General features: G+C 35.3%; 1 protein-coding gene across 1 annotated transcript; it reads left to right on the top strand.

Moving 5' to 3' along the window:
• The first annotated feature begins 29107 nt into the window (after positions 1–29107).
• On the top strand, positions 29108–85125 carry LOC149556253 (serine/threonine-protein phosphatase BSL3-like). Its single transcript, XM_089830437.1, has 21 exons — positions 29108–30163; positions 45293–45353; positions 45849–45927; positions 46040–46119; positions 46207–46301; positions 46466–46565; positions 48916–48985; positions 65656–65757; positions 65909–65990; positions 66145–66324; positions 74309–74588; positions 74757–75000; positions 75123–75293; positions 75434–75672; positions 81161–81245; positions 81329–81427; positions 81531–81730; positions 81846–81921; positions 83589–83724; positions 83819–83958; positions 84063–85125. The coding sequence occupies exons 1-21, from the start codon at positions 29749–29751 to the stop codon at positions 84144–84146; spliced, it is 3018 nt and encodes a 1005-aa protein (XP_089686563.1). The 5' UTR covers positions 29108–29748; the 3' UTR covers positions 84147–85125.
• The last annotated feature ends 59054 nt before the right edge of the window (positions 85126–144179 follow it).

Raw genomic sequence — 144179 nt, 5'->3', positions numbered from 1 at the left:
ATGTACATTTGAGCCACAAGTGAGCTTACAATAGAAATTAAATACAACCAAATCAAATGTCAAGGTCAGCTCACACTAGAAACCCAACACAGACAAGTTAGGCAAAGCTAGAACCAAGCATCAGAAAACTACTTCAAAGTATCAACAACTATCAGGTTAACACTGAGTTAACACTGGAAATCAATTAACATGATAGGTTAATACTTGATTAACATTGCAACTCAGTTAACACGATAGGTTAATACTTGGTTAACACTGCAACTCAGTTAACACAATAGGTTAATACTTGGTTAACATTGCAACTTAGTTAACACAATAGGTTAATACTTGGTTAACATTGAAACTCAATTAACATGACAGGTTAATACTTGGTTAACACTGCAACTCAGTTAACATGATAGGTTAATACTCAGTTAACACTATAACCAAACATCACCGAGCTCCCAGTGTATGTCGAGTACCTTCAATGACTGAGCACCTCCAAGATCACTGAGCACCTCTTCCTTGACCAAGTAAACCTTGAGTACTCTCCAAAGAAACTATCGAGCATCCTTCCATGAAATCCAAAGAAATCACCGAGAAAACCCATGATGCTCTTGCATCAAGATGCCACATACATTAAAGGAACATGTCCACCAAATCACACAACTTGAATTGTAAATGCAAAGTATTCTTTCCTCTTTTCCTAACTATTCTTGAAAGCCATCCTTATTGTTAATAAATAATAAAATAAAAATTCCAACACTGGAATTCCATAGACCTGCAAATAAAATAGTGAAAGATTCAAAGACCACACATTACAACACCAAGATTGTATGCTAACAAAGTCTTGCGCAGAGGAATGTGGAGCGTTCTCCCATAAGGACTTCAAATAACCTTTCCTATATATTCTAGCTTCCCACACTTCTATCTTCTAGATACAAACTGCATAATGGCTTGTTATCACCATCAAATATTAGAATAACATATGAACATTTCAAATACTCTTTCCCACATGTTTGGTTCTAGATACTATTTTTTGCATAGCATACTTCAAATACTCTTTCCTGCATATCAAACTTAAGATACTCTTTCTAACATGTCAAACATTAGATACTCATTCTTGTATATCATACTTCAAATACTCTTTCCTACATACCAACATTTAGGTACTCCTTTGTTCATGTTAAACATTGCGTACTATTTTTTGCACTCCTCAACTTTCAACAACACAACCCTCCACATTGAACACAACTCTCATACTTATTTGCATTAAGTACTCTACTGCATTAGTTTGATATTAATGCACGTAATATGTCAATATTAATGACAATGTTGAACTCATAATGCTAACAACATTGTGTCCAATAACATATTATACTTTTCTCTCTTTTTGGAGAGCAATTTTTTCCCAGGAGGAATTTTCATCTTTTTTCACTCCATGAGACATCAATACCTAACATGGGTAGTATCATTGTCATCGTCATCATCGTTGTCATCTTTGTCATTATTATTGTCGACATCATCGTTATCGTCATCGTCATCATCATCATCATCAATGCATACTTTCCTTCCACAGTTACAATTAAGGGTGTGGATGGGGTGGCGGGTTTGGTGTAAATTGTCATTACTTAACTAGTTTGCGACTAAACACTTCCTAAAATGACCTATTCACATTCACTTAAGTTTTAATTAGTAGTTATTTAGAGATTTTTCTCACCTCATGTGTCAATAGTAAGTTTCCACAATTCATAAGAATTTTCAATTGTTGCACGTCACGTACCCTTCGCAAAGGGAACATGGTGGCAGATTACATGGCCAACCAAGGGTCTGAGGGCCTCAACATTGAAACAGGTAAATCAATGGGTATGTTTCAGCATGACAATGATCTTCACAAACTCATTGCAATTGACAAACAATATACTCAACATATGTAAAGAGTTTAGTGCCAACATATGTAATGGTTAATATAGTATAGGTTGTCTTTGGGATCCTAGAGGATGCCTCAAGATGGCACTTGCACTAACTTTTTGACTCCATTCTCTTTAATATATCATTTTATATAAAATAGTGATGTCAAGTTTTCTTTATGGTTCTTTCCCAATTGAGTTTTTGAACCATTCTATTGTATATTAATATATACAGTGGCACACCCACTTTTTCTTTTTAAAAAACATTGTCATAATATTTAATGTAATTATTTAATATTGGGGAAAAATAATTAAATGTCCAATATTAAATGTGCGTCAATAGGGGTTTGGTAGCACATGGTTTATGTAATACCACTTGGTGGTTTTGTGGGAGCTTTCTACTATACAAGAAACCATAAGAGTACTCGTTGTATGAGAAGGACAAAAGGCAAAAAAGGAAAGTCGAACAAGACAAGGCTTGACAGGTTAGCCAAGGGAGCATTTGTGAATGTCGGAAGTATGGCATGGGATGTGTGGATTAATGCTTGTTCACATGGATTGTTTGGTTGTGGTTGTGGCTTTGAAGGCTTCCATGGTTGTATTGCAATGATATTTTTGTTGAATAATACATGGTGATAGATGCTTTTAGAGGCTAGGTTTTTTCCTCAATGAGGATTTCCCAGGGTATATCTTATGTCACATTTTTTGTGGGTATGTTGTCTATTCTCTTACATGTGGATTTTAATTGCTTATTTATTTCAGATGTATTATGGGTTATGTGGAAATAGTTATATTCTATGTTGCAAGTTTCCTTACGAGGAATAAGTTAAACATTTTAAGGTTGATTAGTGATAGGTTAAATTATTTTTCTACATTGAGAGATACTATATTAATTTTTTTGGTTAAATAAATAGTATATAGAGTTTATTATTGTAATTTTTGAGATCAGCAAGAAAAAAATAAAAAATGAACTTCCATAAATTTGAGGCACACAATAAACCAAAATGAACCAAAATGGAGTTACCAAGACATAAATAAAATGTACATAGAAGACGTTCTTATGTAGTTAAGAAAATAAAGAGAGAAGGTTGAAAACAACTAACTATCCTGCATATAAGTGACACTTATGAGCAAACTTGATGAGTGTATAGGCAAGTGGCATAAGTGTTTGCATGTGGTGTCTCATTAGGTGACTACACTTGTCCCAACCACATGAGGTGATTTTTCAATTTTTGTTTCTGGAATCGATTGTGTATAGATTTTTTGAGATTGTGTATAGATTTTTTCTTCAAAAAATATGTACACAATCGATTCCAGAAACAACAATTGAAAAATCACCTCATGTGGTTGGGACAAGTGCAGTCACCTAATGAGACACCTCACGCAAACACTTATGCCACTTGCCTATACACTCATCAAGTTTGCTCATAAGTTTCAACTATATGCAGGATAGTTAGTTGTTTTCAACCTTCTCTCTTTATTTTCTTAACTACATAAGAAAGTCTTCCATGTACATTTTATTTATGTCTTGGTAACTCCATTTTGGTTCATTTTGGTTTATTGTGTGCCTCAAATTTATGGAAGTTCATTTTTTATTTTTTCCTTGTTGATCTCAAAAATTACAACAATAAACTCTACATACTATTTATTTAACCAAAAAAATTAATATAGTATCTCTCAATGTAGAAAAATAATTTAACCTATCACTAATCAACCTTAAAAATTTTAACTTATTCCTTGTAAGGAAACTTGCAACAAAGAATATAACCATTTCCACATAACCCATAATACATCTTAAATAAATAAGCAATTAAAATCCACATGTAAGAGAATAGACAACATACCCACAAAAAATGTGACACAAGATATACCCTGGGAAATCCTCATTGAGGGAAAAACCTAGCCTCCAAAAGCATATATCACCATGTATTATTTATCAAAAATATCATTACAATACAACCATGGAAGCCTTCAAAGCCACAACCACAACTAAACAATCCATGTGAACAAGCATGAATCCACACATCCCATGCCATACTTCTGACATTCACAAATGCTCTATTGGCTAACTTGTCAAGCCTTGTCTTGTTCGACTTTCCTTTTTTGCCTTTTGTCCTTCTTATACAACGAGTACTCTTGTGGCTTCTTGTATAGTAGAAAGCTCCCACGAAACCACCGAGTGGTATTACATAAGCCATGTGCTACCAAACCCCTATTGACGCACATTTAATATTGGACATTTAATTATTTTTCCCCAATATTAAATATATACATCAAATATTATGACAATGTTTTTTTAAAGCAACAGTGGGTGTGCCACTATATATATTAATATATAATAGAATGGTTCAAAAACTCAACTGGGAAAGAACCATAAAGAAAACTCGATATCACTGTTTTATACAAAATTATTTATTAAAGAGAACGGAGTCAAAAAGTTAGTGCAAGTTCCATCTTGAGGCATCCTCTAGGATCCCAAAGACAACTATACTAACCATTACATATGTTGGCACTAAACTCTTTACATATGCTAAGTATATTGTTTGTCAATTGCGATGAGTTTGTGAAGATCATTGTCATGCTGAAACATACCTATTGATTTATCTGTTTCAATGTCAAGGCCCTCAGACCCCTAGTTGGCCATGTAATCTGCCACCATGTTCCCTTCGCAAAGGGTATGTGACATGCATACTTCTTGAAAGGTATCTAATAGAAGCCAAATTTGTTGTAATATATATGTTAATCTCCAATTATGTGATTCTCGCTTAATACATACATTGATAATAACCATTGAGTCAACTTCCACTTGTATGTGTTGAAATCCACCTTTTCTAGCAAGAACTAATCTTGCATATAACTCTTGCGCTTCAGCCATATTATTAGCACTCGACTATAATCTAGAAGATTTGACTGCTAATACATCACCCCGATTGTCTCTAATACACACCCAATTCCAGACATATCGGGATTACCATGTGAGCAACCATTAAATTTTAATTTAACAAAACTCGGGCTAGATGGATACCAATGCACTGCAACTCTGTCTTGGGCACCTTGCGTTGCAAGGCAATAAGACCAACCTATAGGAATATGTATGCATTTCCATTCATGAATGACTATGTCATCCCAATTAGATACTACTGGGTTACATTGGACCTTTAAATGACCAGCATTAACTACCTTAGAAATAGATCTATCTAGATTTTGAAGAACCATGTCAATGTCTAAAGGATTGTTTCAGAATATCCTCTTGTTACGTTCCCACCAAATTGCCCTTACCACAACTGTTGGAGTACATTTCCACAGGCTAGAAAAGAGGGAAGAGGAGTAGAGCTCTACCCATGACTGAAAAAGGTCCCATAATTTGTTGGGTTGCGGGGTGGAGTAGTGCAATTTTCTGAGAACAAAAAGCCAACATTTTTTTGCAAATGGATTGTTAAAAAATAAATGATCCACATCTTCAATTTCTTGATTACACAGTCGACAATTAAAAGGTTGAGAGATATGAAGCTTATTTAACATTTCACTTGTTAATGACCTTTTCTTTAAAGCTCTCCAAGTGAAGCATCCCGTGTTATGGAGAGTGACTAGATTCCAGTAAAAAGAATATGCCTGACATGGAACCTTTCCGACCTCCTATTGTTGTAAAAGTTTATAAGCCTCCTTAATAGAATAGTTACCATTTTTACCCAGGAACCAAAGTAACCTGCCTTCCTTATTTGATAGGCAGGTTGTTTTCCCTAAAAGTGTTTCTAAAAAACTTTGCTTATCTTGATCTGTTAAAGGTAGTTCATCTGGATCTTTCCATATCACTTTCTTGGAAAAAAGACATACGGTTAAGACAAAGTCCACAAGGTGACATCCCCACTTTTTTTCTAAACGAGTAACCAAATCCTCGCTTAAATTATTTTTAATGAGCGGAGGAGCTCCATTCCATGAATCTCTCCAGAATTTGGTATTCACATCATTGTCCACTTCCCATATAATATATTTGACCACAACATCTCTTGAAGACATCATAAAATCCCAAATGGTTGAACCTTTGACTGGATCCAAAATAGATAACACTCTTGATGGGCAATTGTTGTCAAGATATTTTTGTTGCATAATCTGGCACCATTTGGTATGTGGCTTAGAATACATATGCCACACTAGCTTCCCCCCAAAATCTTTGTTACAATTTACCAAGTCATGATCCCTTGCACCACCCAATGACTTTACCCATCCCATTTATTTCAAAGAAACAAGCAGGATTTCATTCACGCCATTCACATTCTCAGTTCATAAGAAATTCCTCAGTAACTTTTGAATTGTTTGAATCACTGTTGCAGGTGCTTTGAGTACCGCTAAATAATAATTTGGGGTAGCTGACATTACTAATTTTATAAGGAGAATTCTACCTACAAGAGAAAGCCAATGGGCCTTCCAGGCCACAACTCTAAATTTAATTATTTTAATAATGGGCTACCAATAACTGATCTTATTAGCCCCTATGAAAAGAGGTATACCAATATATGTTGATGGTAATGTGTCAATTGAGAAGCCCATAATATTGATGATTCTAATTGAAATGGACTGATTGGTATTGAACGAATAGATTTTTGATTTACATGCATTAACCTTTTGTCCTAAAGCTAAAGTATAGAGATCCAAAGTCTACTTAATCTACCCGGCTTCATTAACATTAGACTCCCCATAAGTAAAGTGTCATCCGTAGAAAAATAATTTGTTATCGAAGATTTTGTACTCTCAATTTGAGCACCTTTCCAGTTGCCTAGTGTATGTTGTTTGTGAATAGTTCTACTAAACGCTTCTACCAAGAATATCCTATGGAAATCTCTCCATGTCGCATGTCCATATAGGTGCTCCCAGGTACACCATTACATAATAAAATCTAATAATACAATATAATAATATTATGCAATGTGTGCAACACACATAATCTCAACAAGCTCCCCCTTGTTGTACACAGTGCATAAGGTCAGTCCATATCCACATAAATAAACAAGGAAATAATCCCTCCTAGCACATCCATAATCATGGATCAAAGTATACCATGTGATCCATCCTAGTGCTTGCAATAAAATAAAACTATCCAACATCTCAAACATGAATGATCTCACCTCTTATTATGCCACTACCACTGAACATACATAGAAGTCATCCAAAGAGAATTCCATCCAACCTGTCACATAAGAATCATAAAATCTTATACCAACTAAAATACCAAGCACAAACTCCTAATCCAAAGATAATCACATTTATCCATAGTTGTCAAAATCCATACTTGAAATAACACCCACAACAATTGTTAACCCACCAACTATTCATACCTCCAAAGGTATACCAAGTGAATCTCAAATCATCACCATATCCAATATGAAACCTGCAATCACAAGCCTCAAGAACAATGCCTATCACATATACACGAAGAAGCTCCCACTGTAAAAGATAATGCCAAATATATAACCAATCTACTCACAACATCTCAAAGATGTGAATCCATATAGTGTCAAGGACATTCACAAAACATAAACCAATAACCTGGAAGAACAAATCCCATAACAAGTCTCCAATACTCTCCCAAGTCTCAACAACCAACAAAGGAAAGAGATAAAGGAATAACCATGTCATCTCTCACATGACATACATGAACGCAAAATAGTGATCATAATCTCCAACCAATACCAAATCTAATGTAAGTGAAAGCAAACATCTAGGAAGATAACCAAGACTAAAGATAAACTATGCAAATCATAACTTGTATCATGTCCTTCTACACACATCTCTAGATGTAAATTGTGCCAAGTAAGATCTCCTCCATAAAACCCTAATCAAGAAGCCACAAAAATACCCAAACCATACCATATAACTGGTTAGTCATGGAAGTAAGCCTCTCACATAAAGATCAAACTCATAAACTATTCCTAAACTAATGAATAACCATTCCTAATCCAAGTAATATGCCCAATATAAAACCATCACCCAAACTCAACTAATATAACAACATATTCACATGGAGATAACCAATGGTAAACCATCTCTCAAATGAACCCTTCAGAACTAACTCATGTACCATAGCTCAAGATCCATATCAATGAAAGATAAACATAAACATAATGCATCTAAGAGAAATAATGGGCTATACCTCTCAAGTAGTAAATCGCTGAGTAGACCAAAAGTGGGGAATGAGAATACTCATCAAGATATCTAAGTATCCAACCAAGACTCATCTAAGAACAATCTCCTCTTAAGTCCATATTAGGTGAATCCCCCTTGGACTTCCTATTGAAACCATCAATTGTCCCAACAAATACTTCTCTAATCCAAGAGAAATCAACATCACCACTGTCTCTAAGTATCCATGAGCAACTGTAACCAATCAATCCATGCCAACTCCAAATGCAACATAGCAATATCATGAAGTATCCAACAGATAATCAATGTACTCAATGCCAAGAAACTAAACCAAGATCAATGTCAAAGTGTTGGTATCTCTACCTATTATTGTCTATTAGTGTCAAACACTTAGTCATTTACGAGGTAGAGTTAGACGGTCATCACTATGACCGAGCTACTCAATATAGGTCAAGACATGTACACAGTATGTGTGTATCAAGCTCTACAGGAGCCAAGTAAGTGTATGGTCATCGAGTATTTTTTGTACAAATAGAGATCAACGTCAATCGAGCAGTTCCAAGCATATAAGTGTCAAGTTACATAGTACATGTAGAGCACGATACAAATTGAACGCCAACAATGTCTACTATCAAAAAATAGTAAAGGACGAGCAATGTAGAGTTTACATGAAAGTCAGAAATGATACAAATTTTGAGGTAAATCATTTTCAAGCTGACATAGAGTGAACATTTAATATCTATACAGGTTGTCATAGAGAGTTTTACGCATTTATGACATGGATCATATATCCCTATGTTTTATGATCAACGATTTAGATGAAGACACTAATTATGGAAGCATATAGAAAACTCTTTATAGAATTTTTTAAATAGAGAAGATCTTAACCTAGATCGTATGGTGATTGGATGAGAGAAGAAGAATGTGCATGTGAACAAGAAGTATTATGCTAATAGTGAAGTGAAAGATCGAGATCATATCAGAAATTAGTGGAAGTGTTCTATTATCTCTTAACAGAGAAAGTGACCTAATCAGAGCAGTGAAGGGGAAGAAAAGTATTATTAGATCAGAAGAGAAGATCAGTTAGCAAGGAGAAGACTTGAAATCAACTTACAGAGCATACTTAGAGTTAGGTACTAAATCAATTCTAACCAACTTGAATCAGGATAAATCTCTCAATAGAGTGGTCTTAATAGATATTTGTAAATCTCTTAATAAATTCCTTACTTTATTGTAAATGTTAAGTCCTCTAACAAGGTGAGACCTGGCAATCTCAAACACTTTTAATAGGACAAACCCTCATAGAGGTAAATCATATATTATGATCAAACATTGTAACCCTAACATGTTAATTTTATTACTGCAGTAATGAAGATTTGTGGGTGTCATCCCCATCCTAGTTTTACCTTCACCTTGGAGGGTTCCTGGGTAACAAATATTGTGTAATGTGTTTATTTTCATGCATGTGATAGATTAGATTTACATATTACATCATCATTACAAGTTTTACATGCACAAGTTAACTGGTTAATGTGTGAATGAATTGTTTACAAGTAAAAGTGCTTAAGATTCTAATTCACACCCCCCCCCCCCCCCACCACCCCCCCGCTTAGTATCTTGTTATCTTGTTTATACTTCCATCAATCAACACAAAGTTCCAACCATGGTTTCAGGAACATAAACATGACAACATTATCTAAACTATCTCAACCAAAGAGATAACATGCTCCATATAAACATACCATAACATATCAAACTCTAAATGTGTATCAAGAGTATACCATGACATATTAATGAAACCATCCTAATACCAATTATAACATGTTAAATGAAAGCATAAATCACACTTTTACCAAGAACCTCATGAGTCCTCAAGATGCAACTATCTCCACACATCATGAAGAACCATCCCAACACACTATGAAGAACCAAATGCACTATGCAAATATCAAAGATGTTTCTACAACAACAGGATCTAAGACATCCTTGAACATCTTCAAATACTCAATAAATATATTAATGCCAACAACTCTCTCTCAATCATGGTACCAAATTTCCCATGACATTATAACATCCATCTCCTACATGAAGATCCTCCAGGTCTACACACACTCAACCAAAGTGTCAATACCAAGTGTAACCAAGATCTCCAACCCAAGAAGATACAAACCAAACTAGGAACTAATCATACACTACCACCTCACCACTTTCATAAGCTCCCACTAAATCGTGTATCCAAGCTATCCATGACATCATGATTAAAACCATATTCTAACCATGAGAATCAACCAAGGCATCAAACCATCAAAGCACTCAAAGTGCACATCATGAGCTCCAAATAAACATGATTCTCAACCAAGAATATATATACCACCATGACCAAATCAAGAATCCAAACCAATGAGTACCAATGAAGTACTTATATATCCAATCATGTCATACCAAAATTTGTCGCACCCACATCAATAAATTGAGCATCTAACTCTCAAAGTGTCCAACTTGCCAGCATAAAATAGTCAACCACAATCTTCCACCATAATTGTGCATGGTAACAACATCTCATCCCTTCTAAATGAAGAAAAATTAGCAGATCATGTGATGAAAGTCATAAACAACCCAAATCAAAGCCATCAATCTGAATATGCATAAATAATGAAAGATCAATGGGAAAAGACAACCCATATCCAAGCCATAAATGCAACCGATAAGTATAGACCACTTACAACATTGCACAACTTGTAGACCCAAAAAGTCATCATACATATCCAAACAAAAAATTGATAACCATACCATCATGAGACCAATATGAAATATAAGTTGATCATATAATGACATCAAACTCCAAATCTCCAAAAAATACAATGCCATAAACTCACAATGTTACCATAGTCAATATATATCATAAGTCATTCAGATTAATATATAACCTAGAAAACTATTCCAAACTTATACCAAATCTAAACCAATGTGTAGAGCTCTCCAAGAGCTTTCCATTGGCTATTTAAAGTCCAAAATTTTACTTTGTATGCCCAAGTTATGCCCAAATCTGTGCTCAAAATTAACAAGATCTAACTTTCGGGCTCTTAAAACCTAATAAAATATTAAAATTACAACATCAAACTTGTATCGAGTTGTAGTATCCTAAATTAGCTTTCCAATAATTGTAATATGTCCAAAATCTAACATTCTAAGTGAAATTTATGGTCGTTTTACCAAGACAGTATTTTTACCATTTTCACTACATTTTTTTTTACGAAAATTCCAACAGGATTAAATTTGACTATCGTCACATTCTAAAACTAAAAACCTTTTTCATTTTCTATCAATATGGCCAAACTAGGGCATATTTTATATTAAAATTTATGGAAAATCCAATTCAGACCTAATGGTGAGTTCTATTTTTTCCCAAGAGGTCATTCTACAAGCTACCCCTTAAAAACTTTCATTTAAATGAAACATCCAAAAAACCTTTTTGACCGGCAATTTCACATGCCCAAAATATGCTAACAATCCATCATAATAGAAAACCAAAAACCCTTAGATTTGCAATAAACAACACACGAAACTCATTTATCTTGCTATTCTTTCATTCTTTCATGTGTTCCCATGGACCCAATCTAGGGTTGCAACAACAAAACCATAGCTCTAATACCACTTGCAAGGAAACTTGCAACAAATAATATAACCATTTCCATATAACCCATAATACATTTGAAATAAATAAGCAATTAAAATTCACATGCAAGAGAATAGACAACATACCAAAAAAAAATGTGGCACGAGATATACCCTAGGAAACCTTCATCAAGGGAAAAAAAACCTAGCCTTCAAAAGCATCCATCACCATATATTATTTTTTAAAAATACCATTGCAATACAACCATGGAAGCCTTCAAAGTCATAGCCACAACCAATCAATCCATGTGAACAAACATAAATCCACAAATCCCATGTCATGCTTCCAATCTTCACAAATGCTCCCTTGGCTAACCTATCAAGCCTTGTCTTGTTCAACTTTCCTTTTTTGTCTTTTCCCCTTCTCATACAACAACACCCATGTGATTTCTTATATAGTAGAGAGCTCTCACAAAACCATCAAGTGGTATGACATAAACCATGTGCTCCCAAACCCCTGTTGACTCACATTTAATATTAGATATATAATTATTTTTCCTCAATATTATATAATTACATCAAATATTTTCACAATGTTACAATACAACTCGTGAAGAATATCTTACGAGAATCTCTCCATGATGCACACCCATCTAGATGCTCTTAGGTACAATATTACATAATAAAATGAAATAATACAATATAACAATATTACATAATAAAATGAAATAATACAATATAACAATATTATGCAATGTATACAACACACATAATCTCAACATGGTTTGTTAGAAAGTAAAGTCTACCAAGATAAATGAGAGGGTGGGGGGGCGGGGCGGGGCGGGGCGGGGCGGGGGAGGGGGGGGGGGGGTGGTGAATCAGTTATCCAACTTAGAACATTTATCAAACTTATTAATTCTTAACCATGTGAGAAATATAATCAACAACCATAAGAAGATACTTATACACAACAACACCAGATATGTTAACTAGGGAAACCCTTCATCATAGGGAAAACCCAGGTGGGGATGGTACTCACAAAATGATGTACTAATATAAATGTTTCTTGTTAGAGGATGGACTCTAGTAGGAACTAATGAAATACATTCAATATATATCAGTCCCTATTAGGAGACTTTGAATCCCTATTAGGAGTTGTAGAAGGCATATGAACTCATTGTCCAAATAGCTTCAGGGGCAAGAGCATCGAACTCACTGTCCAACTAGTCTCTGTATTATTCATTGCACAAAATAATAGAAATTTATAACTCCTTCTCTATCCTCTGACTGGACCAAACCTCTTATGATATTGATACCAGATCACCAACTTCACATCCAATAATCCTTTGGATCGCTTACTCACATTTACCAAACACTCTACTCTTACTCGCTCGATCTCAAACAAAAAATACATACTTACAAACAAGGAAAATACCTTCCTTTATACCATATCCTTAAAATAATTCCTTGACTTGTCCTTGAGGCTTTTCCAATTAATTACAATAAGACCTCTTTAAGATAATCAATTATTTTACAATTACACAACACTATCGGCTCACAGTCTTTACAATTTCTCACATGTGCAACCTCTAACCTTGTACACTTGATGACATCATCATCAGATTGTCTTCTATCATTATTGAACTTAGCACATCTAGATTCTATCTCTGTTAGGAGATACAATCCAAACATCAGAAACTATTTCTTAGGTACTCTATCTATATACTATCTTATGTAAATCAGGAATAACTTTTTCATGTCTTTGCCTCTCTGAACATGCTCTTGTCCACTTCATTAGGACACAATGTAGAAGCTTCCTCAGTTGTGTTTGACCTAAGCATCGACCTATAGTTCATACAAGCTCAATCTCTGTCTGCTACTCTGCCAGTTTTTACAGAAACCCTATTATGTTGACATCAATGATAAATATAGTTATGAATGCAACATGCCAATCATGCTAACAATCTCCAAAGTGCTCTAGAAATGCTTAGGATACTTCCCCAAAGGAATACCATTAACATTCATGCTAATAATCTCCCCCTTTGGCATTGATGCAACATAGATGAAAAACATGTAAGTTCCAAGAACACCAAATCAAGCTCTATTGTTGTTGTTGAATCCTATTTATCAATCAAATCTAAAGCTCAAAGGAACACTATTCTATGTGCATCTCTTTTTTAGGATCCACATTAGTTGTTCACACTTTGATTCTCAAGAAAAACTCTCATTCTTCTATGGATGGTCATCAATTTTCACACTTCTTTGCTTATGAGAACAACTTCTTCATCTGTGCTTTCACAATCTTACATGGATTGAAATTAATTGCTCACAACTTCTCTCCCATTCAATGTTTCTCCCCATTGACATTAATAATACTTCTCCTCCATACATAGGAGATATCTTCTATACAATCTCTCCCCTATTTATAGGATATGTTTTTAATGTATTATTCTCCCCCATTAACATCAATGACAAAGGCTTCATTATGCCAATCATTTGTTCCAAGTCTTAAACCAAATCAACTATCCAAAAACATTGTTCTATACCAACTATCAAGAGTCCTTGATGACTCTACTCATCTTAGACACCCCCATATGGGAAGCATCATCATTCAGTCCAGATAAACAATAGTTCTTTGTACCACTGGACAAATGTATTTTTTTGCATCATCTACTCAAAAGTAGGCAGGTGGATAACCCCAAACATACCTCACAAATACTCAAATGTATCTTTAGGCAAAGGTTTTGTAAAGATATTTGCAATATGCTCTTTTGTACTTACATACTCCAATCTTATCTCTTTCTCTACAACTTCCTCTCTCAAAACATGATACTTAATGGATATATGCTTAGTCTTAGAGTGCAATACATTATTCTTAGACATACTCATTGTACTTGTGTTATCACAATGTATGAAAATAGGTTCTAAATACTCTATTCCAATGTCTTTTATTTGTTTCATCCACATGATTTGATTGTAATTGTTTGTTGTCGCTACATACTTTACTTATGTTGTACTCTATGAAATACAGTCTTGTTTCTTTCTTAGCCAAGAAACCAATCTTCCTCCAAGAAAAAATTCTCCACCACTAGTGCTTTTTCTATCATCCATACTGCCTGCCCAATCAACATCAATACAAGCCCACAAAGTGAAATCACTTGATCTATCATACCATAGTCCAAAATCAGGCGTACCCTTTAGATATCTGAATATCCTCTTTATTGTTGCATAATGAGATTCCTAAGGATCAACTTGAAATCTTGCTACCATCCCAACTACATTTGCTATATCTAGTCTGGTGTGAGTTAGATATTGCAAACCTCCAATCGTAGATCTATACTTCTTCTACTTAACTATAGGTGTCTCATCTTTGCTAGATAACTTGTGACCAGATATCATAGGTATACTAACAAGCTTACAATTTTCTAAACCAAATATTTTCAACAAGTCTTTCAAATACTTAGCTTGTGATAAGAAAATACCATAACTATTTTGCACAATATGTAAACCCAAGAAAAACTTCATCTCACCAATCATACTCATCTCAAATTCATTCTTCATCTCATCAACAAACTTATCACTTGCTTCATCATTACCTCCAAAGATTATGTCATTAGCAACTATTACAATGATCATTAATCTATTCTCAATTTTTTTCAAACACAAATTACTATATTTTGTACATTCAACAAATCCCAATTTTGCCAAATATTTGTCCAATCTTGCATACCAGGTTCTAGATGCTTGCTTTTGACTATACAATGATTTCTTCAATCTGCATACCATGTCTTTTTCTTCTATCAAAGGAAATCCTCCAGGCTAATCAATATAGACTTCTTCAAGTTCTTCATTCAAAAATGTTGATTTTGCATCCATCTGATACACCTTAAACTTCTTATTTGCTACATAAGTCAGGAACATTCTTATTGCTTCCATTCTGGCAACAAGGGAAAATGTTTCTTCATAATCTATACCTTCTTACTATGAATATCATTTGCATACCAATCTATCTTTATTCCTCACAACTTCACCTTGTTCATTCATCTTATTTCTGAATACCCACTTTGTTCCTATAACATTCTTATCTTTAGGCCTAGCAACCAATTCCCATGTCTCATTCTTCACAATATCATCTAGTCCTTCCTTTATTGCTTGAATCCAATGATCATCCTTGCATGCCTCATATGTGTTCTGTGGTTCAACTTGAGAAATCAAACATAATTCCTCGTGTACTATGTTTCTTGTCATTACTCCTTTATCTTTGCTTCCAATAATTTGATCAATAAGGTGATTCTTCACCAAATTCTTGTTTGGTGTAAGACTTGATACCTCAATTCTTATCTATTCTCTTGGTTTTGGTCTCTATTCATCTCTTTGCTCAACAATTTGAACATCATTGTTAGTCTCAAAGAAAACTTCAATACTATCTTTAATAGGTTTGCAATTATCTTCTTCTTCACCAAAAATATAATCCAACATTTTCTCTTTAACCCAAAACTTTTCATCCACTTTCACATTTGATAACTCAACAATTGTCTTAGTTCTCTGATTAAAATATCGATAAGATTTTCTTTTCAAAGATTAACAAAGGAACATACCTTCACCACTTCTTGGATCAAACTTACCAATATCATCATCTCTCTTTATGTAACACTTACTTTGAAATATTCTGAAGTACTTTACTAATGGTGCATGTCTTGACTATAATTCATAAGCAATCTTATTTGTACCTTTTATAATCTGTACTTTGTTCATAGTGTATACTGTTGTGTTGACTGCTTCTCTCTAAAATGTCTTGGATACATCATTTTCAAACATCATTGCTCTTGCTGCTTCTAGTACAAACTTGTTCCCTCTTTTTGCAATCCCATTTTGCTCATGAGTTTTGGGTGATGATAATTGTCTCTTGATTCCATTCTCTTCACAAAAGATGCTAAATTCTCTAGAAGTAAACTCTCCACCTCTATCCGATCTCAAACATTTTGTCTTTACACCAACATTCTCGACTTTATTCTTAAATACCTTAAATTTTTCAAAGGCTTCAGACTTTTCTTTAAGAAATGCTACCCACACCATTCTAGTGAAGTCATCAACAAAAATCATAAAGAATGTTTCACCATAGGATCCTCTTGTTATGGTAGGACCACTTAAATCTGTATGAACAATCTCCAACTTCTCTGTGGTAGTGAACTTCTTGCTAGGAAAATAAACCTTCTTCTTCTTAGCCACAATACATTCTTTGCAAACAACATTAGTAGGATTTATGATTATAGGTAAATTTATGATTGCAAATGTACTACTACCTTTCACAATATTATCAAAGTTTATGTGACATACACTTCTGTGCTACAACCAGTTGTTATCCACCTTTGCAACTAAACAAATCTCAGTAGGATTTAATTGAAACACATTATCTCTAGATCTTGTACCAGTTCCAATCAACTTACCATATTTGTCTCTGATAATGCATGTCTTCTTTGTGAATTGCAATTGATAAACTTTATCAACCATCTGTCCAACACTCAATAGGTTGTGCTTTAATCCATCAAAAAAATAAAAATCATCATTGCTTTTCTTTGTTGGAAATGATTGAAAAGATCATGAGGGAGATTGTTGGAAATGATTGAAGAGATCATACATAAAAAGTAATGGAATTGGTAAAGAATGTTCTCAATCATTGTTTTGTCATTGATGTCAAACTTGCTACTTGTAGGAATGACAATTGCTTTAGTGATCCAACTACTATCAATTGGTTGATTGACAAGGAGGAGGCAATCAATAAGATGTAACTAGAACACCTAGAGAAAGGTTGAAGTTATGATGTTGTAATGAAGTACAAGGATCAACTAAGCCATTGATGAAAAAGTGTATTGACGACATACTCTATGACACAGAGAATGGGCACACTGAAACATATCAAAGATGTAAGATTTTAGCTAAGTCATTTGTGAAGCCTAACTAAGTTTATTAGAGAGGGAGTTGAGCAAGCTAGTAAGTGCCGAACAGATTCCTAGTTGAAGCCGAGCAAGTAATCTTCAGATGCCGAGTGAACTTCAGTAAGTGCCAAGTGAACTTTAGTAAGTGTTGAGTGAACTTCAGATGCCGCGTGAACTTCAGTAAGTGCCGAGTGAACTTCAGATGTCGAGTGATCTTCAGGTGTTGAGTAGGATACAAGTACTGAGTAACACAGAGGTGTCGTGCATCAGTAAACTAATAATGTCGAGTTGCTACATTATTTCTAAGATCGAAGATTCATCAGATCTAAGCCGACAAGGTTGATTTCTAGAATTCTGTGAATTAAATAGAAGATAAGAGTGATGAGTTGGTGGTACAAAACACCATGTAGAACATTTTTGGAGAATACAACTGGACTCTATATGAAGTTTCTAGATAAGAGCAAGATATGGGGTATATACACTGTATCCTACCTAATCCATTTGAAACCCTAAAGTTGGAGAGGGAGAATCGAGCAGCAAAGGCAATCCAAATTTCTATTTAAGGAGTAACAAGGTCACGAAGCAGAAGAGAGGAGGCAAAGCATGAAAGCATAAAGTGTTGAAGGAGGTGCTAAGGAGTAAGAGAGAATAGATACTCTGCTTTAACAGATAACCACAGATATGGTTGCATTGGTATGATGAGTGAGAAGACTCAAGAAGACGAAGCTTGAGATGACAAGCTGTCAAAGCTGAAGTGATTAAAAGCCAAGCAAAAGGACTGAATTGAAGTGTGATCTGAAATTTGCAAAATATGTTGTAAGTTGTATCAGATCAGAAAGCCATTATTTTTACTCTCTAGCAATTGTAACAGATAGTTTAAATCCTATGGACTTAGGTTGGTTTAATAGCCATGTTATAAATCCTTTAACAGGGTGACATTCCAAGTGAATGTTCAATAGGGTGACATTCCAAGTGAATGTTCAAAAGTCCTTTGACCAGGCCCATTCCTAACAATATGGTGAAATCCTCTAACAAGGTCACATTTAACAGTGTGTTGTAAGCCTTTAACAGGGCAGGCTCTTAACAGGGCATCACTTTAGAAGAGTGAGAATTAAGTAGTATGTTATTGGTGGTTTTTTCCAAATTGGGTTTCCACGTAAATCACTGTGTCATGTGTTGATCTTGCATGTTTTATCCCTACATATTGATTTGTTGTAATTTGCTAAAATGATTGATTTAAGTTTGGATGGATGAAAAGTTTATGGGCCCACTATAATTAGAAAAATAATTATTAGGTCATTTAGACCTTGAATAACTGATTCACCCCCCTCTCAGTTATTCTAAAAGAATTCTAACAATTGGTATCAGAGCCAAACTGCTAATTTAGTTTAAAGGGACTAGAAGTAGAAAAGATCAAAATGCCTAAGAGAGAAGTCCCCAAGCTCAAAAAACACAACTTTGTTGCATGGCAGAGTTTGATGAAGCTACCTCTTGGATCCATAGGAGATTATGCCCAAAATTCAATTGTAATTGAACATGTTGATCCAATTGGTACTCTTACTACAGAAGATTTGAAAAACAAATAAGAACACAATCAAACAATGTTGGAGATTGCTTCAACACTCAACTATGCTGAATTTGATGATATTAAAGGATGTGACACTACATTCATTATGTAGAAGGCCCTATCAGACATTTATGGAGGAGATCAGAATGTCCAAAGAGCAAAAAGAGAAAGCCTCAAAGGAAAGTTTGATGATATGAAAATGGAGGAAAGCGAGAATGCTGCTCAGTATGGCGCTAGAATAAAGGAAGTGGTAAGTGCAATAAGATGTTTGAGTGGTCAATTGGATGAAGATACTGTTAATAGTAAGTTCTTAAGAACCTTGCTCCCTATCTATGCTATTAGAGTATCAACAATACAAGAACTAAGATGTGTACCAGGAAACAATCTAAGTTTTGAAGGTATAGTGGGTAGACTCACTGCATTTGGGTTATCTAACTTTGACAACTACAGACCTAAGAATGTTGAATCTACTTTCAAGGCCAAGCTATCACTGAAAGATGTTGAACAGGTGAAACCAAAGAAAGGAAGAAAAATGAAATATGTATCCAGTGATAGTAGCACTGATGAGGAAGATGTGAAACAATTGGAAGCATTGCTAGCTAGAAGATTTCACAGAGGCAAAGGAAAATTCAAAGGTAAGATGCCTATCATTTGTTTCAATTGCAATGAAGTAGGACATATTGCTGTAAGGTGTACACAGAAAAAGGATTATAAGGAAGGCAACAAGTACAAATATAGAAGAGAAGATAATAAGAGAGATAACAAAGACAAAGGCAAAAAGTGTTATATTGTTGAAGAGAATTTTGATGATCATGATGATGGAGTTTTTTATGTAGCCATGAAGGACCAATCTGATGAAGAATAACCTACAACACTGGTAACAAGTATGAACAAGAATGACAGATGGATCATAGACAGTGGATGCTCACATCACATGACAGGAGACAAAAGTAAGTTTGTTAACTTTACTCAGTATAATGGAAATAGTGTTAGATTTGGTAATGATGCTCCATGTCAAATAAAAGGAAAAGGATCCATTAAGCTTATAGAACAAATTTCATGTAATAATGCATACTATGTTGAAGGATTAAACTACAATTTGCTGAGTGCCTCATAGTTAGGCAATGCAGGATGCAAAGTAGAATTTGGAAACAAAACTGCAAAAATCTATGGTACTGATGGTAAATTGATAGGAAAAGGAGATCAAACAAGAAGTAATATGTTTTACCTTGATATGGATGATGTTTCTTTTTGTTGTTGCAAAATTTGATGATGAATGGTTATGGCATAGAAGGCTATGTCATGCCAACTTTGACAATCTGGTCAATATCAGTAAAATGAAGAAAGTTAGAGGCTTACCTAATTTGAAAAAACCTGACAATATCATGTGCAAACAATGTCAGCTAGGAAAGATGACAAAATCAAGTTTTAAAAGCAAAAACTATACATGTAAAGAAGTACTTGAGTTAGTTCATACTGACTTATGTGGTCCAATGGAAGTACAAAGCTATAAAGGAGATAAATACATAATGTTGTTTGTTGATGACTATTCCAGGATGATGACTGTTATGTTCTTAAAGCAAAAATTTGATGCTTTTCAAATGTTTAAGTGGTATGTGGCTAGAGTTGAAAAGGAAACAAGAAAGAGTTTGAAATGTCTGAGATCAGATAGAGGCGGTGAATTCACATCAAAAGAATTCGAGATATTTTGTAATGACAAAGGAATCAAAAGGCAAACGTTAGCTCCTAGAACTCTCCCAAAAAATGGAATTGCTGAGAGAAGAAATAGATCTGTGATTGGCTTTGCCAGAACATTAATGATGGAAGAGATTGTTGCTCTAAAATACTGGAGAGAAGCTGTAAGTGTAGCTGTTCATACACTGAATCATGTACAAGTCAAGAAAGGTACAAATACAACACCTTTTGAATTATGGTATGGTTACTCACCCAATGTAAAACATTTCAAAGTATTTGGTTGCAAATGCTTTATCCTTAAAGATGCTAGAAATGGGAAATTTGATGCAAAAAGTGATGAAGGCATATTCCTTGGTTACTCCACTAGAAGTAAGGCATATAAGTGTTTGAATACTAACACTAACAAAATTGTGGAAAGTGCAAATGTAAACTTTGACGAGCATACAGAAGTCCAAGCTGAAGAACCAAAGAGAATAGACAAATACAAAACCTTTGTGTATTCTTATGAAGGAATTCCTGTTGACGAGGATGCTGTCAATCAAATTCGGATTCAACAACAAATTTCAGTTTCAGCCGAGTCACAACTAGCGAATGCCGAATTACAGAAAGAAAGAAATGCACAGTTTGATCCTGAAAATAGTACACATGAAAGAGATGAAGAACAACCTGACAACTCAGTGCATAGTGACCCTGAATCTGAAAGATCAAACATGGAAACAAGGACAGAACCAAGATTATCCAAATATGTAAAAAGACATCACCCGACTGAACAGATAATTGGTGACAAAGATGCAAGATAAATGACAAGGAATAGACTAAAACATGAATCATGTTTGATCAGCAAATCTAAACCTAAGACAATATATGGTGCATTACAAGATGATGACTGGTATAAAGCTATGGAAGAAGAGATTGATCAAATAAAGAAGAACAAAACCTGGAGTTTAGTTCCCAGACCAGTTGACAAGAATGTGATTGGCACCAAGTGGGTATTCAAAAACAAGTTAGATGAGAATGGCGAGATTACTAGAAACAAAGGTAGACTAGTATGCAAGGGTTATGCTCAAGAAGAAGGATTAGACTATGGGGAAACATTCGCCCCTATTGCTAGAATGGAAGGAGTAAGAACTTTACTTGCCTATGCTGCATATAAAGGTTTTAAAGTCTATCAGATGGATGTAAAGTCTGCTTTTTTAAATGGTATATTAGAAGAAGAAGTCTATATTGAACAACCAGAGGGATTTGTTGATGAGAACAACAGGGATATGGTTTGCAAATTACATAAAGCACTCTATGGTCTGAAACAAGCACCCAGAGCATGGTATGAGAGACTTCACAAGTATCTAGTTCAAATAAGATTTGAAAGAACTGATGATAACAACAACATGTACATCAAATCAAAAGAAGGTAAGGATATTATTGTATCTGAAATCTTTGTGGATGACATAGTTTTTGGAGGAAAGGAAGTGCTTTGAAAAAGCTTTACTGATAAAATGAAACATGAGTTTGAGATGTCTATGTTTGGAGAAATCAAATTTTTTGTTGGATTGCAAGTACATCAACTAAAACATGGTATATTTGTGACGCAATCAAAGTATATCAAAGAGATGCTTAAAACGTTTGAATTGGAGGAGTCCAAACCAATCAGCACACTAATGGCAATAGGAAATAAGCTATCCAAAAATGATGTATCAGCTGAAGTCAATCAAACAATGTACAAATCCATGATTGGAAAACTACAATATGTTGTACATAGCAGACCAGACATAGCATTAGCAGTTGGAATAGTGGCTAGATTCTCTGCTAATCCCAAAGAAAATCATCTCATAGCAGTAAAAAGAATAATGAGGTATCTCAAAGGAACTGACAACTTTGGTCTATATTACAAAAAGAATGAGAAGTTTGAGCTCAATGCATATACAGATGTAGATTGGGGAGGCAACATTGATGACAGAAAAAGCACAAGTGGAGGTGCATTATTTTTAGGTAAAAGGCTAGTTACTTGGACTAGCAAGAAACAAACATGCACATCCCAGTCCACTGTAGAATCAGAATATGTGGCAGCAACAGTTAATTGCACAAACATTGTGTGGCTCACACATCTATTGAAAGGAATGAAAGAAGAGGTAACTAAACTTGTGATATTGTATTGTGATAATACAAGTGCTATAAACATATCCAAAAATCCAGTAATGCATGCAAAAACCAAGCATATTGCAATCAAGTATCACTATGTCAGAGACTTAGTAGAAGACAAACAAGTGAAGTTGGAGTACATTAACAGAAAGGAACAAATTGCATATATCTTCACCAAAACATTGCCCAAGGATGCTTATGAATATCTAAGAGGCAAATTGAGGGTAATGCCCCTAACTCAAGCAGTGTAAAACAACAAGGAAGCTACCTTGCATCAATAGGAATAAATCATTGAAATATCTGAAGAATGATGTAGAGGATGATAGCAGGAGCAGAAACTCCAAATCAGTCACAAGCATGGTGACAAAGGGAGAAGACATCATAGCCAAAGCCTATATTGTGCATATTAAAGATGCTACATCTTTGGCATTTATGTCAAAGAGGGAGAAATATGCAAAAAACTAATCAATACAAAGCAAGAGGCAGATATATATGAAAGAGGGAGATATATGAGATCAGTAGTAAGGATGCAACAGCCAAGAAAGTAGTAGACAACATATACAATCTTGGTGGTAACCAAGTTGATCAATTGATCAGTTTGGTTTGCCATCAATGCCAAAGAGGGAGATTGTTGGAAATGCTTAAAAAGATCACGAGGGAGATTGTTGGAAATGATTGAAGGGATCATACATAAAAAGTAATGGAATTGGTAAAGAATATTCTCAATCATTGTTTTGTCATTGATGTTAAATTTGCTACTTGCAGGAATGACAATTGCTTTAGTGATCCAAATACTATCAATTGGTTGATTGACAAGGAGGAGGCAATCAATAAGATGTAACTAGAACACCTAGAGAAAGGTTGAAGTTATGATGTTGTAATGAAGTACAAGGATCAGCTAAGCCATTGATGAAAAAGTGTATTGACGAAATACTCTAAGACATAGAGAATGGGCACACTGAAACATATCAAAGATGTAAGATTTTAGCTAAGTCATTTGTGAAGCCTAATTAAGTTTATTAGAGAGGGAGCCGAGCAAGCTAGTAATTGCCGAACAAATTCCTAGTTGAAGCTGAGCAAGTAATCTTTAGATGCCGAGTGAACTTCAGTAAGTGCTTAGTGAACTTCAGATGCCAAGTGAACTTCTGTAAGTGCCAAGTGAACTTAAGATGCCGAGTGAACTTTAGTAAGTATCGAGTGAACTTCAAATGCCGAGTGATCTTCAGGTGCCAAGCAGGATACAAGTGCCGAGTAACACAGAGGTGCCATGCATCAGTAAACTAATAATGTCGAGTTGCTACATTATTTCTAAGATTGAAGATTCGTCAGATCTAAGCTGACAAGGTTGATTTCTAGAATTCTGTGAATTAAATAGAAGATAAGAGTGATGAGCTGGTGGCACAGGACACCAAGTAGAATGTTTTTGGAGAATACAATTGGACTCTAGATGAAGTTTCTAGATAAGAGCAAGATATGGGGTAGATACACTGTATCCTACCTAATCCATTTGAAACCCTAAAGTTGGAGAGGGAGAATCGAGTGGCAAAGGCAATCCAGATTTCTATTTAAGGAGTAACAAGGTCATGAAGCAGAAGAGAGGAGGCAAAGCATGAAAGCATAAAGTGCTGAAGGAGGTGCCAAGGAGTAAGAGAGCACAGATACTCTGCTTCAACAGATAAACACATATATGGTTGCATTGGTACGATGAGTGAGAAGACTCAAGAAGACGAAGCTTGAGATGACAAGCTGTCAAAGTTGAAGTGATTAAAAGCCAAGCAAAAGGACTAAATTGAAATGTGATATGAAATCTGCAAAATATGTTGTAAGTTGTATTAGATCAGAAAGCCATTATTGTTACTCTCTAGCAATTGTAACATATAGTTTAAATCCTATGGACTTAGGTTGGTTTAATAGCCATGTTATAAATCCTTTAATAAGGTGACATTCCAAGTGAATGTTCAAAAGTCCTTTGACCAGGCCCATTCCTAACGGTATGGTGAAATCCTCTAACAAGGTCACATTTAACAGTGTGTTGTAAGCCTTTAACAGGGCAAGCTCTTAATAGGGCAGGCTCTTAACAGGGCATCACTTTAGAAGAGTGAGAATTAAGTAGCATGTTACTGGTGGTTTTTCCCAAATTGGGTTTCCACATAAATCACTGTGTCATGTGTTGATCTTGCATGTTTTATCCCTGCATATTGATTTTTTGTAATTTGCTAAAATGATTGATTTAAGTTTGGATGGATGAAAAGTTTATGGGCCCACTATAATTAGAAAAAGTATTATTAGGGCATTTAGACCTTGAATAATTGATTCACCCCCCTCTTAGTTATTCTAAAAGAATTCTAACAGTTTTTCGATGAAATGTAATAGATTTGCTATCCCTATGATGTGACAAGTTGCATTGCTACCAACTCAAACAATTCCTCCATCATGATTTATAAACTTGACAAACTTGTTCATATCTCCAGTCATATGATGCAAACATCCACTATCTATAATCCAATCAGATTTCTTTTCAACTTATGAAACTAGAGCTTTTTCTTCTCTAATTTCATTTTCAGATGCCTCTTCTTTTATAGCCACAAATCATAATTCATCATCACTTTCACTTTGAACTCTTTCCTTATACTCATCATCTTCATTTGCATACAAACAATCTCTAGGTCTTATAGTTTTGAAATTATTTTTATACTTTTTCTCTCTTTTAGGACACTTAGAAGCACAATGACCAAATTCATTGCAAGTCCAATATTTAAAGATTTTCTTACCATCCAGCTCTCTTCTTACAAGTAGGGTTATTCCTTCTTCAATTTTCCTATCTTCTTTAGATCTGGATCTATTGCTGTTGGCATAGTCTCCACTGCACTTCTTGATAAAGAAGGATGAACATTTTAATGCACTAAAAACTATTTCCACTTTGGGAAATTCTCCAGATTGCTTTAGGCTCACTCTTGTTGCTTCCAACCTTCCAAGTAAAGTCACTTTGGTAAACTTCTCAGTGCAAGGTATCACTCGCTCAATCATCTGCATTGTTTGTCTGAATGGTGGTGTCAATGTTTTCAAAATGTTCCAGATAATCTCATCTTCATCTTTAGATCCTTGACAAGACTTAATTCCTAAACCAATCTCAGATATTCTTCCAACATAACCTTTGATAGATTCATCTTCCATCATTTTAGCATCTTGAAACAAACATATCCAAATTTGTAGTCTAATTCTTTTAACATGTTTATCACTTTCAAAAGTAGATTCTAAGGGTGTCCAAACTTTATGAGATGTCTCTAGTGATTTTACCTGACTATATTCATTTTCAAGAAGAGCTATCAATAATGCCTCTCTAGCACACATATTGCACATAAACATATCTCATTCAGCTTCACTGCATTCCTCAAGTTTATTTTCTTTCACAATCTCTCTTTCATTCTTTATCACTAGCCAATATCCTGGTCCCATACACAGCAAACGAATCTTCATATTTTCCTTCCCACTGTCATAGTTAACTCCATCAAATTTAGGACTTTCTTTTATGAAGTGACTCACCATTGATCTCCTAAAGTTGTTAAGCTTTTTCTTCAAGGACTTGAGACTCTGATACCAATTGTTAGAAAGTAGAGTTCACCAAGATAACTAAGAGGGGGTGGGGGGGTGAATCAATTATCCAACTATTAGAACATTTATCAACCTTATTAATTCTTAACCATGTGAGCAATATAATCAACAATCATAAGTAGATACTCATACACAATAACATCAGATATGTTAGCTAGGAAAACCCTCGATAAGAGAGAAAACCTTAGTGGGGATGGTACCCACAAAATGATGTACTAATATAAAAGTTCCTTGTTAGAGAATGGACTCTATTAGGAGCCAATGAAACACATTCGTTACATATCAGTCCTTGTTAGGAGATTCCAACCCTGTTAGGAGGTGTGCCAACCCTATTAAGAGTTGTAGAAGACAGATAAAGTTATTGTCCAAATAGCTTCAGGGGCAAGACCATCGAACTCACTATCTAACTGGTCTTCATATTGTTCCTTGCAGAATAATAGAAATGTATAACTCCTTCTCTGTCCTTTGATTGGATCAAATTTGATCTGATCTTGATACCAGATCATCAACTTTGCATCCAGTAATCCCTTGGATCGCTTACTTAGATTTACCAAACACTTTGCTCTTACTTGCTTGATCTCAATAAAAAAATGCATACTTACAAACAAGGAAAATAACTTCCTTTATACCATATCCTTAAAATAATTCCTTGAGTCGACCTTGAAGCTTTCCCAATTATTTATAATAGGACCTCTTTAATATAATCAATTATTTTACAATTACACAACATTGTTGGCTTACAATCTTTACAACTTCTCACACGTGCAACCTCTGACCTTGTGCACTTGTTGGCATCATGATTTTGCTGCCTTCTATTGTTGTTCAACTTCACACATCCAAATTTTATCTCAGTTAGGAGATACAATCCAAACATCAGAAACTGCTTCTTAGGTACTCTATCCATATATTGTCTTCTCTAAATCAGGAATATCTCTTTCATGTCTTCACCTCTCTGAATGCGCTCTTGTCCACTTCATCAGGACACAATGTACAATACTTCCTCAACTGTGCTTGACCTAAGCATCAACATATAGTTCGTACGACCTCATTCTCTGTCTGCCACTCTGCCAATTTTTACAGAAACCATATTATGTTGACATCAATGACAAACATAGTCATGAATACAACATTTCAATCATGATAACAAGCTCCCAAGTGCTCTAACAATGCTTAGGATACTCCCTAAAGGAATACCATCAACATTCATGCTAAAACAATCATCTAATGAGACACCTCATGCAAACACTTATGCCACTTGCCTATATAGTCATCAAGTTTGCTCATAAGTGATCTATATGCAGGGTAGTCAGACGTTGTTTTCAACCTTCTCTCTTTATTTTCTTAACTACATAAACAAGTCTTCTATGCATCCTTTATTTATGTCTTGGTAATGCCATTTTGGCTTATTGTGTGCCTCAAATTTGTGGAAGTTCATTTTTTATTTTTTCATTGTTGATCTCAAAAATTACAACAATAAACTCTATTCATTATTTATTTAACCAAAAAAAAATTCATATCTTATCTCTCAACATAGAAAAACAAACTTAAGCTATCACTAATAAATCTTAAAATATTTAACTTATCTCATTATACATGAATAAACTTAGTTCTTTAATCAAGTGACTCTTACTCTATTAATAAAACTGAATGACGAAAAAAAATCTACCATGATCAAGTTTTAATAAAAAAAGAATCCAAGATACAAATGCTAAAATTACACCCTCAAATTTTTTCAAGAAATGAACATCTCTCAATTTTTACATTAAAGTAAACTAAATTACGAAATTAAGGGTCCGTTTGGTTCCTGGAAGATGACAGGGATTAGCTTTTTCAAAATCTAGATTTGAATTTTTTTGCGTTTGTTTCAAAATTGACAAAATGGAATTATCATATCGGACTTCCAATTTTCCTTCAAAACCAGGTTTTCCAACTTCCTGCTAGCAAGTAGGAATTGAAAATCAAAACTTGGTTATGTTTTTTAAGGAGTGTAAAAATAATAGATTGAACTACTTTTTGAAAATTGCCTTAACTCCAAGCTTAAGCATAAAGACGTGTCTTCACACGCATCTGTCGAGTGAAACAAAAAATTCAAGTAAGATCCCCAAAATGGGAATGAAAGTTTGCAAAACCTTGATTTGGCTAAACCAAGGTTTGTAGAAATGCTTAAAAAAGAAGAAACTTTAGAACATTTTAATAATAATCAATCATTTAAATAAACTATATTGATAACTAACATAAATAGCTCCAATTTTTTTTTTTTTAACCACAAGCTATATCTAAATAAGCCATGTTGACAAAATGAAAAGCTCTCACAAAAATTTGTCCCCTAGCTCAAATTGTGGTAAAGATAACTTAAAAAAAACAGTTAACGGTGAAAACTCTCTATTTCTTCTTTGCTAAAGGGCAACAAAAATTCCTCCCCTAACATAGATTTCTAGGAGTTGACATATCTAAAGTCAATTATGATGAGGGCATAATTTATATCATTAAATTAGTCAAATATATTAAAAAAGGTCGGTGTGGTGAGTAAAAGAGAGAGTTCTGAGGAGGTCGTTATGAAATTAATTTACAAAAACTTGGAAGAACTAGTGCGCGGGTTAGCGAATTGGAGTTAAAGTGAACCCCGGTAATCAGCTGGCCTATTGTGCTGTTAACTCCGGTTTTGAATTTTGTTTAATTGTTTGCCAGGAATTTTGATTCGTCATCGTCGCGAAGAAGAAGAGGTTTTTGACGTCTTTTCAGCCTTGGAGGAGATTAATTATTTTTTAAACCTTTGGATTCGACGAGGTAGTGGGTTGGAATCCAGGGCTCGAATTCAGCAAACACAATTTGTTTTGTTTTGTTTTGTTTGGCCGTCGATCCGAGGGTTACAGAGGGCATTTTGATTTACACGCGATCTGAGGATTTATCAACGTGGGCATGGATTTCCGAGCTGCCCGAGAACTGGGAAAGCATCGGAATTTAGTTTCGGCGATCGATTAGGTTTTCTGTGAGCTTGGCAGGATTTTGGGTGAGGGTTTGGAAGGCCGTGCTTAATTCATGGGCGGCAGGGGATTGAATGAACAATGCTCGACAGGTTAAGTTCTCTTTGTGGTTTTTGTATCGAAAGCAATTCTGGTAGGGAAAGAATTTGGAGTAGAAATAGTTTTAGGCTATTGCTATGGAGGTGGATTCAGGGATGGGGCCTGAATCTGAACAGGAACAGACACAAAATGTACAGGAGAATGCAGACAGTAGCAATCCACAGCAGGCGGAATCAAATTCATACGGTGAAGAACAGGCAATGGCCGCGCAGCAGCAGAATCAGCAGCAGAATCATCAGCAACAGGGATCAGTCATTAATGGCGGACCAAGGCCTGCTCCAACTTACAAGGTGGTTAGTGCAATAATGGAGAAAGAGGATGACGGACCAGGTCCCAGGTGTGGGCACACATTGACAGCTGTTGCTGCTGTGGGAGACGAGGGGCAGCCTGGTTACATTGGGCCTAGGTTGATTTTGTTTGGGGGTGCCACTGCTCTGGAGGGAAATTCTGCTGCTGTCGGACCACCTTCGTCTGGTGGGAATGCTGGAATCAGTATGTTTCTCTGAAATCATTCTCACCATCTTGATTTATTCTTTCAGGAAAAATTAGGGAAGGAAATTCTTTCACACGCGGAAAATATAAGGCATGTCTGTCAAACTTAAGAAATATGAAATGCATGAGTTGTAAGCTAATTTCAAGGAAAAAATAGGGTTTATTGTTTGGATAAATATAATCGCAGGCAAGTCTTTTCAATACACATAATTAGAAACATGTGTGTTGTATACTAATTCCGAGTAAAAACTTAGGATTTGTTGAGAAATTTATATTTTGGTATATCATCATTGATATATTACGTGAAAATTTAGCAGATAGGAAATGTCCCGGTATACCTAATTATGTTTTCATCGAATTCTGACAAGTCTAATAAAAAAAATATTTTTTCTTAGGTGACATAAAGACAGAGTTCGAGATGAATATTGAGTTAAACTTGCATTTAAATTCATTTGTACCAAAATTAGACAAATCTTGACAGATTTTCTATAGATCATTGACTTCTTCTCACAATTGTTTATATGAACTTAGTTTATATATGCCAAACAATAACAATAGCGTTGAGTGGATTAAAACTGAAACCCTTTTTTTCTCGTACAATTAGGAAAGTATTCAGGATACAGGGACAGTTACACAAAACATGAGATGCATAACACATGATGTACAAAAGATTGAATTGTAGGCTGATCTCAAATATTTAAATAGTTGTCTTCATAATGCTAATCTCCGTGGAATAGAGTTTGGTCTATCTGTCAATATTAATAGTGAATCATCTCATTTAAGTTATACGCAGATGCATTGATATCTGTGAACATTCTCTGGAGAATTAGCTGAATTAAGAGAAACCATATACAGAAGCAAATGGGTGTACATAAAAGTGACAAGCTTTAACCCGACTTTGTGAACTGTTTTAGGAAGTACATCATTTGTTGGACAGATTTTGGCATTTAACTTTCGGCAAAACTAATGCTACAAATATTATAAGGGCACAAGTTGAAATGATTCAACATAGTTTCAGGAGATAAAGGAAAGAGGGAGGCTAGGCAGGTTGGGGAAGCCAGTTGTATTCAAATAAAAACAGTTATGAAACTTTTCTATAGATGAGTTATAATTTCTGGATTTGATTGTGTGTAGTTTTTTACCATCAACATTTCGGATCATACTACATGATCCATCATTAGGATGCAAGAGAACATGAAGAACAAAAAATGATAAGTTGCAGATCTAGCAAACCACTAAGAAAGGTGACAAGAAAAGAGGGGGGGGGGTTGGGTGAGGAGAGAGAAAAAAGTACAGAGGTGACATGACAAGACTCTGATCTAAGAATATAAAAAACAGATTGAAAACCACTTCAAATGAGTGGAACTAATAGGTCAGACAAATAAAATACAAAAATAATAATTTGAAAGAATGAGAAATGATAATTCAACCAATGAATAAAAAGTGCATAAATGTATAGTAATGATAATAATAATAAACACAAATAATAGTAATAATAATAATAGGAATTGAAATTGGATAAAACCTAATAATAAAAATAGTAATAAATAATAATAAAAATAACAAAGATATGAAATATAATATTAGAATTGAAAAAAATATAAATGATAATAATAATAATTGAAAAATATACACACATCCATACCCAACGAAGACGAAAATATATATGTATATATGCGTGTGTGTGAGGGTGTATACAAATAAGGAGCACCTACATGGATGCTATAAAGACCCATAGATGCATATACCAGAAAACATGCCAACACATAAACGTTGATGGTAAAAAACTACACACAATCAAATCCAGAAATTATAACTCATGTTAATGGATTGTGGAAATCTTATAGATCTGGTTTTCTGTAGATGTCAAATTATTTGGCATATTACCAAAGTTGCAGTAAATCTGCATTAAGAGGCACTTCTAATGAATTCAAACAAATATGAACAGGGTATGTGAGAGCACTAAAATCTGTGTGTTAGGATCTATTCTAATAGGCTTTTGCATTTATATGTATCAGGGTTGATTTTGGCTAATTCGAAAGTCATGGTCTAATCGATGTATCTTATTTGGATTCTTTTCCTGTTTATATGATGAAAAGGTGTAGAAATTATTGGATTTTTTTGTAGAATATGCATCAATTATTCAAAATAGACTAGTCTTTATGTGTACTGTGTGTGCCATTTATGTAAGCTTAGTTTATTTGGGGCAAGTAATAATCACAGGCATTGAAAGGAGACCAAGCTTGAAAACCCTTCTTATGAAATAATAATGGCTTGGATCTGGATGGGAAAACTTATAAAATCTGCATGGCGGTGCATTTGTATAGTTCTATTGATATATCTTGTCTGAAAATCATCCTTATTTATGAGGTGGACAGGCATCAAAATTGTAAATCAATTTCTAGTAAAATCTTCATTGAAATGTATTTTTCAGAAATAAACTTAGTTTGGTCAGATTTCGTGGGAACTACTGACTACTGTATCAAAATTTTGAGAGCTTAGCTTATACGGGGTAATCAATACACAAGGCATTGAGTGGAGACCAAGCTTGAAAATTCTTCTTATAAGAAGATCTCCTGTGAACTTTGAAGAGCACACAGGAAATTCTAAGGTGGGTGGGTGGGGGGGTTGAGTCAGTATTTCAGGTTTCTAAAAAGTTAAACTTGCAAACATCAGAAAACATAATACAACGATCATCAAGACACGAACACCAGATTTCTTGTGGAAAACTCTCTCCATTAAAAAATCACGCATTCAAATAGCTTTTATTAAAAAAATGGAGACCAACTCAGTGGGCATCAACCCTTATTGCAAATGTGATCACCAACCTACAGAGAGCACCAACTCTCAGAAATACAGAAATCAATGAGATTTCTCAGAATTGTATTTTCAGCAATAGATGTCTCAAAGAATGTAGGCTTGCAGCGGACCAAAAAACAGTAACCAAGTTATATTCTTTTCTCCATTTTTCAATTTTTTTTCCATCAGCTCAACTCATAACACCCACCTTCATCTGATTAATAGCACCATATGCAGCAAAAATGAACCAAGGAAATTTAATCACTCATAATTCTACAGTCAGCAATCACACAGGTAAACTTCACACTACACCACAATAATTCTGCTAAAAGATTTCAGTCAAAGCAGCTCGTTTACATTTGATTCTCTAATTTTTAGTTGCACATCTCAAAATCAATTTCCCCTTTTGGCCATTACCAACGGAATGAGATTCCCCTATTTAAACACAGTGTACCAAAAGTCTTCCAGCGATGCCTCCTTTTCAAACGTTCACCCTACCATTTTTTTTCCGAACCACACTTTTGAAAAAGAAGCTGTCCACTACTATCAATAAGAAAAACACGGCTTTAAAAAAATGCACATTTCTTTCCCACACACCAAAAAACGTCACTTTCCAACTGTACACACAGCAGCTCTAAATAAAAAAGACGAGGCCCAGTTTTAATTAAGAATATGCCACTTCAATTGAAGACTCTAGTGCTAACTCCCTGCCTCCATCCAAAACACACGTGGCCTCTTTTTCAGATTATTTTAACTGTTGACGCCTCCCCAATATTATAATTGACTTATAACTGCCTATTTTTAAAAAATCATATCGCCCAGTTGTGTTTTTTATGACACGACTCCTCAAATCCCAGTTTATTTAATGTTTAATTCAAAATTGAAGCCCAGATAATCTTCTCTTGCACACACAATTCCATCTTTTCTGCCATGTTTCATATCAAACAAAAATCCTTAAAAGATTTAATACAAGTCTGAATATGGCTTCACAGACCAACTGCATCACCATCTAAAGATGCAAGGTGGAAAACAAGCTTTTTAAAAAACACGTGGCACGTTCTTGGTAACACAAAGTCATTATTCACACATTGACATGACAAATAATTTGACAGGGCAAGAAAATAGATAAATAGGCAGCTGACAAGCCAGCTGATGTAGTCACAAGCAGCTCAAGCATGTCAAGCAGCTCAAGCACGTCAAGCAACACAATACAATTCTCTGAAATTTAAATGACTTTTATCATCAACTTTTGATAGCAAAGACAACATACTCAACAATCTCTCCCTTTGTAATTGATGACAACTCATCTGAAACCAACTTTGAAATAAAGCTCTTCTTCTTGACTTATTTCTCCCATGTTGACATCAATGATTGAAACAAATCTGCATAGCTGACATGGGGCTGAAAGAATATGGCAATCAATTGTGCCCCCTAATTCTAGTCTGCAAGCTAGTGATGGAGTTGAATCACTCCTGACTTCTCCCTCAAGAATTCAAAAGTTCCCTTGGCTAGAGGCTTAGTGAACAAGTCTGCAATCTGATCTTTAGTCGAAACATATTCTAATTTAATAGGCTGATCACCTTGCTCTCTCAAAAATTTATGCTTTATAGGAATATTTTAGTTCTAGAGTGCAGAAAAATATTCTTAGGGATATTAATCATGCTCATGTTGTCACAAACGATAGATATAGGATGGTCATACTCTACCTTAGTGTCCTTAAGCGTTTGGTTCATTCATAGAACCTCTGTGCAACAGGACACTGCTGTGATTTACTCCACTTCAATTGTAGATAGTGAAGTAGAAGCTTGCTTTTCTCTCAACCAAGATACAAGACGGCCACCTAGAAAGAATGCACTGTTAATGTTTTGCCTGGAAATAATGACAAACAGCAATGAAGAAGAACAAAAAAAACACAAGACATTTATCCTGGGAAAACCCTTCAGCTTGAAGGGAAAAACCCAACCACTCCAAAAAAAATCTTTTTTATTGATAATAAATATTCAAGTACAATGCTTTCTACTTGATACCATGCTACATCGCACAAGGCAATTATGCATATATATAGAATTGAAAGATCCTTCATATCACAACTGAAGGTCTCTTCAATTCCAAACACAAGACTCTTTATATTTCCAATGCATAATTCTTTGTATGACACATGTCTCTTCATATAATATAATCTCAATACTATCATAAATATCTATTACAAAGTAATTGGAAAATATTTGCTTGTTATTAACAGTGATCAAGAGATCAATTTATACAAGAGACTAAATGATGTTTCCTTAAAAAACAATCGTAAAGAATAGAAACATTCTATTCTAGAAACATAAAAGTAAATATTAGAAACATTCTAATATTTACAGAAGATTACAATAGATAACCATTAGATACTAAAGAGAGATAATAGAAACTATCTATTATTGTAATGCCCTCCCTTAATCTATCTAGAGCACGAAGCTATCAAAAAACGTAAAAGACAGATTCTGTTTGCTCAAGATGCTCTGCATTGTTCGTTGTGGGTTGTGAACCAGATTTTCTTAGATAGGGCAGTTAAGTGCTTTCGACATTCAACCTTCATGTGCCCAAACTTGTGGTAATAGTTGCATTCAATGTTCTTCCTCTAGGAGCCTTCTAAATCTGGAGCAGGGATGTCTGTTGAGAAGACTGTTGATGGTACTTTGGATAATGCTCCAAAACTTTACAGATGAGAATAATGCTCCAAAACAGATTGCAAAAAGCCATGATTTATAGGAGAAAATTGAAAAAATGGAACACGATTTTTGGGGTGAAAAATTAATTGAAACCTAAAATGATTTGTGAGGTGAAAAATAATCAAAACCCAACATGATTTTTGAGGTGAAAAATCAATCAAAACTTGACAATACAAAGCTTCGTTTTTTAGGAAACACGGTAAAACCCAATAGATAATTTTTGAGGAAAAAATTACAAACCCACAAAGTAATCCCACACAACTTTGCGTATTACAGAATTATAAATTTCTAAGGGAAAATTTTTAGAAACCCATAAGAATTTTTTTTAGGGAAGAAAATATGAAAACCCATCAGAATTTTTTTTTTTGAGGGAAAATTTTATGAAAACCCACTAGAATTTTTAAGGGAGACAAAAACATGAGACTTTGCATGGTAAAGCGGCACATGCAAACAACATGCAAGTACATGCAACCCTAAAAAATAGACTTTTGCTGCAAAAAAACCAAAAAAAAATGGCAGAAATATGCAGAAAAACAAATGGATCTGGACAAAAATGGGTTGCAAAATCGAACCATAAGTTGGTGGATTCATATCTCTCAGAATGAAAACCCTAGTTGGATTATAGAGAGAGTTGCAAGCAAATATGCATGTAAATAATTTCAACTAAGAAATTATAATTATTTTCGAAAAAATTTAGACTATTGGCTTTGATACCATATTACGAAGTAATTGGAAAATATTTGGTTGTTATTAATAGTGATCAAGAGATCAAACAAGAGACTGAACGATTATTCCTTAAGAAACAATCGTAAAGAATATAAACATTCTATTCTAGAAACAGATAACTAAATATTAGAAACATTCTAAGATTTATAGAAGGTTACAATAGATAACCATTAGATACTAAATAAAGATAATAGAAACTATCTATTATCGTAATAATATCTTCTCCAGCTGTTGACACAATACAAAGTTATTATCTCTATTTCACCATATGGCAAAATCAGAGATAAAGATCTCTATAACATCTGCAATCTTCAACACTCCTTAGCAAAACAAATCTTTAGTATGGTAGGCACACAAAGCTGCAACCAATGATGTCAATGATAAATTCTCATCACATTGATTCTCATAGAAACATTTTATCTCAGCATAACATAATTTACCATAGTTACTTCATAAACACATAAAATTAAAGACACGGAGTCACACACTTGACTTCCACCATGCCTCTTTGCAACGGGTGATCCACCATGCCTACTCACATAAGGTGGTCCACCATACCTAGTCACGAAGGGTGGAATGAGGGCTTTCACCTCAGACTTCTCTTAGAGAAGAACACATTTCCACCATGCTTAGTCTCAAAGGGCGGTCCACCATACCTACTCGCAAAGGGTGGAACAAGGGATTTCACCTCGAACTTCTCTTGCTGAGAAGAATTCATTAACAAGAGATTGTACCTTGAACTTCTCCCACAAAAAAGAACTCATTAACAAGGGATTTCTCCTTGAACTTCTCTCATAGAGAACTCATTAACAAGGGATTGCACCTCAAAGTTCTCTCTCACAGTGAACTCATTAACAAGGGATTTATTTCACCTTTAATTTCTCTCATAGAGAACTCATTAACGACATGTATAAGAATGATTAAAATTCTCTCTCAACATAGACTGTTACAAGATTCAAGAAGAGTTGGCAGATTAACGGATTTCCAGATGATTGATTGACTAACAGAGGAACAAATGTGTTCCTTATAAAGAATTACAAGGACGTTGTTTCTAAAAGAAACAACGTAGGCTGAAGACGAAATTAGAAATAAAACTAGAGACAGGATAGGAAACATTGCTATGTGGACTGAAGGAAAAAGAGACAGGATAAGAAACATTCCTATCTACACTGAAAGACGGACTACAGACAAGTAGTTGACTATTATAAAAAGTATAAGATATTATTTTAATACCCTCCCTTAATGGTCAACGTACGGATGTTAGAACATTCTGTGATAACTTAGACCCTCCCTGGATCTACAGAATGCTGAAACCAAGAAGCTTTGCTAGAAGAGTGCTATGACTCAAAATAAGTTGCATTTACAAAACTTTGTTTTTGTGGAAAAAACGGTAAAACCCAAAATCTCACGCAACCTTGCGTATTATAGACAACTTGAAATGATTTTTGAGGAGAAAATCAACAAACCCAGAATCTCACACAACCTTGCGTATTATAGACAACTTGAAATGATTTTTGAGGAGAAAATCAACAAACCCATAAAAAACAGAAATAGATTCAGAAGGCGAAAAATGCAGCTTCGCCTTGATCAGGACCCGGAGAAGTCGGACGTTGCCTAACACCCAGAACAAGTTGATCGGTGTTTCAATATTCGAAGATTGCGATGATGCGCTGCTTCTAGGTTTCATAATTGTGACCATTGAATTTGGAATTATGTTCGAGCAGAATATTTGTCAGAGATGCCATGGCACGTTTTTCAATGAAAAACTGTGAAGGCATGTTCTTCGAGGCAAAAATATGAAAGACCTTGAAGAATCAGAGAATGACCCAGAAGAGAGCTCGAAAAACCCAAAAGGAATTTGCTGTCGTTTTCTGGATCCGCTGGCTCGAAAATTGAGGCACAAAAATCGAGGCACGCAGAACAAACGGATGACAACCCAATTGAGCTATCGGAAAACCCATCAAGAATTTGCAAACAAAATATTTTTTCGACCCCAAAAATTAGGGTTTCGAAAAAAAACGGCCCTAGCTGAAAAAAGCTTGAAAAAACTTTAGATTTCTTGATAAAAAATGGCAGATTTTTCTTCAAGGATCGATGTGCATGGACGAATGGGGCTAGAGTGTGCTGAACAAACACAGGCAGACCCGAGTTCGGGAATTTCTCTAGGCCGAAAACCCTAAGCGGGTTTTAGAGAAATTCAACAGAAATTTTTTTGAAAAAATTTAAGTAATAGCTCTGATATCATGTTACAAGATTCAAGAAGAGTTGGTAGATTAATGGATTTCCGGATGATTGATTGATTAACAGAGGAACAAATGTGTTTCTTATAAAGAATTACAAGGACGTTGTTTCTAAAAGAAACAACGTAGACTGAAGACGGAATTAGAAACAAAACTAGAGACAGGATAGGAAACATTCCTATTTAGACTGAAGAAAAAAGAGACGGGATAGGAAACATTCCTATCTAGACTGAAAGACGGACTACAGACAAGTAGTTGACTACGATAGAAAGTATAAGATATTATCTTAATATAGACTCCCTCTTAGCAGGGACAACTTTGATCACCACAATAAGATAGCGGATTCCACTTGATACACTGCCACATAAGCTTGCAAAGATTTAAACATCTTCCTTTGTTACATAACCTCCCTCTAAAGCTGAAAAGACTCCCGCTGGATATTTCCTGTATATGATCTTCCTCTTTTATGACGCTATGAACATCAATTCAGTTCACGACTGCAAGCAGCATCCTCATACAGTCTGCATTACTTTGTATATAGTGTCTCATATCCCATTGCTTCTTGGTCCGTCTTGCAACCAAGAGAGATTAATAATACTTCATAAAATCAATCTATTATAGAGATCAATGCTAAAAGCATACACTATTTCCAGTTATATAACAAAAATTTAAGAGATATAATCATAGAATACTTATCTCTCTGTAGTTTGATCTTCAACATGCACACAAATATACACATGTAAGAGATTCTGACTGTTGCCTCTCATCTTGTACCTGAGTTGAGGAAAGCTTGCTGTGTCTGTGGAAGACAATGGCCCTGGACCAGTAGATGTAGGAAAGATCATGAAGGATTTCATTTTTTCAAATGTGGAAGATATTTTGTACTCAATCCTCTATAGACGCCACACGATCATGCAAAACTGTGTAGCTTACAACATGTGATTTTCATAATAACAAGAGAGAGAGAATAATAATAATGATTTTAATGCTCACTCAAAGTTAAATGCAAATTGAAACTACTGAATGAAAGGCAAACTGAAAGCCACCGCCAAAACTGATCATCAAAACACATCTGATTCTCTGTTTACACTCATACGAAGACAAAATGACCAATCGAAGAAAAAATAATGAAAGAATGCTGAAATTGAATGGGCTTAAGACCTCAAACGACGATAGATATAACTGTCAACAACTCCCCTTTATTTTCTTAAAATGAAAAAAACGTCAGTTGAATGGAATGAGACGGCCAGCATGGATGATATTCCACATACTGAAGAGAAGAATACCAAGACAGAAATAAAACATGAACCATCACATAGAAAAAACGGTCCAGAAAGAAGCAAAACATCATACCCACACCACAGTTTCTATGAAATCACATTAAAATGACACTTGATGGCATAGAAGATAATATGACTATGCTCTCAATCTGCTCATAACAAACAAGCAAATGGGCAGCTCCTGAAAGAGCACGCATGCACACATTCGGCTCCCGATCACCATGCATAAAGCCAAAAATCTGACATACCCTATAACTGCATCAAGGAAAAGCCACATGCAATAAGAATAATCTCAATCAGAAGAGAAATCAATGGCTAAACTAAAATGAAGAGTCACCCCCTTCATGCGACAACAGTTTGAATTCTTTGCTCCAACCACAGATATGGATGTTGCCTAATAATAACACCCAAGGAAATGGAGTCTTGTAGATTCTCAACCAGTTCAATCGCACAAACAACTCCAGCCTCTAATGAGAATAGTCCCTAGACCATTATTATAATGGCATCAAGACCATTGGCTATAGGGATGGTCGACCCGCACGCCCAAATACTAGATACCAATCTTGCCAAGCTTCTTGCTTCCTCCCCTGCACAATACTTCAATCTTCACTTTTGCATTCAATCTCGATATACCTCCTTTCTATTCAATCCTGTAATCAATTGATACTCTTCTGCAAACAATAACCTGTTCTTGCATCTTCTTTTTTACACATGCATGCTGAAGGGTCGCAAACCCAAACCAAGGTAATTTAAGCACTTGGGATTCTACAGTCAGCAATCACGCAGAAAGGCTTCACACTACACAACTTTAAATTTGCTAAAAGGTCTCATTCAAAGCAGCTTATTTACATTCGATCCTCTTACTTTTAATCGCACATCTCAAAAAAATAAACTCTTCCCCTTTTGGCCATCAACTGCTGAAGGAGACCCCCCTATTTAAACACATAGTACCAAAAGACTTTCAGCCCGGCCTCCTGTTCAAACATTTACCATACTGACACTTGAAGAACAAATAAGCTGTAGACCTGCTCTGATACCATGTTAAATTCGGGTAGTGCTCGTTAACCACAGGCAAGCCATCAGATCTGATGCATTCCCAACCATAGTTGTTAAGCCCTTATCATCACCCCCAAGCATGCTACATATTCTGTACATTGCATAATTCATTTTCTATTAATGCAAGATTGGCCTTGCATATATGTGAATCAACGCCTCTTAAAAGACCTCCAGAGAGCTTTGTAGTTCTGGTGCCAAGAATAGGATCAGACCTCTTATTACAAGTTACGTTCATATAGGTCTTGCCCAATATAATAGGTCTTGCACAATTACATAATTACATGAATTGTCCAAATGGGGTCAGACCCAATTAAGGATAGAAATGACAAAGTTCATTTGCAACATGCTAAGGCCGACAGGCCAATTAGCCATTGGGCGTACTAGGTTGACCCTAGAAGGGATCCAACCTAGCTACACATCAATATTTTTGACCAAACGATTGGAACAGAATCATGAAAAAATCCATTTTTAAGGTAATAAAACTTTTCTGGGTTTCTTTCTCATTTGTGTGGTACTTTCCCCTATTCTTAATCCTATCTTGATTTTTTCTTAATTAGTTTAAAAAAATATTTATCTTTTGGTTTGTGGAGGCATTTCAAGAAAGATTTTTACTTTGCTGAGAACACAAACAGCTTTGGAGAACTTTTTTGTTTTCTTGTGACTAACCCAACTGAATTCATATTTGATGGAATGTGAATTGGTTTGGGACAACAGTTTCAAATTGATATTATATCGGTTTGTTGAGCTGTACTAGATACGATGAGCTTTGTGCAATAGAGTTGGGTGTTTCACTGTGAGGCTCTATGATATTTAGACAAATATGAATAGGTTTGGGGGAAGTTTTGACAATAATGATGCTGGCAGTTCAACTAATTCGGGATGAGTGTTATGATGAGAAATTGAGCTGAGGCATTCCTAAAAATTGGGTCCACCTGTCTTGGGAATCATGAGTCTGGTGATCATTATTATGGTTAGTAAATCCAATCTTTCTAAGATAATGAATTGAGTCTTGGGAATCATGTGTCTGGTGTTTGTTTTATGGTTAGTAAAACCAATCTTACTAAGATTTTGAATTGAATGGGAAATGTGATCCAAGTGAATTCATTAAATAATAAAGACAAGTCCAGCAATACCATCAAGTCCCGTTTCATGGTATGCAATGTTGCTAAGTCATTTTTTATGTTTTTTGGTACTGCCAAACCACCTCAAGGGTTCTGTGTAACTCCAAGGTTATCAATCCATCCACATCATAGTGCACATACATTTTCAGAAGTACAAGTCAATATGGACAGATCAGACATGACATCATCCAAGTGCACTCGTAACTTTACTCATCCTTCCTTTGTTAGAGATCGAAATATCCATTGACCAAACTGCTAAGCTTTATCTATAACTTATGATATTACGAATGATGATAATACTTCTGCCCTTGTCCTTGAAGTGGCAAAAACCAACATATAGCATTGCATTTTTTTATAGCATGGCTCAGCGTGACTCTTAGGAGACGAGGAGTCAGATTTTACAATTTCATTATAAATAATGGTTCTTTATACTCTGTGGCTCTGTGACATTGTGCATGTGGCAGAAATACAAGGTGTAGTTAGTGAAAGATAGCTGGCATTACGTCTGGCTCTAGATTATGGCATCTGCATAGATAGACTTGTAAAGGTTTTTGTTCCAGTTCTGTAATATTTCCCAGCTTCATCTTTGAATGCTATTCATCATTTGTTAAATTTTTGGTTAATCCCAAAGATCCCAAATAGATCAATGGTAGAATACATCTTTAAATAAAAAGAAATGTTTAAATATTTGGCAATGAACAATTACGATTGTTTTTGTTGAATTGAAATGGGGAAATCACTTGGGGCTTCTGCTCAGTATGAAAAGGATTTATATATTTCAATCATTAAATAATATTGCATGCCAGCTAAGAACAATCCAACTTATGACCTTTTGAATCTAAATGTGGACTGTAAAGATGACTTAGTAATCTTTATAAATTACTTTTACCAAGGACAGTCTGTTGCTGCTGCATAAATGCAGAGTAGATTTTATACAGTATTTTGGTTAGAATCTGCCCCAAAAACATGGAAGGATGACAAACTATACCAACATTTCCAGATTATATATATGGTACACTTGACTCAAATTCAATGTTTAGGAAGTTGGCTGTAGATTTAGTACTTCTTGAGCGGCTCCATTTTGAATTTCTTCTCTAGCAGATTCATCTGTTCACTCTTTGCCATTGCTTGAATTCAAAGGTTGGAATCTTGGGCTCTCAAGGCACTTCGTGCCCTATTTGACCTTATCTAAAATAATCAGATGGGCCTGTTGTAACAGCTTCATACTCAGAAGTAGTGATTGCGTGTCCTTGATTGTTATTATATGCTTCATTTTTTTATCACAGTCAGAATGTGGAAGGACAGATCACTCTGTGTAATGAACCTTTCAGTAACCGTTGTTTGGCCAAGAAAAGAATGATGCATCTTATTTGAGTATTACCAAACATGGGAGCAATTTCTTTATATTAGTCACCACTCCTGAATCATTTGTATTCCATCATTAGGTCTTTCTGGATGATGTAGGATGCAATGATAGACTGACACTCTCACGGGAGCCAAATTGGTGCATTGGCTTTATGGAAGTGAGTTTTTGAACTCTGTTTAGGATGCCCCATAAAAGTTGTAAGGTCTCATCGGACTGGGGCGGTGAGGCCTTTGACAACAGAAATTTGTTGCTCTCATTACTGTCATTGTACTACTTGCTCAGGGAAAATTAAAATCTCATCCAGATATAGATTGAATATTTTCATTAGAGTGTCATTTTAGTTCTATGTAGGCAAGGAATGATTTTAAGCTCTTCCTACTACTTGGAAGTAATGCTTGAGTTGGAGGGATAGTGTTTGTTGGTGAGAAGTAAATGGAAACCTTTGTAGCTGAATGTTTCTCTTCCCCACAAGAAGTTTCTAACATCTACTCATGAAGATTGTGGTATCTGGTGCTCTGAATATGTTTGATTGGTGCCAATTCAGAAACATTCAGTTGTTAGCGTCACAATACAATCATGGCCTAGCTACTATATTAAGTTTCATCAATATCCTATGTGAATTTTAAATAACCAGATATGCAGAAACATATAATAATAGTGACATTGAGGAGTGGGGGGCTTTAGTGATTTTGCTTGCTTCTTTTTCATTATTTGGGTGTATATTTTAATATGCATCAGTTTGATGAATGTTATCCATGTGAAGGAAAAGCTTATGGATATGATGGTCTATGATCCATCAGCAATGTGAAAGTTATTGATCTATCTATAACTGTTTTAACTTGTGGTACCTATTTTTGAATAATCGAAAGGCAAGAGGACATTTGAAGAGGATTAGCAACTGGGGAAGGAATGGTGATTGTAGTAAATCTATTGGCATTTTTTTCACACTACAGCCTTTTTACCAATTAGAAAGTTTTTGCATTAGTTCAGTTGAATAAGAGTTGCTGATTTTAAATGACATCAATTTTATAGTTTCTAATAGTGTCTAGTAACATCATCTACTATTAAGTGAGTTCTATATAACAACTGCATTGTTATCGGGGATGCATTTCTACCCAGTTCTGTACCTGCAAGATTGCAACAACATGTGCTTCAACTTACTGCTATTCCATAGCTAAGCAAATACAGCAGTAGTCAGAATCACTGCATTGCAGTCTAACAAAATCAGCATATGTTATAGGGGAGCATTTTCACCAAGTTCTGTACCTGCAGCATTGCAACAATATGTGCTTCAATTTACTGCTATTCCACACATAGGCAAATACAGCAGTAATCAGAATCACTGCATTGCAGTCTAACAAAATCAGCACATGATTTGAGCTGAGGAGTTTTGTATTTCTTGATTGACGATTTTCCTACATACGCAGAAAGGGTCATGAATACTTTTGTTATATGTTCCTATCAGTGATAGCATTTAGGCTATGCAGTCAATGCTCCTGCTCTAATTACTGTTAAAAGGGATCCAAAGTAGAGGTATTTTTGTTTCCTTTCAGCCTGGAAATGTCCAACTTAGCAAATCCAATTAAGTGGTAATCACATAGGAACAATGCGTTCATTATAAATGTTTGATTGGAATGAAACTCACTCTTGAAATTCATGTCAAGACTCTTTTCTTGTTAAGAGTAAAAAATACGAACTTATACATTTCTAGAGTGGGTTTTACTTAAATTGGAATGTGTTTTGCTACTGCAAAATAAAAACTCAGAACATTTTTCAGAACTATAGTAGCATATCTTACACTTGGAAACTTGTCTACTAAAATTGCAGGACTAGCGGGAGCTACTGCTGAAGTGCACTGTTATGATGTATTGTCAAATAAATGGACCAGGTAAATGATATACTTTATATATACTTCCAGTTTTGAATTACATGTATTGGTTCTGTTCATCACAAGTCTGCAATTGATGATCTGCTATGACTAAATTTTCTGGATTCTAGTCTGCTTGTCATTCTTAAAACCAGTAATATCGGTAAGGTGTTATATAACACATTATTGAATTTAATCTGTGAGTTGGCCTGTGATTATTCCCTCGAAAGTATATGTTAGCTGTAATGAGATTAAAAATGCCGCAAGTGACCTTACAAACTCGTTTTGTTAATTTTATTTCAAAAAGTTAAACCAAAATTTGACTTTAAATTAATGTGAATTTAAGAAACATAAGAGATCTTAAAATTGCCATAACCATTTAGATATTTACGTTTCTCAAGTTCTTAATATGAAATTGATAATTATAGGATGTAATCTTAATATTTGTGGTCAGGGATTTGAATTATATAATACAATCTTAATATTGCTTGAGGTAATTGATAACACTATATGCAGGCTTACTCCTGTAGGAGATCCACCATCTCCTCGTGCAGCACACGTTGCTACTGCTGTGGGCACAATGGTTGTAATTCAGGTATTTATGGTGTTAATGTCATGGTACTGTCATACTGAGATTGACTCTGATAATTATTTTATCTATCCACACTCACACAAGGCTGGCTTTTGCTTGTCAATATTGTATGCAGGGTGGCATTGGACCTGCTGGGCTGTCAACAGAAGATCTACATGTTCTAGATTTAACACAACAACGACCACGTTGGCACAGGTTTAATTTTACGTAGAATATATGTGAACATATGTTTTTTGTGGAGTAATTCTTGCATTGTTGCTGATACAGTTTGTGTTTTTTCAGGGTAGTTGTTCAGGGACCTGGTCCTGGACCTCGATATGGTCATGTGATGGCTCTAGTAGGGCAGCGATTTCTCTTGGCAATTGGGGGAAATGATGGTAAGATTGCAATTATTTTTCTTTTGATTTCCTTTTTATGATTCTAAGTTCTAACTAGAACTTCCATTGGAAGCTATGCTACTTTTGGAGTTTAAGCTTTTATTATTTTATATCTCTATCTTAAATTGTACTGCTGCACATGCTTATAATTTTCTTATGTCCAGGTAAAAGACCTTTGGCAGATGTTTGGGCCTTGGATACAGCAGCTAAACCATATGAATGGCGGAAACTAGAGCCAGAAGGGGATGGCCCACCTCCATGCATGTGAGTTGAATAACAGAGCATGAGAAGTTCCACTCTGTTTTTAGTCTGCCAATAATTGGCTAGATCAAAGCTTAGCATAGTTAAGAAGAGGACAGACATCATGAGTCGTATGCAAGTTGTTTTGCAGATGGTATCTAGTAAAATTTTAAATACTTAATGTTACAGCATACTTGAGAGGTGGTTAGGTTCTTTTAATCAGATTACACTTTCAATTTTAGCATGAGATTTAAAACTCTGTCAATAATATTTATTGATCATTGCCTGAGCAAATTTATGGTGTGACTGTTGCTATGGCTATCATTGACCTGTTTTAGGACCACCAACTTGTTACACTTGGTCTTCTTTGAGTTGTTATTTGTTCATAATGTATGATGCTTTTGAAGTCACAAATAGCATCTCCTTTAATTTTGAAAATCATTCAGGATCAAAGTTATTGCATAAGCTCTGTTCTACAGATGTTCACTGTTATTTGCACCTATGTTGTTGGAAGATGGATAGAGCTATTCATGTTACGTTTATAATCTATTAGCACTGAAAGACTAGGATGAGATGTGAGTATGGTGAATCCTTGGATCTGTACATGTTTCCAATGTCTAATTTGATTAACATGCAACAACTTCATATTGTGGTTGAGTACGATCACCTTTGGGATATGAAATATATGCAACTCCCAATTATTGATGATCATTATTTGTTCAGTTGTAAAAGTTAAAATGTTGATCCATTCTGTTTTTATTACACTTAAGTTACCGGTCCTAGTCTTGGGATAGGGATGGTGTATGACAATTCTTTTTCCTTGGGTATGATTATGGTATATTAGATTTTAAAAATATTAAATAATAAAAACATAATACTCATAATTGCTCATGTCGATAAATAAAATATTTAAATACCTCACTATGTGCAAGCATGAAAATACTCAAATTCACAATATGATTAGCAATGATTTGTCAAATGTTAGTACAAAATGATAACCATTAATTACAATCAATATTCAATAATTTGACTTCCATAATCACGGGTATGCAATAACTGCCTCCTCTGTAGAGACTTCAGCTAGCTGTGCAGTCTTTGTGTCTAGATTGACATACTCAGGAGTTAGATTCCAATTCCTGGCAACCCAGTTGTTTGTGCTTGTTTGAGTGGAAAAGGAGTATGCACTCAAATATGTCCAGCTGAGGAAGAACTCACAACCTATTGAAATTTGCATACAAAATTAACATTTCCAAATAATAAATTTTAAATTATAATGCATAGCAGAAAATGAAATTTGAGAAATTAAAAAAGATATGCAGACTTGAGAGAACTTTTATTGCAAGAGGCTGCAATTAAATAGGGTGTTGGCCATGTATTTTGACTTTTTTCATGCAATGTAGTGGATGTACAACTTGTCATATTCTCATGATATATAAATGTTCATATCTAACTTGTATGCTATTTGAGTATTTTCCCTCTGGAAGTTGTTTCAAGTCTCTGCTTTGCACGAGATTAACATGGTTTTGATAAAATTTCAAATCTGAATGTTCTGAACATAGAGCAATTGGATTTACCATGTTTGATTAAACATCTGCAGAACTGCTTTAGCATTGACCTGATACTACATAATTCAAAACAAAATTAATGTTTGGACTTTAAGCCATAAACTTTTTATTTGGAATTATAGTGCGGAGCTTGAAGTTTGTGTCATGTGGGTTTATCGGGCTTCAAAACATTTTGGGAACAATGGTTATATCAATGGGGCAGTAATCTCTCTCGATTGGGAAGTTGTAAAATGGGTTATAGTCTAAGAGATCTGTGAAGAATGCCTAAACAGTCTGCTTGTGAAAATCTAGGTTAGGGCTGTTCTTGTAGGGATTTTAGACAGATTTTTTCTATGGCTTTTCCTTCTGAACTTCAAGCATGTGATGAGATATTATATCATTTGTGACAGTATTATGGATTTTTTAGAATATTGGGTGAATGCTTTTTTCTCCAAGAGGTATGAACCTGGTTTTATATTACATAGCATCTCCATTTCTTTTACTTTGGGATCAGGGACATAATCCACTAAATAATAAGATCATACATGGCTACGGTTTTTCACTTGTGACATGCTTCCCTTGTGATTGATTGCTTTCTTCATTTTTCTGACAATCTGGGTAAGCGGTACATGTAGTGTTTGAATTGGGAACCTCACCTTAACTATGTCATCACATTAACATGATATCTTAAATCTGCACAATTTGGCAATACATGATCTTATTGTAATCGAAATTGTTTTTATACCAATTTGTAGACAATGATATCATTCTTGATCTGGTAAATGGTATCTGTTGGAAATCTATTGCTAATGTTTTTCTTGCATTGACAGGTATGCAACTGCAAGTGCCCGTTCAGATGGCTTACTTTTGCTTTGTGGAGGAAGAGATGCAAGCAGTGTGGTACAAATTCTTATTCCTCATTTATTATTAATTGATAATCTATATGCTATTTGTAGGATGGTGGTCATCATCTTATGGTAGATGATATGGACAAATTTCTCTTGAAAACAATTTGTTGTTTCAATTTTGTAAATTTATTTTGTTAACAAAATAGTTTGATTTTGAGTGTATGTTTCTGCAAAGTTCTTTCAAGTTATATACTTTAGCGGATATTCTTGACAATAAATATCTAGAATAGAAATATAGTGTATGCAACTAGAGTTAAGAGCAGTGTTTACAGAGAGCCCCAAAATGTTAAAAAAGCACTTAAAAAAAACATATTATAAAGATGGTATTCTTACCTCTCTTCTTAGTGGAGTTTATACTCGTGTGCAAGTGACATGTTGAAAATGGTAACCTCAAAATATCTTTTGCAGTACAGTGATGACACTTATTGTGAGTGAAAGGGTGATATGAGTGGGATTTATAGTTATTCAGATTCAGAATGACAGAGTAGCACATAAAATCATTAACTCATACCAATTGCCTTTTAGCTTGTCATTCTGGAGATATGGTCAGTTATTCCATGTTGAACTGAACTAAGTTGCAGTCTGTATCTTTCATAATTTTTTGAAAGCTGGGGTCATCAAGGAAAAGGCAAGTGCTCAATAGTTCTTGAACAAATAAGGATGCTGTTTACCTACCATTCTTCTTCCAGTTTTTCAGTATAATTTTTGTGGGATTTTTATTATGTCTGCACACTGGGTTTAATTGTGTTTCTTATTCCTCACAATACTTACAGTGCAGATACATTAATTTTATGCCATCCCTATATGAAAAATATAATTCTACTTGTACAGTTGCAAGATGGTTGAAGGATCTGCCACAGACACAAGGATGTTGTTTTATGACCATTCTTTCGCCAGTTTCTCAGTACAATTTTTATGGGATGTTTATAATGTGTGCATACCGGGTTTAACATACCCTTGATGTTGTTTTTCTTTTTCCTCACATTACGTACATTGATGATACAGTAATATTAGGCCATCTTTATATGAAAAATATAATTCTACTTGTACAAGCAGGACATGGAGAAAGGATCTGCCTCAGACACTTCTGGAAACCTAGCGATGGTGTATTATGCTAAGCATCATTGATCTCAATGGCTAAGTTTCCTGAAAGCATCATATCAACATTTTGGATTTAAGATATCACATTTGCATCCAGGTGTTTCGTGAATGACATCGAAGCCAAATTTTTTTTTGAAGTGTTTTTTGTACTGTCACTTACTGATCATTTCTTTATCTCTTTATTGGCAAGTTTCTAAAGAGAAAACATCAGAAGACCTATAGTTCCCAAGTTCTAGCAATATTATATGCATCAAATTTCATCCAGCTTAGCCTAAATTTCAGATGTTCACTTCAGCATTTAAAATAGATCTTAAAAGAAATGTTTTAAGGATTGTAACGATACATTTATCAAATAAGATATGTGATCAAATCAACTCTTAAAATTTGTTTAAAATGGGCATATTGAATTCATACATGGATAGGAAGCCATTTAAAAAATGCGAAAGATTGTAAATTTCATAGATTGTCAAACAGAAAACATTAAATCAGTCCACTTTGGACAAAAGTTTTGCATAAGAAAGAATTAATTCATAAAATTTCCTTCTTTAGACTTTAAATGAAAATAGTCAGAAAACTAATCAGTCATTAAAATTTTGCAGATCTTCAGAAAAAAAATTAGATTCAAAATGCCATCTTCAAGTACAATCGTATCAGTCCCATTCCTGCATGTATCATTTCCCAATTAAGATTAAAGACTCTAACATGAACATGGCATTGGTCTGCAGCAGTGATCTTAAACATTCTCATATAAAGAAGATTTTCCTAATTATTCAATTTTTGGACAGTATTTCATAAAATTTGAGGATAATCATTCACAGGTCCAATCCAATGCTTACAGATCCCATCCCTATAAACTTAACACTGTTTTGCAAATCAATTCATAGAAGTTGAATACCTTCCAGATATGATCAGTTATGGATAAATCAGTGAAGAAATGTTACACCTGCAACATCAACAAGATGGATCTGGCTTGTCCATTCTTTTCTCCCTGAAGTTTTCTTGCTCTAGGATGTGCAGTATTACCAAATCCTATTTTTATTTATTATAATATTACTTTCCTATGTCAGTGACAAAAGCAAAGCAATCTCCATCCCCACTGACTAATCCAATTCCGGAGCTGGCATCCAGAGTTACCTAGACTTTTCTTTCCATTAATGGATTGCATCTGTTTAATGCATTCTTCAAAATAATTCTCTAATGATCCTTCATCTAGTCTATATATATTTTTACAACAATCTGGACCACCACAATTGAGGCAAAGTTGGCTTGGGGGAATAATTGCTAAAGGGGCTTGGCTGTAGAAAACGATTTAATAAAATTATATGATATTTTTGTTAATAAATAAATATATTTATTTTATACCTCATTCAAATATTTATAAAAGTGGCACTAGCAAACAAGAGAGAACCGATGCTACTATTTGGGAAAATCACAATTCCTAGTCACAATCACTTGATTGGAGAGACATTAGAGAGATTGCTCCAATTATGCAGCAAGAGTAAACTCAACAGGAACAAGTATATGGGGAGAACAATGCGACCTCGGATTTGCACACAAGCTCACAAAGTGTCATGTCCCCTTTTCAAATAATAATAAAAAAAAAATCTTTGCTAAGGCAGGCAGGCCCAAGAAAGTGAAGTTTCGGAAAAAGGGGGTTAATCTTTGGAAACCGTTGGACTAATAAATGAAAATTATTATTAAAATATGTTTCATTAACCTCTCTTGGACGTGAGTTACAGTTATGCCCTCTTTTAAGGGGTTTTGGAGGCATTTTGGGAGGCATTTTGGGCACATTCCAAAACTTGATTTTTGCTCATTCTTTGTTATTCTTCAGAGGCTGCCAAACCTGTGGAGAAGGAGACCCAAGAACGGGAGTTTGCAGGTTTCCAGGGAGACCCAAGAACGGGAGTTTGTAGGTTTCCAGGAAGGCTAAGGACAGGAGTTTGAAGCCATTCCATGTGCATGCTCATACAGAGTTTGCCTTTGTGCTGAACAGTATAGATTTGTGGATTTTTTGGTGTGTTTTTTGCATGAGTTTGGTGTTTTCAGTTGAGCATTTCATATCAGTTTTGGTTGCTGCTGTATTTCAGACTTTAAGCTGTTAAAATAGAGCTGAATATTTGTATTGGGACGTGATTAAACTTCTGAGATAGTTTATTAGTGTTTTTGTGGTGTTTCTGGGCATTTTTGTGTTAATTTCGGGAGCCCGATGAGCATAGTTTTTGTCCTACATTTGTGAGCTGTTGTGTAAAGGCTATATAGATCTGGAAATGTCATTTTGTAGGCTGTTATGCTGCTGAAAAATCTGTAAAAATGGCCATTTTCAGATTTATTAATAATAGGTGAAGCTGTGAAGCTTTTGGCACCATTTCTGGCATACCCGATTTGGGGTTTCTTGAGAAATTTGGAGGATCTTTGTGATATTAGTTGTTTGATCTTAAAGATCTGATTAAAGATTGGAAATATCATACAAAATCAGAAAAGGGACATTTCACAAAGACCACAACTTTTGCTCTAATGCCTCCTGATGCAGTTACCCAGTTGGATAGACCTCATGTAGATCGGTCCAATCGCGCAACAAGAGTAAACTCAACGGAAGCAACAAATGTTCAGATAGAACAACAGGAGATCAATATTAATTCATAGAAAATCAGATGTACAAAGGTTTGGCAGTATGCCTTCTTACATGCTAGGCTCATACATGCCTGCTTGCTTACAATCTTTAGTCAGAGATCTTAGATCCAATTCTAATGACTAATCTATTTCTAATTGCCATCCACTGATACGTCTTTAGTTACATTACACTACAATGTATAGGCATCATGACACTCAAGTAAACTGCAAGATGCAAAACATTTCCCAAGAATAGTAGACATATTACAACCAAATAGGTCTGGTCCAAATCATAAGGAACAATTACATAATTTTTTTTGAAAGCTTGTGGTTCTAGATTCAAGTCCTCACATAAGCGAAGAACACCATCACAGTTTTCCATTGCAAGATCAAAATCCACCAACTATCATGAAAATTGGCAAAATGCGCTACTTGAGAGAGAAGAAATCACAACTTGAGCAAAATAGATTCAAAAAAGCTGCGAACCTAGGAATAGGATCTGGAGTAGGTCTAGATCATACTCCGAACGTTGCAAGTATTGATTCAAACAAATCAAGATCACTGAAATAATCAATAGAATAGAATAAACATGCAAACTGACAAATCTAGAAACAATATTTTTGGTTGATGCAAGATTGCTTTGAACCCGAGATACTCCATGAGACATCAAAATGATCGAACTCAGCATGAGAAATGTATGAAGAATCTTCAACATGTTTGTCCTTCCACCTGATCAAATACTCTTTATACTCTTTACCTCTTGTACTCCATCCAATTATGCTATTCAATACTTTCTCTATCCCATCCAACTGCTTCTTAGGATACTGTTGCTTTCCATCTGAATCATCATCTAAACTTCCCTTAGCCTCAATAAACTCATACAAATCTGCAATGTTGAATAGGTGAAATATCCATATCCTTAGGTATCTCCACTTCATAAGCATTCCCGGAATCAAATTTCGTAAGAATCTTACAAGGTCCAAACTTCTTCATCCTTTATAAGTCCCAAATGAAAATCTTCTTTTCTTCAAATGAACCATAACTTCATCTCCTACTAAGAAATCCTAATGTTTCCTAGTTTTGTTTGCCTTCTTATATTTCTGATTCATATATTCCAAAGGATGCTTGACTTCCTCATGCAATGAGTTTATGTAATTTGCAATTTTTCTGCTTCAACACTTTTATTCATCCTCTTGCATAAGATCTCGACTCTAGAACTCCCTTAGGACTAGTATTGGTAACTACATCAAAAGATGTCCTTCCTGTACTTCTATTCACCTAATTGATATATGCAGACTTTGCTTGTGCCAAAATGAAATCCAAATACTAGGCTTATCTCCAACCAAACTTCTCAACAAATTCGCCTAAACTCCTATTTACCACTTTTGATTACCCATGAGTTTGTGGACGAAAAATAGAACTTAACTTCAAATCAGTTTCCAACTCCCTCAAAAGTATCCAAAACTAACCTACAAACTTACTATCCCTGTCCTAAACTATACCTCTCAACAATCTCTTTAAAGAATAAGTCAACTCCATGTACTGCATCAAATGTCTTCTTACAAGAAATCAACTGCATCAAATGTCTTCTTACAAGAAATCAAATGTGACATTGTAGAAAATCTATCCATCACCACAACTATAGAATCGTTTTCTCTCCGTGTCTTCGGTAATCCCAAAATAAAGTCCATTCTAATATCCTCCCAAGGTGTATTAGGTACAGAAAAATGTGTATTCAAACCCACAATTTGACTACTACACTAAGTAACTTGACAAATTTTGCAATTTTGAACAAATATCTTCCTTATAAATTTGTGGACAGTAATACATCTAACTCACCAAACTTATCGTCTTGTCAATATCGAAGTGTCTGACAAGTCCTCCACTATGCTTCTCCTTAATTAAATTATCCCTAATTGATCCTCGAGGTATGAGCAATTGACTCCTTTGAATGATATATCATCTTGAATAAAATAATCCAGCCGTTTGCTTTGGTCAATTGTTGCCATTTCGTTGCAAGCTTTCCATGCATTTGCAAAATCAAGATCTATCTAATACAAGGTCTTCAATTCATCGAATCCAAGTACCTCTATTCTCATTTTTGTTAGCGATTTCCTTATTCTACTCAATGCATCAACTACTTCATTAGATTGCCCACTTCTATTCTTCAACACAAAAGTACAACTCTGCATGAACTCCACCCATCTCGTGTGTCTGAGACTTAATTTCCATTGACTACTTCAATATTGCAATGCTTTGTGATCAATATACAACACAAACTCCTTCATCAACAATTAAAGTTTCCACTTCTTCAAAGTTTGAACTATGACATAAACTCTCGATCATAAACCACAGATTTTTTCTTGGCATCGTTCAACTTTTCACTGTAAAAAGCAACAGGTTTATCTTCTTGACTTATCATAGCTTCAATTGCATCACAACCCACTTGAAATACCTTATTGAAATTTGGCAAGGCCAATATTTGGTTGTTTAGAAACTTTTTTTCTTCAATAGCTTAAAACTTTGTTAAGCTCCATGTGTTCATCTAAAATCCTTGTGATCACCTCTCATAGTCTCTTTCATAGGGTTACAAACTGTATTGAAATTCTTGATAAACTTCCATTAAAAACTAGACAATCCATTAAATGATCTTACTTCCCCAACACTCTTCGGTCCAGGCCATTCCAAAATTACTTTAATCCTTTTAGATATCCTTCATGGAATAAAATTTCTTGATATCGGTCAACGACTTTTCTTCTTTCAATCTTTGTAATTCTTGCCTTAGCTGCAACAAACATTCTTCCTTATTCTTAGTGAAAATTAGAATATCATCGAGGTACTCAATCACAAATTTACCCAAGAATATCTTCAATACCACATTCATCAATCTCATGAAAATACTAGGTGCATTAATCAAATCAAAATGGATAACAAATAGGTTATACAAACTTTCATTAGTCTTAAATGCACTCTTCCATTCATCACCTTTTCTAATTTTGATCTAATGATAACCACTCTTCAAATCAATCTTGGTAAAATACTTCGCTCCTCTCTAACAATCCATTATGTCATCCATCCTAGGAAAAATAAAATCTATACCTTACTATGATTTTGTTGATAGCTCTGGGTCAATATACATTCTCCATTCTTGGACTTGCCAATTCAATTCTTGTAGTTGCCTATTCAATTCTTCCTTCTATGCATTCGGTGTAGTGCTTTGTTTGGTAAACTTGCTCATGAAACTAGATCCATACAATGACTTTCTTTCTTCCTACCATCCAAGAATTCCCTTCCTTCAACCAATCATATCCTTACTGTGGTGCAATTCTCATTCTTAGAATCTCCTATCAAAGGCAACAATACTTGCTTCATCCCATTTGCTACTATGGTATATCTATTTAATCTACTATCATATATGCCTTGCCTATCATACTGGCAAGGTCTACCCAACAAGATATGACACAATCCGTTGGCATAAAGAACTTTATTATGATAAGATCCAATTTTAAATTTCACTACACATTGCTCACTTACCGGTACATTATGACCATCTCTTATACATTTCTTGAGACGCTTCATCCTTGGTAATTGCAACTTGGTAACAAATTCTATTGATACTAGGTTATTTGAACTCCCACTATCAATAATGATTTTGCAACACTTTCCAGCAACTTTACATTTGGTCTTGAACAAACTTTTCCTCAGTATCGGTTCTTGATCAAGCTCACTACATAGTGCTTTCCTAACCATCAAAGGTTCTCCTTCTTTGGTTGATTCATAGATCTAGGCGATTCTTTCTCCATAAATGGGTTCCTCCTACTTCACTGGTCTTCTTGCATGATTTTTTTGTGTGCACTCAAATGCTGTATGATCTTCTTCTCCACATTTGAAGCAAATGCCTTTGAACAAACTCCTATCTTCTCTTCTATATTTATTAACTCAAGGTTAACCTCCTCTTCCTTGGTATGAACCCCCTTCTTTCCATTCTACCTTCCTCCTCCAATAAATGTTTCATCAAACCCGGTATAAAGATTTGAATAATGATCTTCCTCCTTTGGTAAATGTCCTATCTCTTTGAAATCTGCCACCTCTTCCTCTTTGTCTATGTTCCTGTCTTTTGTTCAATTTCTCCTCAACTTTTAGGGCAAATTGGTAAGCTTCCTCAATACTTTCCATCTTAACCAAACTAATCTCATCCAAAATAGATGTCCTCAAAACATTAAGATATCTTGCAATTCTTTCAACTTCATCATCCATATGTCCAGATCTGATATTAGATTTATAAAAATCTTCAATATAGTCCTTTACAATAGATTCATTCTGCTTTAAATTTTGCATCTTGCTCAACAAACTAACTTGATAATTGCCATGTAAGAATTTATCCTTCAACATATCTACTATCTTATCCCATGATTTGATCTTTTCCTTTCCTCTTCTCTGTCTCTTGGTTTGCAAATGTTCCTACCATAATGATATATGTCCTTTCAACTTAGTAGTAGTATTTTTCACCTTATTTGTATTTTCACTTTCATACCCGAAATACTTTTCCATTTCAGTAATCCAATCAAGCAATTCATCCGAATCTAGCTTCCCATCATAATCCGGTAAGTTGAAATGTGGTCTTGCATTAGCTATCTTTCATCCCTTGTTCAAGTACATTTTAAGCATTTCTTGCAACGATTTCTTCAATTTCCTTGTCACTTAAATCTTTGATAGGTCTTCCTCTTCTTTGGGCAATTTACTCTTCTTCAAGTTTAACCGAGATTTGTCTCAACATATCCAACACTACTGGATCCACGTCTCTCCTTCCCTGAACTATCCTTGCAACCATTTGCAATTGTAGGCTAGGTCTTAACTCTATCACGCTACAACCAAACTCTACTAGGGCTTCGCAACCTTGGATTTACACACAAGTGCACAAGGACCACAACCTTCGGTCTAATACCTCTTGACGTAGTCACTTGGTTGGAGAGACCTTAGAGAGATCGGTCCAATCATGCAACAAGAGTAAACTCAACAGAAACAACAAGCATACAAAGAGAACAACAGGAGATCAACATTTATTCATAGAAACTCAGATGTACAAAGGTTCAACAATATGCCTCTTATGACTAATCTTCAGTTAGAGACCTTAAATCAAATTCTAACGACTAATCTCTTTTTAATGACCATCCACTAATACTTATTGAGTTACACTACATTGCAATATATAGGCATCATGACGTGCTGGTTGGACTCAAGATCCAAAGCATTTCCCAAGAATAGGAAATGTATTACAACCAAATAGGTCTAGTATCAAATCATAAGGAACAAGTTACATAAACTGTTTGGAAGCTTGCAGTTCCAGATTTAGGTCATTATATAATCCAAGAACATTTCTAGATGTGCCACCAAAGATCCACGATTGTAGATTTGCATAGAAAGATCAAAATCCACCAATGATCATCAAAATTGGCAAGAACATGCTACCCGAGAGGGAACAAATCACTACTTGAGAAAAATAGATTCAAAAGAGCTGCAAACCTAGGAACAAGAACCAAACTAGGTCCAGATCATACTCCAAACATTGCTATTGCTGACACGAACAAATCAATGATCATTGAAATGATCAACAGACTGAAATAAACCGGCGAAAGTGGAAACAAAATATTTTTGGTTGATGCAAGATTGCTCCAAACTCAAGATGCACTTGCATCACAACTTAAATAGAAAATTGGTAGATGCTGAAAAAATGACCAAGACCAAAGTTTTCAGGTAGAGTACATTTTACCTAAGCCTTTTGCACCATATCAAAAATTAATTTCAAGTAATGAGAAGAGAAGGGCAGGACTGTTTGCAGATTCTAGAAAGTAATGACTAGATATTATGATAAACACCAGAGTATATGGAGGGAATATCAGGACACAAGGTACTAGAAAGTTTATTTTATGCCCATCCTATTGGGTTCACATCTTCCAGCACATGATGATTTGAGTACAGCTGTGCAAGCCTTAAGGGATATCACACACATGTTGATAGCGAACACTTCTGTGCTTTTCTTTACATGTGCACCTTCCGTGCAACACGTGGTGTCATCATGTAGTATTATGTACGACTATGTACTATTCATTTCATGAAATTGTGCTTGATCTTGTTCTGATCTTCTCTTCATTGCACACTGAAACACGACTTTATGTAGCTTTGTGCATGCCTCCGAGAAAATTTAGACATTTCTACAAATGGACCATTTCAGCCATAAAATATAATGCTAATCTTTAGGGGTTACAATTGACATGTATTTGGAAGGCTGGTGGTTTAAGGTGAGTAGTTACATTCCTCTTCCTTGTTATATACCTGTAATACATCCATTTATTTGTGGAATCTTTTACATTGAGGGATATGACAAATTTTATTGTAGTAAAATCAGTATGACATGATATGTCGTTGTAGTCTCATGTATCCTCATTCCTCGTTGCCATATTTTTAGCATTTGTTGTAAGTTATTCATTTTTATTGCAAATAATAGCAGCACATATTTGCCAAAGTCTTTTGCTTGCATTGTTTGATTGCCTTTTTGGTTTTCGTTCATTTGTTTTCCATTGTATAATCTATTAAGCTATAGAATTATTCCTTGGGCCACCTAGGATCCAGATTATTGGTACTATAGTAGTGTAGTAGTGTTTCCCGTGTGCTAGGATAAGCACATACACACAACAACAACAAAAGGATAGTTGTCAAGTTGGTTCATCTTCTAAGTTAATAGAGGAACATTATTGTAAGAACAAAAGGGCAAATGGCAAAGAAATAAATCAAAATTGACTTTAAGTGACAAGTAAATGACCGACAACAATTTGTGATGATTTTTTTTTTTGCACAAGAGAAGTATATATTTGGAGTTATGCTGCAAATACTTGAGAATAAACCACCAGAAGTCTCCAAGAAGAACACAAATCACTGTATGATGATCATAAAACTAAGTACTAGCTCTTATATATACCCTTTTTTGGCCAGCTTAACTACTAGGACTATATTAATGCTTGTATGATAGAATTAAGAGTTAAACTAGCCATAGGCCGGTCTGTCATAACACTATGCACACTAAAGGACTAAGGGCATTAAGAGAACTTGTCATTGATCAACTGTGGATGTTTTTGCACAAACTCTTCTTCCCCTTTTAGCATTTTTGTTGGAGAGTTCATCCATTTGATCAAATACTTTGTGCTGTTCTTGATTGCAACCACTTAGCACATGTTTGAAGAATTTTCTTATTGGTTTTCGGTTCTTATCAAGCTTTGGTAGCTCAGTTTGTGCTGCAATTCTTTGTCCAATAATCTTCTTCATATTAAACATAAGACTAGATGTTTTTTTGTTGTCACAGATAACTTACAGTTTATGCTTTGCACTGCCAAACCTCTATAATACCTTATAAGGACCATGATAGTTGGGAGCAATTTTGTTAGCCTTGTATATTTAAGTGACATTTGCTTATATGGTTGTAATTTCACAGAGATCCTGCTTCAATAGTGCTTTCACTGTGGTGCTTATCAGCTTGTTGGTATATACTACATTCTATTTTTAACCATTGCTAAGTTATCTGCAAGACTAGTAAGTACTTCTTGATGATGCTGAATGTGGTCAATAGTCGCTCAAATCTTTGAGTATTGTTGCTAGGGGGAGGTGATTGATGGTGCTGGTATCTCTATAGGGCCAAAAATGGTACATTTTGGATCACGTATGGAAATAAGTTCTATATTACCAGTCTTCTAGTGGCAGTCTTCACACCCGTCTCTCTTATTTATGTGAAGAAAAATATCTTAGATAACCTTGAACTATTTGTTGACTACCTTAATCTATTCATTAGATAACGGACAATGTGCAAGATGACTTTTTGACAACTATGGAAATTTTGAATGGTATTCATAAAGGTTGTTGCTATAGTGCTTGCTAGCATGGGTTGCAACAAAGTGCAAAAAATATGCATGTTTGGTGCGAGGACCATAAGAACCACAACATTTTTCTCTTTAGCTTTGAACAAAACAGGTGATGAATACTTTCTCCCATGGTTGATTCAAAATATCTAAGGGTTGCAGAATATTTCTAGTCTTAGTTGCCTCCCCTTTATTTTGCTACAAATTTCTAAACACACCCCAAAAGAATTCTGATTGCCTAACTAGTTTCTGGAAATTGATTGTGTTTATATTTTTTAATCAATGTTTCGTGTTACACCTAGAGAACCATCATCATATTTTTTCATGATGCTCTGTTGTCCCGATGATGGATCCTTGGGTGTGACCCAAAAAATTGACTCAAAATTAAGCACACAATCAATTTCCAGAAACATATATTATATTGGATTGTGGAAAGCTGCTAGCACTAATTAGAGAAATGTTTGATTATGCCTACACTCTAAATGGTTGGGTTCCTACGTAGGGCCATAAATCATTTACTTTCCATGCACTGTAGGAATTTCTTGATGGGAGTTTGCATTAAACTGCTCTTTTCCATCTTTCTTATGCTTTTTCCCAATCTGCCTACAAGTGGAAATGCTATGCTTTAGTGACTTTTATGGGTTTGTCCGCCCTTAGAGCATTAATGATAATTTTCTCCTTTTCCATATAAATGATCTCAAAATTATATCCCAACATATTTGCAACCTTTTTTTGTTGTTTTTAGGATGACGACCTTTGCTCTAAGAAGTATTTGGGACTATATCATGATATGTTGTTACCTTAAAGTGCCTTTCCCTATGATAAGGCCTCCTTTTCTTGATTCCATATAGGATAATCACTTTTTCCTCGAAAACTTGATTTAACAAATTCTTATATTTGAGTTGGTGATTTTCAAATGCAATGGGTCTTCCTGCTTGCATGTGTATTGCTCCAGTGCCTTATTTTGAAGCATAATTACACGATGAATGTTTAAGAAGTATATTGGGTAGATTTATTTGGAGCTGTGGACTTTGCTTCCTTGAGCTGATCAAAGTCCTTGGTAGCTGCCTTGGTCCTAATTATTTTACACTCCTTTGGTCTTGTGAGAGTCCAACTTACTTGCTCATGTGAAACAATCGGACCTAAGCACTCCAGCATTTTGATTCCAAACACTTAGATGGGTCCTAGCATAATGCTGATGTTGCTCTAGAATTTCAGAAACATGATTGACATGCTGCAAGGTTCCTCAAAAACGTTTGTTACACATTACGATGTCAACACAAAATTGTTTCTATCCAAAGAAATTATATAATTAATTAGATAATGTCCTAATCTATCAAGCATCTGTCTTTAAGATTAGCATAAGGATAAGCTGAAGTGCTAATGATGAATGCATGAAAGCAAGAATGAATAGGTCCCAACAGCAAGGCCCAATATGGTATCAGTGTTAAAACCAAATGCAATCTCTCACAACTGGTGAAATGGAGAAAAACTCAACGGGAAAAAATCCCTCCCCAAAAGAGGATAAAGTAGAAGAGTATATGTGACGAGAATGAAGGACACAACATGCCACATTTATACAATCAATATCTCCCCCATAAGAGAGGAAACGAGGATAGGAATTCTCCAAATGAAGAAGCAACTACTGTGCCAATGATGAAAGCATGAAGATAGAACACGATACACTGCTTGCAAACAACATTTCTCCTTTAGGAAGGAACGGACCACTGGTGATATGAGAACACATACGTATAAATTGGAAGAAGTAGATATGCAAATCCAAATGGTTCGTGCTTTTGGAACTCGTTCAAATGTCACTCTATCCATGAAGGATGATGATATGCTATAGACTAACCAATCACATGGCTGATTAATGTAGAAGGTGACATTGTAGGATTGTGAAAATCGTTGTTGAACAACATCCGCAGGAAATGAAGATGAGTTGACTACATGGCTGAGGTAATAATTCCTCCAAATTCATGAGACTGCAAACAATGAAGCAATGTCTGTCCAATAATAATTACAATTAGGAAGGCAATCAGATACTTGTTGCCATGACTCATTGTAGTACTTGATGAATCACCAACAGAAGATTAATTATTTAGCTTAACAGGAGTAAGATTCTAACCTATCGAGGTACACCAACTCTATAGGTGGAGGAGCAACTTGAGATTGTGAAGAGGTATCATTTGATGGACCAAATACACTCTCAAGCAAGCGTTGAATAACATAATGTGAGACATTAGGACACCATTGATGCACATGTCAATTTCTCCTAGAATATTTACGTTCACAACCCCTTTACATGAGTCATTTTTGTACTCTCAATACAAATGAAACCTTTGATAACAGCTCAAAATGAAATAATCAAACTTCAAAAACCTCTGTACATATAAAGCAGATCCAATAAAGCCCTCTCCCTCAAACAGATCCTTTCTAGGTGCCAAAACGTTCAAGTAATTAACCAGCTAGTGAAAACATGAAAATACAAATAATTTTACTTGGTGCAAAATTTGGAAAAGATGCATACATAGATCTGAAGAGTTTGGGCTCACCTTTTCAATGTTACAAAATAATGAAAAATCAGAGATACTGGTGAGAATTTAAGCTCAGGAGCAAAAACTAGAGACGTAACTTCATATGAGTATCACAGGAATCTGGAGTAGAATCAGAAGATGAAACACCACCACTGGAAAGTTTTTGAAACCGGCAGTTATCAAGCGTGCATCCAGCAAAAAAACGAGTGGAAAAAAAAATGGCTTCACAAACCGGCGATGGCTTCCATAAACCAGGTCGTGGTTGCACACAAAACACAGGAGAAGTCTGCATTTGAACATATTCCATCCGGCAAAACAGTAGCCAAGATATGGGTATTACGAAGTAATTGGTAAAATACTTTCCTTGATAATAACAATGATTGAGAGGTCAATCTATACAAAAGAACGAAACGATGTTTCCTTAGGGAACAATTGTAAAAAATAGAAACTTTCTATTCTATCTAATAGAAAACAAACAGTTATCTACAACCTAACTAAATATTAGAAACATTTTAATATTTACAATAGATTACAAATAGATAATCATTACCTAATAATAGAAGCTATCTATTATTGTAATACCCTCCCTTAATGGTTAATCTATCCACAACACCAAGCTGTTGTCTGAATTTGACAAACTTATCAGGACCAAGAGGCTTGGTGAGAATATCTGCAGTTTGATCCATTGTAGAAACTTACTGCAAGTCTATTGTCCTATCTTCAACCAGCTGTCATATGTAGTGATGATGAACATCCACATGCTTGGTTCGTTCATGGAAGATTGCTAATTTGATAACACCTTCATTATTAACAAACAATGTGGTCGGCCCTGTTGGTGACATCTGCATATCCCCAAGCATCTGACGAAGCCAAACAACTTCATGATGTCCCTCTGTATTCAGCCTCTATGGAGGAGAGACAAATGGCCTGAAAATAAAAAGTCAACTTCTGGATATGTGTTTAGTTTCGGATCTGGTGCCATCACATGGACCAGTAAGAAGCAATAGGCAGCTGGTTGAAGATGGGATGAAAATACTTAGCTTCTATTATTAGTCAATGGTTATCATTTGTAAAAATTAGAATGTTTCTAATATTTAGTTAGCTTGTAGATAACTATTAGTATTCTATTAGCTAGAATAGAATGTTTCTATTCTTTACGATCATTTCCGAAGGAAACATCATTCATTCTTCTTGTATATATTGATCTATTGATCAATGTTAAATATAAAGCAAATATTTACCAATACTTCGTAATAAAAGTGTGTCCAGGACTGATCCTTCTTAGAGGCACATTCAAGAAGAGATGAACAATAGTCAATTATGTACGATTTCGTATGAGAGAATGCATTCTGGAGAGAATTCCTATCCTCATTTTCTCTCTAAGCGTCAACACTCTGGTGAGCCACAAGACAATGTACAAACACACCATATACTCAACATTGAAGCATTTTAAATAACCCAGCAATCAGGCATTCTACCTTCCAGTCTTCCTTATGAAATGAACAAGCTAAGTGGGCTGATGTGTATTAACAAACAATGCTGTCACTCGCTAGAGTGTCCAAGTTCACACAGAGGGTTGTCAATTCTACTTTACATTGTTCAATTGGCTTTTGCCACAAGAGCAGGAGTAGATTGGGTCTTGGCCATTAAGCAAGGGTGCAGTGAAATGTGATGGTCCATGGCATCACTTTGGGGTGAGGGAAATCTAGAATATCAGTCTGAACTTGGTCTTTATGTTACAATGCTTTGAATTACTCGGTCCACCCAATGTCAAAATCCTTTCAAGATAGAAGCCAACCTGGACTAACAGACCTTTTAGCCTAGACACTGGAATACATTCTAGGGAGACTGCTTATTCTACATCCTTTTTATACAGCACCATGAGTTCAGAGCATTTTTCAGCTGCTCCTGTGAAGTAACTCTAATACAATAGATTTTGAAATCTGCTAGTTCTATAGCTTTAATGTAGACATTGCTTTTAAATTTTAACTATGCAAATTATGCCGCTAACTGCTGCCTGAGTGATAACCAGATTTAGATTTTAGGATAGCAGTGTAAAGCAATGCTCATTTTTTAATAATTTTTTTGGGTGGTCTTATTACATACTTTTCTCATTTATGTTTCAAGGATTGGACGACTCAGATTTTAAGATGAAACATAGCATAAAATATTGCAGTGTGTTGTTTCCTTAGCCTGCTTAATTATATGTACCATTTATTGGTTTTTTCTTTAAGGATATCTTATACATCTTCTTGCTATGTTTCTGTTGATTACTGTAATTCAATATTTTCTGCTACAAACATGTCGTCGGGGCTTTCTACGATTCCTTCAAGTATCTACTGCTCCATTCCATAACATTTATGTTTATTGTTTTATACCTTGATCCATGCTTGCCTAGTGTTTAGAACATACATAACCTTTTCTGAAAAAATAGCTGTTGCAATTGATGCTGTATTTGTAAGGTTCAGTGATTCACACATGATTTTCATATTTGAATTTTGTAGCCTTTGTCCAGTGCATATGGTCTTGCAAAACACAGAGATGGGCGCTGGGAATGGGCAATTGCTCCTGGTGTATCACCTTCTCCTAGATATCAACATGCGGCTGTAAGTGGGCAATGACAAATCAGCTATTGAACATGCTTACACTCAAACATACACAGACAAATAAAATGTCACAGCACACACAATGGTGATGATTTTTGTTCTTTGGGACTTCTTGCTTACTCATAAACCTTATTGAACTGGTTGTAATCAGGTTTTTGTTAATGCAAGACTCCATGTCTCTGGGGGAGCCCTTGGCGGGGGACGAATGGTAGAAGATTCTTCTAGTGTTGCAGGTATGTTTGATTTGTGCTTCAGAACTTGATTTAATATTAATGATTTCAATGAGAACTCCCTCTGCAACAGGGAGATACTTAGCTGACAATTTTACACACCCACAACTAATGATTTTTATGTCTTTGATTTTTCTTTCTTTCTTTTTTTATGCAGTTTTGGACACTGCAGCTGGCGTCTGGTGTGACAGCAAGTCTGTTGTTACAAGTCCCCGGACTGGAAGGTATAGTGCAGATGCAGCTGGTGGGGATGCATCAGTTGAACTTACAAGGCGTTGTCGTCATGCAGCAGCAGCTGTGGGTGATCTAATTTATATTTATGGTGGCCTGCGTGGGGGTATGTATCATTTTCCAAAGAAAATCAAACTTCAAGAATGGAACGCTATAACTGGTTTTGTAGCTTGAATATACAAGATTTCTAGTTTGTAACATATGGGTCCTAAGATGTAAATTGTGACAAGCACAACACATTGGCTGGTAGCAAATGGAAAGGTTTGTATTTGCAGTGAACCAAAAACTAGAACAGGCCATTTGACAGTTTATTAAGCATTGCCATTTTACTACTTTTTAAAATTTTGCTAATTTTATTGTTCTCACTGTAATTTTTTCCGTGATAGTTTGAGTAGAGACACCTTATAGGCTTATATGCTTTGCTGTAAGAACACATAATACAGAGTTTATCATTACAAATATTTCCTTTTGCTAAAATTCGAATCTCTTTTATATTTGTGCAATTTATATATGTTTGTGTTATTATCCTTTGTACTCATACTCCTTTTGAATGTCTTGCTTCTCATATGATGATTTTTGATTATATTATTAATTTCTCCTGTGAAATAGTTATAAAAAACTGCATGTCTTCAATGAAAACTGGTGGGTGGAATATATTCTCCACATTTTGCAAGGAATTCTTTAGTGAATTGGGACCATCATAAATTGCTAAAAAAGTGTGAAATATAATATAGTTGTCAAAGTAACTGTGAGGACAAATGGAAACTGTTGGGTGGAATTCTTCAACATGCCAGTTGTAGGTTAAGGACATGACATTGACTTGGTTGTAAATTTTTTGAAGTGACCTGTTTTACTATCTTGTAAATATTATCAATGAAAGAACTGAGATATAGGAATAATGGGCTATGAGATAAGTTCCTCAGCTTGAGATGGTAAGAGGTAGTTTTGAAGCCATATGCATTTAGAACAGATAAGCAAATCATATAACTACCTTGGATTTCCTCACGCATATCATATCTGTAGACCATGTATTTGTGAGAAGCATATATAATGTTTTTTTCAAAAGATTGTCATCCTGCAATTATCTCTATTGTGTAACTGAGTTTGGGCAGGATGCTTGTAGAGGCATAACTGTAAATTAGTATGTTACGATGCCTGTAGAGGTTTAATGGTAAAATGGTATGCCACTTGACTACTAGCAAAGCTACTCCCATCTTGTGCATGTAGTATAGAAAGAGATGGCATGTGAAAAAAACTTCAATTAGGCAGTTGTTTCATTTCTAATCTAGTGAATAACAAGCCCGTTCTGTAGTCTCACTTTTGAATTTTTCAGTACCTTTAACCAACATCAACTGCTTCACGTTTGTGTTTATGTTTAGTTTAGCAATGAATAGATTTGAGTTAGTCCCCAGCTATTTAGAGTAATAAAACAATTCGTAGTAAAATTGAAATCAAATTTTAATTACTTATAAATGGAAAATAAGTAACGAGGAAAAAAAAAATTAAGTAGTTGTTTATTTGCATCATTTTGTGCTTGCTTATTATCATTTTATGTAATCTGCAGCATGACAAGCCTGTTATAGAGTCTCATTTTTCAGTACCTTCAACCAACATCAACCTCTTTATGTTTGTGTTCAAGTTTAGTTTGGTGATGAATAAATTGGAATTAGTTTCAAGCTATTTAAATTAAGAGAAAAATTCTTATTAGAATTTAAATCAAAGTTTAGTTTCTCATATTTTCATGATAAGTAAATTCAAACCAAATTCTAATTTATATATCTAAAATTTTATTAACTCGTACAATGTTTAAATAGAAATAGAAAGCAAATAGAAAAGTTAAAAATAATGAAATGCTGAAATATCTAAGTTGCTGGTTTGGATTCCTGTATGGATGAGGGTTCAAGATTTGGGTTCGAAATTTGTCAAACATTTTATTTGGGCTGGGTTTGAATCTGTTTTGGGTTTGTCCGACCAATATTTTTTCTAAATACACACACACACACACACATGCAGCACAAAACTTGTTCATAATGCTAGTATGCTAATATTAAAGCAACATAGCAAAATATACCACCGCATATATTAATTGTTTAGTCCAAATGACATAACAAAATGCCAAAATACACCACCATATCAATGTTTGGGTTCATAAACAATAATGTCAACATTAATAAGTAGCCATCACTGATCAAATGCCATAAAAAATGATCTAAGATATCATCATCATTCTGCTGTCGCACATTAGAAGCTCAAAAAGTGCCACTAGCATCGGTACTAGCAATCAGCCTTAGGAGAAGCCTCAACATCACTTGGTAGCTAGTGATCATCATCATCAATTACAAGTGCATCAAAGTGGGCAATCCAATATTTCAATTCCTCACATTTCGATTGAACATCCCAATGTTTTGCCTCCCGTTTTTATACACATTATTTTTGTGTGCTGTGAGCCTCATGTTTGAATTCACAAAGACCAAGTTATATGCCTTCATGGACTTCAGTTTATTGCATTTATTGAGTGGATGAATAATGTGCTCCAATTCCCTCCTGGATGACAATGAACTAGCAACTTATCAAGACTTTCAATTTTGAAATTAGAGAGCTTAGATTTCTGATAACAAATTTTATAAATATATCTTCAATATTCATCAACACGAATATAGAAATTAGAATCTTAGGATTTAAGAACTTGATGGCAATGGGTTATAGGTGGTGGTACAATTGTCCATGGAAATATCACCATTTATGAGCATCAACATTGTTCTTGTCTTCGAGGGCCTTGAGACCACAATGATCTGTGCTTGTGAAACTCATGAATTCAGACCTCACTATAGGTCGAATGCGATCGGTATAAAGTCCTCGAGGGGCTGCCTTGTACCCATGAGCAATTTGAGGATCTTTTTATTGGGCAACCCTAGTGGTACTCTCATTGAGGACTGATTCACTATAGAACCTGGGGCTCGATCTCTCTATCATGATCATCTATAGTTGCTTGAACAACTTTTCTTCAGGATCTTGCTCTGTCATTTATGATCTTTTTAATATCCTTAGTCATGGAGTCTATGCTATCATATACCTCACCCAAGCAAGGCCTATCCATGCCAGTGTATTGGATCATGCTCATTATAGGCTAAGAGAACCTCGTGAGGTACTCAACAAGATCTCACCAAGAGTTATTTAGTATCATTGCCTTCAAGGACAGCTGCCCTGGTATTAGATTGCCTCCATATTAGCATTGATTACCATTCTAAACAATTCCTGGTTAACCTTCACAACGCATCTGAAAACAACAATGTTGGATGCAAAACTAGTATCAACAACCTATTTAAAAATTAAAACAATAATAATTTCAAATCAAGATTATAATTAAAATTTAAAAACATATAAAGTTTACTAAATTCTAAATTTCTAAAACATTTTAATTCTAAATAATTTAACCTACCTTAAGGCTCCAATGTCAAGAATTATCTAAATACGGCTTGCGTCATATGGTAGTTTGTGAAAAACATTTGGATCTCCTTTGATAGAAACATTTGCCATTCTACGAATTTTTATAAACAACACAGAAAGCCACAAGCTAAAATAAAAACAAAACAAAACTAGAGAGCTCATTTAATTTTGTAAAAAATCAAATACAAAAACCTTTAATTAATATTTAACAAACAAAATAAACATAACCCTACCTCTCTTGTAGAAATCATCCTCTACAATGTCTTTGAGGAGTTGTCTACATTTGCAATCACATAGGAGTAGCTTAGAAACAAGCTTAGAACACACAACAATCACCTGTCAACACTGGAGCAATGGCAACCAAAAAGAACGTTTAGCAATGGAAGGAAAAACTCAAGAAGTTTTTCCTTTTACTAAAAAGTGCACAAATTACATATAAATCAACCTTTTTGGTCTTTTTAGTGGTCAGTCTTAGGTGAATAGATCTCAGTTTGCACAAAAAAAAAAGTTTTATGAAAATTCAACGAAAATGGTGTTTTAAAGTCAAATTCGCCCCAAATTCGTTTTGAGTTCCTGCATCCAAACCAAAAATCTTCCAAGTTCTTCAAAAGTCGTACTAGATCCTTTTGAGAGACTTTTTTGCAAGTTTGAGTGCATGCTGCCAAATTTAGAGGGAATTCACACCAAACCAGAATTACCTACGACAAATCTCGAATTCCAGCAGAGAGGAGTGGTAGTGGTAACTTAGTTAAATACAAAAGTAAATAAATATAGAAATTTCAACTAAGAATAACACAGGAAAAGAAAGATTATATAAAATGAAATATAAATTAAAATAAACTAAAAACCTATTTAGTTTACCAAAAATATTAATTAGTAATTTAGAGAAAAATAAAATGTAATAGAAAGTAACTATTGAAACATTTTAGTTAAAAGTTGGAAAATAAAAGCAGAGTTAAAAAAATTATTTGAATTAGAGTTGCTAGCCTTGAACTCGGCAAGCCCAAATTGGGCTCGGCCTTGGCGGCTGGACTCGACAATTAGAAACCCATGAAATTCAAATATTTTTAAGGATTTTAAGTTTTTTCATGCATCATTTAGCCAATTAACATCAAATACACAATAGCTGAGATAAATAGAAGCTACATTGCACACATCCACAAGTTTTCGTAGATCACATAAGTGTAAATGCGAATTTTGGAAAGAAATTACTTAAAGTTAAACTGAATAACATAATAGAAATAAAGTGTCACTGTCAAATGTCTATATATTCATGGAATATATGATCTATTGAATTAAAAGTTCAAATGCTATATGAAAATGAAGGCTCATAGTAGCCTATGTCCTACAACTATGCTTGAGATAGGTCATGAAAGACTTTAGAGACATCCTCTCTCCCTTTGTGTGAGTTCGAACCTCAGTGACATGCTCATTGTGATCATCCTCCTCATCCTCATACACATCCACGTAATCCTCATCATTTTAGTCAGATTCATTACTCTCAACCCCGAGGTCTTGCACTGGATCTCCTCATGCTCTAGCCTCCTCCACTGCCATTGCCACTGCCTCTGCCTCTCGATCAACCTCATCAACCCACTCCAAGTCTTCGTCATTGAAGACATGTTTATTAACTTCAGCTTCAATTTGACCTCAAATAGCCAAAACAAGTTATGGGAGACAACACTGTTGAAGGCATGCTGAATCCTGAAATTTGACTTAGCCTGAATTTTTTTGAAAATCCCCAAAATCTAGAATCTGCATTTTAACTCCTATGAAGCTGAAACCCAACTCAAACATCCTGGCAGTATTTATACAAATATAACTTAAAAGTATAAGAAACTTATACTTCAATGTTATATTTGTATAATTTCTCCTGCCCCTGAGCTGGAAAAAATATTATTTTTCATTGGCTGATGGCAGAGTTTGACTAGAAAGACTTGTCGAGTCTGATGAGTCCATGGAAACTCACCTCAGACTCGGCCGAGTCCGAGGCAAGAGGCCACCAGCCTTGGGACTTGTCGAGTCGTTGAAGGACTTGCCGATTCTTGTAACATTGATTGTATATTCCATGAATATTATAGACTTTTGACAGTGAATAAACGTAAATTCATAATTACAGAAATATTTGAATGAAAGAAAAAGAAAAAGCTAGGCATCAAAAAAGAAAGGGAAAGTTAAATGAGTGGCAGGAACAAAGCAAATATAATGGAGGCGTAGCATGGCTCCTTCACAGTAGGAACTCAAAGTTTTATGGCAGCAGGATATGGCACCTCCATAGCAACACGATGTAACCTTTTCAAGGCAACAGCTTGAAAAGAGCAACAACAGAAGCTTCAAATGCACACGATCCTTATCAACAATAAAATAAATTTGAAGACAAAAAAAAAGACCATCAAATCACCCGCAAATAGAACAAAAAAATGCAGATGGCCATGGCTATAACAATCTCACAGAAAATCTTCAAATTAGACCTTCAATAATTGTTAATGCAGAACGATATCAATCAAAACTTTAAAAAACACAAAGGAGAAACCTAATTGATGCCAATGAGTTATCCGTTCATTGAGGGTAAAAACCCTATCTATTATAATAGTTTTTTATGGTTGTTGGGCAGCATGAATTTTTTGGCCTAATTTAATGTTTATTTTTCTCCTTTTAAAAAACTTCCTAACTTAAGATTTTTTCGCAACAAAACTCAGCGACTCTGCGACACTGCCTACAACTGTTTTCGATGATATTCCAAGACAAAGTAGAATGATATCACTTTGGGCACCTTAGTGTTTCAACCTGTTTAGTTAAAACAGATATGATCAAATCTAAATCAATATTATTATGAGTATCTCTGTTGATATATGAGACCCAAATATATTTTGAACCTCCAATATATTCTAATTCTATAATCTGTAGCTAGTAGGACTCAAAATATTGTGAAACTTTGACACTCTTTATTTTGATTTTGTCTAAAAACTATCAGATGATTTTTAGTATGAAAGGGTTTTGCTATATTTAGCTTGTTCTTCTAGAACCTTAGTTAATGGTCATTTAGGTTTTTTTTATAGTTTTCATAGTTTAGTCTATTTTTAGACCTTTTCTTTATTTAGACAACTTGCTTTTCAGAGTGGGATGGGTTTGATACTTCAGCTAAACCATACCTAATTTTGGGAACAGAACTGGTTATTATATCCAAAGAAAAACACTAACTGCCTTAGTTCACTTAGAATTCAACAACAAAATAGTCTCCAAGGTTTGACTCTTTTTCTATAATAAAACAGCTTATTGCAACTATTTTGTGCAATAGTCTGCCATTTAGTCTATAAAAAATGATATTATCCTCCGTAGCAGTTAAGTTGAAAATTTCAACAAGTGATTAGTAGGAGATATTTTACGCAAGTCAAAATTACACTGTTGGTTCTGATAGCAATATAACAATTTTGACATGCTGCTGGGAATCTCCTATTTATCAATTGATAAGCTTAGGGGACTTTCTAATGAATGGCTCATAAGCCACAATGCTTGCTGAAGGTTTTGCAAATGGGGTTCCAAGCAGAGTGGGTTTACTGTGGAGGAAACTCTATAGTCAAGTTCACACAAACTGGGTTTACTGTGGAGGAAACTCTATAGTCAAGTTCACACGAACTGGAGTACTACTGGGATGGGTGACCTCCCGGGAAGTCCCGGTGCTTTACCTATGTGAGCATCACCTAGATTCAATGAATTGCTAAGTGTTCCATTCATTCTCATGAGAGATGGGTTCGCATGAATATTTCATGAAATATGGGTCGGTGAGTTTGACTAAAAAAAATTACATAGTCGAATCCTAATTGCAATATCACAATTTCAACAAGTGTTAGAAATGGAAGAGGGATGCTATTTAACAATCATCATTTCGTAGTCATGTGCTTCTCTCTTGATGGAACCCTCACATATTTAAATTTCAACAAATGTTGTTGAAGAGACTATTCCTCGTTCTTCATGCAGTTACTTTCCATTTTATCCACCAGTGTTTGTGGTCCAGAATGTTCTGCTGCTCTACCTCAACCTGATTTGGCCATAGCCATCGCCATAGCATCACAACCCTCAAGAAGAAAAGCACCTGCACCCATCAGCTAAAAGCCTTATTGGTTTGACTGACACATTTAAATTGTTGTATAAGATGGCTTGTGAGCAAAATGAGTTTCATGGTTTTCCATTAGGACTGTTTCCAACGTGATGAATTAGGGGCATAGTCAGCCCGTACTCGGCCACAACATATGATGCTTAGAACCACAGAAGTTTCATGCTGAAGTATTTTTTTTAATTGTGCACGATTATATGGGGCTGTGGTATTTTCATTGGGTTTGGCAATGATTTTTCCTGTTTGGAATAAACAGAGTTTACAGATCACGACCAGGATTAATTTATTGTCTATTTTATAGGTTATCTTATTTAGGTTATTTGGTGTCCTTGACTGTGGCTAGAATTATTATTCACCATACTCACCCCTGGTGTCAAGAACTTCTACATTTTAACCTTAAGCACCACTGTCATGTGATCATTTTTTTTATGTGACAGACTATTGTTATTTTAATAGACAGGATTTTTATTTGTCAGCTGAAAAGAACTCAGGTCCTAATTTATTATGTCTGCACCATTATTTTGTACAGGTGTATTGCTTGACGACTTGCTAGTAGCTGAAGATCTTGCAGCAGCTGAAACAACATCAGCTGCATCCCATGCAGCAGCAGTTGCTGCTACAACAATTGGTAATGTGCAACAAGGAACAAATGTACGGAATTATCCTTATGGTGATGGACGAGCAAGGCACTTGCCTACGGAAGCTGTCTCTGATGGTGCTGTTGTAATGGGAAGCCCTGTTGCACCTCCAATCAATGGGGACATGTTCAGGGATATCAGTACAGAAAATGCAATAATTCCAGGACAGAGGTAAACATGTCTATGCAGTTATTTATTAAAGAACAAATTTGTGTATACACTCTTAACATCCCAAGAGGTTCTAGATATGTTTTGTTCATTGCATCTCTTAAACAAATTTGTTGCTTTCATGAATCTATTCTTACTTAGGCAGTCAGTGACTAATTTTCCACTTTGCAGGAGGTTGGGCAAAGGTGTAGAGTCTCTAGTAGAGGCCTCAGCTGCTGAGGCTGAAGCTATAAGTGCAGCACTGGCTGCTGCTAAGGCTCGGCAGAGTAATGGAATAGTAGATCAATCTCCTGATAGAGATGGTGGTGCAGACTCAACCTTGAGTGGGAAGAAACTAACTACACCAAGCAAGGTCCAAGATGCAGTAGTGCCAAACTACACTCCACCAACTGGAGTTAGGCTTCATCATAGAGCGGTACTGGGATTTATTCTAAGTTGAAGCAATCCAGGATCAATTCTGAAAAGTAGATGTATGAATTACCAGTTTGAGGTGATTTCTGCAATATATATGACTTGTCTCTTTTTCTGCCTCTTTAGGTAGTCGTTGCCGCAGAGACTGGTGGAGCCTTGGGTGGAATGGTAAGATCACTTTCCATAGATCAGTTTGAAAATGAAGGTCGTCGAGTGAGCTACGGAACACCTGAGAGTGCCAATGCAGCAAGAAAGTTGTTGGACAGACAAATGTCAATCAACAGTGTGCCCAAAAAGGTGATTAATGACATGTCTTTTTTCATCCGAATATTCAAAAGTGGCCTGAAATACTCTATATATAAAGTCTCATTAACAGAATTGACTTTTTCCAGAATCAAGGTGTATTGAATGGATTGATTGATCATTGATGTATGCAGGTCTTAGCATATTTATTAAAGCCTCGGGGCTGGAAGCCTCCAGTACGCAGACAATTCTTCTTAGATTGCAATGAAATTGCTGAACTTTGTGATACTTCAGAGCGAATTTTTTCTCGTGAACCAAGTGTGTTGCAGATCAAGGCTCCTGTCAAAATATTTGGGGATTTACATGGTCAGTTTGGGGATCTGATGCGTTTATTTGATGAGTATGGAGCTCCATCAACTGCAGGTGACATAACGTAAGTGTATATTTGTGCTGATGTAAAGTAGGAAGCACTTTGGTTATGTAGATTTATGTTATAGATTCATGGTTATATTTTTTGATTCTTTCTGAATGCATACTAGTATAGGGTATAACATTGATAGTTTCTTTTTAATTGTAATTTGTAACAACTGAAATAATGCAAGTCTAGGACACACTGCATAGGTTGTAGTGGAAACAATAGTTTTAATGTCATCTTACAAATCATGCTCCTGAATTGTCTGACTTTTTAGCATATCCGGTTTACACAAATTTGTAAATTGACCACACGGTAAATACTTTCTTAACAGTCATTAAAATATTTTTTTTGTTTGATATAAAATCTCCATATAAGATTTGATGTATAAGGAGATAATCTCCATCTTTTGCCCAATTACATTAATGATTAATTTAATTTTCCTTATGAAAAGTGTGGAAGAAATGTATTAATTTTCAATCTTTTTTGGCTGCCATCCTTTTACAGTTAATATTATTGAAGTATTAATTCAAGGTTAGAATTCAACTTTGAGTTTGGCAACAATAAAATTTGAATAACGTTTAGAAAGGTAAAAATTTGGCATTGAATTTGCCTTTATATAAGTTTATGTTTTTTTTTTAAATGGATAATATAGCTCTAAAGTAGGTTAACATTGCTATATAGTTTCAAACTAAAATTATATTATAAAATAAAATAAGTTTGATATAAAACAATCTAATTGAGTTAATTAATTATATAAATTAACTAATATTATATTGAAAATGATAAAATTTGGATATTAAATTAAAATAATAAATTTGAACTTCAAATTTAGGGCCTGATGAACTATATTCCCGCTTGGATTTCTCCCCTCTTCCAAATAGCTGAACATATTTTTGGTAATAAAAGCACAAGCATGGTTTTAACTTTTGTACAAAATCTAAGGTGAATAATTTGTACGTCCTACATTATGCTCGCCAAACCCTGTGACATGGAACACACTCAAACATAAGTAATTAATTGACTCTAGAAAGCTCTTCAATAGATACATTCAAGTTGTTATACTTAGGGGCTATGTTCAATGCTTTGTTGCCCCTTCCTTGTAATGATCTTGCTTATGTGATAAGAAGATGCAAGCTAGAATCAACACAAACCAAGTCTTTTGCTTATTTCGCAGCCAATTGGCTAAGCCTAATTGAGTGGATAAAGGAGTATATAATCCAATTCTGTTTAGCCAAGGAAGATCTTGCAACTTGTTGAAATTGGAAAGGAAGTCTACACAATTTAGAAATAGAAAATGCAAAATAAATATTTCTAAAACAAAGAGTGGGAAGTACTAAAGTCTACAATACAAATGCTAAAAAATAAAAAATAAATACTTATGATAGAGCTTGGTTGCAAGAGGCTGGAAGAAAAAATTCTGTTGACCATGAAGGTACCACCATGTATGAGTATCTTTTTTGCATTGGTTTTGAAAAGCACATACGATATTGTCATGAGATGAATTTTCCACACCCTTTCGTAACATTATTCACTACTTGGATTTGAGAAGAATCTTTGTAATGTGGAATTGTACCCATCAACAACTCTACTATCTTTGCATGGTTCAGTTTTCTTTGGCAAAGAAAGTATCTCTGCGCTACTATTTATGGGAGATAATGCATATGCAAGGAGGTGCAATGGTTTGCTCACCTTGTTCCAAGAGTGAAGGATGTTTTTTTCCAGACTTCGAAAACCTGTTCCTTTGAGGTCATTTTCTTTGAGTGCTATTATGGCCTTCATTGTTTCTGTCATGGAATTTGCCATTGTAGATTTCCCCCGAATGTGGCTGATTTGTGTCAGTGAAATTGATCATACCCAATGTGGCTGATTTGTGTCAGTGAAATTGATCATACCCATGATAGGCTGAATGAAACTCAAGACATAGGACATACAAGCCCAACAATCATCATCTATGATCAATGGCATGATCTTTTGGGAGTTCTCTGAAGTTGATTGCTTCCACTTCATTGGTGGCCAATAGCCATGACATCCAATGCCTCTTACAATTTAACAAATTGTCTCAAGATGATAAAATAAGTTGATAATCCATTAAAATATAAGCAAAGATGCGAAAATTCAAATTTAAAAATAAATCAAATATATATCTAAATCTATGTTCAACAATTCTGAATTCTAGAAAGCCCTGAAAATGCCTTGTGACACACAGTGGTTTGTCACAAATACCCAATCCTTTTTCAGTGCCAAGTGCTTGCATCACCAAAAGGGAGTGTATATATAGAGTGTATGGTGTCCAAAAGATGTTTGCATACGTTCCTCAACCAAAACACCTATAGACCTGCCATTTTTCGCATTGTCCCTAATGACTTGTGACAATATTTTTAAGGCCTACCATCTCTACGGACAAACTGAGGATTTTAGAAATGAATTTTGCATCCTTGAGTTGCTTCTCACCATTAATTGCCTTCAAAACCATTGACTGCAATAATATTTATTTAATGTTGGTTTTTTTACAATCTTTCCATCCATCAAAAACAATACATTCACGTTTCTATCCAAGAATGCCTAGATTTTTTTAAAGCAATGTCTCTACAATGTTCTTTCTTTGGTCAATAATGTGATGCACACATTTGATACCCAAGACTTGTGAAACCAGAAGGTGCACTATTGATGCTGTCCCCATATCCTGCCTATATGGTATTTTCATCAAGTTGAAAGGAAGACCATTGGCATAAATGAAACATCCAAATTTCTCCTCTGCAGTGTATTTCCAAAAAAGGATGTTGGGATGGCATTATTGAATTTGTAGGTTTTCTCATTGATTGGTTTCCTTGCTAAAGGATGAGATTTTAATTATGCTCTTCTCATTCCTTCACGAATGCGATAAATTTGTTTTGGTAACCCCTTGCGCATTAGTGAGCTTTCACTTGATTATACAAGTTTTTGAATTGGACACACTAAACACAATTCCAAATGAATGCCCTGCCTCCTAGATGCTGTTCAAGCATCATAATTATTTTCCATAAAGGAGATGCTTGATCATGTCTATTATTTTTAATATCAATACCCAAAGAACTTTAACAAGTGGCCTTTCCACATAGAAATCAATTTGGGTTTTTTGTTATAAGGAATTCAAATTATAATATTTTCTGTTAAAATAAATCCAACACTACAATTTGTAAAAAATAGTGAAAATTGAAACAGAGAGCAAAACACATTATCAAAATCTTGAATTTTATTTCTTTCTGTTTTTCTTGACAAAGTTTAATAAAAACTCGTGGAAATTTGTAAAAGGACTAAAGAACCAATTAAAATGTTTATCTTAGATGAGTAGATTCTATTTGTGCAAGTTATCTTCATCCCTTGGCTCTTTCTGGTTGATCTCCTTTGGAAAAACCTACCTTTCAGAATGCAAATATGTTGAGTGTTGGAGAGAAATGAAATTACCAAGGGGTGAAAATTGCCTGTGACCTGTTGGTGGTTGTAAATGCACCCAAAGATTGTGTGGTTCTAATGGTATGCTTGTCACATAACCACGTGCTATGTCATAGGCTCACTGATTTTTTGAATGAAGTTCAAATTCTTGGCCAACATAATCTAAAAAGTTTGTTCAAATTCACCTTAGAGTTTGTGTGGAACCATGGTCAGGCTTCAATTAATGAAAGTTAGTAGGTGACCAACTGTGTTTGGTTGCACAAAGCAGAATCAAGAGCTTCACAATTCAAGAGTTGAAGACTTATCATATTTTTCGATCAAGTAGTTTGAAGTAGCTGTGCACTGGAAGCAATTGTAAACATCTAATCAGAGCTGTAATTGATTGCAGATTGCCTCGACCTTTTGATAGGACACATCTCAAATGTACTCTCCCTTATGGTTGAAGTAGCTCTTGGGGTTGCTCGGCTCAATGTTTTGCTTGCAGAACGTAATCCATTGCCTAGGCGAGCTTTTTCACTAGAGCCATAGTAAGCAAGCTTGTCCACGAGAGAAGCCATGCCTAGGATGGACAGGATTGTGTTTCTTGTCAGTATCACCAGCTCTTTCTCCTGGTCTACTTTCAATTGTATTGTGTTTGTCGTCACTATCCATGGCTCTCTCCTGGTCTTCTGTCAATAGTATTGTGTTTTTGTCATCAACAGTGTTCTTTCTTTGGGTCTTCTGTCAACATACTACACAAGTTTGACTTTTGGCTTGGTTTGCCATGTTGTGCACCCTTCAGGCCGATCAAGGAGACAGATCTTACATCGCTTTGTTCATGGTTGCATTTTCTACTTCGCCCCGCTTCAACAGCCTAAAGTGTTGTTTAATTCTTTTTCAAAGACTTGATTTCCAAATTTATGATTCAATATACAAAATCTACCATATTTATAATGTCTATAGTAATACATTAAAATTAAATTTTTTAGCATATTTGAATTATGACGTTTTAAAATTTTATTATAATGTACTCAAGTTTAATATAACATTGTCTTATTTTTATAATTTTAATTTAAAAAATGCAAAACTATGTTTCTATGATCAGATATGCTATCCTAACAGGCTGCCCTTTTTTATTGTTCCTGATAAATGCTACATATTGTCCATTGATTCATTTTGTATCAACATTTGTACTTCGCTCTTCACCCATTTCAAGCTTGCTTCTTTTCTATGCAACAAAATTTTGTGTACCATAATCAATTGCAACTTTGTCCTTTTCTGCCATTTTTGTAAGACCATAGGCATAGATGTAACAAAATCTTGAAATTCTAGTAATCTTGAATGAGTATGATGTCAATCCAGCTCTGTTGTACTCATAATGATCAGTTACATCCTGGCCATTAGGCAGTAATTTCTGAGATGAACTTGCTGCATTTTAATAATAATTTGTTTCCTCCTTTATGGCTCATAATTTTTTTTTGTGGAGCCATTTTCTTTATTGAACTTAAAAACTGTGTTAAGGAGTTCCACATTAATAATAATTTAATATCATTGAGGAACACTGTATTTGTTTCTAAGAAATGTGTAGTCCTTAAATGTGACATATGTTTTCTATTGGAAACTGAGTTTTGGTTAGACGATAAAAAGCTCTTGCTGTGTTTTGTTCCTTAAGTGTCACTGTGATGAAATAAATATCTTAAACCTGGGATTTGTGTTTTAACTTTTATGGGTTCGATGACCAAACTTGCATAATAGTTTACAAAATTGGAAGAACAGCTGAAACAACTAGTTTGCTTCTCTCAACTTAAAAAACAATAATTTGAAATTAGAACATTTGGATGTGGAAATCAATTATTGACGTTACTTGTATAGTGGGTGGCATCAGTATACTCTGCCATTCATGTGTATTATTTTATCTGTAATGAGATGGACGACACCAACCCTGTTTAAGGTGCTTAGAGTAAGTGAACTGTTATTTTCTGAAGTTCTGATTCTGAATTTCAGTTTTGAACAGCCTGTTAGCACATGTTATGTACTTAATTTTGTGTTGTGATTGTGTTCAATGATTTAATGCTTTTCTACTATTTTCTTCCAGGTATATTGACTATCTCTTTCTGGGAGACTATGTTGATAGAGGGCAACATAGTCTAGAAACAATATCACTGCTACTGGCCCTTAAGGTTAGAGAATGAGAACAATATTAAATTCTTATAAATGCAATGTTTGTGTCGCTGGTGCTTATTGTATTATAAATATCTTTCAGGTTGAGTATCCACACAATGTTCATTTAATCCGGGGTAACCATGAAGCTGCAGATATTAATGCTCTTTTTGGGTTCCGAATCGAGTGCATTGAACGCATGGTAAATATAATCCCAAAACATTGGCAATATATGTGTTTTTTTATATAAAACTCGTATTTGCAAGCATTTTCTTACTTGGTATGTTGTATTTTCAAATGAGCAGGGAGAGAGGGATGGAATATGGGCATGGCATCGCATCAATCAACTCTTTAATTGGTTGCCTTTGGCAGCACTCATTGAGAAGAAAATAATATGTATGCATGGTGGAATTGGCAGGTCAATTAACCATATAGAGCAGATTGAAAATTTGCAACGTCCAATAACTATGGAGGCAGGATCTGTGGTTCTGATGGATTTATTATGGTAGTAGCTTCTGTCTATTGTTTTTTTCTGAGGAAATTTCTGCACATTAGAAACAGTGATACATTAAATGTAGACGTAATGTATTTTGCTAAAGGCCTACATTCCTATCTTCCAGGTCAGATCCAACTGAGAATGACAGTGTTGAAGGTTTGCGGCCAAATGCTCGAGGACCTGGTCTAGTTACATTTGGGGTGAGTTTGAAAGTTTTAAAATGGGTTGGACGAAATCAACTTCTAGATATATAGCTAGTCAGCAATGCCAGTATCTTGTAACCTATAACTAGGATATTCAAATGATCACCTTTATATAAACATCTTGGGTGACATTTTTTTTGATTGGTAATAGTTATATTTTTTTAATATTTAAAAGAGGAATACGTTCAGCCATTAGATTGGCAGATGAAAATTTGAAATTCTTTCCAAAACTCCCCAACATGTGCCATTAAGGCCTGCACCTATCAGCTGCCCTAATCAGACACCCTACAACCATTAGTATTACAGCTGAGCTACATGGAAAATATATACACCCATACATTACAAAATTGGGCGAGACCAACATACTAAAAGTTGCAGAAAAACACCACATTATTGGAACCAGCACCATGTTTGTACCTCCAAGAGATTGGGAATGAAAGCACCACCACTGTTCGCATGGCCGTCCCCGCTGCATCTTCCGTCCACCCCCAGCACGGGTTGCCTGCCCAGATGCTGCCACAGACTTCACTGGGGTTGATTTCATCTTTCTTCTGTGCTCCACTTCCAGCTGCTCCTGCTCCCTCACATATACCAAAAGCTTCTCCCATCTTTTACGTGCTATCCGGGCTTGAATTGGCCAAGAGAAACTCCAAGTGATCAGAGGCTGCAAATCACCCATGCCACCTCCAATGACCTGCCATGGCCATGGCCCCGGCCCTGGCTCCATGTGCAGAACAATGGCTGGTACAGAACGACCCTCAATGGAATCCACACCCCTTGTTCTGAGCTGCTGAGCCCAAGCAAGAAATAGGGAAGAAATATCCAGGTTAGTCCAAGGCCGAATATCTGCATCCAGATATTCATATCAAAGATTTTACACACGTGGTCCCAGAAACAGAGATGGTCAAGCTTAAAGTGCCCCTCATTCTCTTCACAGTGATCACTTCCCACTCCCCTAAAGGTGGGATGCTGATTGGGAGAATCCAGTGAAAAATCGGCCTCCGTACTAACACCCACAGCCACCCCACAGAGCAAATACTATTAAGCAAACAAACACCACAAACTCAAAAATGTTTTTGACCTACAGTAGTATCTCAACAAATGCCTTGAAGGACAATGGAGATCGCTAGAAAGCGATAGCCCATGTCATCCAATTGCTGCTGAATGACTTGGTTCGCATCTTCATCTGCAATGAAAAATGGTGAATAAATTATAATAAATTCCATCCCATCGACATGGTACCACCTCATCATGACCACTCAAGCCCTGCACACCACATTACCTCCACCTCGAAGCCCCGGTACCACCTCATGCTAAGCGATATGAAATGGACCCCAATCTCCCCTTTGCAAAACTTCAAAAAATATTTTCAATTGTGTCACCTTCTAATTACTAAAATCTAAATTTCTGGAGTCTTCAAATAATTCAAAATCTTCATGGTCTGGCCCCCAGGCACCAACATTAGGAAGCTTGAATGCCACATCATTTGCGTCTCGAAAAACATAAGTAACTTCTTCGGTGACACTAATTTTCTTTTCTTGATCATGTAAAATATATTAGAGAGGGATGGCTATTTTAATCTATATAACAATTTGCACAGAACTTTGTCTCATTTTTCTATGAAAAGCTAATTATTGAGATAATGGTGATTTTTAACTTTGCAGCCGGATAGAGTGATGGAATTTTGCAATAATAACGATCTACAGCTAATCGTACGAGCACATGAATGTGTCATGGATGGTTTTGAGCGCTTTGCTCAAGGCCATTTAATCACCCTTTTCTCGGCTACAAATTACTGTGGTAATTTAAAGATAAATACTTGATCTACAGACTTCAATAAGCAGAGGTTTGAGCTTTAATGGTGTGCTGACTGCAAATAAGTTAATTGTTGCAGGTACTGCAAACAATGCTGGTGCAATCTTAGTCCTTGGCAGAGATCTTGTTGTAGTCCCCAAACTTATCCACCCTCTTCCTCCAGCTATTACATCACCTGAAACATCACCTGAACGCCATGCAGAGGACACATGGATGCAGGTATTGTTTCTTTTCATTTTGAATGTTGTATCTTTAGAAGATCTGCCATCTTTTGGTATATTTTATTTTAATCATTCATTCTTCATGTTTTTGACTTGTAATAGGAGCTCAATGTTCAGAGACCTCCGACACCTACGAGAGGACGTCCTCAGACTGCAAATGATCGTGGCTCCCTTGCCTGGATTTAAAACCTGTGTTTTTGTTTCCCTTACACAAGATGTACAGCCCGGAGTCTCTGCTGCTTGATGGTTAGGATCTGTAAAATATATAGCAGTTTTTACTGCATAAACGTCAGCCATTTCCTTTGAGCTTTGCTTTCATCCATCACACAACTGTGCATCTGACTCTGCTTACTCTCCAAGATGTTTCTGTAGAAAAGTCTTTGATGAAATGAGTGATACTAGTTTCCATTACAAGTTATGGCTGAATGAGGACCTAAATAATGGGTGATGCTGCCGTATAAATCCAAGACACAGCGACAGCTGCAATTGGTGGTCTTGCACACATCTTCGAGATTTAGTGATGGATACAGTTTCAAGAGCCATTGATATGGTTAAAGCATCTGGAAGTTGGCACGTTGTTTGAATTGAAGAGAAACAGGAAAGCTGAATTCTAACATTCCCTAAGGAGTATAAATTGAGTCCTCAGTGAGATGGTAGCCATTGTTTTTCAAGTCTAATGTGTATTTGAGCCAAGGGTAGTTAGTTAATAGTTAGTTAATAGGTGTGAGTATTATATATTATTTCTGGGGTTGACAGGCATAGCCTGTACCCAATTCAAATGTTAGCACGAGTCAAAATATCCAGGATTATTGATTTCCATTATTCCTTGTCAATTAATGACTAGATTCGTTGAAGCAGTTTACATCTGCCATCACTTACGCAATATGGTGTGTTGAGCCAAGGGTAGTGAAGTCTGCACTGTAGGCAGACTGAGTACCATATAAGATCTATAAATTGGGCATATTCTGGCACATTCTTATGAATGTAACACATGTAACATAAGTGTGCAGTAAGTGTATGTGCATTTTTATAGTTTCATGTTGTACAACAGAGATTTTTTTGTGTGAAGAATATTATTCAGGGTTTCCAACTACTATCTGCCTTTTTTAGCAGCCAAAAAGGCTGCCACGTTTTGAAAAATAAATTTGATTGGTTTACATAGTCATTTTTGAAAGGTCTTTCTCGAGGAACTGGTTCAACAGCCTTACGTGGCTACCCAGTTCATTTCACAGCTATGACAATTGCCGGCTCATGTAACTTATTTCTCCATAGTTGTATCACTTATGGTAGCGATAATTGTCAAAAGAATACAAATAGTCACGAACCATTACATTTGCCATGCTATAATATTCAGTCGTCAAAGTGGGATTTACACACGCAAACTCAGTTCTTTTTATTTTATTTTTAGCATGTAATTGCGAAGACGTGTTTCAAACACTGCAAGCAAAAAGAGCATTTCATTTGAAAAAATGTCAGTTTTTCCAATTATAAAAACCAGCTATATGTTTCTTGGGATTGGCATTTAAGATTTTTAATGCCACTAAAAATTGTTTTTATTCTCCCTACTGAACCATTTAATATTCATACATGCAATATGCTAATTGTATTCTTAATCTTTATGCACTATATCTGAAATTAATTAAAAATTGACAAATTTCACAAGTTTTATGAATGCTACATCCTTTTAAAAGTAGCCCGTGTTTTACCACGCTTGCTAAAATTAAATTACGTATATGAAAATACATGACAGTTATACCACGGTGTCCTGTTGTGAAATAATTAGAGTTCTCCTTTTGTATTACTTCGAAACTTGCGTTTGCATGCAAAATGTGAAACGACAGTGGCTCGTATAATCTATTTTGTTGCAACTGCATGGCTTTTAGGAAGAATTGTAATGGATATATAGTCGCATTCTTTTCCGGGCTTAATCATGTCAAAACATGATCTTCATGCTAAATAATCGCATATCTAGATTGCTCAATTGTTTTATTGTCTCCAACAGTTTGGACAGTTCCATCAATCAATTGTTTGAGGTGGTTCTGTAGGACATTCGAAATGCATCATCCATCATACAATTGTACTTACCTTCTGATTTTGTCGTACGATGTGTGATGGGAGTTGGTCTACTCTTGTTATTGCCATCTATCTAATCATCGAAGGAGATCCCTCAAATCCAATCTCTTCTTGTTGGTCTTTCTTCTTGTTGCCTTGCACAATCACATATCCAGATTGCTCGACATTAGAAAAATAAATATTGTAGCCCTGATATAGATGTCTACGAAAAAAAATGAGACGATGAGATTTGTCGTGGTTTGTGGATTGAAGCATTTGCTTTTTTTTTTGAACTTGTAAAGACGTGCAAAGAGCATTGGGGATTTTTTCATAACGTACAAGAATATACAGTGGCGTTTTCTATTTGAATTTGTAATAAGAACTTGCTAAAAGAGGCAAACGCTAATTTATAGGGTTTTCGACTAAGGCACTGCAATCGGTCAGAGGAAGCATTACGGAAAATGCACGAGTGTTAGCGTATCGAGCACTATGGCAACCTGTAACGATTAGTATCAAAATCATTCATAATCTTTCATATATCAGGGCTTATGGCCGAGTCTTCCTGATTTGCAGGAATGTATTTCTTTTGAGTGGGAACATATTTTATCAGGTACTGTTCACATATTTCTCATGGCTAAGGGTTTTTTTATTGCTAAATTTGAGAATGTTGGAGATAGAATAAAGATCATTCGTGGTTCTTCCTTCTCTTGGCTGTCCAAACATCACTTGCTGATTATGAAATTGTGGCACCCTGATTTTTTCCCTGCCTTGAATCTTTTTCGAAGTTTCCGATTTGAGTGAGGCTTCTTTATCCCCCCTTTCATTTTTGGGTTGATTCCCTCTTGGAGGTGGTGGGAGATGCTATTGGTGACTTCTTGATGGTTGAAGAAGAGTCATCAAATATTATGCATTCTACTTATGCGAGGATCATTGTGGTGGACATTTCTAAGTGAGTACCTGAGAATATCATGTTGTTGCTTCCTAGTGGTAGTTTGTTTTAGACATTGGATTATGAAGGGATTCCCATCAGATGTTAAAAAAACGATATAAAATTGGGCACTTGTTGGCTCAATGTGATATTCAGAGGATTAAGGGTAAATAGCCATCTTCTTGGTGGAAGGAGGTTTCTTTTGAACATTCTAGTGTTGCTAAGAAGAGTGTCATCCAGAATTTTGAGCAGGTTTCCATTGAACCTTTTTGATCTTTGGCTTCTGTTGGTTCAACTAGGGCTACCAAAGTTATAGTGGGTAATGATGTGGATAGTAAGGATGTTGTTAGTGGCGCTGATTTTTTTACCAGTGTTGGTTCTATTGTTGTTGGGTATGCTATAGCTAGTTCTATCTAGTCTATTGGATCAGTTCCTGTTGGTTTTGTCTACATTGCTGGATCTAGTGTGGCTAGTTTTGGTTCTGCTCCTATAGGTGGTGTTCCTCCTAATGTTGGCTCTTTGTTGCTGATTTCACTATTACTGGATTTGTTGTTGCTGGTTTTGTCCAGTTGGTTAGATTTGCTGCTACTGTAGGTTGGATCTGTTGCTGCTAGTTCTGTCTCGTTGGTTGGATCTATTGCTATTGCTAGTTTTGTCCAGTTGGTTGGATATGTTATTGCTAGTTTTGTCTAGTTGGTTGGAGCTGTCGTTGGTTCTATCCAGTGTGTTGGATCTATTACAACAAATTTTCTTATTCTAGAATCATAGGAGATGATATCATTGGTGGAGGGGCGGGGCGGAACTTAGTTGCTAGAAAATAATGTAAGAAATCCTCTCCTCCTTTTGACATGAACTTATACGTTCCCAAAAGAAGGGAGGTAAAGGAAAATCTTAGAATTTTCCTTGTCTTTAGTTGTTTCTTTCCCTTACGCAGATTAGGCTCTCTCTCCTTATCTGCTAGTCCCTTTTGGTCACTTCTTATGGGGTTTCTCTTTGGTCCATGATTTAGTTTGCTGTAACTCTCTTTGCAGTCGTTTTGTTAGTTTATGCCCAATTGAAAGTCTTCTTCTTGTGAATTTGTAAAGGGTTTTGGGGTCCTTTCAAAACCCATTTTTGATTTTATCTAAAATATCTCAAAAGATCATCCATTACATTTGGAAATGATCAAGTTCTAGGAACTTGTGCTTGTTAGGCGATGACCTTAGTACTCTAATGGATTGGAGTTTTCCACCTTTCTCAAAGTTTTAAATTGCCTTCATACCCTTGTTCTAGCACCACTTCTACTTAGTGTTATAATTGTACAATGACATCAACAATAGAAACTCATGAGAATCTCTCTTGAAAACTCAATTAAATATCAACTCAAAGGTTTTAGGAGGCTATTAGACAACTGATTGGGTAGCTCAATTGAAGATAAATATTTCTGTTTAGAAAGAAGGCCTTTGCTGGTTTGGTGAAGTCCGATCTGTAACTCGGTGACACTTATAATATAATTAGTGAAAAAATGTAATTATTGTATTTTTTGATTTTTTTGATGCACACAAGCCTAACATGCAACTGATATGAATTTCTAACTTAACCATATTTTCATGAAAAGAAACTTGCAAAGAGATAGGGTAAAAAGATAGTAAACAAATTATTGAAAATGAAATCTAAACAGACATAAGCCATAATGGCAACTTGTTTGGGAATTATATTTTCAAAGAGGCTGGTAGGAAACCGATGAAATTTAGAGCAACACAACCATAATCTCCCTAATGGTTAGTAGAACTTTGTAAGATAGTATGATTTTTCACAACTCATCAAATCGTGCAACCTTGGAAATGCATCCACACAAGACAAACTACTACAAGTATATGTGTAGAAATCCCCTTCTCGAATTCGTGACTACAAAGGTATTATGTAGGTAATTGTGACAAACTCAAGAAAGTAAGATTGCACAAGCATTCAAAAATAATAAGACTATTGGCTCCTTTGTTATTCATGATCTAATAATTTATAAAGAGAAATTACATTTCAACAAGAATCACTACACATAGAATGAGAGCACCAATAACATACTTTATTGCATAAAATGTTGGCCTTGAATACATGTTACATCCCTGTATTTATAGTGAACCCTCTCCCGCACGTGATTCTTGGAGATAGGGTTTTTCCCATGCAAAGAGTATGCTAAAACTATTAAAATAAAGCTAATATATAAAAACTAACCCCCAATATGGTGCTAAGTAAGTCTACACTCTTATTTTTATTAATTATATGGTGCATGGGCCTTTACATGATTCAAGACAATTAAGAGAAGGAGAAGATAAGAAATGAGACATCTCTAAGTAAGTAGCTAGAGCTAAGGATCCTTCCAAAAATAGGAACTCAACCTCCTCCATGCACATCTACTAGTTAACAACCATTGAGCTCAAAAAAATGCGGATTTGGTGCATGAAAATGTCAAATTTAGAAATTAGTAGTAAACTAGTGGCACAATTGTAATTTGTTTAAGATCATCATACCTATAGAGTTGCACACATGAGGAAGTGAAAATTGCGCCTTCTCTAAAATCTTCAAAACTACAGAATTGCACATGTGCAAATTTATGGACTTGCAAGACTCAACGTGGCAAAAAATGCAAAGATTCTTCTATGTACAAAATTTTAATTTCCAACATTTGGGTTTTCTTCCCCTTCGACCAAAATTATGTTTGGATACACTTCTTTGATTCTCTCTATGACCACAATGATCTCTATGGGATATGGTAGATCTAGGGCCTCATACTCAACTCTTACCTTGACATAATAATTATAGACCTTTTGGCATGTTTCATAAAAAAAGAGCATACTCTTATCTAACTCCTTAAGCACCTCTCAGCCTTGAGAATTCTTCTTGAGTCATCCTCAGAAGAGATTACCTCAAAGGTGGTTTGGAACTGTTGAATTACTTCCTTCGAGGGCATAAATTCTTCCTGGAGTCATCATAAAAAAATTCCAAGCTGGCTTTAGTGTATAACTTATTCGCTTCCAAAACTTTGGTTCCTACCTTATTCCACATATCTTAGATGTCCTTAAACATTTCCAACATGACTTTATTTCTAGCATTAATGTTCTCTATCCAATCATCGAATTTGTCCAGCTCTTCAATAGTGAAAATGGGCAATAATTTTTAAAAAAAATCTTTGACCTTTAATCTAATATACATACTCTAAATCCTCTAACCATTTCTCAATCTCCTTAATCAAAACAAACTCTTGATTTCTTATGCCTCCTAACTTTTGTGCATTTTCTTGGATACCATGCAATATGCACATATTCACTTCTATATACTCTAATCCTAACTCCTCAAAACCATGCCTCCATTTGTAGCAAGCATTTAAAAATGAATCCCTTGGTGGTTGGGTTGGAGCCCATTTATTGAAGGCAGTGTTCAATGCAATATCTGGGTTATTTGGGTCAATGGGGTACAATAGCTCTTTTACAAACTCTCGTAACACCTCATTTTTCTTCTGTGAAACTTGGAGCTCTTCCTTGCCTTTATCCAATCAATCGAATACCTATCTCAAATCCATAACAGTCAACAAATTCCTGGTATCCTTTCCGAGCCTTCCTAATACAATCTCTTGTATTTGATAGTCCTAGGGAGTTATGCTTTGGGCATCAACATGCAATAGGGGAATAACAACTTGTGCGACCATATTATCCCACTCATCCCTCATTACAAAAGCCAACTTGTTGAGGATCCTCCTAAGGAGGTACTGATGGCTATAGGGCATTACTGTCAACTAACAATCCCTCAGTTGCATTTGTAATATATGTCCTCTTCTGAGTCTCTACTACCCATGTCAACCATTTTGGGGTCATTCGCATTAGAGATATAAATTTTCTAGGTGATAAGAGTTATCACCAACACTAGCCCCTTTGCTATATCTACACTCCTCTCTGGGGTTTTCTTTACCCTTGACTGATCTTATACCTGTGTAGCTACTGTTTGCTTAGGACATGATGGAGCTCTTGTTATCACTAGAGGATTTTTCCCTCGGCTAGGAGTCTTTTATTCATGCATCTCTGGTTCTTCTTACTCCTTACCAATCTCTCCTTCCTCCAACTTCTGGCTCTACGAAGGTGGAGGAATAAATATAGTGTCATGTTCAGGTAAAGGAGTAGACCCTGACTTATTAAGAGGAGATGAAGTGTTAGTTTATATGGGCACAAAAAGAGGGGTCTCTGTAAACTCATCCCCTCCATGTTCTATCCTTGGAGTATCCCTGATAACTCCCCCTTCCTTGTAGTTTTTTGCCAAATAAAAGCAAAATCAGACAAGTCAAATGTTGCAGCCATGAGATTTCCACAATACATGAATTATGCAACTGTTTTTCTGGGCCAGATTGTGTAGAAAGTTTTCAATCATCAATGTTTCGAATCATACTCCATGATCCATCATCAGGATGAGAGAGTGTAAGAATGCCAAATAGAGTATGATTGCAGACCAAAGGGTATAAGTAGGGGGAAGAGTGGGATAATAAGTGGGCACACAGATTGAGAGAGGTGTGAGAAGCAAAGGAAAGGAACAAGAGAAAGAGAACAAGTCAAGAGAAAAAAAGAGAAAAAAAAGGGGATTTAATTACCCAACCGAACTAACAACCAAGCATTTAGACAATCCTAAATAATGAAATAAAAGAAGAAAAAGGAAACTAATAGTAAACTAGAAATATACCACACGCACACGCACACGCACACGCACAGGCACAGGCACAGGCACACGCCAACGCACATGCACACGCACACAAACACTAATCGACACTCACACACACACACACACACACACACACACACACACACACACACACACACACAAACACATAAAAGTAAATAAAATAATACCAAAACCACTCACCATAATGGCGACAAAAGATAAAAAGGAATAATAATAATAATAATAACCATCAGAGGAAGGGTCGGGTTATGTAATGGGCACCCCTGGATGTCCCAAAAAACTAAACCAAATTGCTGAAAGGAATTATGTCAAACAGTTTGCATTCAACTTATTAAAACCCCTTATAACTTCGGAAATCAAACGTTTATTTGTTTGTTGTGTTTCATGCATGGAATTGGTATCATACAACATAAACAAGAAAGGAACTACAATAATATGCAAAGTGGAAATGAACTGCTGCTAATAAAATGTTATTTTCAGAATTCATAAAACCAAATACATGGCAGATTTATCAACTCACTAATTACTTCAGCAATATTGTCATAATACTCCAGCCCATGCTTACGAACTTGCTGCTGCAATACTTTGTCCTTCAATCAGTCCACTACTTTCGTAATACCATTCCCTCAAAGCGGCATAAGCGTCGGACAAGTAGTGAAGAAGATATGAGCAAAATACCAAATCTGCCTGTAGCCGGAAATGCAACTAAACTGCCTGATAATGAAGCCAAAAAAAAAGAATTCCAAAGGCCAAACCCCAAGGGAATGACGTCTAGAATGTTACAAGAGAGGATAGATGTCCTCAAATGCCAAGAACTGAGCTGCAACTCACATACCAATTTCTTCTCATATTCAACCTGCCTAATGAAGCCACAGATGCTTCCTTTTATTCTATTCCCACGGGTTCGCTCAACTCATATGGGCAATGTGGGATAAAAGATGTGTAATATAAAACATATATTAAAATACCCCTTATGTCTCCCTTGGGTACACATCACCATAAAATAAATATTAAAGTAACACTTTAATATTTTACAATTAAATTAGACGTTACTTTAATAAAACTTCAGGCATTAAAATGTATTAGCAATCGAACTCCGAATAATGCGAGTGATAGCTCATCGGAAAGCTCTCACCGAGGAGTATCGAATCCAATCACCAAAATTGACCTGCACTGTGTCCTGCCGACTTACTAAAAATAGTAAGTATGCCTGAAACTGAGTAAATCAACTTCGTTTTGGCCCAAACTGGAAATGACTAGGCCAAAACACTCCAAGATCCCATTAAACCCTTCGTTAGCCCTCGGGACCATGTAGAACAAGGCTAACGCACACACACTTGGTCAACTGCTAAAATGGGGACATTACAGTCCGCCCCCCTTGAAATTGCTTGTCCTCAAGCAATCTCAGTCCAGCCTGCTGAATAACCTGCTCACTCTCCCATGTAGAATCTTCCTCCGGCAGGTCTTTCCATCTGACCAAATACTCCTTCACTATCCTGCTTCTAAGCTTCCTCTCTCTGGTATCCAGAATAGCCTTAGGTACTAACACAAGCTTCCCCTCCTCATCCAAAGGGGGTAAATCTGCAGAAGGCACTACACTCTGACCAATGGCTTTCTTAAGCCTAGACACATGAAACACATTGTGCACTCGATTGCCTTTTGGAAGCTCAAGCTCATAGGCGACTTTACCCACTTTGCGAATCACCCTGTATGGACCATAAAATCTAGGTTTCAACTTTTCAGCTTCGCTCTTCTTGAGCGATGACTGTCTATATGGTTGTAGCCTCAAGTAAACCATATCCCCTACCTCGAAGCTGCGCTCTATTCGGTGCTGATCAGCATACAATTTTTGTTGATTCTGGGCCTGTTGTATATTCTCTTTGAGCACTTTCAGGATGTCCTGACTATCCTGCAATAAGTTTTTGGCTTTGGGCACTCTACTGTCCCCCAAAACTAAATCCATGAAGCTAGGTGCTTCATAACCATAGAGTGCCATGAAAGGAGTCATCTTGATGGACATATGATAAGTGGTGTTATAACAATACTCTCCCATATGCAACCATCTGATCCAAGCCTTTTGTTGTGTAGTTACATAGTTCCTCAAATATCCTTCCGCCCATTTATTCACAATCTCTGTTTGCCCATCTGTTTGCGGATGATAACTAGTGCTAGGTGTAAGATCTGTACCACACAACCTAAACAACTCTTGCCAAAAAACACTCATAAACTTACTATCCCGGTCGCTGACAATGAATCTGGGCAGCCCATGTAACCTGGATATCTCTTTAAAGAAAAGATCTGCCACCTGTGCTGCTGTGTAAGTGGACGGAATAGCAAAGAAGTGAGCAAACTTCGTCAAGCGGTCCACCACCACATAGATGTAATCCCTTCCCTGCACTCGTGGTAAACCAGTGATGAAGTCCATCGAAATACTTTCCCATTTCCTATCAGGAATGGGCAAGGGCTGTAATAAACCTGCAGGAAATGTGTGTTCTCCCTTATTCTGTTGACAAACCATACACTCCCTGACATACCTCTGAACATCATCCTTGAGCCCTTTCCATGAAAACCGCTCTCGGATCTGCCTGTAGGTCTTGAAGACCCCCGGATGTCCTGCTGTGGGTGCATCATGAAATGCCTTCAATATCGCCTCTCTCAAATGTGATGACGGAATCAAATAAACCCTGTCCTGAACTCTGATCAATCCATCTATCACCTCATAGCGATCATCCTGTATGGTACCTGAAATCAATCCAGAAGCCCAAGCATCTCCGACATACTCTGCTATAATCCGATCTCTCCAATCTCCTGAAATCTCTGCCAGAGCACACAAGTGAGGTCTCCGAGATAAGGCATCAGCCACCACATTTTTCTTACCTTTGACAAACTCTATGTCAAAGTCATAAGCCTGCAATTTAGTCACCCATTTTTGTTGCCGGTCATTAAGATCACGCTGGCTCATGAAGTATTTAATACTGTTGTGATCAGTCTTGATCACAAAACGTCCACCTACCAAATATGATCGAAATTTGGCCAATGCATGCATTATGGCCAACATCTCCCGGTCATAGACAGAATAACTTTTCTCAACTCCTCGGAGCTTCCTACTCTCGAATGCAATGGGATGCTTCTCCTGCATCAATACTGCTCCAATCCCATCACCTGATGCATCACAATGAAGCTCAAAAGGCTTTGTGAAATCCGGTAGAGCTAGAACTGGACATGAAGACATTACCTGCTTGAAATGCTCAAAACACCTCTGTGCTGCCCCTGTCCACACGAAGGCTCCTTTCCTGGTAAAATCTGTCAAGGGTGTAGCAATCTGTGAGAATCCCTTAACAAACCTTCTATAAAAACCACATAAACCAAAGAATCCCTTAAGCTGTGTAAGGTTTGTGGGAGTAGGCCACTCTACAATAGCTCTAATCTTTTCGGGATCAACCCGAACGCCATCTACACTAATGATATGCCCCAGGTAAAGGAGCTCAGTCATGCCAAACTCACATTTAGATTCCTTGGCATACAATGACTCTCTCTCCAGAATAGATAACACCTCCTCCAGATGATGTAAGTGCTCCTCCCAGGTCTTACTGAAGACCAAGATGTCATCAAAGAAGATCAAGACAAATCTCCTCAGCTGCTTCCTGAATACCTGGTTCATACAACTTTGAAATGTAGCAGGTGCATTGGTTAGACCAAATGGCATAACCATGAACTCAAAGTGGCCATAGTGACATCGGAAGGCTGTTTTCTCAATGTCGTTTGCTCTCATCCTAATCTGATGGTATCCGGATAGCAAATCAATTTTGGTGAAGAAGCATGCCCCATGCAACTCATCAATCAACTCATCAATCCTAGGAATGAGATACTTGTTTTTAATTGTTTTCTTATTCAGTGCCCTGTAATCGATGCACATGCGCATTGTCCCATCCTTCTTCTTTACCAATACTACTGCTGAAGCAAAAGGGCTCTTACTGGGCCTGATATGCCCCATCTCCAACAAATCCTTAATCGCCTTCTCTATCTCATCCTTGTGTTTCTTAGGATGACGATAGGGAGTAATCATAACTGGTTTGGCTCCCTCCTCGAGCTCAATAACATGTTCCATCCCTCTGTCAGGAGGAACCCCATGAGGAATATCGCTAAATACTTTAGCGTGTCTATCAAGTATCTTCTGGACATCTAGTGGATGACTCTTTTCTTGTGGCTCTGGTGAAGTTGGCATAATGTGGCACTCTACCGCCCACTCTATGTCATCATGACGAAAAAGTCTCTGCATTCTCCTCAAGGACACTATTCTGCAACCTCCATCTGAAAGCCCTCTAAGTACCACAGTTCTCCCCTCATGCTGGAATCTCATCTCCAATTTCGCTAGATTGAGTGTGAACTCAACTAGTGAAGCCATCCATGTCATGCCGAGGATGACATCATAATCTCCCATGTCCACAACATAGAACTCATCTTCCAACTCGTAGTCATCTCCAAACCTGATGCGAAGATTAGATATCTTCCGAGTGCATAATAACTTATCACCATTAGCCACCATGACTCTTAACCCATCATGCTCCTCTGTCTGTAACCCTCTCCTAGCTACCAACTGCGCATCTATGAAGTTATGTGTAGCCCCAGTGTCAATAAGAGATATCACTTTCTGCCCCTGGATAGTACCCCTAACCTTAAATGTGATTGCCTTTTGGGCCCCTGTCAAGCGTGCCAACGATCTATCATCCTTAGGAATGTTGCTCTCCTCTATAGTGTTACCCTTATCTGAATCGGAGTGCTGATCCTCCCCTTTTGACTCTGACTCTTCTGCTGAAAAATACTCCATTTGATTTGCCTTAGCCTTGAGAGAACATTTATGAGATAAGTCCCAAGGCTCTCTACAATGGAAGCACAGCTTCTTCTTTCGAAGTTCATTCAAGGTTTCATTGTCTAGTCCTTTTGATCCTTCTTTGGGTTTGCTATACTCTTTCTGAAATGATTTTTTGTCTTTGTCCTTGCGGTAGGAAGAATCTGTTGAATGGTTTTTTCCTTTGTATACCGAAGGGGCTAAATCTCGTGCCTTTTTAGTTGCTTCAGCTAACGTGAGTGGATCATGTCCCTTCACCCAACCTCGTAATGGATCAGCAAGACCATCACAAAATAACACCACCAATCTCCTAGGAGAGATATCAGTAACAAGTACAGACAAGCGCTGAAACTCGGCAATGTAAGCATCCACAGAACCTGACTGTTTTAACTGTGCTAGCTCCTTGAAATGTAACTCGGGATCCTTAGTGTCAAATCTCCCAATCAATGTTTCGGTGAATTCCTCATAAGATGTAATCTGATTATGCCCCAAAGCCACCATGCCATGATGCCACCATTCATGTGCAACGCCATCCAAGTGCATAGCTGCATACTTGATAGCCTCCTCCTCAGGCATAGGATTAAGCTGCAAGTATGTATCTACCTTCTGCACCCAAGCTCGTGCAGTCATCTTCCCTGAAGCATCATAATAAGGTAAAGAAAGTTTTCCAACTTTCTTCCTCAGCTCAAAGTTTTGATTCCTCCCTCCTGCTTTAGGCATGTGTCTCATCCTCAAGTCCATATAATCTCTAAGAGAAATATCCGCCTGAAACTCTGGTCCACTAGCCTCCCAGTCCCTCCTGAACTGATCCTGTAACTCGGTAATCTGCGGTTCGTTTATTGGATGAACCGGATCTCTGGGTGGAAAAGTGGGTAGAAGAGGTCTCGAGCTCACAGTCCGTGCTGGGCGTGCAACGTGTCTAAAGTTATCAGCCTCATTCCCATTATTGCCATGTCCATTATTACCATTAATGTTATTCTCAGGACCATTGTTGTTGCCTTGGCCTTCATGGTTATTGTTTCCCCCATTGTTATTGTTTCCCTCGTTGTTATTGTTTCTGTTGTTGGCATCACCTGGATTAATATTGACACCCATCTGTCTAGCCATGAGCTGCAACATCATGTCCATTCGCCTATTCTGCTCCTGCTGCATACGCTGCCCCTGCTCTAATGTATCCAGTAACTGTCGGAACAGTACCTCCCCTTGATCTGGACCAGCATTTTTGCCTCCGCATAATCCTGTATTCCTGTCATCTTGATCACCCATATTATTGTCCTGATCACAGAATATCTCCTCTGTGTCTGTATGGTTGAATTCAATGTCCCCCTGCACGGATGTACTAGACTGTTTGCTTTGCAAGTCTGAAATCCTATTTTGTCTTGCTTTGGTATCGCGAAAATTATAAGACCCCTGTCGCATGCTCAAACATAAATGCTTAGCCTGTGTTTTTTTTACTTACTTTTTCCCTCTATCCGGCTGTTCCAAATTCCTTATAAGACCTCCACAGGATGGCAGGACTTATAGCTCTGATACCACTATAATGGGCACCCTTGGATGTCCCAAAAAACTAAACCAAATTGCTGAAAGGAATTATGTCAAACAGTTTGCATTCAACTTCTTAAAACCCCTTATAACTCCGGAAATCAAACGTTTATTTGTTTGTTGTGTTTCATGCATGGAATTGGTATCATACAACATAAACAAGAAAGGAACTACAATAATATGCAAAGTGGAAATGAACTGCTGCTAATAAAATGTTATTTTCAGAATTCATAAAACCAAATACATGGCAGATTTATCAACTCACTAATTACTTCAGCAATATTGTCATAATACTCCAGCCCATACTTACGAACTTTCTGCTGCAATACTTTGTCCTTCAATCAGTCCACTACTTTCGTAATACCATTCCCTCAAAGCGGCATAAGCGTCGGACAAGTAGTGAAGAAGATATGAGCAAAATACCAAATCTACCTGTAGTCGGAAATGCAACTAAACTGCCTGATAATGAAGCCAAAAACAAAGAATTCCAAAGGCCAAACCCCAAGGGAATGACGTCTAGAATGTTACAAGAGAGGATAGACGTCCTCAAATGCCAAGAACTGAGCTGCAACTCACATACCAATTTCTTCTCATATTCAACCTGCCTAATGAAGCCACAGATGCTTCCTTTTATTCTATTCCCACGGGTCCGCTCAACTCATATGGGCAATGTGGGATAAAAGATGTGTAATATAAAACATATATTAAAATACCCCTTATGTCTCCCTTGGGTACACATCACCATAAAATAAATATTAAAGTAACACTTTAATATTTTACAATTAAATTAGACGTTACTTTAATAAAACTTCAGGCATTAAAATGTATTAGCAATCGAACTTCGAATAATGCGAGTGATAGCTCATCGGAAAGCTCTCACCGAGGAGTATCGAATCCAATCACCAAAATTGACCTGCACTGTGTCCTGCCGACTTACTAAAAATAGTAAGTATGCCTGAAACTGAGTAAATCAACTTCGTTTTGGCCCAAACTGGAAATGACTAGGCCAAAACACTCCAAGATCCCATTAAACCCTTCGTTAGCCCTCGGGACCATGTAGAACAAGGCTAACGCACACACACTTGGTCAACTGCTAAAATGGGGACATTACAGGTTAACCGGAATGGGCACTGGACTCCTCCTCCCTGTGGAGTTCTAAAAATTAACACTGATGGTTCTTCTCGTGGGAATCCTGGTCCGTCTGGTATTGGCGGAGTGGCTCGTTGTAGTTCTGGGAATGTTAAATTTTTCTTCTCAATTCATAAGGGTGATTATACTAACAATCTCATGGAAGCTCAGGCTATTTTATATGCTGTGGAATAGTGTTGCTTGTGGGGATGGAGTAAGATTATTTGTGAGTCTGATTCCCAGGTGGTGGTGAACATGCTTTCTTCGCAAGAGCTTGAGGATGTTAGTTGGCAGCTGGCCACTGTTGTTAAGCAGATTCTTTTCTTCTCTTCCTCTTTTCAGTTCACTAGGTTCAAGTATATTCCGCGAGAATGGAATAGACCTGCTGATTGTTTAGCCAAATGGGCTTCTAGTCATGATCCGGGTTGGAATATTAGGGATAGGGGGCAACTGTCCTTTGAGATGGTGCAAGAATTTGATGATCTTGTTGCTCAGGATCGAGCTCCTTGTTGAGCTCTCCTTGTTGTATTCCTTTCTGTCTTAATAATTTTTTACCCCTCTTTTTGCAAATAACAATATATAAATAAATGATAATAGAATAAAAATAGAATTAATAAAAATGATATTGAACAACAACAACAATGACGATAATAATACTTAAATTAGATATAAAATAAAATAACAAGGAATGGAGTAAAGAGATAAAAATTAGAAACAAAATAATAATAATATTAATGAAAATAAAAGCCAAAAATAATGAAGCAATAAAATCTCAAAATGAGCGAAAACCAAAGGAAGAAAAAGAAAACACACGAAGGTAACTAAAGATCAAAACAAGTCAATTTTTTATAACAAAGAACCCACTAGGAAATAAAATAAATAAGAGGAAAACAAAGAAATAAAATAAAATGACCACTAAATAAATAAGAAAGAAAAGAATAATAATAATAATATTAAAACAAAATATAAATATAAATATAAATGATAATAATATTATTAATGAAGAAAAATAAGAACCAAAAAAATAAAGATGAAAGTGAAAAGCAACAACACCAACAAAAAGACAAAAAAAATAAATTTACCAAAAAATAAACAAAATAAAATAAAATTAAGAATTAGAATTAGAAACCAAATGATAATAATGCAAATGAAAGCAAAATTAAAAGAAGGAATAAAATTACAATAGTAAAAAGAAGACACCAAGCAAAAACCACAAAGGAAAAAAGCAAAAAGAAACACATGAAAGAAACTAAGAACAAAACAAGGCAAACAATGATAATTAAATAACGATCCCCAAAAAAGGATAAAATAAATAAATTAAACAAAGCAAAAATTAAAATAAAGGACCACTAAATAAATAAGAAGGAATATATATATATATATATATATATATATATATATATATATATATATATATATATATATAAAGGAGAAAAAAAAAAATATAAATAAATAAAGATAAAGTAGAGATAAAATAAAAATTAAAAAGTCAAGCATCCGATAATAAAACAACATAAAAAGAATAGATTATCAAAAGGAAGAATAAGGACAAAGAGAAGAAGAAGCAAGCCTAAAACCTAACAAAGAAGATGAACCTTTAGATGACATGAGCATGGATGAGGAGGAGCAGGGGGGCCAAGAGAGAGAAAGCCAAAGGGATACCAAACCTAGAGGAAGGCCGAAGGGAAGGGGGCAGAGAGATGCACAATATGGACTAGCTACGAAGAAGAGAAAATAAAGATCACAAGGGCATCGTGGAGGGGAGAAATGAGGAGGCAAGAAAAACACCAAGAAGGAGCAAGAGGAGGGGGCAGAGGGGGTCATAAGGGGAGAGGGTGGCGGTCCTTAAGCGAGGATAAGAGAGGGTGCCATGAGAGGTTGAGGGCCCACCCCTCATCACGATTAAGATTGGAGGGGTGATTGAACATTGCAATCGCCTCTTTCATCTTTCTCTTAAAGAAATTATCTTCTTTGAGAAGAATTTGGGTATTTTCAAGACAAATGTGATGTTTGGTGGAAGATGAGTGCTTCGCCAAAGCTGACTTGAGAACCCGCTCATGCCTGATGTCAGCACTATGCTACTTGATTCTAGTAACAAATGATCTTCTTGTTTCACCAATGTAAGGTGATCCACAGGAGCAAGGAATCTTGTAGACACTTTGTTCACCAAGGTCCCAATTCCTGACTCCATTGAGATTATCAAGTGCAAAGTTAATGACGAGATTGCCTCTCTAGTAGAGTTGTGCTTGAGATCCACTTTTTTCTCCTTTCAAGGTGTCATCTATGAGTAGGTTGATGGGGTGGCTATGGGCTCTCCACTCTCTCCTGTCATTGCCAATCTTTATATGGAGCACTTTGAAGACATGGCTCTACACTCTTATCACCTCAAATCTAAATGGTGGAAATGCTATGTCGATGACACGAATGTGTGTTGGCCTCATGGGCTTGAAAAGTTGGAGGAGTTCCACGTCCACCTCAACAACTTGTCCCCCTCCATCGCTTTCACCAAGGAAGTTGAAGCTGACGGTTGTATTTCGTTTCTTGATGTGTGGCTCCTTTGAAAGCTTGATGGCTCCCTTGGGCACCGAGTTTTTTGAAAGACCACCCACACTGACCTTTATCTGCATGCCTCCTCGCATCATCACCTAGTCCAAAAAGTTGGGGTCCTGAAGACCCTAGCTTTGAGAGCCCTCCATATTTGTGATGATGACAATGTCAACCAAGAGCCCTCCCATCTTCGTCACATCTTCAGGCTAAATGGGTATTCCAGCAAGCAAATCTCCAAAGCTTTCAAGCAAGCCAGGTCTTTCCTTTCTAATCATGGCCATTCTTAGGCGCTTCCTCACCCGACTGCCTTCCTCCCCTTCATTGAAGGTATCTCTCACAAAATCACAAGGATTCTCATGAAAAAAGGAGTGCGGTGTGCCTTCAAACCCTTATCCTTGATGAAGGTACGCTCTGATACCACTGACGAAGGGCCACACCACCCTATCAACTCACAACCAAGAATGCATCAGAAAAAAAATGTGGAAGATTTGCATGTTGGTTTTCTTGTCCCTGTTGAGGTGGAAGCTTGTGGTGAAGATGGTGGTATATCTTTCTTTTGGCATCAAAGTGTGGGACACACTTTTCTATCTACCAGGGGAGTCTGATGCAGGAGCATCTTGCATGGGAAAATTAAATTATTCGAAAAAAAAAAGAAAAAAGAAAAAAAATTGTGGAGGAGAGAGAAAGTGACGAAAATAGAAAGAAAATAATAAAAATTGAAAAAAAGGAGAAAAGGAGAAAAGAGGAATTTTTATTTTCAAGGTGCATACGTGGCGTAAATAGAAAAATAATAAAAATAGTTGTTATTCCATTAATCGAGGTGTGCAGGTGGCATCTTAAGAAGTTTGTGGAAAGTTCCTTAAATCATGCATTTAATATTTGTTGTGATCCATAAAGGAAATGTAATTTTCTAATTGGGCCACATGGTGGTGCTTAGTTGTATTTAGGTGGAAATTCTAGAAAGTTGTAGATATTGTAGAAGGTTGTGGATATTCTAGAATGTTGTGGATAAATCATCCATTGGGTGGTAAGTGCCTATTTAAAGAAGGCTTATGTTCATTTGTAATCAAGCTCTTCAAGTAGAAGCTCTTCAAGTGTAAGCTCTCAAGTTGAAGCTCTTCGAATGTAATTTCTTGTAAGGAAGCTCTCAAGGTGTAGCGAACAAGTTTTTTTTGTTGTAAGCTCTTCTAATTGAAAGCCCTTAGTGAGGAAGCTCTCTTATATTATAAGAGTTGGGAGTTTTTCCATTTGGAGGATATTGTAATGAATTTCAAGTATTAATGGATGCTTGATGAAGCATTTTGTCATCTCTTTGTCTCCATCTTGTTGCATTTTTTGGTTGTGAGTTGGTACAGGTGGTATGGCTCGTCATCATATACCACACATCACTAACAAGATCCTCATGCAAACCATCACCAATATCTTTTAAACTCATCTCAAAGACAACATCCAATGATTCATAATAATTTACCTGTTTGCCATATTCATCTTTTCTTGCCTCTTTCATGTCACCAACAATGACTGTAACTACTTCACTTGCTTGATCTCCAATGAAGGCACTATATGTTTCCTCCATTGCTGCAATCTTAAAATCATCTTGATCTACTTCAGGTTCATAAATCTTGTCACCTTGATGCTCTTCCTCTTCTGGTTCATCTTCTTCAACTTTAGGTTCGCAAATAATTTCCTCTTCATCCGCTTGCTCTTCCACTGGATCATCTTTCTTTTCCGCATTTATCAACATCCCTTTTCCAGTAATGCGCTCTTTGTTTCCGCAACTCAGCTTCTAATTCATTCACTTGCTTCTGCAAATCAACTAGCAATGCCTCTTGATTTCTTGCCCTAATTTTCTCAAGTCTAGGAATCCTTAGAATCCATCCAATCACAAAAGTCATCTTCTTCTTTCTCTTCTCCATAATCAAGTCTTTAGAAGACAAATCTAGTGCAACACAAGAACCTTGTGCAAACTGCCTCACAATCGATGATCTGTCTACACAATCAAGAACTTCTTGACAAACTTCACCCAACTCAAGGTCCTAGTGCAAACTGCCTCACGTTCGACGATCTATCCGCACACTCAGGAACTCCCGCTCTGATACCACTGATGTAGGTACGCTCTGCTACCACTAACAAAGGTATGCTCTAATACCACTGATGACGAGCCACACCACCTGTACCAACTCACAACCAAAAAATGCAACAAGATGGAGACAAAGAGATGACAAAATGCTTCATCAAGCATCCATTAATACTTGAAATTCATTACAATATCCTCCAAATGGAAAAACTCCCAACTCTTATAATATAAGAGAGCCTCCTCACTAAGGGCTTCTAACTAGAAGAGCTTACAACAAAAAAAACTTGTTCGCTACACCTTGAGAGCTTCCTTACAAGAAATTATATTCAAAGAGCTTCACCTTGAGAGCTTACACTTGAAGAGCTTCTACTTGAAGAGCTTGCACTTGAAGAGCTTGATTACAAATGAACATAAGCCTTCCTTAAATAGGCACTTACCACCCAATGGATGATTTATCCACAACATTCTAGAATATCCACAACCTTCTACAATATCTACTACTTTCTAGAGTATCCACCTAAATACAACTAAGCACCACCATGTGGCCCAATTAGAAAATTAAATTTCCTTTATGGATCACAACAAATATTAAATGCATGATTTAAGGAACTTTTCACAAACTTCTTAAGATGCCACTTACACACCTCGATTAATGGAATAACAACTATTTTTATTATTTTTCTATTTACGCCACCTATGCACTTTGAAAATAAAAATTCCTCTTTCCTCCTTTTCTCCTTTTTTTTCAATTTTTATTATTTTCTTTCTATTTTCGTCACTTTCTCTCTCCTCCACAATTTTTTTTTTCTAATAATTTAATTTTTCCATGTAAGATGCTCCTGCATCAGACTCCCCTGGTAGATAGAAAAGTGTGTCCCACACTTTGATGCTAAAAGAAAGATATACCACCATCTTCACCACAAGCTTCCACCTCAATAGAGACAAGAAAACCAACATGCAAATCTTTCACATTTTTTTTCTGATGCATGATGCTCCTGCATCCAACTCCCATGGTAGAAAAAATTTTGTGACGATGGATTCACAAAAATGAAGTAGCCACTATTGACATTTTTTTTCCCTCTTCCTCCAACACATAGCTGGAACAAGTATCCGGTACCAATATATTTCTTTCTTTCTTCTTTCTTCTTCTCTTTGTCCTTATTCTTCCTTTTGATAATCTGTTCTTTTTATGTTGTTTTATTATGGATGCTTGACTTTTTTATTTTTATTTTATCTCTACTTTATCTTTATTTATTTACATATATTTGTGTTTTTCTCCTTTACATACATACATACATACATACATACATACATACATACATATATTCCTTCTTATTTATTTAGTGGTCCTTTATTTTAATTTTAATTTAATTTTTCTTTTATTTAATTAATTAATTTTATTGTTTTTTGGTGATCGTTATTTAATTATCATTTTTTGCCTTGTTTCGTTCTTTAGTTTCTTTTGTGTGTTTCTTTTTGCTTTTTTTATTGGTGGTTTTCGTGGTGTCTTCTTTTTACTATTGTAATTTCCTTCTATTAATTTTGCTTTCATTTGCATTATTATTATTTGGTTTCTAATTCTAATTTTTAATTTAATTTAATTTAATTTATTTTTGTTGTCTTTTTGTTGGTGTTGTTATTTTTCCCTTTCATCTTTATTTTTTTGGTTCTTATTTTTCTTCATTAATAATATTATTATCATTTATATTTATATTTTGTTATTATTGTTATTATTATTCTTTTCTTTCTTATTTATTTAGTGGCCATTAAATTTTTTTTTTTTTCCTCTTATTTATTTTATTTCCTAGTGGGCTCTTTGTTAATTTTTTTTTGAATTGTTTTGATCTGTGGTTACGTTCATGTGTTTTTTTTTTTCTTCCTTTGGTTTTCGCTCGTTTTGAGATTTTATTGCTTCATTATTTTTGGCTTTCATTTTCATTAATATTATTATTATTTTGTTTCTAATTTTTATCTTTTTACTCCATTCCTTGTTATTTTATTTTATATCTAAATTCAGTATTATTATCGTTGTTGTTGTTGTTCATTATCATTTTTATTATTTTTATTTTTATACTATTATCATTTATTTATATATTGTTATTATTATTATACTTTCTTTTTATCTTTTGTTGCCATTATGGTGAGTGATTTTGGTATTATTATTTTTATTTATATATTATATATTTGTTTATTAGTATAATATAGATACATATACTCGCCCATAGTTAGACTTATATATATCTGCATACATATATCTATCTATCTATATAAAGTATATTTTTAGTTTATTATTAGCTTGCTTTTTCATTCTTTTATTTCTTTATTTAGGATTGTCTAAATGCTTGGTTGTTAGTTCAGTTGGGTAATTAACTCCCCTTTTTTCTCTTTTTTTTTTCTCTGGACTTCTTCTCTTTCTCTTGTTCCTTTCCTTTGCTTCTCACACCTCTCTCAATCCGTGTGCCCACTTATTATCCCACGCTTCCTCCTACATATACCCTTTGGTCTGCAATCTTACTCTATTTGGCATTCTTACACTCTCTCATCCTGATGATGGATCATAGAGTATGATCCGAAAAGTTGATGATTAAAAACTTTCTACACAATCTCGCCCAAAAAAACAACTGCATAAGTCAAATGTGTCAAAATCATCCTTGATTATAGTCTTAGTTCAACCCTCTTCTTGATCTACAGAGTCTTTAACTAGGACTGGTTGCTCTTGTGTTGAGGTCCGAGCAATATGAGTCTGGCTCCATATTTTTCTTCCTCAGCTTCTCTGGTTGACTAGGTCCTCTGATTGAGAGGTATAAGCTCCTCTTCTACCACTTCTTCTTCTAGATTTCTGTAATCATCTTAGGGATAGAAGGCGAGACACTGTATATTTTATTTTTTAGTCTTCATCCTTTCTTTCACACTAACACTTTAGTTGTTCTCCTCTTCTTCAAGATTGAAGGTTCAAGTGCAGATATCTCTTGGGCTTTATGCTTGGGAAATTTCTCTCGCTCTTCCCCCACTACTGCGGCCTTCCTTTCCCTGTTCTTTACTTTTTCCTCTTGGTGAAAATACATGACATCTCTATCATGTTGGTATACTATTTTGGGGCATACTACGGAGGTAGATTCCCATGTAGGAGTTATCACCTTGACTCCCTTTCCCCCCTTTGGTTGTGCAAGGGCCTTCAGGGATGGCCTATCTAGTAAGGGTTCTAATGGGAAGGGTTTGGAAACCCAATCCTTGAGGTCAAATTGATAATATGTTAGGCATGATGCATTAGATCATCATTCTCCTTGTGGTATACCTTGGCATTCAGAATAGGCTTGTTGAAGATCTTATCTTTATTGTACAAGGGGTCTAGAATATTTGGAGTATTCTTATTCCAAACCTTGTTGGAAATCTATATCCCCAACACCTTTTCAATAGCCAAGATGAGATCCATCGTGTAGTGGTATCTAACTAGAACTTCATAATCATCCATGAAATTGATCCAATGGTCTTCTATAGAAGAATCAGGTGCAAACATTGTGCCTGCAACATGTTGGAACATTCCAATGTTGCCAAAATAAGTATGAGCGATAGGGAAATTATTTAGTGGGAAATCGTCCCACTCAACATCTTATGTGCAAACGTCTAGCTTCTGTTTCACCTCATAAGTTCTAATGGAGATGGGTGTTTCTGACGCTTGGTTTGGATCCTATCATATGTGGAATTGATTTACCTAGCTATCTCCAATGATATGATCCCATCTGAAGGATACCGAGGGAGCTTCTACAGGTGCAGAGCTGAACCAACCATCTGAATATAAGTAAATGTATGCAATTGTATGAAGTAGGCCTCTACTTTGGACATCATTTCCGCTACTTATACTGGCATTCTCTTCGCATAATCTCCCTCCAAGAATATGATAACAACAAAAATGAAGGCATCATTGACGATCCTAGACTCAGGATTGCCATCCTTTAGTTTCTTCCTGATCAATTGAGGGTACATAATATATGGTCATGTATTGCTATATGACGGGTTCACCTCCCTTGTCAAGCTTAGGTATTCTGCCTTAGCGGTGAGCAAATACATGACATATGAGGTCATGTAGAACTTGGAATCTGTGTTAACCAATTGTAACTATTCATGTAGTGAGTCACTTAGAATAGTGCCCAAATCAATCATGTTCTTTCTTGTCCTTATCTTCTCAATAAAGTGGACCATCCATGTCTCCAGGTGTCCAGCTGATGGGAGTCCCATTACTCTACTCAAAAGTACAATACAATACCTGAAGTCGGAAATCATGCACCCCCGAGTCATATCAATTTTTCCTAGCTTCTTACCTTGAGGATTCTTCTCTATGAGGTACTTCTCCAGTACTTCGCTTTGCTATCTCCAATAATATGATCCTATCTGAAAGATACCAAGGGAGCTTCTTCTGGTGCAGAGTTAAACCAACCACTCGGATATAAGTAAATGTGTGAAACTATATGAAGTAGGCCCCTACTTTGGCCACAATTGTCGCTACTTCCTCTGACATTCTCTTCGCATAATCTCCCTCCAAGAATGTGAGAATAAAAAAAATGAAGGCATCATTGATGATCCTATTCTCAGGGCTGCCATCCTTTAGGCCTCGTTTGGTTGCTGGCATAGGAATAGAAAATTAGAATAGAAAAATGGAATGGGAATGGAAATGAGGAATGGGAATAGAAATAGGCAATTTCAATCATGTTTGGTGCACTTGGAATTCGACTTGGAATATGTTAATCTATTGTTTGGTTGTACAAAAATAGAATAGGAATAAGGTTAAGTTTTGTATTTTTAAAAATATTTTTTCTAATTTTTTTTTAAATTTATTATTTTTTTAGTTAATTCATTTTCATTTTCATTTTTTTAAACAAATAGATATAATTTTAAAAAATATTATTAAAAAAAAAAAAAAAAAAAATCGTAAAAAAAAAAAATAAAAAAAAAATATATATATATATATTTTTAATGGAAAATCGGAATGGGAATGGAAATGGCCTATTCCAATAACAATATTTTTTGGCATAGACATATGCTCATTTTAGGAGCAAAATTGGAATATGTCTTCCTATTCCCAATTCCGATTGAGCTTACCAAACAACGAATATAAAACATATTCTAATTTCGTTTTCCTATTCCACTCATATTCTAGCAACCAAACGGGGCCTTAGTTTCTTCTTGACCAACTGAGGGTCCACAATATATGACAATGCGTTGTCAAACCTAGGTATTCGTCCTTAGCGGTGAGAAAATACATGACATATGAGGTCATGTAGAACCTGGAATCCATCTCGACCAATTGTAATTGTTCATCTAACGAGTCACTTAAAATAGTGCCCCAATCAATCATGTTCTTTCTTGTCCTTATTTTCCCAATAAAGTGGACCATCCATGTCTCCAGGTGTTCAATTGATGGGATTCCCATTACTCTGCTCAAACGTACAATACAATATCGGATGCCTGAAATAATGTACCCTTGAGTCATATCAAATTTTCTTGGCTTCTTCCCTTGAGGAGTCCTGTACTATCTTTTCTAATTCCTCCTTATGCTATTTGTACCAATGCAACGTTGTGTAAAAGGAGATTTCATAATACTCATATGAAATGGGGATGTAAAAGACTTTTTCAATTTTATCTAGTTTGATATCTAGAATGAACTCTCCAGTGAAATTCCTCACCACCCTCTCGTACGGGGCTTAGTTTTGAGATAAGGCCATGATGAGCTTGGAGGATTACACTGATGTGGGGTAGGAAGCTGCATTTACTAAGTAATTATGAATCATTGCAGAAGCAAAATTTGACTTCTCATGAGGCTTATTGCATAGTACGAGGAATTCATTAAATTCAAATGCCCAAGTTCGATGTCCTTAATCTCTGAGTGAACATTAATGAACCTAGATTTATGTGGGATTCCTTTGCATGTAAATGTCACGACATTGGGTGAAATATTCTCTGTTACTAATGATGATGAAGAGGCCATGATGATCTGCACAAAGTGGAGAAATATCAGCCACTCTGGTAGATAACTGACAAAAGACTCTTGATGAATAAAAAAAGAAGACAAAAACCCAAATCCTGATTAAATTGGCAAAAGGAGGAAGAAAATAGTAAATTGAAAACTTGCTCAGGTTGGGCAATTGTGCACCTGTGCAGGTCTGCATGGTGTGCAACATGTACAAAGAGTTTTGTACAAAAAAAATAGGTAGGGGAAGGTACATATGTTGTAGACCTTGTATATCTATGTAGGTGTGTAGGGTGCGCAACATGCCTAGGGGAAAGACTCACTTCCGGTGCAAATCCTCTGCTGTTTAGCCACGGGCCACTGCAAGTATAAAGCTTGGTATAGACTCTGGATGATGAAAACTACGGAGGTCACAGAAAGCCTAAGGTACATAGGTCCACAATCGGGGAGGCAACAAAGCATAATGACAAACCTTGCGCCTATCCTAGGTATATATAGGCACCCAAGAGTGTACACATAGCACCCTCCAGAGCATGCAGGGTGCGGAGTTGTGCATATGCACAACGTGCACACGTGCACAACTCCACAACCTGTGAAGGTGTGCTTTGATGATTAGGGGAAGTTGGCCTTTTGTAGACCCTGTAGAACTGTGCAACTATGCATGGTGCACACTTTATTGCCTTCAACAAAATGAACATAGATCCTGGCCATCTGATAACAACAACACCGCCCTCTCACCACACTGAATGTATACCTTGGTACCCCCCACCCTTGAGGCATCTCAGGAGGGGCCCTACTCTAAAGGTCAGGACGTTGGGTTATATAATGTTATAAGTATGGGGTCCCCATTTCCAAAGTCAAAAATAGGGTGTGCAATGGAACCACAATGTGATCCCAACTTTCAATCAACTTCAAGTCAAACTTGATCTTCCTTAGATTACCTTCATGAAAGTTGTGGTAACCCTTGTTCACAAATGTCTTAAATTTACTCATAATGGAGAAATCATGACTCTTAATTATATTATTTTCATTGATGAGTGCCTTAAGACTCGATTAACCTTGATTTAGTTTGGCCTTCCATGCCTCAACCAACCCAAACCTTTTGTGACCGTATCTTTGAATTGTATCAAGCCTATAAGATTCAAAATATTTATGAACTTAGGAAACCCAAGGTAATTCTATTTCCTTCTCCTAGACTTGGACTTCTTCCTAAACCTCCTATGTATGCTTTCATTCCATTCCCTATGGATTAAAACATTATCTTGATGTCACATCTCAACCTAGTGCGATTCCTTTTATTCTTCCTGTCAAAGAATAAATGGACTTGATGTTGATTGATCCTGGACCAAATTATATTTATAGAAAAAAAAACATAATTTTCATGTTCATGACCACTATCTCAAATATTGTCTAGAGCCCATAAACACATTTCCAAAAACATTAGTTCACTTCATATACCTACTGATTAATTAATTCCCTTTATTCAACCCATTCTTGAGCTAAAGGAGGAAGTCAATTTGAAAAAAAGTTAAAATTGAAAAAACATTAAATTTCTATTCATATCTTGAATTATATAACAATTACTTTTGATGAAGAAAATACTCTTGACAATGTTAGTTTTGATGCTAAAAATGTATTTGTGCTAGTAATTCTAAGGACATGCTTGATCCATGTATGGGCTTATTGATTTTAATCATGATCTTCTAGCTATTTTTTCACAATAATTATCTATTACTTCTAGTTACAATCATAGTCACCTATCTTCATTGCATGGTACTTATTTGGAACTGGCTATTTTTTCATTTATTATACTTGATATTTCTCCACTTGTTAGTTTCCCACCTTCCCTAAAACAGACTGGGATGAAGAATAGGTAATATTCTTGACTAGCTCCTCTTGTATGGTGGATTTTGTGTATTTTCATTTTGTAATTTTCTTTCCCTATTATGTGTTACATATTCTATGTTTTGTTTAGATTTATTTAAATGACCCTTATTTCTCCATTTGCACAAGGTGATAAAGGAATAAAAATGTTGTAAAAAATCCTCTATTTGTATCTTAATTCTTCTATATCTTCTTACATGATATTTTGTTTATGTGCAACTATTCTCAAATATGTTTTTGTCTTTATCTAATTAGGGATGATGAAAAATGGTAGTTATATATTCATTTTGGTCTCCATAATGTTAGCCCAAAGAACTCTTATTTTTTAACTCTTACATTCTATTATTTTATTTTTCTTATAGTTATACTAACTTTTGGGGATAATTACATTTCATTTTGAATTAATATCTCATGTATTATCATATTCTCATACTGACCCCAGAGATAGAAGATCCCTTTCATACTCTTTTGTTGTCATGTGATAATTTCCCCTAGTTTGTCCTTTCTTGGGGAAATTTCATGGTGGAAATATTTCCTTCGGTTTCTTATATGATTTGTTAAATCTACTACTTTTGTGAAGGAATATACAATTTCTTTAACATTGAGGGATACATTTTGATGTGTGTTTTACATTTTGCACACACATACATAATGGTTTGATGCAATCTCTCTTACAAATGACCTAGGAGACAATACTTTCCTTGTATTTTTCCTTTTTATTTAGACCCATTGATGGAGATATGATTTTCTTAAGGATTGATCATTCCTCTTTGATCCCTAACAAAACAATATTTTCTTAAGCATTATCACTTCTCTTGATCCTTAAGGAGACATTTCTTTGCTTATTCTTGATTATTCCTTTGTTGAATACCTTAGTGTGGAATTTTTTTTCCTTAAGGTCTAGTCCGTTTTGATGGAGTCCGTAGCATAACACATCTTGATAGACCATTCAATTCCATCTTTGTTGTGTTTTTATTTTGGATGATCCACAACCATATAGTCTCTTACTAGGATCTCTCTCTCTCTCTCTCTCTCTCTCTCTCTCTCTCTCTCTCTCTCTCTCTCATCTTGGTTTTTTTATTTGATTAAGAATTGAGTTATTTGGGGGTTTGATTTCTCTTTATCTCCTTGACCTTGATGAGACTATCCTTATGCATTTGATCTAATTTACTTTGAGCATTGATATGTCTCATACTACTATTGAAGTGGGGGCTAAATGTATCATCATAAAAATTTAGCACCCATAATTAGAAGCTCTAATACTTATTAGAGCTCATTTTGGTGATTTTGAGGTCTGAATGTCCTTTATGCTTAATGTCAACAACCTATTTTTTTCTCAAATTTAGCTAATTGGCCTCTCCCAATGGCTCTTGGATTCAACTTCTTGATTATGAGGGCATTCCATTAAGATGTCAGAAATGCCATAAGATTGGCCACCTCATAGTGCGATACTCCTCTAGAAAGGTTAGATCGAAAAAGTCACCTTCTTGGTGGAAGGGGGTTTTGGATGATCACTACACTATTCAGAAAGCTCCCTCTATTGGGGGTGGGTTGGTTGATTCTTCTCAGGATTCTTTGGAAGCAAATTTTGTCGCTGCTCCTCATGATTTAAATGTTTCCCCAATGGTGGAGGCCAATACTATTGTCCCTCTTTTGAATGTTACTATTTTTTATTCAATTATTGCTCCTCATGTGGCTCTGGCTCTAGGGGGAGCTGTTGCTCCTCTTTGGTGTGGCAGTGGTACTTCTTCGCTGGATGAGAGGGCTTTGGGGGATGCTTGTGGTTTGCATGACTTTTCTTGGCAGAAGGCTACTGGGATGGTGGAGGATGGATGGACAAAAGTAAAAGGAAAAAAGGTCAAGCCCTCTTTTCGATCATTTGATATGTCTTTACATTCTCAAAAGACGAGATCTAAAAGTAAATCTTGAGGCTCAAATTTCTTTTCCAGCTGCTCGCCTAGTCTTTTTTGAGGCTGTTCCTTTTTGCTTTCATTATCTTGGTCTCTTTGGCATGTTGTCTTGTATTTTGACATGGTTCGAGATTAAATGTCTTCTTTTGTAACCATGCGGTTTCAGGATCCCGTTTAAAACCTGTTTAGGTGGTAGTAGAGAATTGTGTTATCTATGAGGCCACCCAGGTCAACTTGTTTTTTTGGGTGACTTGTTTCATCTAAGGTTTTTTGTATTTAAGTTTGGGCTTGATTAAAAATTATAAGACGTGCAAAGGGTTTCAGGCACCCTTCAAAACCTATTTTCCTTAATAAAAAACAACCTAATCTTTTCCCCTCCATATCTTAACACAATCATCAACATCTCATCAAAATATCAAATAATTTTACCTAGACAAGTCAACCTATTGACTTGTCCCTAGGGACAAGTCAATTGGCTGACTTATCCCTAAGTTCTTGATACTAGTTCTAGTCCAAGGCTTGATGTTAGGGTTCTCCTCCAAGTTTTTGATTTTTGGTTGGCCTCTATTTAATTTTAATGTCTAAATGAGTATAATAGGATACCTCCTCCTCTCATTTAGAATAACATAATAAATCACAATTTATTCAAGTGTAAGGTCTCATGAAGTGTTTAAGTAATGAATTTGAGGATTTGGATTCAAAATTTGAAGGCAAGGAGCAGATTCAAGGACTCCAAGTCCCCATTTCTTTAAGATATATTCAACTAAAGAAAATATTCTCCAATTGATGCAAGTCTCTCTCCTATGATGAGAAAGTAGAGGAATTTTCAATTCAGAAAGAAGATTCATACATCCATTCTTATTTCTCTCTCCTTCTTCATATGGTTATCAAGCATACATATATTAAAGACCTAGGAGTTGAAATTATAGATATTTACATTAGTGAAGGCATCCTTGATTATATATATCATTCCAAGGATAATTCAAGAATCTTCATTGATTTGAGAGATTACTATATCCATTCATTAGGGTTTCATGCAAGGTGAATTGATTTTCTACCTTTTCTTTGCACTACTTTCCTTTATGCAATTTAAATTTTATTTCAAGGTTGATTCATAAACAAGGGTTTGAGCAAGGAAACCCCATTTCTAAAACCTTTTCCCTATTTTTCATATGTATGAATTTGTTATAGAGTTGAAAATTTATATTTGAGAAGTACAAGTGTAGTTTTTGGATCCAAAAAAGTTTCATTAGATTTGGCATTATTGGGAAGATTTCAAATTGTCAACCTATCCCTTGAAAATTTATTGGTCCATGCACTCTTTGGCTGAAAATTATAGAGAAAAATTTATAGGTCTTTTTCTAGATTTGGAGTTACGCCTGATTCTTACAGTTTGGCAACAATAAAGTTAAGATTGAAAGATCAATATTACTCTTGTTGCTTCAAGGTACACATATTCTTTCTCTCTTTCCTTAAACTTACTTTCATAGATTATATTCGTCATTATTTATCTTTTATCATATCACAGGGTGAACCCACAATAGTGGGTTACACTTTTTTGCCTAAACTGACACTAAACTATGAATTTTCAAGAAAACTTTCACTTTCAGATGCAAATTACCATTTAATGGTTAGAAATTTGAAGATGAAGTAAACTAGAGTCTTTTAGGATTTTCTGTGTAGAATCTAAATATATTTAATTTTTTTTTTTTTGACTTGATTTGATTGAATTATTTTTTCTCTCATAAAAACTGGTATATTATCAAAAACCTAATTTTTAAAAAGTGACATTATTTCTGACACAACTTTTTTTCTACAATAGATATTAATGTGATTCTTTCAAATTTAGTTTTTTAACATCCATACCAAAACCATAGAGGTGATCTGATGTTTTTATCCTTAGTATTTCATATTTTATTAGCGTTTAAAGTTGATCTAACATGAATCTGGACATACATAGCTTTTGACACATGTAACTTTACATATATTTACCTGATTTCAAAATTTCTTTTTTTGATTGATAGAGGACTTGAATACGAAGACCGTAGTTATTTTTCAATTTTTTTTTCTCTTAGTTACTATTTATCCATGAGTGTTCAATATAGAGATTTATTTTTTATAACAAACCTCTACTCAATTCATGTGCAAAAACGTATACCTAAAAAAATCAAAATGTAGCAAATTCATATTCATTAGAAAGCTCATTCAGAGCTATTCTATCATGAAATATGACATGATTTTAGTGCTCCATCAGGACTTGGTAATTGAGCCTGGAAGCCATGAAAACAATTGAAACTATTATAGAATTTGTAGAAGACATCTAGTTTTCTAGTTTAGATAGAAATTAACTTTCTATCGAATTTTTTTAGATAGTTTCGATAGAAACTATTAATATTTAGTTTCTATAGAAACTATTTAGTTTCTATTGAAACTATTTAGGCTGATTTTTTTGTCCCAAATAGTTTCAATCGAAACTATTTAGGACCCTTTTTTTTTTTGTTTACCTAGTTTCGATCGAAACTACACATTTTCCTATAAGGGGCCCAAATACCTCCTTGAACATAGATATTGCATCAATCCCCTTCATCTTTTGGGTTGTACTAATCAGATTCATTTAGAGGTAGATTTTTGTTCTGGTGTATAGAACTCTAAAAGTATAAAACTATTAGTGAGTGATTTTCATTTTACCATTTATCACAACACCATATTTTCCTACTATACAATAGTTGTTTCCTATGGGACAAAGCAGGGTAAGTTAATATGAGCATTCGTAAAATTACCTATAACTCTATTTTCTTAAAATTCTATTTATAACATCAATCTACTTAGAAGCTCTAATCACATTATCAAGGACTATAGAAACCTTATGTTTTCGAACACTCAAGATATTTTCTAAGTAAAAAATTACTTTAAATGGGGATGAGAAATTATATAATGCAAGAACGATAAAATAATTAAGCTCAATAAAAGTACAAAAAATATTGGAAATATTAAGTTTGCATTACATCGATAAATGTTCAAAGAGGACTGAGTTTTTTGAAATTCTCTTTATGGGAGGAAGTGAGTGGAAAGACCATGATGTTGGGTCAAATGTACAGATTAAACCAAATCTTGGACATGATCCTATATATTTGGATTTCTTTTTGAATGGTTTCCTAACCCCAATCTCCTTAATTTTTTTTATGTTGATAGTCTTTTCCTCTTACCAATTTTTGTTTTTGTTTTCCTAACATACAAAATACCTCATCAACAACTTTTGGAGGTGAGCCTATCAAAGTGTCAAAGCAAGATATCAAGGTTAGTGTTTCCTCTCCTCCTAAATATGTTTCTACTATCAAAGGACCTTCTAGATAATATTTTTATTAAGGGGCCCTTTTCCTCCTCTAGGATGGTTTCAGTTGATTGGTTCTTGCATTTAGATTTTGGACCATTCTCTAGATATGTCCTTACCTAGAATGCAAAAAAAATTGGTAGGGAATTTTGTGATTCAAATCCCAATAATTTTGGTGGTCAAAAAGTGGTTTGCATTCAATAGTTGAACACATATCAATAATTGCCTCTTCTCTTCCTATAGAATGTTTTTTGTTCAACTTCTCTTTGCAAGAAGAATGTATTTGCCTCCTTTATGTTAGGGCATGGTTCTTTGTTAAAATAATTCTTCTATGTAAATGGAGACTTGGTTTGATTGTCTTGCTCATCTCTTGGGAGTTATCATCTTAGATCGCCTTCCTAGAGTTCTACTGGAATTTTAGGATGAGAACACCATTGAGAGGATGACTAACTCATTTGGGAGAATCTTGGTGCTGGATTTTCTAGGAAGGGGAAGAGGTTTTTCTTTTCCTACTTTTGTACCTCAATGGTCCTTATCTCATTCATTTCTCTTTCCACTGAGTTGAAGTCTAGGTTGGTGTCCTACACTCAACAATTGATTATGAGAACAACATTCTTTTTGTCAACTTTTCTCTTCCAAATGCCATTTCAAAAAAGTCTACTCATGGGTTAATCATGATAGGGATGGTATGGTCCCATGGTAAATATTCAACTTCATAACCTCCTTAGATTTCTTTGGGAAAGGATCCCAATATTAATGAGTTTAAGGGGATTCTTGTCCCCATTCATAATATGTCATCTATTCAACTTGTTTCTAGGAACATGGTTGAAGTCTAAGATGTGGATCCTATTCCTGCTCAAATGTGGTTGGGTTGAAAATTGGGTCATCTACATAAATTTATTTGGTGATTGATCTTCAATAAGGAATGCACTATCCTCCTCCTCTATAGATTGTTCATCATTTGGACCCAAATGATTTAATTTTAGTTTTTTTTAACCCTACAAAGGGGATAAATATGCACAACATGGTAAAAAATTACACTCTTATCCTAATCCTTTTTCATGGTCCACTATTCATGAGTTTCTCAAGAGTAAATAGTTTGCATCCCTTTCCTCATACCTAAAGGTTTGATGGATGATGGATGTGGGTAATTTGAAAGTAGATAGGAGATATATCATAGAATCAAAGTATCTTTAGCAACCATAAATGTGGTCTATGATGCCCAAAATAACTTGGAGCAATCCTACTCCCATTAAATTAACAAATTATTGCTTTATCTTGAAATATTAGAGGATTGAAAAATACTTAAAATATAGTTTAAAATATAGTCAAAGCTTTAAATTTGATACTTTTGATTTTCAAGAGACCAAAATATCTAAAGAAGTGTTCTATAAAGCTAGAAAATATAGATGACCTTTATTTAATTTATCAGCTATTAGTATTGATGGAGCTTCCAGGGATCCTATTGCATTATACAAACCCAATTATCTTATTGGTTCTCTACACATTGATTTTTTTTCCCTAAAATATATCTTTCATGGATGAGAACTCATCTACTCATTAGATTTCCTCTAATATTTATGCTTCCAATAAATAGGTTGTTAGAAGAGATCCATGGTTGTCTCTTTTGGATATTTTGGAATCCTTCATTAATTCCAATTGGTTGATAATGAGTGATTTTATCAATTCTCGTATACCCCTCTAAGAGGAAAGTGGGGACTTCAGATTTCACTAACCATATTCAATATCTTCAAGATTTTATTTCTAATGGACTCCTAGATTTGGAGATTGTTAAAAATCCTTCACTGAGTCCAAAATGCACTCTTGTAAAAATCTAATTCAAGTCCATTTATACCACTGCCTCATATATTTGTCCTATAATATATATGATAAATGAAACATCTCTTCCATTATTCACATTGTCTTGAATCATAACCCCATTCTCCTTAGCTAGGAAGAGGATATTACAAGGGAAATGTTCCTATATAGATTAAAAATAATGTAGTCCTACCACCCCAATTTTTAAGACCTAGTTTCTCATTGGTAGATTTATGATGTTTATGGGATTGATATGTACAAGGTGGCCCAAAAAATATAACTTCTTAAAGCTAAGATAAAAGACTAGAGAAAATTCTTTTTTTGAAAAAAGCTTCACTCAGAAGAAAAAATTTAAAGAGAAAAATATGGAGATTCAACTATAGATTAAGAAATAGTGATGTGCCCTTGAGATTGAATTAAAATAAATATATTTGGTCCTAAGTCCACAATATGATTTCCAAAGAGAACATTTTCTAGAAACAAAGATCAAGAGTCCAATAAATTAAAGAAGTGTTGGCATGATGATGATTATGTATCAAAACAAATTGATCATCATTTCAGTAGTACAATTGTTGGAAATAATATGTTCTACATTTGTTGGATCGATCTTACCAACATAGAAATTGGACATACAACCAAATTTGTGAAATGTGTAGTATACAGGTGAATATATAGTCATATATCACATTTTGTATGTGATAATTAGATTTATGTTTCTGAGTGTGTAGTTGATAGGGAAGATTCATTAGATGTACATCTACATAATTCTATACTTTCATCTACTGAAGTAATATATAGATGAAGTTCTGATGATTTGAACATCATACTGTGAAGAACAAAGAAATTGACAAAGTATATTTATTTAGGTTTGATAATTTGATGATGTCAAAGCCAAAGGATGGACTCATTACCTTATAAATTGTGCTAGGATGACATCATTGCACTAATCTCAATACATTGGCACTTCCTCTTGAAGTTTATATTACTTAAGGAGCTAACACATGGTAAATTATTTGATGGTTTTTCCATTGCCCTAAAGCAAGTATAAAAGGAGATGAAAGCTCAAATTATGGTGACAGGTAGTGAGATTGTTGATGTTGTGGTAATAGTGCAGAAGTGCAAAATTGTGTTAGAATCAATTTAGAGCATAGCATTGATCAAATATACATTGAATCTTTCATGCATTAAGTGCAAACATTAGACCACTCTCAACTTGTTGATTCTAATAGACTAGAAAGTAAAGTCCCTTAATTGGGTCACTCCTAGCAAGGTGAGCAAGATCCTAACAGGTATAAAGTACAAATCCTCTAACAAGTAACTCTTTGAAGGAGTTAAAATCCCTTTATCAAACAGATACTAACTGATCTTTGTAATAACTCTTAACTAGGTATGCCCTTAACTAGGTGGATCTAATTTATCTCAATAGGGAAAACTTACTACTGTAGTAGTGAGATTTGTGGGTACTTAATATTCCCATGTAAAAAATATTGGTGGTATCTTATCTCATGTTTGAATACTTCATTTGATTTATTCTTATGCTTATTTTTGATTGCATGTTTGGTATCATAGAAGAAAATAGTTAAAGGTTCAAACTAATGACAATACAATTTTTTTCCTCCAATTAAATAGATAACTAACATTGTTCTTAGTATGTATCAAGATCCTTCATTATGTAGAAAATATAAAGAGATAAAGTACGCTCCTTACAAAAACACACACACATATTGGTAAATGGCTTGCCACGAAGATTCTTTTCTTCAAGAGGGATTTAGTCACAGGATCACCTATCATCAAATCTCCTCATCTTGTTAATTAATGTTTTGGGAAGAAATCTTGAAAATAGAGCTTGAAAAAACATTCTTAAAGGTATCAAACCGTTTTCCTTACATAATATTGTATCTAACCAAGAATTAGTTGGTGAAGCTATCCTTCTCAGTTCAATTTCTTTGATTGAGGTTAAAGGTCAGAGCTCTATGTTGTTGAATTATGATTTAGTTTCATGGTATAAAAAGAATATGCCAAAAAAGTGTCTTATTTTTTAAGAATAGTCCTCATAATCTTGAATCACATATTTTAAAATATTTAATCTCCCTTCTACATAATTGGGAACTCCTTCAACCTCACAGAATGTTGACAACTTGATTTGGTTAGAGTTGTTAGATAGAGTTCATATAAAGTTGGCTAGTTAGAAAGGTTCTCTCCTAAACAATGTAAAAAAACCTCTAGATGTTCATGCCTTCTATTTAAAGTACCTCTATATATATCATGACCATTTTACCATAGTAGTTATGTGGGTCAAAAAAGTTGATAAAAAAAAACTTTGGTCTAGTATGTGTTGCCCTCTCCCCTCCCCCACAATTTTAGGAAGATATGGGAACACCATCTAAGTTAAGTTTTTCAACCCTTCAAATCATTCGTTATCATTAGAGTTTGCATTTCCAAATGGAACCATATTTTTGTTCACTCCCTTATCTCTCAACTCAATCTCATTTTTAGTCTTTATGTCAGAGTGAGGTTGTCGTTACACTAAAAGACTAATATGTTTGTGCTTGATACAAACACTCGACTAATAGTAGACATGAGGTAGTTAAGCCTTTTTCATGAATCCTGAGGGGAGCATTGAATATTTTGCCAACAATCTCCTCCTTAGTGTTATTTGAGAGTTTGAGGATTCAAACCTGCGACCAAGCTCTGATACCACTTGTTCAAGTGGGGTTAACATTGTACCAAAATACCAATATGTCAGTGTTCGATACAATCACTCAACTTATAGAACACAAAGGTAGTTAAGCCCTTATCACAAATCCTGAGGGGAGCACTAGATATTTTGCCAAAACTTTCAAGTCTAAAAATGTTCTCCTCTTTGAAATTAAAATGTTGACATCAATAAGAACTTCTAGAACCCCCTTTAGAGCCCAAGAAAAGGATAAAACCAAAGAAAAAATAAAGGAAAATGAAAAATTATCCCAAAAAGTTATTTCTAGGAGGGAAATAATATTCTGCAATGATCATCATATTCATAGCATGTAGTTGGAACCAAGTGAAAATAAATTAAATTTACTTGAAAGAGGTGCATTTAGAAGGTTTTGTTCAGCCACAAGCATTGGGTCTCGAAGAGTGAAAAGGAACTAGAAGTTGAAGAGAATAGATGAGAAACAATTAAAGATTAAAATATTATAAAAAAGTCTTGGATCTAGAAGAGTATTTAGAGTTCAAAAGAGAAGCGAAACTTCCAACTAAAGAAAGGCATTTGAGAAATTAGAGAAAGTGGAGAAAAGGAAGTGTTTAAGAACTATTTTCAAAACCCAAGGGTCAGATTGGAACTGATGATAAAACAAAAAGGAGCTCATTTCCAAGTAAGATAAAAGATGAGGCGATATCATAAAAGATCTTACATAATTATTGTCAAGGCTCAATGCCTAAGAGATCAATTAAAGAGTCAAATTCAATAAAAAGTGCGACGTGTTCTAACATCCAAAGGTAGGTAGAACATTAATCATGAATAAGACTAACATTGATGGTACAACTTCATGATCATCAAAGGAGCAATTTTTATGTACATTCTCTAAAATTATCATATTTATGTTAAAGTTGGAAGAAAACACAAAGCTAGGACATCATGATATATTTGTGATGACTAGCAATTAAACTCCACCAAGTTGATCATATTTGTGATATTTTTCTTGTTACAATTTTGTATTGATCCATGACTGCAAAAATTTGAAAGTTAAAATAAACCATAGGCATCTCTATCATGATCATCTGAATAGGTTAGAGAGTTAAAGCATATGCATTTCCATCATAATAATTTGAATAGGTTAGAGAGTTATTCATGGGAGATTGGAGATACTAAGCTAGGGGAAGTAAGTTTAGAGAAATTTTTGGGTAGGTTAAATATACCTAAGAAGTATCCCATTACCTAAAGATTGGAAGAGACTAGTTTTATTATTATAAGATATTAGATTTTGAGTCACTATGCAATGCAAAAAACTAATCATGGAACACATTAGCTGTTATAATCCAAAATCAGATAGATTAAAAAGAAAAACAAGGACATTCTTATCATCCTTGATGGAGAAACAATACAAAATTCATTATCATTTCTAGTGAGAGAGTTAACACATTAGAACTTTACCTTGTCGTAGTTAGAGTTCGATGAAAAGAAAACCTATTACAAAATGTGATTGCTAAAGAATGGTTTCACCCAAAAAGGGCAGGGTAACAAAAGCTACCCAAAAACATTCATAGTACCAATGTTAAAGGAGAAATTGAATTTAATATTATTGTATAATTACGTATTCTAAGATTGGATGAAGATGCAATTTGTCTCGATGCACGAACGATATTCTTTGTTCAAAAAATGTGTTAGGTCTCAATACATGATTTGGTCAAGATAATTAGTGATCATGTCTAATAATTAATCAATCAATTTCTCATCAATAAGTTATTTTACATGTCATCATATTTGATTTATGCCCTATCATGTATACAAAATTAGCCTAGATTGGAGCATGTATTCTAAAGAGGATATCTAGATCCATGATTTTTACCCTAGTCTATAAAATTTACACCAATTTCCATTAAGTAAATGATACATCCACTATAAAACTAGTTTTAGAAATGCAAGGATGTCCTTAAAGGAGGATAGTTTTTATGGTTCTAGAGTATGGTATCAATTTTATTTAATTTTCTACTTTTACATATATTAGAGTTGGTGTCTTTGATGGCTTTCCATGGAAGTTAACCAAATACACAGATGATAAAATCATTATGATGAAGCTTTGTGCTAAATGAATCTATAAAAAAACTTATTTTAAAATTACAATTATTTCTATCAATACATTAAATATATTTTTAGAATATCATATATTATTTCGAATTGTACAATATTTTATCAATATTCTTGAATTTGAGTTTTTTTAATTTGATTTTAAAAATCTATGAGAAATAAATAATATATTTTTTATTAGATGAAAAGATGCGTTGAAGGGCGTCTGAAACCATTTACACCGTAGAGAAATAGATATAATCCATTCAAGTCCAAAGATAAAAATAGAGACAAACAAGAAATAAGCATGGCAAGGACAAAAGCCAACTAGACACTGAGACAACACAAAGACAACCAACAAGACTAGAAAGAAAGGACAAAACAAAACAACACTAACTAAAACACTTTAGTAGCTTCATTTCCTCAAGCTCCACCTTCTCCATTTCCCCAAAAATCTTCTTTAGCTCTTTAACTTCATTTCACTGGGGGGGCTTCTTCCTTGTGGGGGAGTCCTTTTCACAAACAAAATGCACAATAGCCTTGTACAAGGAGGAGTTATCCATCTTCTTCAGAAGAATTTTGATGTGTTCATTTGAATCTTTCAAAATCTTGAAGCTTTGGTTAGCAATACTATTTAGGGTAGCTTCAATTCTATTAGACATTCCTTCTAAAGTCATCACCCTATCCTCCAAATATTTAAGACCCACATTGGCCATCTCCATCCCACCAACACCACCCTTGTTCCCATTAGTCATGTTAACCTCATCATCTAAATCCTTAGCAATACTAGCCACATTTTGCATCTCAACTGTACCCTCCAAAGCCCTAACTTTGAGATGGACCTCCTTAAGTTCATGGAAAAACCATTTAATGACCCTATACTAGTCCAAGATCATGTTCCTTGCAGCCCAAAGAACATCAATCCCACTCTTCCTTCTAGAATCACTGAGAATCAACATGAAGGATTCAATCACTTGATCCAAAGTCACATCCCTCATGTTCTTATCGTTAACCACCCAGTTATTTTTTGATGTGGGACCCTAATCCTCAAGTCCTCCAAAATCATACTCCTATATCTCCTTAGTAGAATCCTCTTTAAGATTGTCCTCTTTAAGATAAGATAAGATAAGATAATATTAATGTCCAACAAGAGACCAGCATATGGGTCTATGGGAATGGGATCTTACAACCAAGAAGATAACACCAAATGGAACACCAAATAGTGTTGACAAAAGAGCAAGAAAAAACCTAAAATAGAAGATGAAGAAGAGGGCAAGAGTCATCCCAAACAAGATTAGGGATCCTTCCTCAAAGAGAAGAAGGACAAAAATGAATGAGATGGATGGGGGTGACTAGGGGCTTTCTTATGAGTGCTATGGGAGGAGTGTTGCTAGCGAAGAGGAACACTACAAGGTTTCATTGAATTGGAGTAGTCGGTGCTAGGGAAACTATATAGTCTCTTCATACCCCAGGAAGGAGATAAGGATGAGAAGAAGGTTGTGATAAGTTGTACCTAGGTCTAACCTGTGGGGAAAGATAGTTGTAAAGTGTGGTCATGAAGTTGTATGGATACACGAAGATAGAGCGCAAGGCAACATTGATCTGTGTACCTGAAGAAGTTTAAGAGAGGTCTGCACTCTCTAAAACAAAATAGAATCTCCCTTTGATCTCATAGTATATGAGGCATTTGAAAAGGAAATGGGTCTCATATTTTGCCTCTGCCATGGTACAAAGTCTACAAACCCGATCCTCTCTATCGATATGGTGATCGATTTGAATTTGGAGTCAGTGAGAGCTCACATTGAAGGAGCTAAGAGAGATACGTAGGGCATGGTTCCACTATCTATGTAAGTAGTCAAGGAACCAAATGATCCCATCTCAAATACCCAAGAAGTGTTTAGCATATAATTTCATCCTCGGGCATAAACCCCCCAGAGGATCCACCTAGATCTGGATAATATATTGTCTATAGATGTCAAGTCTGACAAATCTATTCAACTCCTGCCGAGAGGGGAGGAGGTGAGCTAGAGTGTCTAGTGAGAACTGGTAGGGAGGGAAACAATTGATGTTTATCTCGACCAATCTTAGTAGGCTAGTAACCTGAGTGTACCAACAATAGGCTCTAGAGGTGAGATCAGAGTCTGTAATAGCAACTGAGAGAAGTATGCCAAGTGAGGGTATCTGTGTCGACCATTAGCAGAGTTTGCAAAGCCATGAAGGTAGTGGAGGAACCATATCGAGTCAAAAATGACTGCCAATCCGAAAGGGTGGGCACCAAACTTAGCCAAAATAACACTGTATAGGATGGGTCTCTAGCATCTGATAATCCAATGGAGGAGCAAAATCTAGATACACTCAATCAAGGCTCAATTTGAGTCTAAAAGGGAAGGGCCCAATACCACCAAACCATAGAGCACTATGGGTCTGACTAAGGAATCCAAGAGGGATAACTTAGTCAAGGTGTCCTGGAAGTGATTGTCAAGCACTATCTCTCAAGTATGGCAAGCGAACCCAACTCTTTCTAAATTTGAGGCTAAATAGCTAGTCACAAGCTAAAATGGGGCTTGAAAACCTTTACCCCAAGGTATGAGTAAGATGACTCAATCTCAACTTCTTGACCCTGGAAGTGGAAATGGAGATGTGAGGTCTTCAAACCATTGAAGGCCATAACATGGGTCTTCTCAAGGTTCACAATTAGATGTCTCAAGTCACAAAAAGATGCAAGTCTATCAAGGAGCCTTTGAAGCCCCTCAGGAGAAGAAGCTAAAAGAGCCACATCATCAGTAAAAAGGAGGACAAAGATCAGTACTTGGTGTAGATGGAGGTCGTCACCCGAGATGAGGAGTATTTGAGAAAGGCCTCAAGCTCATCAATGTAGATCTTAAATAAGGTGGGTGAAAGAGGGCAACCCTGCTTCATCCCAATGGTGCTTTGGATAGGATTGGAGAGGCCCTTGGGGGTCTTGAGTCTACCAACAACCTTCTCGTATAACTTCATGATCGCTATCAGTAAGATCTCAGAAATATCAATATCTATAAGCCTCTAAATAAGGGTCATACAAGGGATGAGTTCAAAAGCCTTACGAAAATCTACAAAACAACAATAGAATTTCGTCTTGCAGTGGCAGACCTCCTCGATAATAGCTCATAGTGTGAAAATATGGTCCATGTTCTCGTAGTTTTCTCAAAATCCCGCTTGACCCTTGGCTCGACACCCTCTCATATCAAGCTCTATAGATAAGATGGTATTCAGAGCTGTGGCATAGAGTTTGGAAAAGGTATGCCCAATCATGATGGTCATGTAATTGTTGGAGTCTGAAACCAACCTGGACTTATGGATCAGGTGGATAGCATGCATTGACCAAGAGTCTGGAAACCCAGTACAAACCACTCTATTAAAGAGTGTAGAGAGAAAAGGACCCAAGATCAAGGTACTGAGCTTGAAGAGCTTAGCCTGAAAACCCTACTCTATCAGCTGCCCTGCTATATCTCATAAGTCTGATGGCCTCATAAATGTTGGAGGTGGAGAATAGGTGACAATGGGGAGGCGAGATGAGACGAGGAGCAAGCTGACTAGGGATGCCATAAAGCATGGAAATGTGGGAGGTGAGGGAGCAAAGGTTTGGGGTTGGGAGCGACGAGGGAACACAATACGCAAAACAACTTGGGATAATGAGTAAGCATGTCGTGAAGGGACCTAAACTGTGAGGCAATGAATAACCTCTTCTTATGGCAAAGAAAGTGATAGTAAGAGAGCCGTAAGTTAGTGAAAGCAGGAGAATGAGCATCAAAGGCTGAGTGCAAAGAGTGGTGGAAAGTTTTACAAGTATCATCATACCATTGGTTCATGGGACAAGTATTTTGCCACGTATATCTGGGGTTGCAAGAAGAGGAGTAGTGGGGGATAAAGAGGAGAGAAGACTCCCATATCATGGAGGCAAGCAGGTGGAACATGGTGGACACCTGGTTGTGATCAATAAAGCTATCAGACTAGAACAATCTTCTCAGATGGAGGATGAAATGGTCTTGGTCACTCTCATAGAAGCAGAAACGAGTAGGGGGGTACAAAAAAGCACGGGGGCGGGTAAGAGATGGGAGGAAGAGGGTGGGAAAAAGAAGAGACATGAATTGAAAGGCTAAGGAGAGTGTAAAATGGTAAAGTTGTAGATGAGGGGGATGAAGGAAGCAAAACTAAGGATGTAGTCAACCACGCTCGCACCCCCACTATGAGGCCAATAGGTAAAAGTCTTAGAGCTCAGGAAGCAAGAGAGGTCGTTCAGGATCACCAGGTCAGCATTCACAAAGATGGAGAAGGTAGCAACCGTAGCTGAAAAGAGGTCCATTGTGATTCTTAGGTAAGCGTTGAAGCCCCATACTGGTAGGATCTCTTTTTGAAGTACAAGTCAAGTCGGAACCATGGTCATGCTAAGGAGTTTGAAGATCTCTAGTCCGTACATTGAAGTCCCCTAAGATGATGACATCACCTATAGCCCCAAACTTGGACATGTAGTTATATAAGCCAATAAAAGGGTCCCCGTCTTCCACACTGTGCATGGTGTAAGGTGAGGAGACTGGCAGAAAGTAACAAACAACAATGAAGATATCTCTTTGATGGTGGCTGGAGTGACCAATGTGGATCCACATGAATCTAGCATAAGTGTCAGAATGAACCACTGACGTAGTGGTAAACAAATCATCTCTAATCAAGCAAGCAACGCCACCAGAGCCACACACACCCCCAAAACCTCAGACCTCCTCTCTACATATTGAAAGCCACTGATATCCAACATAACCTGAAAGAGGACGAACATGACTCTCATGTGTCTTGGTGACTACCAGGATATCCCTAAAATCAACATCATGGAGGAGACCCGGGAGTGACCATAAAGAGCCATTACCATTCCAACAGTTGATAAGAAGAGAGTCAAAGGAGGGCCCATCCTTGACTATCTTTATTAAAAGAAGTATTATAAGTAGTAGGGAAATTATGGCCAGGAGGGGATGATGCCCATTCAATTTTGTCCTTACCTTTCAACATTTTCTAAGGGGGAGCCATCTTTTTCTTCTTACCCCCTCATAAATTCCTTCCTATCTATATCCATCTCATCGCTATCCTCATTTTACTCTTCATTTGTTGGCATATCTCCCTTGGTCATTATTCTTTTCTTTCCCACAAACTTGGTAGGGGTCTTTTTATGGGTTTTACTTTTTCCTTTCTTAACACTTTTCTCCTCTTCATCCCCCATCTTCAAACCCTCACTTAGCTCAGTGTCAAAGAAATCCTCATCGCCAAAGGAAACTGATAGAGTTACCTTAATATGTTTATAAATCATAACCATTATCCCATCATGTAAAGTGGCTTTAGTAACCTTCTGAGAATGGATAACTTGGATGCTAGCACTAAGAGAGGTAAGCAAGTAGAGCATAAAAAAGACTTTCCTATTGTGTTAAAAATGATTCAAAAACACAAAGTGAAAGGAACAAACTCTGGAAAAATGCCCATCTAGCATAATGGTACATTATCACCCTCAACACCATCCTCCAAATTTTCTTAACGAAGCTTGAAGAGTAGTAAGCTGGTGGCAAGCTAGCCTCCCCTTGCCACCTCATTTTTTGATTAGATCCAATTGCCACATTAGCTAATAAATCAACCACCATATTTGCTTCTCTAAAGACATGGGATAGAGAGAATTTATCCATAGTAGTAAGGATGCCCTTAGCTTTAGACATAATAGTCCATGAAAGGCTAGATAATCCATTTAGACATCTCACTATATTATTTCACTCGCCCTCAATCCAAAATTTCCTAGCCACCCATCTTTACTTTTTTTTATAGCTTTAAGGGCAACCATAACTTTTGCATAGTGGTTGGTCTGATTTCCCAAGAGGAGTGCCATAAGAGAAATAAACCAACTAATAAAAAATAACATATTAATAGTATTAAAATAATTGAAAAAATAAAATATTAAGAACCCAATTCAATTGAATTTTATATCATTATATTACAAAAATAACATATAAAAAATTAAATTACATTACAATATATATAATACAAAATAATATACTAATATATATCTTAAAAAATATAACCCTCCACCTCATTTGCATTACTAAACCAACTAGAGTCAATATAATGTTTTAAAAAAATAAAATCAAGAAATAAGTCATGTTAAAAATAGAGAATATATATATTTTTAAAAAGAATAATGATAAATTCAATTATAGATCAAATTAAATTATATTAAATTATCACAATTTATTAATCTCATCTTCTAGGAAGGGGAAAACATGAAGAAAACGTTATTTTAAAAACTTGTAGAAGTGTAAATGTACCTTTAGTGTAGTAATGAAGTTATTAAGAATAATGAAACTCAAAATTAAGACAATGATGGGGCATAAATATTATTGGCTTGCTCAAATGATCAAGGCATTCAGTGTAATAAAAATGATCAATTGAAAATCCACATAATATAAAGGCATAACTTTAAGTTTTCGTGAAACAATTTTTTATTGGTTGATTTCTTGGAACAATATATTTAAATTAACTCCACGCAAAAACTTAAAGAATCAAGTCATTTTCAGTAAGTTTTTCATAATTATTTGAAATTACAAATACCATCAAATTTAACTTTTTATATTTTTATATTTTTTTGACAACCCCATTAATATGTTAACATCTTCACAACTGTCATTTCAGCACTTCTAAATCATGAGTATAGACCCATCTGAAATCAATCACCACAACGGTTGTTATATAAACCTAAGATTTCCTCTATATTGCTTTAATTGTTTTCCTTTGTTCAACGATTTCTCTCGACGGACAATAAAAGAAACTAGTAATCTTTGAGCAACCCCCCCATTGTATGGAGAAAAGAGTGCTTCAAATATCCTAAAAATCAAATTATTTTGCAAAAAGAAAAAGAGAAGATTGAGGTAGTAGTATGAGGGAGGGGGCTCCTAAATATTTCAGTTGTTAAGAATTTTAAAGAGCTTTCACAAAGAAGAGTTGTAGATTAATGACATGTGATAGGTAACTCTCTTAGATGAATAGGTTAAAAGTTGTACATTAATAATGTGCGATAATAAAATATGTCAAATGAATTGTTAAAAAAATTAGAGCCACCCTAATACAATTGATCAAAACCTAAGATTCAAAAAAAAAAATTTGAGGCTCCAATTTTTTTGGACATAATTCCTGAATGAACCAGGCTCCATGGACCTCTTACACGTGAAAACATATATTACTAATATTGCCATTAAAATAATTCTGCAAATTGTAAAAGTAAAAAATATATGTAAAATAGGCGAATAGATATGAAATTTTAAAAATAAGATATACCAGCATTTGCATCAGAAGAAGATGCAATAGTTAAGCACATAGGCAGTACTAATAGGAGTAGTAATAAAAACTTTCTAATTGAGCTTACAATCATAATAAGATCTACAATCATAATGGTCTATGACAACTCTTTTTTTAGTATCAAATATCTCATGGACAATCTTAATTTTTTAATAAATTGTGGCTAGTTTAATTAAATATATGTAACAAAAAAAAAATTTGTTTGTAATTTTTTTTTTATGAACAATATTAAAAATTAACGATTTTAGAATAGTTTCAAACATAACAAGTTTTTCTTAAATGCGAATTTAAAAACTAAACATAATAGGTAAAATTGAAAATTTACATTTATTATTATTCATTAAACATTGGACAATAAATTTAATTTAATAACTATAAATTAAATTCCAATAACAATACCACAAGCTTAATAATTATACATTTATTATACTACCAAACATGAAATAGTCTAAAAAGAATATAAAGAAAATAAAATAATATTAAAAACAATTTAAGTAATAGACATTGCAATGTAGTATTATAAGTACTCGTGAGACATGAAAATACATGTCCTTAGTGGGAAAAATAAATTTGTGAGCATCTTCTTCTTCCCCTTCCTTATCTTTTCCATCTCCCTTATACCTCCTCTTCTTCTCTCCCTTGTCTTTTCGATCGCCCTTATACCTCCTCTTCTTCTCTGTCTTCTCCCTTGTCTTTTCCATCACCCTTATACCTCCTCTTCTTCTTTGTCTTCTCCTTTCTCTTTTTAATCTTCTCCATCTCCTTATGCCTCTTCATCTTCTCATTCTCTTCCTTCCTCCCCTTCTTTCTTCTCCTTATGTTTTTGCTTCTTGTTTCCTTTCTCCTCCTCACTTTTTTTGTTTTTATCTTCTTCTCTTTCTTTATCAACAATTACTTTCTTGACCACATTAAAAATCAAATTTTTATAATGAATTGATTTACAATATTTAAATACAATAATAAATTAAACATTTTATTTAAATGATAGATCATTAATTGTTATTTGCTATTTCAATAAATTAGTTATTTAGTGCAAATATTGAATTTAGGTTACACATCAATCTCACTTCATTAGGCATTTGTTGTTTATTATGTTTAACTCAGTCCAACATCGGGTAATGGAAAAAAATTACGCCTTGTTGAGGATATGTTTGTAGAACATTGGTTTCATCTTTTAGACACCCCTTGACGCGAGGAAGCAAAGGCAAGGATCACAAACATTTGTCTAGTCAGAGAAACAAATCATTCTTTGGGGAATTAAGGTCTCCATATCCTCCGAGGTGGCTTCCCGAAAGTACTCCATTTCGAGCAAATTTTTTAGAGTTCTTGCCCTAAGATTTTGTAACTTTCCCACTGTGGAAGGAAGGCTCTCTAAACTTGAACAATCTTGTACAAACAAATATTGGAGTTGTGTCAAGTTGTCTATTGTATTTGGAATATTTATATTATTAGAGGAAGTGTATACAATGATGGTCTATTACATGTAGTATTGCAGAAGAAGTCATAATAGCATATATTTTGGATGAACTAAAGTTACATTAGTTTCACAACATTCACATCTCTAATAAATGCTATAGAATTAACATCATCAACTTACATTGACAACTTATTTATATATTTAGTATAAGTTTGTATATATTGTAGATAAGAAAACTTACATATTATACCTCCCATAATAAATCTATTCTCGTAGTTTTCTTTTGTATTTTTTTATAGAACTCATAAATAGAAATTATTATTTTTTGGAGTCACAAATTTATATCCAAGCAACAAAGTTTTGCTCACCTATCAACCAAACTACAATGAATGTCTGTTTATATTGAATCAAATAATATAAAGATGACTCAAGTCTTATTGTACATGTATTTTATTAAATATGTAAACCAATAAAATGATAAAATGACAATGATTTTTCAAATTTACTTTAATAGTTGTTATGAAAAAATGACAACGATTTTTTTCAAATTTACTTTAATAATTATTTAATATTAAGAATTCAAAGTGTATCCACATTATTTCCAATTTTATTTCAATATTGTATATGGCATTCCATTAAGATTCTTTGATGTGTCATAGAAAAACATTATCACTTAAACACCATAATACTTTCTTTATTGAATTAAAATAATCAATGATACTATAACTTTATAGTATTACTTCCAAGTGAATATAATTATAGTCATAGAGTTCCAATCAATCAACTCTTTTAGTTGTTATTTTTATAGCTTTCTTAATTAATCATGGGAGCTCAAACCAAGTCAGACAAGTACAGAGTGGGAAGCAAAATAATGGGCTTAGTGTGCTTGAAAAGACTTGTGCATTGCTTAGTAAGCTATATGTGTGTCAATATTATGATCTCATAATGTTTATCTTTCTTATTATATTTTTCGTCACAATCACAACTTTATTCTCTTTGATTTAACTAGTTGATAAAACAGAGTCCATCCAAAAGATGCAGGGAAACGAGCCAATTGCAGCCAATGTTTGTTTTACTGCCACTTCCATTGCTACCTTTCCCCCCTAATTAATGCTCATAAGAAGCTTTAAAATATTATGGCACATGTACTAGAAACCGATCACACATGTACTAATAGTTGATCAATTTTTAGTTTTATCAGTTGTTGATTGGACAATTTGTTTTGAAATGCCACTTTTAACTATCTCTAACTCTACAAGTTCTACAAAGAACTTTGTATATTAAAAAAAGTCGAAAAGTGAAAAATTGGAAAATTTCAACATACAAATTATAAGCTATAAGTGTGAAGCTACAAGATTGTTTCCCCTGACTAAGAAGCTTGAGGGATTGTAATTACAAATACTATTCTACTCACCCAACAATGAAGAAAGAGTAACCATCTACATGCCATATTTGATGAGTAGTCTCTATATTCTAAAACACAATATGAACAAATGCTTTCTCTACAGTATCAATGACAACAGTCCCATAGCTTGGGGCAACCTGTCCTGTATGCCAATTGGGAACACCACCAAGGGTGAAAACATTGGGCAACCTATCCTATAAGCCAATTGGGAATACCACGAGGACCAAATAGTTTTTATTTTAACTATGATTGCAGTTGGGTTCATTATTGTTGAGTATTAATGATTTGCATCTTTTATTTAGAAAAATTGTTTCTTTTTATTGCGTCTAGATTCATATGTTAGGACTTCAATGTAAATTTGACTTTAATAATTCTATTAAATTTGAAAATTTTGCCAACAAATATGTGAGATGAGAGCACGAAACTGTGAAGATGGGAGTCCACTTTCTAGAATCGATGACTTTTGAAATTGGATTTGCTGAAAACATTGGTAATCTGAAAGTAATCGGCCAATTTTAGAGCATTGTCACAATAAACAAATGAAACGCATGGACGACATATTGCTGACCCACCAATGAGAGGAACCGTGTTTTGGAGCTGGATTGTTCTTGTCACATTTATGACGTCGTAGTGGAAAGACCCCTATGGATTTGTCTTGGTTGCACCTGTTGTCAAATTCCAACTACCCAAAAAACAAAAATGAAACTGAATCCAGTAATACAACATGCCATGAGATTTGAGGTGAACAAATCGATGTTTGCGGCCCATTCAAACACATAGAAAAACAAAGTTTAAAGTTGAATTGGGTGCTACAACAGGGCATGAGATTTGAGTTGCAAATGCTTTCAATTAATATTGCACATGAGAATTTGGTATCCGGCAAGAGTTGTGACAGGCCGATGGTGTTCTTCCTCGGCCTTTGCCCTCTTGCCAAAGCATCTTCAATTGTATGCCAGCAAGAGTGACGATTGTCGGCCAACAGTGGTGATGGGGATTTATGGCTGCATTCATCAGGGCCCCTTCAACTTCATGCAAACATGCCGAGTGTGCTCTCATTACGAAAGCCCGGTGTGCATCCAGCAAGATGAAAATAGATTGTAGAATAGTGGCAACAAACTTGAACAATGATCATGTATGTGGGTGCACGGTATGACAGAGTTGGGTCTTCAAGAAATGTCGCACCAGAGTGGATAAATTCGTCACTAGTTGAGAATCCCAAGCATGCTTGTTTGGGTAGACACCATCCATGCAGCATCAAAGGTTTAAATTCATAGTAACGAGAATCACTCGAAAATCACATGAATCGGCGATTCAACGATAAGATTCAAGGTGGGCCATTTTTTTGGAGTCGAGAATTGCCACACCCAATTTTTTGGATGAATTGCATGAATCGCCAGTATTGGCAATTCATCAAAAAAATCGCATGAATAGGATGAAAAAATTGGCAAAAAATCGCCTATGGCCAAAGAAGTATGGAGTTGAATTTTTTTAAAAAATAACTTGTTGTTTTTACTTTCTTTTTGACCTATTCTCTTTGTTATAACCCTAAAGAGCCTTCTATTTGTTAAGCATGAATAGAAGAGAGGAAAAGTGAGAGAGAAGAAAAGGCTTGAGCTGGAGCCTTGTTTTTATATTTTTTTTACACTGTATAAATATTGATAGTGATACTGAATCACTGATAGACATACGTTTCAAACTTTCATGGATCTTCATCTTAGATTTATACATACATTTATGATTTGATGTCTTATAGATCTTCATGATTTCCTCTTACATACATTCTATGATTTGAATCATTATGATCATTTGATTTTTATTTACTTTAGCTAGCCTACAATTTACATTTTAGTACATAATGATAACATAGTTACGTATGTAATAGATTTCATGTTTCATGTTTATGTATGTTAAGTTTTAGCTTCTATTTGATGATGTTTTAGTGTGTTTAAGTTATATTCAATAAAAGGTGCATGAAATAAATCTTAAATTGTTAAAATCTCTACATTTAAAAGGTTTTTCAAATTTGTCGATTCGGCCATGCCGATTCCGATACGATTCCGATTCTCGTTATTCAAAACTGAAAGTTGTTGGAGTTACATCTTCCATGGGCGCTGCAGAGACCATAGACGTTGCACTGATCTCTTGTATGACCTCTAATCTGAACTTCAATTTATTGCCTCAGAAGTTTCATTGATAACTAGAAAACTAAAAAGTTATCCCACACTTTCATTTAACATAAAGGCATGCATTAATTAGCTAACGGGGAGAATCCATATAAATTGCTGCCATTATGTAGTAATTACATCGAGGACATACGGTTTGGTGGCAGCACGACAAATGCCAAGAGGCAACACAATCCAAATAATAGCAAATCAAGACAAACGAAAGCCCGTTGCCATTGTAGAGTTGCACTGATATTCATAACAAATCGCCAGACACCATTATAACTAGGATTGCCCACCATCATGGATGGCAATGTGTAGGATGTGTAACCTTAACTGATATGAATAAACCAAACAATTTTTGTGCCAAGAATGGTAAGGTAAAGACACTTTAATTTAAAGCCCGGGGGTAACCAAAGCTTGCCCACAATAACCAAAAGATGCTTCAAGGCGCATATGGTTTCTAATGACAAACTTTGTAAGTACTCTTGGAAATTATACAAAATGAGGAACGGGAAAGCAATGTCTATATCTCATATGTATTAGTTTTAATTGCTTTACAGAAATGCCAAAAAACTTTTCAACAAAACTGAGGAGATGGCAATTTATTGTCACAATCAATTGAGTTGTCGATTCCAAAACCCACAAAATAATTGTTTCCTATTATTCCCCTTATACAATGTTCAAAAAATTGTGGACTAGGATTATAAACATTAGCTAACGATGGCATCTAATTCCACATATACATTGATTCAACTGAAACTTTCTTTACAATCAAAATGATATGCCCTGTAGCACTTTGGACTTTTCTGATATCATATTACAGACCCTATACTACTTGTCATATACAAGTATTCAAACATGCACTGACCTAATAATGGATACTTGGTGGCCACAGCAGTTGCGCATATTATGTGAAAATTGGAAAATAGGACATCTAAATCTTTAAAACCCTGAGACTGTATAACCATAACCACAACAGTTAAGGCTTCTACAAAATTAGAATCTTTAAGTTAATGGATCCCCTTAAAACACATTCACAAAACTTCTTAAAAACTAAGGTCCATTTACATCTTAAAATATTCATCCATAAGTTGTAACCGTTTGGCCATGGTGTGAGATCAATCCCTGAAGCCTGGGAACATTAAAACCTGCTAATACAAATACATCAATGCAAACAGCTCACAAAATAATGCTACCTATTACATTTCAGACTTTTTCCTGACATCAAGTATCAAACCATGACACCTTAAAATAGTATGTCAAATATAAGAATATAAATGTGCACTGACCTACAAATGGAAACTTGATAGCCAAAGCACTTATGGGTAATTTTGTAAGAAATGGTAATTGGCACATGTAATTTTCTAAAATCTTATGACTGTACGCACAACCAGAGTAAGCTTACTATCAAAGTAGAATCTGCCAAATTTATTGAAGTGGTTAATAGATCTCCTTGTGCATCAAATTTACAAAATTTCTTAAAAAATAATGACCATCATGCATCTTACAAAAGTCGCCAATAACCATTCTGACTATTGTCTAAAGATCAATTACTGAAGCCTAATCATGTTCAATCTTGCTAAAATATAGCAAATATACTCGGGTTCTTATGTTCTAAATGGCAACGCATGCATACCATCTAATAAAAAGGCAAAAGCATACATAACCAGTTTCAGCATCCCAAATTTCTTAAATTGAGCCATATAAGGGCAGAAACCCATATAAGATTTGTATTTTTTAGTAATAATCTGCCAGATACCTAAAATAAAAATAGGAGCAAGGGATCTAGGTGACATTAAATTAACTTGACAAGATTTAACTGCATTTGAGCATCATAAGAGGAATAGCATTAAGTTACAAACTACAAAGACAGACGTTTCTCTGTGAAGAAAACTAAATCATCATGGGACTACCATGAATCATTGTCAGAAATAATGAGAACGATCAACAAAGTAAATCCCTGAAACCCTAAAAACATGTCCATCTACTGATAAAGCCAAAACTGCTTGCTAACAGAAAGGATCATCACAAATTTAAATAAAAATGAAATTGTAGTACACAAATCCACATTATATTTTCTAAAATCTAACCTCATTCTGCATTTTGCAATATTCGTTCACACTCTTGAACTACACAAAAGCAAGAACAAGCAGCCACAGATCTACGATGAAAAGGAAAGGCAGAGATATATCTGATATTAAACCCATCTCACAAAATAACATTGCATCTGGCATAATCCCCACTGATCACGCTGAGTCATCCAATTCAACTGAGTCAAATATGACAAAAATGCAACAAATGATTTGCATCTTTATATAATTCATCCATATTCGTAGCATTCAGAAAGAAAATAAATATAAGGGTAAGGGATTGGGTCACACTGAATCCATTTCATTATGAACTGCATCTGAGTTAATTTAAAGAATTATATAAACTCACCAAGTACAAAAGGTAAATGTCCTTCTGTGCAGTCACCTAAATCATCTCCTAGCCCTGCTGTGAATCTCCTTGGCAGTGATAATGAGGAGGAGGTCAATCTATGAGACTCTTAAAAGATTACCCTTAGTCTTAGAACCTGCTAACACAACACTTTATGCTATATTTATCAGAAACATTAATGGAACTATGCAAATAGCAGAAATTAAAATTTCCTATACTCTAAGATTCAAAGGTCACTTTGGATTTCACAATATTCATAAACATCAATAAAAATGAAGCAAATAAGCAGCCACAAACTTATGATGAATACAAGAACACGGGATCCATCTTACATTAACCCCATTTCAACAAATAAAACTGCATATGAATTTAAGACAAGAAAAAATATGAAGTCACCAAATACTGGTCCTTCCAACAGAAAATAAATCACCTCTAGGCCTGCCATGTATCGGGTGACTTTAAAAGGGCAAGTTTAATTATAAAAAGAGCCTGTAATGAGATCTATATTTCAAGGAAATCACAAGTTCGATCTAAATCATGTATCTTAAAATATGCAGTCTAATCCTTGTAAGAAGTAGAAAAAAGGTGGTCGAGCCCAGAATCCCAATGAACATGTGTCCTTGCTCGCAAGGGGAAGACATGCTAACAATACATCAGCTCACTTTAGCCAGAAAGACAACTGAACAACATTAATGGTATAAATTCACACAACATCTTAAAATCAAAGATCATGTTGCCTCTTCTAAGCATCTGCAGTACTAATATACATAACAATGTGTAAAAGGCAAAACAATCCCATATCTAAGAAGAAAATGGGAGTACTGAATAAATTGAAAAAGCAATTCACAGGTTACACCTCCACTAGACTTTAATCAGTAATTTATAAACAATATAAAAATGTTAGACATAAAGGAAAAGAATCACAAATCCTTTTAAGAAAACTATATCATTTCCTTACACTGCATAAAACCCTGTCTGAAGTAACAAAAAAGAGGTCAGTCACTAAAACCTTGAGAATGTGTTCATCTACAAGCCGAATTCCTGCAACACAATGCATTTTGCCACATTTAACCATGAGACCCACTGAGACATGCAAATGGCAAAAAATACAAATAAAACTTGTATCGTAACCAGGAGAATCAGACCAATTGAGACACACAGAATGCACAAAACCCATATAAGATTATTATCTAGCACATATGCAGTATCCAAAATACAGGATCATAACAATGGCCACAATACCCAAAATGAAAACCCATTTCCAACATAGAATTGAGTTTGAACTTAATCAGAATAAGAAACATTATATATAGTAGTTTTTTAGGTCCCCACCAAGCAAGACAGAAAATTGGTGTATAAGATACCTTTCATGCAAGGATAGTTCAATAGGATTGTTTCTATTTAAATTTTATTCCAAAATATGAACAATCCCACCCCCTCTAGTTTTGCACAATTGGACCTCAACTTCAAGTGGACATTCCTTCACCATCAGTCAATTCAGGCTCTAGAAAGGAACAATTCTTCAGCACAGAAAACTTATTGATCTCACAGGCCTGCCATGAAAATGGTAATATCAACTTGGAGATCAATTGCAAAAAACAGCAACTTGGCTTCGAAAAACCTAAACCACTAGAAAATCGTGTTAGATATATTATTATATACTGCAACAACATCAATCGAGGACCAGTTCTAAAAATATGAAGCGCACCTAACTTAAATGTAACCCACTAGGAAACTGCTATTAGATATATTATATATACTGCACAAATATCAAGCTAAGTTTAAAATAACAAACAAAGGTCGACCCCTAAAAGACAATTGAAACATGTAAGCTAGACACCAATCCAAATTCTGCAAACACAATAAATTAAAGAAATGGCCAATAAACGCAATCCACATTATATTCTAATTAGTTCAGTTTTTTGTTGTCTTGAGTTCATCCAGTCCAAAATGTCAGAAAAAGAAAACAAAACTACTTGCATACCTAAGGTGAAAATGGTAGCAAGGGATCTGAAGAATTAATTTATCAAGATACAGCTGCATTGGAATAAATAAGAAAATCGAGATAAAGTCACCATTTAGAAAGGAACAAGTACTTCCATTCAGAAGAACAATCATCTCTTAGGCCTGCAACGAATCAGGAGAGCTTCAGAGGCCTGGTTTAAACCAAATCCAACAACTGTAATAAAACCTAGATAGCTATTAATTCTAGATACAGCCATCTTCAGAAGTTGAAAAGGCCGAATCTCTCAAACCCTAAGAAACATACTTGTACCCATTGAGCATATAAATATTAAAACAATATCAAAGTTGTCAACAAGGCAAGCAGGGCACATAAATTGCATAGAACATATAAGTTTTCCATTAGAAAATGTAATATAACATACAAATACCCATTGAGCATATAAATATTAAAACAATATCAAAGTTGTCAACAAGGCAAGCAGGCCACATAAATTGCATAGAACATATAAATTTTCCATTAGAAAATGTAATATAGCAATTAGCATTGTGTCACACATCAGAGCTTCAGAAATACAAACTACGGACAACATGAACCTCTACCCACAAAGCAAAAACCTGCTAATACAACACAATTTGCTAAATATATCAAAATTCCCAAGTAGTCTTGTATATTCCATAAACTCACATAAGGTTTCCTTAAATAAAGGCAATCACCATTCTGGAGCACAATCACAAACCTAAAATACAGAAACATAAAGAAAGCCTAGATGCCTAAAATGAAAGTGACAGCGAGGGTTAAAAAATGCAAAGAAATAGGTCATTGTAGAATAACTAAATCACCTTATAAGCATGCCAAAAACTGGATAGGTCTCAAAAAGGCCACTTACAATCATAAAGCATATATATTCAGACGCTTTTTACTTCGAACTCACAAATTAGATACGTAATATTTATAACTCCTCGTTAGAAGCAGAAACAATGAAGATCAATTCGGAAACCCTAGCCACGAAAATGCAACCGCATAATGCAACAACGCAGACATGCTTTTCTAAAATCTAAGGTCATTTTGCTATTAGTAAAATTCATCAACAGTCCGGAGATACAACAGTAGCATACATCCGTCATCCTGAAATGAAAAATAAGAAAGAGAAATGTATGAACCCATTTTACAGGATAGGATTCCATTTGAATTGAATTGAAACAAATCCAAATACCAAATTCAAAAGGGAAATTTAACAAAACAATCTGTAAGCTTCTCATGAATTGGGCGATCTCAGAACTAAAGACCCCAATCATAAGCAACATCCAAAATCAAATCCACATATCTATGGTATCGGACAATACAATATATATCGATTTACAGGAATTCATCCAGCCTTATGATAAAATCCGAATGAGACATAAAACAAAAACAGAATCACAGGCGCCTATGGGACCTGTTGATGTTCCTCAGTTGGTCGGTGACTTCGACAACTTCTTGCCTCATGTCTCTGATCAGATCCAGAGGAAGAGAACCCATCTTTTCCATGAGTGAGGCCAATCTGACCTGCAAACCTGCTAGCTCCTGTAGAAGGGCAGCCAGTTCTCCGCCGACCATGTTAATCTCAGGGCCTTGTTGATGATTCATCTGCACTCCATCTTCTTCATCATCAAACCCAAATCCACTTGATGGATCTTGTTGGGATGCAAAGCTTAGGCCCCTTTCAATCAGACTCTTCCTCTCCCTTTCTCTTTCCCTCATCATCAGCAATTTTTCTGAGGAACCTCCTTTGGCCCTCAACTTCTAATCAGTGAGGTAAAAAACTGTTACGATCCTTCTCAACCCACCTAAATTATATAAGTTGTCCTATGCAGTTTACCATGAACTTTGGATTCTCGCATTTAATTATTTGGACTATCACAGGTTTTATTGAGATTACACATTAAAAATTACATTGAATAAGAAAAGGTCCATTGCTGCCTACTCTTTGCTTTAAAAAGCCAAATGATCAGAGTCATTATCTTTTTTATAATTTAAAAAAAATAAAAATTATTATTATTATAATTTTAACTTGATTATCGTGAGGACGTGGATTACACTTTGCCTCCGACAAATCTTACCGTGGGCTTGTGTTTATCCCTTCGGAAGGCTGCAACGGATTAAAATGATCTCCTTAAAACAATTAATTTAAATCGTAGAGATGGGATAACATTAAATTTGAATAAATTGTACCAATTAAAGAAGACGACTGTATTTAGTGACAATAATAATAATAATATTATATTAATTTTGGTCAAAGTGTTAGTTTTAAAGATTAATAATTTTGAGTCAATTCAATTTGTTTTTCTTTAATAAATATTTCAAAGTTTAAAATATCAAATAAGTATAGATCAATTATAAACTTGACCACAAGATTTATGGAGGGAAATGTTAATGACTTAAGTTTTGCCAAAGGAAATTGTTGTCTTGGAAAAAGATTCTAAAGACCCTGGTTAAGTTAAGGCGCAAACACCATATAGGAAAAGATCTCAAGAAGAGGGCTTCAATATGAATTTTATATAGGTCATGGTTTAGCTTGGCGAATGGTAAAAAATAATTGGTTTATTAAGAGTTGGGGTTTGTGAAGTGTATTTAAAAAATATTTCTATACCATGTAATCAAATTGAATCAATTGTGTGACCTTAAACAATAAGTTGGCCAAAGGATAATGGACCTATGAATATGTCAATGGTGTCTTTCAAACCTTTTGTCTCCTATAGAAGTTCTAGTTGTAATTGTGTTTGTTGCAAGAGGATGTATGGTAGAGGTCCTTAATGATGATTATAATGGTTTTTGTACTACATTAATAGTTGGGAATTTAAGAGTTTAGTCATGGGTGGTATTGCATAAAGGGCCTAAATTGTGTAAGGGTGGATAGATAAACACTTGCAGACCAAATCTGAAGTTGAGATGGGAGGAATGGGGTGAGTTGGTTTTCCTATTGCCAAAAATGTGGTGATTCAATTGCCTTATTTTGTGTACTTCCTGATAAATTCAATTACAGATTACCTTGTTTAAGAGTAATCCCAACATGTTGGTTTAGGCACATACTAATGTTAAATAAGCTGTCATGTGTTAGACATTATGGCTCAATCATTTATCTCTCTTTTCAAAGTTGATTTCTAGTTTAGTATATCACACTTTTGTAATTCTTCTAACTAGTAAGAATAATAGATTTGTGGGTTTCATCATTAGCTGACACTAAGAGATGGGGACTCTTTGTGATTTATGTCTTAAACAAATTACTTCAAATGACAACCAAATTACAACCAAGTTGATCTATACATGTTGGAAGTGTGGTATTTTGTATGAGTCAATACTTGTAATATTTGAATGTAAAAGGACTATTGTGATGTCTAATTCTTGTGTGTAGGCAATATGAGATTAATGTATTATTTTGTAAGTATAAAAATATAACTATTTATTGTGTGTTTATTACTTTAGACAATGAACTCTCTTTAGTCTTGCAAAGTTCATAATGCTTGTTTCCATAATGCATTGAAAGTCTGATTTCTTGTAGTAGTGAACATTGTTGTTCCACATGTTAGGGTACTATGTGTTGTCTAGATGCAAAATTGTTTCCTTTCATTGAGCTTTGTGACAAACAAGGTTTGCCCATTACTTTCTATGATTAGAAAGTGAATGGGTAAGTTGAGTATCCATTAATCAAGAAGACAAGTACTGATCAAACTCAATAAGTAGAAAGTTCTTTGATTGATTGGAGGATGTTTCAAAACATGGTCTTTATGTGATTAGTCATGTTTGCATGGGTCTTAAGACTAATTTTATGGTTGAGGTATTCTCACAAGATAAGGTATGCATGTCTTTTAGAGATGTTTATACATTTTAATGTTATGCCACTATTTACATGAACAAATGCCTAATAAGCATCAGATTTATTAGCGAGATGCTCGTCACCTTTAACTGCATTGTATTATATTTAATGCTCT

Source organism: Cupressus sempervirens, chromosome 5 (assembly GCF_028749045.1).
Source record: "Cupressus sempervirens isolate cs-2001-9-10 chromosome 5, ASM2874904v1, whole genome shotgun sequence".
NCBI lineage: Eukaryota > Viridiplantae > Streptophyta > Pinopsida > Cupressales > Cupressaceae > Cupressus > Cupressus sempervirens.
Note: the sequence above shows the minus strand (reverse complement) of the source record. Positions and strands in the feature narration are given on the sequence as shown.

Coding starts and splice junctions, on each gene's coding strand:
- LOC149556253 (XM_089830437.1), top strand. CDS start 29,749: ATGGAGGTGGATTCAGGGATGGGGCCTGAATCTGAACAGGAACAGACA. Junction 74,589..74,756: donor GCAATAATTCCAGGACAGAG/GTAAACATGTCT, acceptor TCCACTTTGCAG/GAGGTTGGGCAAAGGTGTAG. Junction 81,922..83,588: donor CTGGTCTAGTTACATTTGGG/GTGAGTTTGAAA, acceptor TTAACTTTGCAG/CCGGATAGAGTGATGGAATT.